General features: G+C 44.9%; 1 protein-coding gene, 2 long non-coding RNA genes and 1 other non-coding gene across 4 annotated transcripts; 1 reads left to right on the forward strand and 3 right to left on the reverse strand.

Moving 5' to 3' along the window:
- Window positions 1-55232: 55232 nt before the first annotated feature.
- LOC144252275 (uncharacterized) lies at window positions 55233-59472 on the reverse strand. The gene is made up of 5 exons (XR_013342954.1): window positions 59341-59472; window positions 58288-58364; window positions 58091-58162; window positions 56549-56699; window positions 55233-55627 (listed from the first exon to the last, which is right to left on the reverse strand). It is a non-coding gene; the product is annotated as an uncharacterized LOC144252275 (long non-coding RNA).
- A 677-nt stretch (window positions 59473-60149) lies between these two features.
- Window positions 60150-70154, reverse strand: LOC144252315 (transport and Golgi organization protein 1 homolog). The gene is made up of 11 exons (XM_077794722.1): window positions 70081-70154; window positions 69762-69839; window positions 69565-69675; window positions 68226-68297; window positions 67943-68047; window positions 66972-67077; window positions 65897-65952; window positions 65718-65808; window positions 65408-65546; window positions 61107-61208; window positions 60150-60234 (listed from the first exon to the last, which is right to left on the reverse strand). Exons 1-11 carry the CDS (start codon window positions 70141-70143, stop codon window positions 60150-60152), a joined length of 1008 nt encoding a protein of 335 aa, XP_077650848.1. The 5' UTR covers window positions 70144-70154.
- A 3209-nt stretch (window positions 70155-73363) lies between these two features.
- On the reverse strand, window positions 73364-112471 carry LOC144252276 (uncharacterized). Its single transcript, XR_013342955.1, has 4 exons — window positions 112316-112471; window positions 108768-108933; window positions 95265-95383; window positions 73364-73482 (listed from the first exon to the last, which is right to left on the reverse strand). It is a non-coding gene; the product is annotated as an uncharacterized LOC144252276 (long non-coding RNA).
- LOC144252342 (U6 spliceosomal RNA) lies at window positions 80244-80350 on the forward strand. Its single transcript, XR_013342958.1, has one exon. It is a non-coding gene; the product is annotated as a U6 spliceosomal RNA (small nuclear RNA).
- Window positions 112472-135035: the final 22564 nt, after the last annotated feature.

A 135035-nucleotide genomic window follows, 5' to 3' on the forward strand; every position in this document is an offset into this window, starting at 1 on the left:
AGATGCTCCCGACCCCAATCGGTGTGAGCCAGAGTCCCTGCCTTCTATTCCCAGGGCTCTCCATGCACTTCTGTGGACCAAGAATGAAATCCACCAGAGTCAAGCCGGCTGACAATGTGCTCCAAGGGATTCCCAGACTGCAAGGGTGGCCACACCAGTGCTTCTCAGGAAGCGCAGTCGGTAGCAGCAAGAGTCAAGCTGTCGTGTAAGAAAGGTGGGTGTTGCTTGTCCCAGTCTCAGGTTGTTTAGGGGAAGCAGGAGGTTTTACAAGCAGTGACCAAAAGCTAGTGAATTGCCATTGGGCCCAAGTCAAAGGTCAATATGCATCAGGTAGAGGCGGCCCAGTTACTTACAATGGCCTCCTAACTCCATTTCATGTGTCCTGAACCAGAGCTATGCCATGGTGATTTTCTTCCTTGATACCTCTTCCCACACCAAACTACAGTCCTGGTTCCATGTCTGTGCCCCCAGCCTCACCCCTCCACAAGACGAGGCTGGAAGTTGCTGTGCCAGGGCCTCCCGCCTGCTTCCTGCTGCGCCCCAGCTGGGTACCTTTGCCCGGTGTACAGAGGGTGCTGAGCTGCCCTGAAAATCCCACCATGCAGAAACGAGACTCATTAATCCACTGGCAAAGAATGAGGTTCTCACCGTCTACTCCAGCTCTTTTAATCCTGAGACAATTCAACACGGTTTTGACAGGGAGGCTTCAAGGGAAACACATAATTTTTAAGGAAAAAGTTTTGAAGATTATATGAGGGCGTGTGAACCTGAGCTCTGGGTCCCTTCGGGACAGAGCCCTTGTCCAAGTCCCCACCCCCGTCATCTCTGCAGGGAACCTGGCCTCAGCCTGCTGGTCAGGGAGACCTCTTGGGAGACAGAGCCGTGAGAGCGTGTGGCCTGTGTGCCCACCCATGCTCTCCCATGAGGACTGGGCTGGCCTTTGCTCCTCAGGTCGCCTCTCAGACTAGGCATGGCCATTCCTGGTGCACTGATGGTTTTTGCTAACAGGTGACTCACAGTGAGGGCAGAACTTGCCAGAAAGACAAGCGGGCTGGGGCACTCCCTCAGCCTCCAGGCCAGCGGCTGGAGATGGAGTCCTGTCGATCAGGCCCACACAGAGACCCAATAAAACTGGACGTCGGAAGCTTGGGCGAGTGCCTCGGGTTGGCACACAGCAGCATGCCAGGGGGTTGGCATGTCCCGGGAACAGGGAGGCGCCTTGTGCATCTCTTCCTGTGGCTGGTTCTGATTTGAATCCTTGATAATGAAATCTCCGTCGTGAGCACAGCCCTTCCCTGGGTTCTGAGAGTTGTTCCGGTGAATTACTGGACATGAGGAGGTTGTGGAAACTCCTACATTTGTAGGCAGCTGGTCAGGAGCCTGGGTGACCTGGGGACCCCTGGACTTGTGGCCAGCATGCAAAGTGAGGGCAGTCTTGTGGGGGAGGGTGCCCTTCCCCCTGGATGTCCACCCTTACTCCAGGTACTCGGTGTCAGAATGGTCACACATTCGGGTTCTGCCATTACTCTAGAGGGGCACAGAGCAGGGGAGGAGCTTGCTCTTCCCGTGCCTGCTGGTCCGTGGAGTCGTGTGCTTGGGCCCCTGAGGAAACCCTCTCTCCGATGCTGGAGGTGAAGTCCTGGGCATGCTGAGGGGGATGGATCTGGGGGACCTCGGAGCCTCCTGACTGGGCTGAGTCCTGAGGGGAAAGAGTCCCAAAAGCATTTGGGTTGGAGCGATGGATCCAGAGGCAGAACCCCAGGGACACCGCATCACCTCCGCCCTTCCTGCGCTCATCCGCACCCTGAGCAGTGTGTACCCACCCAGGGGAGTTCAGTGAGCAATGCTGCTTGCCACACTCATCTTCCACAGGGCTGCAGAGAGGGGAGCAGGCGGGACACATAGGCCTCCTGCAGGCTGAACTGCAGGGCCCGGGATCACTTCCTGCTCATCGCCAGGTTGACTGGGAGCTGGGGAAGGGCCTGGTTCACAGGAAGTCATGGAGAAGGGGTCAGAGGCCATTGGGGCTGCAGGAGGGCACAGGAAGCCCCAGGGGGAAGGGCTCAGCCGGGTAAAGGCACCACGGTGGGCAATGCTCTCCTGAGGTCTCGGAGCACAGGAAGCGGGCTCTCAACAACCTCAGAGCTGGGGGTTAGCTCCACTTAAGCCTAAGGTTGGAGAGAGGAGGGCTTCCGGGCTGGGTACTCAACCCCAGGCTTCAGAGGGATGTGGCTGCTCAGGAAGATGTCCTTCCTCCACCATCCAGGATGAAAGCCCTCCATCAGGCAAGATGGCGCATCATCAGAGCCACGCACAGAAGAGAGGGTGTGGCCTTCTCAGCAGCACAAGCAGTTCACCCCTGGGGTCCCCAAGTTTCCTCAACTGCTGATACACAACAGCAAAGCGGCAGCCAATTTCTGGAAGGAGGGGAAGAGGAAGTCTCAAATTAAACACCAGACCACAGGTGTCCACATTCCACAAATCCCAGGAATCCAGCAGGACCCAGGAGGCTCGCTGGACCTCAGAGTGAGGTTTGCAAGCTCCTCTTATTTGCAGGGGGTTTGGGGGGGGGGGCTGATGATCATTGGGGACTGCTAATTACTCATTAGCCCAATCCAGCTGTGGGCACAAAGCTGGCGTGGAGGACTCTCTCAGTTCCCTCCAATGAGCCACATGAAAAGGGTGGAAAGCAACTTCAAAAGCTTTTGGGACTTCAAATTGCTCTTACAAAACTTTTTAAGGAGTTAAGCAATTAATCCAAACACACATGGATTCAATTTCCTTGAAGCTGAAATTGTTTAAAAACCAAGGGAGAAAAGTGCTCAAGGACAAATCCTTCTGAGTTGTGTGACCCCCGGGGCACGTGGAAAGGAACAGCAGGACTGGGGAACTGCCCCCCACCAAGTTTGGAGCCCTCTTCTCGGCAGAGGGAGGGTGGCAGGGAGCGTCCACGTGGACTGTCTTTGGAGGACACAGGTGAAGGAATGAAACCAGGACACCTACTGGGCATCTGCTCTCTTTCTCTGCAGAACGTTTTTCTCCTGGTTTTCCTTGAGGCAAAAGAAGGGGTTTCAAGCCAAATGTTCTCTTTCCCTCCTGCAGAGGGAAAACCTGGCCTCAAGTATTCACTAGGGAAGCCAGGGCTTAACAGAACCACTCTGAAGCCTCTGAATGAGCTCCGCAGACAAAGGAAATTAAAGACATGGCCATGATGATTTACAGCTCTAGGGCCCCGAGGGAGAGCAGAAGGAAACCAGAACTTGGAGCTGTCCCCTCCTGGTCCCACTGACTCTGGTTGAGGAAGGCGGAGGATGGGGCAGGGCTGACCTCACTTCCCCTTGGGAAGATGGGGAGAAGAGAAGTTGGAATAATACGGAGTTGGGCAGCTCAATGCAGGGGGTACAGCTTCATATATATATGTAAGTATGAAGTGTTTCGAAAACGTCTGCCCTTGCTACCTGCTGGGGTGTGGCCTGGTGCCCCACAGTGAGGGCAGCCCCTGCTGTTCATTGTTAATCCCTCCTCTCCTCCTGCCTCATCTCCTCCACTTTCCCCTCCTGTGGAAGAAAACAAGCCCCTCTTGGGTATCGGCAATGCAGCCTCCAAACTCTCTGCAAAAGAGTTGGACTTTGTCTCCACTGTGTCCCCACACTCCACAGCCATCTGGGGCAGAGGCTGAACACTCGGGCACAGGGACACTCCCAGGTCCCAGCCGTTCCCCTCCTCATCTCCACTGCGGTCACCATCATCTTTCAGAAGCCCTTGCAAGTTCCCTTGCCCTAACCCAGGACCCCTCATCCCCAGACTGGGCTCCAACACTGAAGTTGGCATTTTAACATGCAAGCTGGCTGTCACCCCAGCTCTCATCTCCAGGGGCGCCCCACCCACCAGAGAGGAAGCTGCAGTGCTCACAAGGCCTGGCCAGAGCTGCCCTCTAGCCAGGCTGCACCCTCTCCCACCGCCCCCGGCCCCGCCCCCACCTCGAGCAGCCACACTAGCTCCCCGCTTCCAGGCAGGCCCAACCTCCGAGCCTTCAACTCAGCCTTCAACTCGTTGTTGCCACTGCCTGGAAGGCCCTTCTGCAAAACATCCCACCTCCTGTGGGGGCACCCTCCTGCCTCTTTCTGTGCAGGAACCTCCCTGGCCAGGCTCCCCTGGGTGCTCCCTGAGCCTGCGCTCCTACCCCAGCCCAGGCCCCCTCTGCTCCCTTTCTGCTTTATTTGCAGAAAAAAGACACAGTGTCATTGAGTGTTTGTTGCTTCTGCCCATCTCCCTCCGGAATGTCAGCCCAGGAGAGCAGGGATCTTGGCAGTGTGTGTGATGGTGGGGGGGGTGGGGGGGGCTCTGGCTGAGAACAGTGCACTCACTACAGCAGGAGGGGACGTGTGGATGCAGGGATGGTGACCCAGCACAGGTGTCCAACTCTGCTCCTTATGAGAAATGGCTAGGTGGGCTCCTGCAGTCTGCCCCTCGGGCTTCCCCGGTTACAGCTCGGAGCTCACCCCAGGCCCTCAGGCCCCCTCCCACCTTGGTGCACACTCCGCGGGCGATGCTTGGTGGCCTGCTCAGAAGGCTGTCCTCGGGCTGCAGACCACTCGGCAGGGGGACCAGAGTGCCTAGGAATTTCTGTCCCTCTGACCCCTGCCTGACGGTGAGGTCTACACCCTGGCTCCTGAGCCCTGACAGGAACTGCTCTCAGGGTCCTCGCCAAGCTTGCCTGGGCCTGAGGCCCTCCCACCCCCCACTCTGCTTCTCTGCTTTCCTCCTGACCCCTTTGCCTAGGTCCCCACATCAGGGTCTGCTCCCGGGCACTCCAGCCTCAGACACTTCCCGTGTCGTGAAAATTAAAGTAGGATTTGGGGCAAACACGTGAAGCCCCACATGCATGCCCACACGGAGCCCTCACCAGGTTCCCAGGGGCATTATCCCACCCAGTTAAAGGATAGAAAGCAGAGGCCCCGCCCCCATGGTAAAGGGCAGCACCAGCATTTGGATAAACATGCATGTATTTCATGTTCCTAATAAGTGGAGGCAGCTATGAAACCCCTCTGTGTTTCCGGGTGTACAATGTAGCACCTACAGCACCCCAGGGCGTTACACACTGCAGCCCGACCTGGGTGTTGGTGGTATACACAGCCCCAGCTGCGCAGCCACCCACTAGACACATTGTTTCATATTACAAAGACAGGTGGGCTTGTTACTCTTCCGCCAACACTTTCTCTAAAACTTTTTTCCCCTTTTCAGAAAGAGAGGGACTTACAACTGTGCCCCTGTCCCATCCCTGAAGAATTTGCTCCAGGAGAAGAAAAAAAAAAAAATCAACCCACATATTTTTAACAGATCGCTTGCTTGTGCCTGTTTGGTAAGATTTATTCTCTCATTAATCACTGCCCTCCCTTCATTCATGTTAAATAGAAAATTGATTAGGAAAGATCCCCATCATGCTTAAAAAAATAATTAGCTGCTACATCATGTTGCCTACAGTGCGACAGAAAGGAGTGATTAAATTAGGAATATTAAAACCCCATTAATCTGCACTCAACTTAAGCTCTGCTTGTTCATCTCATGGTGGCGCTTATTATTTCTGACACTGAAAGATATTTGAATTACCAGCTGCTACAAGGTCACTCGCTGAAAGATGTCAGGTCGGCCATTAGTCAAAGGTGGAGTAGGAGACCAGAAATGAGAGCTGTCTGCGCGTCAAGGGGACCCTCCCGTGGATGTCATTCCAGAAGTGAGCAGCACCCCACAACCGAGTGGGCCGGGCCCAGGCACCGGGGGCTTCCATACACACCTCTCCCCATCGCTCTCACGGGTCACCTGTGACATCAGGGCCTTGGTGCGTCCTCTGGTGGCACCAGCAGCTCTGCCAGTCTCCTCTTACTGTGGCTCCTGGTGGCCGTGTTGTGGTGATGGCAGTTACCATAAGATCGGCACACGAGGCTGGTGCACCCCCGGCCCCGCGCTGAACCTGCATCCTCTTTCCTCTTGCTCCTGTCCCCACTGGCCCTGCAACGAGGCCTTCTCTGCCTTTAGATGTCAGAGGAGAGGCCAGAGGCTCTCCAGACACTTCACTAAGGTCACACATCTGGCAAACCTCAGAACCAGCGCTTGGCCCCCACTCGGTTGGCTCCAAGGGGACCCATTTAGCCTCACTCTAGAAGCTTCTGAAGCCTGTCCACCTGGAGTCTGCAGGGCCTCTTCAAGAGGACGCTGCTGGCAAAGGCAAATGACGTGCTCTGGGGAATCGTCCCTGTTTTTCAAGCTTTTAACCATCAAACTCCACCGGCACCTGAGCCACCTGCTACCGCAGGGTGAGCTGGGTAAGGGCGAGCAGCCTCGGAGACCCGCTGAGCCCAGAAGGGCTGTTACCCGAGAACCCAGGACAAGTGGTCAACGGGGGATGGAAATTCCTCACCTTCTCCTTTTTCTTTTTTTTTAGAGTAAAAATTTAGGGGCGGGGCGTGCAGCTCAGTGGCAGAGCATTTGCCTGACATGCTTGAGGCCCCGGGTTCAATCCATGAAAAAGGCAGCTAAGCTCTGCCTTTAGCCGTATTTAAATTGATTTCTCCTTCCCTTGCGTACCACTTGCTGCTCTGTTAAATGAACCCAAATCGCACCCAATGCATTCATTCTCTGACCCTGGGGGGAGAGACTGGCAAGGTCGCTCCTCCTGGATGTCCTGTTTATACTGTCCTCGCCCACATCCCGTCAGCTGGGCCTGAGGGTGGCAGTCTTGAGGGTCTGTGTTTGGGGTGCACCTTGGGGACTGGACTAGACCAAGGACATATCTAGGACACTGTGAGTGGCAACATCAAAGACTGAATGTGGGTATTGCGGGGGCAGGGGCACATTGGAGGGACAGTGGGATCCTCGTCAGCGAGGGACGGGCAGCGGCAGGGCCTCCAAGCAGGCGCTCCACGGGCTCTTTCCCAAATGAATGAATGAAGTAAAAGGAGCCGGGAGGTCAGGAGTGGTTTGGGAGGACAGGAAGAGCTGTCCAAGGCCAAGGGTACAGAGCAAGAGGATAAATCGCACCCAATACATTCAAAAAAGGGGAGAGGAGGCTGGCCTTTCTCCCCAGGTCAGGGCCGTGGGCTCCACAGAGCAGGACCCTCTGGTGCAGAGCTGAGCACACACTGCCCTTCCTGCCCAACTGGACAGAATCTCCTCTTCCTGGAGTGCTCTGTGCTCCCTGGGGACCCTTCCCCCACAGAGCGACCCTCGAGTTCCCTGAACAGGGAAGTCATTTAGCATGGACAAAACCAGATCTCCTGGTCCTTTGTGCTGTGTGTCCCTCTGCACGAGAGCCCTGCCTTCCCCTTTGTGGCCTCCCCTTCCACTAGCCAGGTCCATTCAGAGGCCTGTTTACTCCACTCCTGAGACCTGCTGCCCAGTGCACATGAGTCTCAGCTCACCCACGGGCTGGGGAGGCCGTGGCACATGCCCCTTAGTACTGATCCTGTCCTGCACGAACAGCTGGTGGGCAGCGGGCTTGAGTTACTTAAGGGCGAAGCGTTCAGACTCCATAGAGATGATCTTCTGCATAGGGATGCCTGTGCTCTCCCAGAGCTGCCCCTTACAGCGCTCTCCATCCTGGTGAGAGGCTCACCAGATGCGTCCACGAGAGTCAGGCCCAGGGAGAGGCACGTGGGTCTGGGCACCACTGTTCATCCCAGATAACCACAGTCACCTGCTGGCCACAGGGCAGTCGGCCCAGGAATCCTGAGCCAAACCGCTGGCAGCATGGAGCCTGTTGTCCCTTGCCAAGTGGCAGAGGGACAGTCCCCTGCTCCTGAAATTCTCAGGTGTGGCCCAGGAGGCTCTGCTGGATGACTGGAAAAGTAAAGACGGGACCTCTAAAGGCCGCGTGCCCTCCTGTCCGTGGAGTCAGTCAGGACCATGCCAAACCCACAGGAGGAACCTGGGCAGCCTGGAGGGATGTCACAGGACCATAGTTTTGCGGAATGCCGGGCACTCTTGTCGGCCACATACTCTGGCTTGGACCCTGAGCAGGCTCAGACCCCAGGCTCCTCGGAAAGCTGTGTTGTTCAGGGTGAGGACCAAGTTTAGGTCCCCAGTCCCCAGCACAAATGTGGTGTCAGGGGAGCACTTGAAAGGATCGGCTGGGGCTGGGGCGTAGCTCTGTGGCAGAGCACTTGCTCGCAGCCCACAGTGCCCAGTTCTGTGCTGCAGCAAAAAAGAAAAGACCTTTGGACAGTTTGACTGGCATGGAATATAAAGCGTTCACCATGACTTCTGGACAAAGTGTACTTCAAGAACAAGAGAAATTACTTCTGCACCTGAGAGTCTTGGCCATGCAGCAGACCTGGGCGCGGCCAGGGAGGAGCCGAGTGTGCGCTGGCTCTGGCCTCCCGCGTCCTCCACCCTACCTGCCCCTTGGGAACACAAGGCTGACCTTGTGCTGTGGCCCTGGGATGGCCCCAGCCCGCCACACTGCAAGGTCACGAGGAAGCCAACAGGAAAAGGCGGAGAGGCCAGTGAGCCTCGGGGAAGGTGGCCCCCCCCAGGGGTCCTGGGGTTCCTGCCTTTGCCAGAACAGAGCTTCCCTCTTCTCTGAGTCTGGGACTTGGGTCCCTGGTGACCAGAAGTCTCCTGGTCAACACAAGCCCCTGCCGTGTGCTGGGAGCGTCATTTCCCCTAATCCCCTCTGCAAGGACGGATGGAGCCAGGGCCAGAAGTCAGGGTGGTCCAAGTCAAAAGCTCCTGATCATTTTTCTCTCCCTCCGAGTCTGAGTTAAACACGAAACGGCTGCTAAGAGACCAGGGCAGCTCCAGCCCTTCACCTGAAAGTGTCACCTTAAAATCTCAGCTTTCCCCAACATCCCAATGACTCCTGGTGGCTCTGTTGACTTAGTATCTCTTTTATTTTGATGAATCGCAATTCTGACTTAGAGAGCCAAGACCGGGGTGTTGTGTCCTGATGTGTCTCCTTTGCTGAGCAGACTAGGTATACAGCAGGGGCTAACCCATACCTGGCCACCTGGGGACAGAGCCCTGGTCCCAGCACGGCCTGCCTCTGGGGGCCAGGCTGATGGCCTCCACCTTCATTCAGAGATGGGCCCCACCAAGCTGTAACAAGGGAAGGCCTGGTGGCCAGTTCAGGAGCACCCAGCTGGACAGAGCGTGGTGGACCCAGCTGGTCCCATCCTAAAGGGAGGCACAGCCCACTCTGGGCGGTAGCGACACAAATTGTCCCCACCAAACTGGCTTGTGATGGAAGCTTCAGAAGTCTAGCTCGTCCCAGGGCCATGTGCACAGCCCACCCGTCACCCCGTCCTCTCCCGCAGGAGAGCATTGCCCCCGCTCTCAGGGTGGCCAGGAACCAGATCCAGGCTAAGCATGAAAGCCCAGCAGCACTTTACTCTCATTGTAAGGGACTCTAAGATTCTCAATGAGGTGCAGAAGAAAGCCTAGGGTGAGGGCTGGGACGCCAGGCCGGAGACCCCAGCTCAGCACTCAGGGCCTGTGGTCCCCGCGCCACTCACCTGCCACCCTGGGCCTCAAGTCCTCTTCTGTGCAGGGCAGGGGCTCTCTCTAAATAGGCCGGGGGAATCCTCCCGGGACCACCAGGCCAGCCCAGGGGTCAAGAGGACGATGGCTGTGAGCCCTTCCTGAGGCTCCCGTCCCCATCCTGGCCCTCAGCGCTGCTTCTTGGGCTCCCCACGTGCATCTCGGGTGGCACGTGCCTTTGACCATGTCCAGAGTTCTCTGTGGCTCTCTCCTGTTCCCAAAATCTGCCTCACCCAGTCCCGTCATGGGGTGGCCCCAGCCTCTACAGCCCAGGCCTTACTGGCTGGGCCCAGCACCTTGCTCAGGGCCCAGGAGACCACAGTGCAGGGGCCCCAGGAGTGACAGTGTGGCTTGAGCTGGACGGAGCGTAGACAGACTCCCCAGCTGGGGCCCAGGGACACCAGGAGGGCCCCACAGGGCTTCCGTGAACACTTGTTGATGGACGCAGCTCACGGAGGCTGCTTCAGATTGGGGATCCTATTGGGGGGCCCGCCTGGGGAGGCAGTGGCTCCTCTGGGTGAGCGCAGAGGAGGAGAGGCGGGGAGGGAGGGTCTCAGGGTCCCCTGGATGCTGCATCGCAATGGGCCACCTGCGGCCCTGAGGATCACACTTGGGAATGAGAGCTGCCCCTTGGCACTGGACCCGCAATCCACCTGGCACAGGGAACCACAAAGCCGAGGACGCGGTGGGGCCCAGGGAAGCGAGGCTGGGAGGGAGAAGCGGCTGCGAGTGATGGGGGAAGTTTGCCACAGGCAGGTGCACCTCCTGTGCAGCCTCCTCCCTCACCTCCAGGCCCACCTGCCCCTGCACAGCTCCTGCTCTCCCGGGTAGCGGGGGGAAACAAAAACAGACTCAGTTCACAAACCCCTACAGCACTGTGCTTTATGGCTGCCCACCTGTGCCCCGGCCCTGTTGGATGCCTGCATCTCCCCGAGGAGGGAGGGGCAGCCGGCCAGCTCTGGGGCAGCAGCCGGGCAGCTCGGGGGCAGCAGCCGGGCAGCTCGGGGGCAGCAGCCGGGCAGCTCGGGGGCAGCAGCCGGGCTCTGGAGGAGCTCACTTACCTGTGGAGCTCGGGCTGGGCCAGCCACACGATGGGCGCGTTTGCTGTTCTCTTTGGAGGAGGAGGAGAGAAAAGTTTCAAAACTCACTATTTGTGCATTTCAAAAACAAAACAGGGGCTCGGCTCAGGGGAAGGGCGCTTGCCTGGCATCTGTGAGGCACTGGGCTCGATTCTCAGCACCTCATATAAATAAATAAATAAAGTTCCACCCACCACTTCAAAAATATTTTAAAGAACACACACCAAGCAATCAAAACGCCCATGCCTTTACCCACTCTCGTCCCAGATGGTGGGGACACAACTGGCTTGTCGGGCAGCCACCTTGGAGCGACGAGGCCCACTCTAGAGGGTGAGAAGAGGATGATCACTCACACCTCCGTCCCCGCAGAGCTTGGGGCTCGTGGTCCCTGGGGTGGGTCACTGCGGCATCTCAGGCTGCTGTGTAGGGCTGGGCTGTGCCCACCCCACTTCTCTTCCATCAGGGCTCCCTGCTCAGCCCCAAGGAGCACCCAATTTGCAGGTAGCAATTCCCAGGCCCCACGTGTGCTGGCAGCAGGAGCAGGTGACTGTGACCCAGAGTCCCGCACACAGAGGCCTTGATGGAAGGCGAGGAAGGCAGGGCCCTCTGCACTTCTCCACCACGGGGAGGGGAGCAGGCTGCAGACGCAGGGGTGTCGGTGGAGGAGCGGGGTCTCACCAGAGAAGCCAAGAGTGGACCTGCCCAATCAGGCTCTTTCCAGAAATCAGTGCTGTGGCCGCATAGGGGGCTGGGGTGATGCGCCAGGCTGTTCATTTTGGGGAAAAAGCAGGACACTTGAGCTACCAATAACAGAGCGAGGCTCTGCTGGACTTGGTCCCTCCCCGGCCAGGCTCCTGGTGGAGCCTCTGCCGGGTGGGGTCAGAGGATCTGCTTCGGGTTTGTCCTGAGACAGTTGGGGGTCACTTGCAGGTCCTCATCTGAGGTCTCAGCTGTGCCTGGTCCACTTTGGCCTGAAATGAAATAGCCAGTTCTTTGGGTCGCGGCATAGATGCTAAAGGCCGTGCAATCTCGTCAGCTCCAACGGCTCCGAGGCCCACCCAGGGCCTGCTCTAGCTCTGCTGCACCTGATTGCTCACCCAAGGCCTGTGGGTTGAAACGGCTGACCCTGCTTCAGAGTGTGTGCTCAAAGGCCCTCTTCCTAGAGCCGGGGAACCCAGCTCTCTCTGCTTCATGAGCTCTTCTCTGGCCTCTGCCCTGTTCTTCAGATGCCTGGGTTTGGGAGGGAAGAACTACCTCCATGTTGAGCTCCACTGGAGAACTTCCCCACTGTGCGAGCGACTAGAGCTTGTCCTCCCCACCAACCAGACTCTGCCCCCTTCCCAGCCTAGGTTCTGGGTTTCTGAGCTCCTCCTTTCCCAGCTCTCTTGCTGCTCCTCCCCAGAAGAATGCTCGGAATTGTCTCTGGCAGGAGAGGGCATCTTTGTTACTGGAGCTCAGGTCAGAGTTAGGTTGCTGTTGCAAACCGTCTGCATATTTACGTCTGCAAATGTCTTTGTTGCAGGGAGGACAGTGGGGAGCAGTGCTCTCTGAAAAACCAACCCAAACAAATGCAAGCAAAGCCCATTTGATTGATTTTATTTTAAAAACTGGAACAGACGCATGCTCCCGGGGTGGAGACTGGCGTGGACAGCATTTCTTCCGCCTTTGCTGTGTGGAACCACAGATGTGCAGAGGGGGATTTGGGGGCGGGTGCATCAGCCACACTCCAAAGGAGAAGGAAGTCACAGGACACTCCTCTAAGCTCCAGAAGAGGGGGCGAAATGCCCAAAGCCAAAGCTGCAAGGAGACGAGGGTCTGGTTGTGAGTGGTGTGAAGCCCAGAGACGGCAGCACCCAGGAAGAGTGGAGGGAGGCCAGGTGTGCGGTCAGGACCCTAAGGCAGGACCCAGCCGGCCACGAGCCGCCTTGTGACTTTGTTGAGCTCTTCAGCTTCTCTGGGCTTCCTTTTCCTCCGCCCAACAAGGCAGCTGGAACCAATCTACTACTTTCTTTCCAGCACTGAACTCTGTTTCTATGACTAGGAATTGTGGAAGATGAGAATAGTTGGAGAAAACACGTGATAACCGCCTGCTCACTGATTCAGGTTTGTTCTGCGTGATCTCTTGACCAGGGAAATCTGTTTAGGTGATAAAGCTGGGCAAGCTCGATTTTTAAATAACTTGGTCCTTATAATCTTTGAACTAGTGATTCCCCTTCTAGATGTCTCTCTGAATAAAGGGTCAGACAGACATTAAGACAAAGACTCACCTGCAAAGACAAGGTCATGTCCCTTGCAAAGAAAAAAGATGAAACAGAGACAAAAAAGAGAAAACAATGAAGTATGGAACAGCCATTAAAATGTTTCCAGTGAGATTGTAAAACACGAGAAAGTAAACCCAACAGTGTTGACTGTACCTTGTTCTGAGAGACTGGATTCGGCTGGGAGTCCTTCTTAACCCTTAGCACTCCAAACCCCCATCAATTTCAGAGGAAGCCCCCGAGGACCTCAGGACGGACCTTCTCCAACAGTAAATGTTAACACTCAAGTCGGGAAGGAAAGAGGAAGCTGTGTGGGAAATCCAGAGCCCAGAGGTGGGGGCAGGGCAGATCGGGTCCTTGGAGCTGTGGCCATTTGTTTCAGACCCAAGACCAGATTGGAGGCCCAGAGGCGTCTGCAGTCCAGGAGGAGCGGGGAAGATGGTGCGGGGCATCAGGCAGAGGGTCAGGGCCTGAGAAGGTCAAGCAGAGGCAAGTGCAGGGCAGGCAGCCATTCCCAGGACGGGGCTGTTGGCCTTCACTTCCCGTCCTGCTGCCTGGCCTCGAGCGGAAGCAGCAAAATCTGTACTTTTAAGACCATCACAAGATTTCAGGTTTTCCTTATTTCCCCAGGGGGCCAAGTGACCCGAGAGCAAGCGGAGGGCGGCTGTTGCCAGAGGCCAGGTTCCCGGAGCTGAGTGGACAATGGGCACAGTCACTTCTTGCTCCTCAGGGTGCCACCCGGGCTCTTGGGGCTGGCAGAGGAGGGATGGACAGTCCTCCGGGACGTCCTGAGAGGGAGGCTGGGAACAGGGAAGGGCCGCCTCCCTGCTGGTGGAGCTGATGCTCTGAGGCTGAGCCAGGACAACGCAGGGGCCATGCAGGGGACAGGCGGAGATGGTGCTGCTGCCCAGGACACCTAGGTCAGCCTGAATCTAACACGGAGGGACGCCCCCTGGGGCCGCGGGTCCCTCCTCCACCGACACACCTCACTGCCCCCGTGGGACTGTTTGAATCCAGGGATGGACTTTTCTAGATTACGCCCTTTATTAACCCCAGGCTGGGAGGGGAAATGGGCGGAGACCAGGGTCTTCATTTCTTCTCCCCCGACTCCCTAAATCCATTCCAAGCCGATGACATTTGCAGAGTGTGTCTTCCTGGGTCTCCATAATCCCCTCAGAATATTAAGGCTGCGTTCCTTTATCTTTGGTTACATTAACTTCCATTTTCCTTATGAGTAAGTATTTGGCTAAAAATTAATATAGTGAAGTTGAAAAGAATCTTATGATAGGAAAAAGACTCATTCCGTCTCTGGCTGCTCAGATCCCGGAGCACACCGGGGTTAATGTAATTAACTTACAATTTGAGCCCGGGTTGTGTACATACACTGAATCTCCCCGCTGGAAACGAGATTAGATTTTATTACTCTATATATCCTGGTTATCTTCACGGCGCCTCCAATATTACTTCCCACAATGACTTCAAGGCTCCGCGCCGTAATGAAAATGCAGAACCATCTGGTACTGAGCCCATGCCGTTTATTTAAGGATTTAATTAAATGCTCTAAATGGAGAGCTTCTCTGAATTAACATTTTAAATGTGACTTATTGCAGGTTTAATATTGTCTTAATGCCAACCTGGGAAACTCCATCGCCAAGTTGTTGACGTTCAAATTGAATTCATTTGGGTGGCTCCAGGGGGACCCATTAATTAATCTAAACAACTAATGGGGATTGGTTCTGACTTTTGATGAAGATTATTTACTGAGACAATTTGCAATGAATAAAGAGTCACAGTAGGCAAATGCTTAATTGAATTCAAAAAAAAAAGTCTCATTGTGTTTAATATCAGGGATGCATCGTGTGAGTGAGCTTTGAAATAGCATGAAAGGGGCGATTGCTTCAATCTTCTTAGCTGTGCGCTAATAACAAAGTGAACGGGTAATTACATTTTCCTGGGTGATTTGCCGCTTGCGAAAGGACAACAGGTCTGCCCGGCTAATTGCTTCCTTGAAAAGAAATTTCCGAAAGCACAAACTTTGCCCTGGGATGGCACTCTGCGGCCCCACCGGTGGCCCAAGGCGAGAGGATGGGACACCTCCTAGTCACATCCAGAAACCCCACCACCACACGCGCTGCCTGCAGCCCGCCCCCACCTGGAGTGGGCTTGCTGAGAAAGCTCTCCCCCTTCCGTGGCCTTGCCACCAGACGACTCTCCAGGGTCTCCCTCGTCACTCCAGGTGAATTAGGTGGGGGGGAGGCTGCCCTGTCCGTGTTTCCTTCCGTTTTCACCTTTGGGGTCAAAGCAGCTCAGATCTCTGCTCCCAGGAAAACGAACCGTCTGGAGAGTGAAACTCTCTGCAGGGTCAGAGCAGCCCCAGCAAGGCTGGGTGCTGGCTTTCTGCCCTCCCGGCCAGCCCGTGGCTGGCGACAACCTGGCCTCAGCAGCTGGGACCTCCTGCATCCTGTCCCTCCCTTGGGGTCAGGGCAGCCCCTGCGGCTTGCAGCCTCCCCTGATCCCGGAGGCTCACTGTGCCTCCTTCCTGTTCCGGGTCGTGGGGCTTTGCCTGGCTTCTCAAATCGGGGCTCAGGGGCAGCATCGTCCACCTCACCTGGGCGTCTTGGCAGCACAGGTCTTGGGCCCTGCGCCACCATGAATGTGCTGAACAGGGCGTGCATTTTATGAAGACTCCTGATGATTCCTGTGCACGTCAATCTCAGATGCACTGACCCACGGTGGGTGCAGCCTGTCCACCTGTTGGACAGCCTTCCCTCGGCTCTCACTCACCTGCAGGCAGCTCCCTGGGCTCAGGGCTCAGAACTTTGCTTCTCCTGCCTGTAGTAGCGCCTGGGCTGGGAGGAGCCAATGGAAATGTGGCCACTTGGGGTTTCTCTCACCCCCCCACCTGGCCCAGAGGGGACCCTGGGAGCTGCCTCTGTTACACAGGGTACCATAGAAACCACGCCTGCCACGGACGGGCAGGAAGCACCTGCTCCTCCCGTGACCCCTGAGAGCCCAGGGCAGGGGGACGCTCCGTAATTACAGGTGGACTCCACAGGGACGGTCCTTGGCATCTGCAGCTCAAAGCAGGTAAATGCCTGTGGGTGGCAGTTCCAGAGGGGACTGACCCCAAGGGAGAGGACTTGGTGTCCCGAGTAATGGTCATCCTGCCGGGCATCCTGCCACCCAGATCTCTTCCCCAAGTGCAGGCTTGTCAATGCTTTCATGGAAACACTCCTGGTTCTGACTTTATAAAGCCTGTCCCAAGGGTACGTCACCAACCAACCAGTGACAACCAGTGACAGAAGGGGGAGGAGCAGCAGAGGGCCTCGTGCAGTCAGGCAGCTGTTTCAGCCCACCAGAGACTCCCTCAAGAGGACAAGGAGCAAAGGCATAAAGAAATTAAAGTGTTAAAAAGTCAAGCGGTTGTCCCAGCCAAGAGCGGGGAGAAGATATCTTCCTACCGCATATCCGATAAGGGGTTAATATCCACAATATATAAAGAGCTTCTGTAACTCAATAGCAACAAAACAAATAATAAGTTAAAAGCGGGCAAAAGACTTGAACAGACATTTCCCCAAAAAAGACAGACAACTGGGCAACGGCTTTGTGAAAAGGTGTTCAGGATCATTGACCAGCAGGATGTGCAAACAAAACTGCCGCAGGCTACCGCCTCCTGGCTGATGGAGTCACAGTCGTTCAACAATAGCCACAGGGAGGCTGCTGGGGACGGGGAGAAAGTGGCAGACTGGGCCCTGTTGGTGGGGACATAAGATGACGCAACCACTTGTGGAAAGCTGTCTGGGGTTCCTCAAAGAATTAAAAGTAGAACTACTGCTTAGTTCAGAGATCTCCCCTCCATTATTCATCCAGAACTGGAATCAGAATCTCAAAGAGATCTCTGTGCTCCCGTATCCCCTGTGCAGGGTCGAGACAGCCCCGAGGCAGGAGCCACCTCAACGTCCACCGCTGAATGGAGGCTAAGTGAACGTTTCATCATGTGGATGGAATATTATTCACCCTGAAAAAAAGAAAACCCTGCCATATGGGACCACAGGGGTGAGTCTGGAGGACTTTAAGTGAAATGATTCAGTGGCCGAGGGGAAACGTTGCCCGCTCTGCTGCGTGAGGCAGCTCACGTGGTCAGACTCACAGAAGCAGAGAGCAGACGGCAGTTGCCAGGGATTGAAAAACAGGGAGCTGCTGTTTAGAGTGTGGAAAGCATCAGTGATGAAAGAGGAAGAAGTCTTAGAGCTCTGCCGTGCAGCCCGTCTTTAAAAATCCCTCTGCAGAGCTGGGCGCGTGGCACACGCCTGTGGTCCCAGCGGCTCAGGAGGCTGAGGCAGGAGGATCCAGAGTTCAAAGCCAGCCTCAGAGACTTAGTGAGACCCTGTCTCTAAATAAAATATTTTTAAAAGGGCTGGGGACGTGGCTCAGTGGTTGAGCACCCCTGGGTTCAATCCCTGGTACCAAAAAAAAAAAAAAAAGGCTAACTCTCATGCAATGGTGTCAGGGTGGGGCCTTGGGGAGGTGGTTAGAGCAGACCCGGCCCACTGACCCACTGACCCACTGACCCACTGACCCACTGACCCACTATGCTCCGCCCTTGAGACCTGGATCAGTGACCTTATGGAAAACCCTGAGGGACCTTGCTCTCCCCTTCTGCCCCGTGAGGACCCAGAGGGGACCTCCAGGAGGAATCTGCCTGCCACTTGACCTCGGATCAGTTACCCTACGGTGTTGGCCACGGCAGCCCCGAGGGACGCAGGCAGTGACCACGGGGTTGTGCAGGGCTAACTGTGGTCGCCGTGGGAGGTGCCGTGGGAGGAAGCGGGTGAGGGGCTCACAGGGCTCAGGAAGGCCGAGCTGTTTGGTGGGCCCCATTGCCCAGGCTGCGGGAACTGTCTTCTGTGTCACAGGATCTTTAGGGCGTCCCTGTCCTCCACCCACCAAGATGCGGGAAGCCTTCCCCACCCAGGCCTGACCACCCGGAATCCCCAGGCGGTCACGTTGGCCTTGCTCCTCACACTCAGCTCTGTCTTTGCCTCATTCTATCAACCTAAATTCATTTCAAAGTAAAGCAGCTTAAACAAAAAACTCAATTGAGGTTAAAGCTTTTGCCAACCAATGATGTCCCACGAGTCCCTGGGGGAGTCATTCCAATCATCAGCACTTGGTGGACACACAGGTCTGAAAACTGCTGCTCCTAGGGCCCCGTGCATCTAACTCTGACCCCGTCCACACCCACCGCTGGCCAGGCTGAAGGGCCTGTCCTCTGCCCGTCTGCTGTAGGCAGTTGGGCCCTAAGACGTGAACCGATTTCAAAAGTGAGGTTCAAAAGCCAGGCACAGCGGCACGTGCTTGTGGTCCCGGCAACGTGGGAGGCTGAGGCAGGAGAACCACCCAAGTCCAGGAGTCCAAGGTCAGCCTGGGCAGCTCAGTGAGAACCTGTCTTTAAAGAATAAACAAATAACACAAATAACGCAAAACGAGGAGCAAGCTAGGTGTCGCGGTGCACTCCTGTCATCCCAGCAACCTGGGAGGCTAAGGCAATGGGACGGTGAGTTGGAGGCCAACCTGGGCAACCTAGCAGGACCCCATCTCAAAATAAACTCGAAAGAGCTGGAGACGTAGCTCGGTGGAGAGGACCCCTGAGTTCAATCCCCAGGACTGCAGAAAAGAAGAGGTGAAGGGCCGAGGGGCGGGAGGACTGCCCTCCACCAGCTCTGGTCCTTCCTGGTGAGAGGTGCAGCTGTGGCTCTCATCATGTGAGAACAACAACGCTTCATCAAAGCTTAATCCTCAGCCTTTTAAAACCCATTGTTAGTTCCTCAGCCTTCTAGGTAGAAAAGGACCCTGGGGCCAGAGCGGACTTGCATTCAAATCTGACATAACCGGAACCTTCTATTAGCAACCCACTAGCACAGCAGCAGAGAGATGCTTATACAGAGATCCGCACGCACTTCTAAGACTGACTGTTTGTCAAAGTACCTAACTGAACAAATCGGGGCTGAGCCATCCACTGGAATACGCCTTGCCCACTAAAACCAGAACTGAACTCGAGCTCCATCTGAATAAAGGTGTCCAAGGTTTATTACAGAGTGGAAAAGAACAAGTGTGGAGATTGTGGACATGGTGTGGCCCTCAGTGTGCAAAATGGCAAAAAGTCATCAGGCAGGGTACAGGCTGTCAGTCATCAGGCAGGGTAAAGGCTGTCAGTCATCAGGAATGGGTACAGGCTGTCAGTCATCAGGAATGGGTAAAGGCTGTCAGTCATCAGGAATGGGTACAGGCTGTCAGTCATCAGGCAGGGGTACAGGCTGTCAATCATCAGGCAGGGGTATGGGCTGTCAGTCATCAGGCAGGGTAAAGGCTGTCAGTCATCAGGAATGGGTAAAGGCTGTCAGTCATCAGGCAGGGGTACAGGCTGTCAGTCATCAGGCAGGGTACAGGCTGTCAGTCATCAGGCAGGGGTATGGGCTGTCAGTCATCAGGCAGGGTACAGGCTGTCAGTCATCAGGCAGGGTACAGGCTGTCATCAGACAGGGATACAGGCTGTCAGTCATCAGGCAGGGTACAGGCTGTCAGTCATCAGGCAGGGGTACAGGCTGTCAGTCATCAGGCAGGGTACAGGCTGTCAGTCATCAGGCAGGGGTATGGGCTGTCAGTCATCAGGCAGGGTACAGGCTGTCAGTCATCAGGCAGGGTACAGGCTGTCATCAGACAGGGATACAGGCTGTCAGTCATCAGGCAGGGTACAGGCTGTCAGTCATCAGGCAGGGGTACAGGCTGTCATCAGGCAGGGGTACAGGCTGTCAGTCATCAGGCAGGGGTATGGGCTGTCAGTCATCAGGCAGGGTTCAGGCTGTCAGTCATCAGGCAGGGGTACAGGCTGTCAGTCATCAGGCAGGGGTACAGGCTGTCATCAGGCAGGGGTACAGGCTGTCAGTCATCAGGCAGGGTTCAGGCTGTCAGTCATCAGGAAGGAGTACAGGCTGTCAGTCATCAGGCAGAGTACGGGCTGTCAGTCATCAGGCAGGGTACAGGCTGTCATCAGACAGGGATACAGGCTGTCAGTCATCAGGAATGGGTACAGGCTGTCAGTCATCAGGCAGGGGTACAGGCTGTCAGTCATCAGGCAGGGTACAGGCTGTCATCATACAGGGATACAGGCTGTCAGTCATCAGGAATGGGTACAGGCTGTCAGTCATCAGGCAGGGGTACAGGCTGTCAGTCATCAGGAAGGAGTACAGGCTGTCAGTCATCAGGAAGGAGTACAGGCTGTCAGTCATCAGGCAGGGTACAGGCTGTCAGTCATCAGGGAGGATACAGGCTCTCTCAGTCATCAGGTAGGGATACAGGCTGTCAGTCATCAGGCAGGGTACAGGCTGTCAGTCATCAGGAAGGAGTACAGGCTGTCAGTCATCAGACAAGGGTACAGGCTGTCAGTCATCAGGCAGGGGTACAGGCTGTCAGTCATCAGGAAGGAGTACAGGCTGTCAGTCATCAGGCAGGGGTACAGGCTGTCAGTCATCAGGCAGGGTACAGGCTGTCAGTCATCAGGCAGGGGTAAAGGCTGTCAGTCATCAGGCAGAGTTCAGGCTGTCAGTCATCAGGCAGGGGTACAGGCTGTCAGTCATCAGGCAGGGGTACAGGCTGTCAGTCATCAGGCAGGGGTACAGGCTGTCATCAGGCAGTGGTACAGGCTGTCAGTCATCAGGCAGGGGTATAGGCTGTCAGTCATCAGGCAGGGGTACAGACTGTCAGTCATCAGGTAGGGGTACAGGCTGTCAGTCATCAGGCAGGGTACAGGCTGTCAGTCATCAGGCAGGGTTCAGGCTGTCAGTCATCAGGCAGGGGTACAGGCTGTCAGTCATCAGGCAGGGGTACAGGCTGTCATCAGGCAGGGGTACAGGCTGTCAGTCATCAGGCAGGGTTCAGGCTGTCAGTCATTAGGCAGGGTTCAGGCTGTCAGTCATCAGGCAGGGGTACAGGCTGTCAGTCATCAGGCAGGGGTACAGGCTGTCATCAGGCAGGGGTAAAGGCTGTCAGTCATCAGGCAGGGGTACAGGCTGTCAGTCATCAGGCAGGAGTACAGGCTGTCAGTCATCAGGCAGGGTACGGGCTGTCAGTCATCAGGCAGGGTACGGGCTGTCAGTCATCAGGCAGGGGTACAGGCTGTCACTCATCAGGCAGGGTATGGGCTGTCACTCATCAGGCAGGGTATGGGCTGTCAGTCCTCAGGCAGGGGTTAGAACTGTCAGTCATCAGAAAGGAGTACAGGCTGTCAGTCATCAGGCAGGGTACGGGCTGTCAGTCATCAGGCAGGGGTACGGGCTGTCAGTCAACAGGCAGGGGTACGGGCTGTCAGTCAACAGGCAGGGGTACAGGCTGTCAGTCATCAGGCAGGGTACAGGCTGTCAGTCATCAGGCAGGGTATGGGCTGTCAGTCATCAGGCAGGGTACGGGCTGTCAGTCATCAGGCAGGGGTTCGGGCTGTCAGTCAACAGGCAGGGTACAGGCTGTCAGTCATCAGGCAGGGGTACAGGCTGTCAGTCATCAGGCAGGGTACAGGCTGTCATCAGGCAGGGGTACAGGCTGTCAGTCATCAGGCAGGGTAAAGGCTGTCAGTCATCAGGAATGGGTACAGGCTGTCAGTCATCAGGCAGGGTACAGGCTGTCAGTCATCAGGCAGGGGTACAGGCTGTCATCAGGCAGGGGTACAGGCTCCCACCAGGCAGGGGCATGGCAGGCAGAGATCCCCACTTGCATACAGCAGAGCTGGGTTGGAAAGCACCAGGGCCCTGGGCCCCTCTGGGAAGCAGCACCTGCCGCAAGCTCAGAAGCCAGCTCAGCAGTTCTTTCAGGGAAAGAGACTTGGTCTCTTGGAGTGGTACAGACATGGTCTCCAGGGAGTGTGGTGGGTCCTGGGATTTCTATCTGCAAGCAGGAAAGAATAAAGAGAAAAGAGAGAGGGTGAGGCTGTGGGGCTGGCGGCAAGGTCAAGGCAGAATCACCTGGTGGACACACGGGTTCCGAGTCCTGCTGCCCCTCGGCCGAGACCCAGCCTCCACCCCGGGCTGGGGATTCTCAGGACGCCTTTGGCAGGCTCCGTGCCTTGCAAGGGACAGGGTCTCTAGGAAAAACAACTCCAGACTGAAGGGGGAAGACCAAGGGGGATTTGAGCTCTTGTGACCCTGGCGGTTCTGAGAGACCAGGCCTGGGGCAGGGCCTCCCCCAGAGGGGCCACCTGCCAACGTCGGACGGCTGGCCCCCAGGACTGTGTGAGGACACAGGTCCAGTGTTTAAGCCCCTGGTTTGTGGTGCGTGGACCGACCAGCCCAGAGCAAAGGTAAAGGGTCATGTGAGGAAGACCAGTGTGCAGAGGGCCAGGGGCCCGAGCACTGGCCTCTGGTCATTCCGTTTCCTTCTGTCTCCTCCATGATGCTCCCCAGAGGGGTTCCCTGGGTGCCACGCCCACCAACCCTTCCTGCTAGGTGGGGGACCCTGCCGCACCCCCACCCTGTTCTTTCCTCCTGCACTTCTGTGGTTTTCCTGGGCCTGGGCTGCGGAGGTGATGCTGAAATCCACTTAGAAAGGGGGAAAATGGTCAATGCTGATGACATAAAATCTGGAGTTTGAAGGAGCAGAGACAAGGAAAGATAAGACCACGTCCCAAGGCCTCAGCTGAACTTTGGGAGGCAAAGGTGGACGAAGGTGACGAACTCAGTGTGAGTCTTGTTGGATGGAGAACAAAGAGCCAGGGAGTCAAAGTCACCAGAGATTCTTTCAAAACAAAACTGAACACTACCACCAAGCAAGCCACCCCCGAGCTGTCCATTAGGACTGCGGATGGCGAGTTCATCCCTAAATCAGTGCCCAGCAGGCTCCTCCCCTGACCAGGAAGCAGGACAGGGGCCCAGCCCTCCTGCCAATCACTCCGAGAAGAACCAAAGAGGAACACGCAGAACTATGGCCTGAGCCCCTCACGACACGCAGCTCCCAGCGACAGGAGCCCTGAAAGAAGACCTGCCCCCTCCTGCCATTCACTGTCCCCTTTCGGTCTGGTGCCCTCTGAAACCAACCCCCATGGCTACAGGGCCGCACTATCCCTCAACAAGGGTCCTCAGTCTCCGAGATCCAGCAGCAGGGCCGAGCTAAGATTCTCAGTTCTCTGTTGCACAAACACCGCGGCTTGTTGTCCTGAGCGGACGTCCTTCCAGAACTGGAAACGGCAGCAGCTAAGGACACTGGGAGCCGTGGGGCAGTGCAGGCCCCCACAGACGGGAACAAGTGGGGAGCACGCGTGCAGGACCAGGCTGAGCCCACTCCGCCCACGGCAAGTCCCCAGCCGGCTCCACGGAGCTCACAGATTCCCCCCCCAAATGCTGCCCCTGACCCAGGGAAAGTGCAGCCAGAGTCGTCGCCCACAGCAAAGCAGTGAGCTCTAGGGAACAGAGGCCAGAGATAGGTCAGGAGGACCAGGGGAGAGGGAGCCCAGGAGGACGAGGGGAGAGGGAGCCCAGGAGGACCAGGGGAGAGGGAGCTCAGGAGGAGGAGGGAGAGGGAGCCCAGGAGGACCAGGGGAGAGGGAGCCCAGGAGGAGGAGGGGAGAGGGAGCCCAGGAGGACCAGGGAGAGGGAGCCCAGGAGGACGAGGGGAGAGGGAGCCCAGGAGGACCAGGGAGAGGGAGCCCAGGAGGACGAGGGGAGAGGGAGCCCAGGAGGACCAGGGGAGAGGGAGCCCAGGAGGACCAGGGGAGAGGGAGCCCAGGAGGACGAGGGGAGAGGGAGCCCAGGAGGACCAGGGGAGAGGGAGCTCAGGAGGAGGAGGGAGAGGGAGCCCAGGAGGAGGAGGGGAGAGGGAGCCCAGGAGGACCAGGGAGAGGGAGCCCAGGAGGACGAGGGGAGAGGGAGCCCAGGAGGAGGAGGGAGAGGGAGCCCAGGAGGACGAGGGGGAGGGAGCCCAGGAGGACGAGGGGAGAGGGAGCCCAGGAGGACCAGGGGAGAGGGAGCCCAGGAGGACCAGGGGAGAGGGAGCTCAGGAGGAGGAGGGAGAGGGAGCCCAGGAGGACCAGGGGAGAGGGAGCCCAGGAGGAGGAGGGGAGAGGGAGCCCAGGAGGACGAGGGAGAGGGAGCCCAGGAGGACGAGGGAGAGGGAGCCCAGGAGGACCAGGGAGAGGGAGCCCAGGAGGACGAGGGGAGAGGGAGCCCAGGAGGAGGAGGGAGAGGGAGCCCAGGAGGTCGAGGGGAGAGGGAGCCCAGGAGGACCAGGGGAGAGGGAGCCCAGGAGGACGAGGGGAGAGGGAGCCCAGCAGGACGAGGGAGAGGGAGCCCAGGAGGACCAGGGGAGAGAGAGCCCAGGAGGACGAGGGAGAGGGAGCCCAGGAGGACCAGGGAGAGGGAGCCCAGGAGGACCAGGGAGAGGGAGCCCAGGAGGACGAGGGAGAGGGAGCCCAGGAGGATGAGGGAGAGGGAGCCCAGGAGGACGAGGGAGAGGGAGCCCAGGAGGACCAGGGGAGAGGGAGCCCAGGAGGACCAGGGAGAGGGAGCCCAGGAGGACCAGGGGAGAGGGAGCCCAGGAGGACCAGGGGAGAGGGAGCCCAGGAGGACGAGGGGAGAGGGAGCCCAGGAGGACGAGGGAGAGGGAGCCCAGGAGGACCAGGGGAGAGGGAGCCCAGGAGGACCAGGGAGAGGGAGCCCAGGAGGACCAGGGAGAGGGAGCCCAGGAGGAGGGAGAGGGAGCCCAGGAGGAGGGAGAGGGAGCCCAGGAGGAGGAGGGAGAGGGAGCCCAGGAGGACGAGGGGAGAGGGAGCCCAGGAGGACCAGGGGAGAGGGAGCCCAGGAGGACCAGGGGAGAGGGAGCCCAGGAGGACGAGGGAGAGGGAGCCCAGGAGAACCAGGGGAGAGGGAGCCCAGGAGGACCAGGGAGAGGGAGCCCAGGAGGAGGGAGAGGGAGCCCAGGAGGACGAGGGGAGAGGGAGCCCAGGAGGACGAGGGGAGAGGGAGCCCAGGAGGACGAGGGGAGAGGGAGCCCAGGAGGACGAGGGGAGAGGGAGCCCAGGAGGAGGAGGGAGAGGGAGCCCAGGAGGACCAGGGAGAGGGAGACCAGGAGGAGGGAGAGGGAGCCCAGGAGGAGGGAGAGGGAGCCCAGGAGGACGAGGGGAGAGGGAGCCCAGGAGGACGAGGGGAGAGGGAGCCCAGGAGGACGAGGGGAGAGGGAGCCCAGGAGGATGAGGGGAGAGGGCTTGGGAAACAGAGGGACCCAGAGAAGCAGCAGGAGGGCAAACTGAGAACTGAAGGTGGCCCAGAAAGAAGCACAGATTCCGCCCAGCTGCAGAGGCAGGTGGGGGCCCAGGAGGGGAGGCCGCCAACCAGGTGACCTCTAATGCCCTCAGCTCGGTTCTCCAACTTAACAGATCGTGGAACCCCGTGTACCATAAAACGTCCATGAACAGGCCACTGCGCCTGGTGACACAGAATGCAGGCTCCTAGTGCGCATCCCGTGGGGATCTTGCCCCCCCCACCCGAGCACTGAGGGCGTCTGCAGAGACTTTGGTCATCATGACAGAGAAGGCGTCCAGTGTGAGGTGTTAGGGTCTGTAAACAAGTCAGGATGGCGCCTGGCATATTGCCAGAAGGAGTGGTTTGTGAGGTGGCGCCAGCGAGCCATTCAGTGTGGAGATTCCTTATTGGCTGACTGCTGTATCTGGTTTATGTTAATTAGATCAGCTGTGTGGAATGTATAAATACCTCTGTTGTCCTACAATGAACGGCTCCCACTCCTGCTGTACCAATCTACACAAGTTGCTCGTCACCCCCGGTCATTCTGCTGCAGCTGGACTGCGGCAGTGAGGGGACCAAACTCCACAGCACATGAGGCAGCCCCTCCAACAGGAGTCCCCAGTCCCCATGTCAACTGTGCAACAGTTGAGACGGGGGTGGGGGTGAGGGAGGATTTGCATTTCTTCTGCAAAAACTGCTGAGGTGGCTGAGTGTGCCCTCCGCAGCAGTGGCCTGGGGATTCCCTGTGGTAGGGACTGTAGTGGTGGCAGTGATGGGGGAAGGGAGGAGAGCCCTGGGGCAAGCCCACCTGTCACTGGAGCAGGCTGACCGCCATCATCCTGTTGACTCAAGTCTCCTCTCAGCCGCTGCAGAGGTGTGGATCCCCAACAGGGAGAGCAGACACCCCAGCTGAGTGCGCCTTCCCCAGGTAGAGTGGCTGCCCTCCCCAAGAGGGTCCTCAGTACCCAGGGGCTCCTCCAGGTGGCCCTGCAGCGGGCGTCGCCATCTCCCTCCTCTGCCGGCCCCCTTCTAGGGCACAGCAAGAAACCTCAAGCCAGCTCCACCTCACTCCATTTCCTGCACTGCCAGCCTTCAAAATGCCACCTGCTGTGGCTCCCCCAGGGGAGGTGACCTTGTCTCACGGTGTCCCTGAATGTCACCACCGAGGACACTGACTTCCGTCCCCATGCCCACGGCTGCCCGGCTTCTCCAGCGTTGGCTCCAGCACCAGGCATTAAATACGGCAGCTCCCCCTGCCCCCGGGGCTCTGGGTCCACCTCCTGTTCAACTCACAGCTGCCCTGTCCCTTCCTGAAAGGGACAAGCGGTCCCCCCACAAACAGGGCCCGACTGCGATACTGAAAGAGGAAAAGAAATTGAAGTTAAAGTGTAAAGGACCGGGCAGTGTAAAGTTTCTAAGCTGCAAAGCCTGAGTTAAAGTGTAAAGGACCAGGTATTGTTAAGCTCCTATGCTACACTCCAAACCTGAAATTCCTGTAGCTGTTAGGACAATTCCCGGGACTGCCCAGTAGATATTCCCCCTGACCATTTAGTTGTTTAATAACCTGGACCCTGTGCAGCTTGGCACGTAGGCATTCAGGGCCCAGACCAATCAGTTTGAATGTATCCCCTCCTTAGGAGTGACCTATCACCCCCGCCCAACCTGTTCCCGCCAATGAATGTGCTAATCATGTTTGAGAGTTGTTGTTTGATTTTCCCCGCGGTGTATGATGATTTGTTAAAAGGGACCATGACGTATGTAAAGTTTTTGCCCTCCCTAAAAATGTGTACTGAAGCACTGCTCAACCCCTGCTCGGGGCTCTTGGCCGCTCTCCCTTCTTGAGTGAGCGTGGAGCCCCAGCGCGCTGGATCCTCAATAAACCCCCTTTTGCTATTGCATGAGTCGGTCTCTTGGTGGTCTCTTCCTCTGACGTTCGCCGGACCCTTAACAATACGTCCGCATCATGAAATTCTATGCAGCTGCTCATAAAAATGAAAGGCTGTGTGTGTCGAGGACTGTTCATGGAACAGGAGAAGCCCCGATGATGATGTCCACTAAGGAAAAGCGGATGTGGTGGGATCCCAAGTTTGTAAAAATAAAGAGAGGGAACAAAAGAAAAGAAAAAAGAAGACCGTCTTATCTCCATACGGAAAGAGCACAGATGAGTGGTCTAGTCCCTGGTGCTTTTCTCTGTTTTCTCTATGAATACTTGTTTCTTGGACAACATGCAGTTGACAGCTGCTTTAAGAAGAAAGTGTACGTCCTCTCTCAGGCTCAGAGCAATGATGTTCTTACGAGGGACACCCCACACCGGAAGCCACCAGCCGTCTTCTGCCCTACTTGTTACAGAGAACCCACACAAATGGGCCCACAAAGGACATTTCCGGGGGGACTTCTTTCTAGTCATGGGGGGAGAGGCAGAAGGGGCACTAGGGAGCCATAGAGTGTTTCATTGTCACGGGGACAGAGATACAAAGAACGGCTTTGATGGCACAAATCCGTCTTGACCACACAGCAGTGGCATGCTTTCAACCAGACGCGTTCTGTCCCACAACCTCTGACCCCGACAGAATCTTCCAGAACCCAGCTGGACCTGCAACATGCTTCCCAGACCCAGGAGCATGTCTTTGGAGCTGAAGCCAGAGCTCAGTGGGTTGGGGGACGGGACATGTATGGTTGTCCCTGTTGGTGGGCAGCTGCCGGGCTGGGGGGGTGCCTGCCTTGTGCAAGGAAGACTGCCCGGAGAGAGAGGAAAGATCTGGCCCGGTCAGCAAGAGGAGCCGTGTGCAGTGTCCACCGCCTTCCTCACACATCAGAGCGTGCCTGAGGGGCAGGTGGGTGGGACGCACCTGAGGCGGGTGGGACGCAGGAGATTCCATTCCTAGGGGCCTTTCCCACCCGCCTCATTCACACCCATTTCTTGAGCAGGCACAGGTCTGGGGTCAGACAGGGCAAGGGAACACTGTGACACCCACACGTGGCCTCTCTGCAGAGCAGCAGTTCTCAGGTGGCAACAGCATGGGCGTCACCGGGGGCTCTCGGGGAAACACCGGCACTAGCCCTCCTCCAGTTTCCGACTCGGTAGGTCTGCAGGGGGCCCCACGGCTGCATTTCTAGCAAGTCCCCAGGCAAGGCTGCCATTGCTGGCCAGGGGACCCCACTTTGAGAATCCTCGAAGAAACAATAAGAAGAGACGCAGTGCCAGGGATGGCAGGACGTGGGCACAGCCCCGAGGGCCACCAGCCTTGCTGCCCGCTGGACGTGGGGCCGCCTGCCTGGGCTGGTGTGAGCGGAAGGCAAACTGCTCTCCTGTAAGCTGGTGTCTGGGTGGAGGGAGAGGAGCAGGGTCGGTCCTGCCCTTTGTTTCTCGGGGACCTCTGTGTCCAGGGACAGAGTGGTCTCCCAGCCAGCTCCCAGGAGGCCGGCTGCAAGGGACTCGTTGGGATTCAGCTGGCTGACGAACACCTGGAGGTTCTGAGATTGTGCTGAGGTCCGAGCTCCGGGATTTTGCCTGGGGAGTTTATCGGGAGTAGGTAAAGAGGTGGCTGCGTCTGGTGGGGGAGGTGCGGGATCCGTGAAGATTAGTAAATTATTCACACGTCTCTTTCCACGAGAATGCGGCTCGCCCTCCACTCAAGAATGCTTATCAACACTCTGAGATTTTCTTTTTTCATCCATTTTTAAAGGAGGCGAAAGGAAAGAATATAATAACATTTAATTAAGAAATTAAGCCATCTCCTTCCTAAATATTCGGTTCTGCGTTTATTGCCTCCAGGAAGGGGGAGGGGAGAGTCCGACCACTGCAGGGAAATGGTTTCCATCATCTGCAAAATCCGATGCCCAAAATAGCCCCACGGTTGCCCTGGCAACTAGCATTTGCTCCCCCTCCCCCTTCCCCTTCCTTTGCATATTGCTGCATATTTCTATCATCTCTTTCCAGGCACAGTTCATAAACACGACGGCATAATAAAGAATGTTATCACCAATGACTTACAGCCCAGCTGCGCCCGGCGAGATAGGAAGTGGTAAGCGAATACAATTTCATGCAGTGAGGGCAACAGATTGATTGGGTGCCCTTCAAATGCGATGCCACTTCTTTCAGTCAGTCCAAATTCAGAAATAAAGTTGGTCTCACCCTTCCCCGGGCGGGCTGCCCTAGACAATGCACGCAGGGATAATGCCCGGGAGTCTCATTAGGGCTGGAAGGATCCTGCCCGAGACAGGGATCAGGCAACAAACTCTCAGCGCTCTCCCTGGCCTCCCTCCTCCCCCTTGTCAAAGGACCGAGGCTTTTTGAATTAATTGTCCTCTCTTCCCCAGGATGGTTCTGGTTCCTGTGGCCAGGGGCAGGGAGGGGCGGGGGGGGGGCGCCTGCTCTGGATGAAGGTCCCCCGAGACTTTGCACATCTGTTTCCAGCTCCTCGAGTTTGGGGGTTGGGGGGGGTTGCTCTTTGCTGGTAATGTCAGGATCGAGGGCCCTCAGCACAACCCTGGAGAGCCACTTGTGTCCAGAGAGGTTTCTCTGAGGCTGTGAGGAGGGGAAGGGCTTCTCCCGTCCCCGAGGTTTATACAAGTCCTTCATGCATCCACTCCTCTGTCCTTGTTCCAGATGGGGCCAGAGCTGTGGGTTGTGCTTACAAAGATACGAGTGGCTGCCCATGGTGGGGGGGGAACCTGTCCAGAGGAGGGAGGAGTCCCTGGCTGGGGGGTCCCGGGACCTCCTGAGGCAAGGACAAGGAGTCCAACCTCACCTCCCCTGCAGAGCCTGTGACCCTCCCTGGGGGTGCAGGGACCCTACACTGGGCACCCTGGTTCCCGGATCTGGTGGACCACACAAGCCAGGGGCCCCTGCTCTGCCCTCCACCACCTGTCCCACGCATGTCCCTCCCAGGCCACTCTCAGCCAAATCAGACTGTCCACCTGAGCTGAGGTCTGTCAGTGGCTGCCCCCCAACTCAGGGGAGTGTGGATGGAGGACAGAGGAGCCCCCGAGGCACAGTGGAGGATTGAGGAAGCTGTAGCTTGGGGTGGGGAGGGGGGTCAGGCATCAGGTCGGTCAGGGGCCACAGGGGCCAGTGGTTGGTCACAGCCTCCTGGGCCAGTCTGGCACCGTGCACAGAAGGCACAGCACGTCCTTTAGTGGCAGAAGAGACCAGACTGTGTCCCTGAGCTTCCTCCAGGACAGGGAGCCACCTACAGCCCGACTGGCCCTCCAGGGGCCTGCTGGCAGGGGAGGAGCTGGCGGACATGCCACCACCCAGGGCCACCTCCAGGTTGCAGGCCAGGATGCTGGACAGGAGGTCTGTGGGTGGGGTGGCAGGGGAGGGGTTGCGGGGCTCACCCTGTCACCCTGGGGTTCTTGCTCTTCTGCGATTCCCAAGGCAGCTCCCGGGGGGAGTTTGGCCACTACCCTACACTGTCCCCCAAACCGTTATTCCGGAGCTGTAGGAGGCCAGAGGAGAGCCCCATCTTTACCCGGAGCCCAGTGCCCAGGCCCCACCTGGGCCACAGTGGAAGTCACGGTTCCAGATGGCATTCAGCACACCCACAGCGTCGCCCACCACTCTACCTGGTCCCAGGACGTTTCTCATCACCCAAGGAAGCTGCTTCCGTCTGACTGTGAGTGTCCCCCAAGGCCCATGGCAGCAGGCTTGGTCCCCAGGGTGGCTCCTTAGGGGGTCACTGTGGGCCTAAAGGTAGAGGGGCCTGTGGGCAGTCCTGAGGTCACTGGGGACACGACCTTGAAGAGGATCTGGGGACCCCAGCCTCCTCCTCCTCCTCCTTTGCAGTTTGGCCCACAAAACACTCCCCACCATTGCTCACGGGCGACCCAGCAGAGGCCTAAAAGTCATGGGCCCATCCCATCCTAGACTGGAACCTCTACAACCAAGAGCCAAAATAAACCTTTTCTCTTCATAAGTTAATTATCTCAGATATTTTGTTATAGTGATGGACCGCTGACACAGGAACCCTGTGCTTAGCAAGCAGCTGCTCCCCAGTCTCCCCTCCTCCTACTGGTGGGCAACAATTAATCTGCCTTCCATATCTATGGATCTCTCTGTTCTGGATACTTCATATGAATGAAATCATCCATATGTGACTAGTTTCTTTCATTTAGCTTAATGCTGTTGAGATTCATCCACATTTAAGTATCCCTACTTTATTCCTTTTCATGGTAAACAGTATTCCATTATTACATACCAGATTTGTCTTTCCACTTATCCAGACAGTGGGGTTCCTTCCAGCTTTTGGCTCTGATGAATACTGCGGCTATGAACACTCACGCACAAGTATTTTCTTTTTTCCAATTCTTTGGTCTAGGTACCATGGAGTGGAATTGCTGAGTCACAAAAGTAATTTTATATTTATATTGAGGAACCACTGGACGGCTTTCCATTTGGGTGGCAGCACTCGACACTCCAACCAGGAATGCGCAGGGTGTTGATTTCCCCATGTCCCCGCCGGCACTTGCCACTCTCTGTCTGGGTCTGCCCATCGCAGCAGGTGTGAAGTGGATCTCCTGGTGGTTTTAATTTGCATTCCCTAGTGACCAAGCAAGCCGGGGGTCTTTCCACGTTTGTTGGCTGTGACTTGAATGTGACCAGGCATCCATCATAGTCACAGGTAACATGACGGGTTCATTTTGACATGACCACACAGCATGGGATGGTTTGCTCCATGTAAGTCCCCAGTGCTTCCTCCTTCCTCCCTCTCTACTCTTCTGTCTTCTTTCCATTCACTTATTCCGTAGACACACATAAAGGTGGGTTCGCCGTGGTACATTCACGTGTTCATAGCATGACTTTGCGCACTGCGTTCTGAAGTTCCTGCCTGTCTCCACCCTGCCTGCCCCCCCACCCCAGTCCCCTTCCACTCGTCTCCAGGTATTTTCAGGGGACCCACCACCCCTCCCCTTGCTCCCTTGTTTTGCTCTGGCTTTTGCACAGCAGGGAACCCATCCAGCCCTTGACTCTCTGGGGCCCACCTAGTCCACTCACATGATGTTCTCACCCTGTATCTGGAAGACACAAGACTCCACCAGAAGACACCCGATAAACAAGTTCAGCAGAGGACAGGATCCAAGGTCAACGTACACAGACCCATAGCTTTCCCAGACTCCAGGAGTGATTCTGCTGAGAAAGGAATCAGAAAAACTGTCCGGCTCACAAGCAATCTCAAAAACAAACAAAAAACCAAAAACAACTTAGGAATAAGTCTCATCAAGGAGGCGAAAGACCTCTACAGGGAAAACTATAGAACACTCAGGAAGGAATCGAAGAAGACCTCGGAGGATGGAAAGAGCTCCCATGTTCATGGACAGGGAGACTCACTATTGTTAAAATGGCCTCACCACCAAGATGCTGTACGGACTCAGTGCACTCCCCATCAAAGTAGAACTAGGAAGAGCAGTTCTGGAACTCATTTGGAAAAATGAAAGACCTAGAGTAGCCAAAGCAATACTGAGCAAAAAGAGCAACGCTGGAGGATCCCAAAGCAGATCTGAGAGTTTACTTCAGAGCCAGAGTAACAGAGGCCACAGGGCACAGGCACCAAAACAGACATGAAGACAGTGGGACAGAACAGGAGACACAGAGACAGGTCCACATGGTCATCTGATACTCGACAAGGGGCCAAAAATAATATACACTGGAAGTAAAAAGAAACCGCCTTTTAACAAATGGAGTTGGAAAAGGTGGATGTCCATATCTAGAAGGATGGAACCGGGTCCCCATCTCTCACCCTGCACAAAATTCAAATCAAAATGGATCCAAGACCTGGGAGTCAGGCAGAAACTTTGCAACTGCTAGAAGGAAACACAGACTCAACACTCGAAGGGATCGGTGGTGCAGCGCCCACGGGAGGAGAGCTTTGTCCACCTCTGCTCCGACAGGGGCCCAATAGCAGAATGCATGGAGAGCTCCCAGAGCGTGGCTCCTTCTCCTGCTCCTCCTGGCCAATAAGGGAGTCACCCACACAGATCTCCATTCCCAGGACCAGGCACTGCCCACCGGACCCTGGGACACTGTGGTGGGGACAGGATCCCTCCGAGCAAGACAGGGTTTCCACCTCTTCTCTCAGTCTTTCCTGGTTGTAGAAACCAAAAGGTTTCAGAAAAGGTGAGCATCTCCACTGTTCCAGGGAGAGCACCTCCAATGTCCCTCTAAGGGGAAGGGGGGCACATCTCACCCACCACACCCATCTCCTCCACGACAAATAAGGTGGGCGAGGGGTTTCTTCCGGCTCTTCGCACACAGGAGGTTAGTGAATCCCATTCATCTTCTCGTCTGGAGGACGCTTCCAAGAAAAGCAAAACAAAATCAACTTTACAGACAAGGAGGGTCTTTGTAGGACAAAAATTCACCATGATTTTTTCCCTCTCCGGAAACCTTTACACCCTGACGCCATCAAACATCTCCATGGGCCACCAGATGATGGGGTCTCATAATCTATGGGACCATTAAATGCAGAAACATCTGCAGAGAAGTGACACGGTGACTCTGCCCCTCCCCACCCCTCGTGCCTCGGCGGCTCCGTGTGTTTGTCATCGCAGGTCAGACACCCACTTCCTCTTTGTCACTCTGCAACGTGACAAACGTCCCTGCACACGACTCGGTCTCATCAGTCTTTGAGCTTGAGGGTTGTCATCCTTTGTCCTGGAGAAGAGACTGCGGGGGACAGGGACACTGCACAAGATTCCCCTCCGGGTTGGATGGGGCGTTGAGCAAGGAACTGTGGCCCCAGGAGAACAGGGTCACGGTGGCTGCCCAGCGGCCTCCCTACACTGAGTTGGCTGTTAGAACAGAAGGGCCATTCCACACCCACCTGGTCCCTCCTGCACCTGCAAGCACCGTCTCACAGCCGCGGGGCACAGAGATCCTCCCCTGAACCCCCTGTGCCTTGCTGGTCCTCCTCTTCTGTGGAACCCGGTGTTGTACTGGTCAGGAGTGGACCGAGGGGTCAGCCTGGGTACCCTCTCCTTCTCCTTGTGCCCCCACCTCAGCACCAGGAGAGCAGAAACAGCATCCAAGTGGCTGGAAGGGCCACGCTGTCACACAGGACACACGTCAGCAATGCTGACCAGAGGAACGGCATCTTGGGGAGGAAGGACGATGGCTCTCCCTGGTTCAGGGGACTGGTAAGATCCTCACGGAGGACTGATATTTGCAGAGAGCCTCTGGGGACGTGGAGGGCTGCCGGGGGCCCTGAAGGCAGGGTGGGGCAGGGCTGCGGGGAGGTCAGCTGGAGCGAGGGCAGGAAGTGGGCAAACTGCATCCGGGGCTCACTGGGACCATCTCTCTGGACGCTGGGGAAGGGATGGGGGACAATGAAAAGGAAGGGGAGGCCCCTGGGGAAGGCCAGGCCCCAACCCAGGCCGGGGGGCTGTGCTTCCTTCTGCCTCCCCCAGACCTGGCCGGGTGAGCAGGCAGGGCTCCTGGTGGGAGCATCGGCTCTTGTCTGGAAGGACGTCCTGGCCACCTACTGCCTTTGGAACAGGAAGCAGGGAGACCTCTGCTTGCCTTCTGAGGCCCTGGGGCTGAGGTTAGGTGGCAGGCCAGTGTCCCCTGCTCCGTCCCAGGGAGGTGTTGCCCCACGAGCCCCAGCACCTCTCTGCTGACTCTGGTCCCCAGATACTGGGCTGTGCTCCCTCCCCGGGTCACACCTAGTCACCCCCGCCACCCTGCTGGACACGGCTTAGCCTGCCCGGCCCTGAGGTGGCTGCCGGCTCCTGCTCTCACCTGGGCCCTTCCGCCTCACTGCAGCCCATTCCCCGGGCGGCAGGTGCGGTGGGTGCTGGGTTGGCTCAGCCCAGTTTGAGACAGCCCATTGGCACAGCCCACCCTGGCTCCAAGGTCAGCAGAGTGCCCTTGAGATTGGCCACAGCGGGAGTATTTTTATCATGGGCATGAGGAAATGAGGCCATCAGGTCTGCCCGCCCCTGGGGGCCAGCTGTGGGACACTCAGCAGCCCACCTCTGCTCCACGGTGCGGGACTCCATCACGTCTGAGGTTCCCCTCTGTGCCTTGCTCTGGGTGGGTACAGCTGCTGCATTGGCACAGCAAGGGACAGCTGAAGAGCAGCAGAGACCTATGGTGTGAATACGGGCAGTGTCCCCAGGCTTTGTTTTAAAGACTTGGTCCCCAGGGTAGACCTGCTGGAGATGCTGTGGGCCTGGTGGGAGGTCCTCGGGTCACTGGGGACATAGCCTCCAGGGGACCTAGGGACCGTGGAACCGCAGTCTCCCTGTTTGCTGGCTGGTGGAGAGGGCATTCTCTCCAATGTGCACAGCCACCCTCACCAGAGGCCCAAAGCAAGGGGTCCCCTGACCTCCAAAACAGTGAGCTCAAGAACCCTCCTTGTCTTCCCAAGAAGCCGGCCTCCAGTATCTCCTCACAGTCGCGCAAAGCTGATGCATGCAGACCCTCAGGCTGGGGTCCGCCTTCTGATCAGCCTACATCCACAGCTCCGCGAGATGCACCGCCTGGAGCTCTCCACATCGGCATCATGGTTCTGTCTTTGATAATATCACAAGTCCCTGCAAAGCAGAGGGTGCCACGGTGTCACTAAGTGCCACTTCACCTTTCTGCACTCTCCACCGAGGGAGGAGGAAGCTCCACACAGGTGCTCCTCCTCTCCTCCTTGGTGCGTGTGAAACCCCTGGGGAAATGCTTACAAGAGCTGCTGCTCAGACCTGTCCTGGGAGGCTGAGAATCCACACTGGCTCCCAGGCAGGGGGCTCAGACCAGACCAACACGTCCCACCCCTCACATGTCAGGAGGACCGTGTCACCAGGAGCCAGTTGACTGTCCATGGGACACCAGCATTTCTGGTGTCCTGCAGACCCGTGGTTTCCGTGACCTCTTCCGTCCAGCTGTTCCATGAGGTGGAGACCAATTGCCACATGTCCTTGGGATGCACTAGCCACGGGCAGGGCTTCATAAGGACTTCTCGGCTCCCCGCAATCCATATGTAAAACACTTGGGAAGAGCAAATAATTCCCACACAAACAGCAAAAGGAGAGGCAATTTTCATCAACAGAGACCCCATAAATCTTTATATATTTTATGAATCTCACTTACGTTTCTCGTCTGACTCGTGCATAAAACTTCTTGAGATTTATACAAGCCAACTGCATCCGTCATCCCCTTCCCGCGTGGGCTCTATATCTTGATGACCTTTTAGAAGCCAATGACGGCTTTTCTGTTGTTATCCATAATTGGAAAAGCACTGGAGATAAGAAAATTTATGGCGCCGAATGATCTACCTGAGCAAAGCCGTAAAGAATAGCGGGTCTCTAAAAGAGGGCAGTACTGGCCTGTTTATCAACCTTATCTCCATCAGCCAGGGGCCTCTGTCGCTCGCTCTGGCCAACTCCTGGAACCCGCGCCGTGGCCCACCGGAGGCTGTGCCGGCCTCTGTGGCTTCAGGGCCGCCTAGGGTCAGCCTTCTCCGTGGATGAAGGTCAAGGAGGCGCCGTCCTCCCCTGCCCAAGAGCACTCCTGCTTTCACGCGGATGGACCGAGCTGCAGTGGAGTCCGGGATGGGCAAGGACGGAAAGATAGATGGGGTCCCGGGGCACTTCCTCAGCCCCTCCAGCCCTCATGGTTTACTGAGGGCCTACTGGGTGCCAGGTGCTGGTCAGCAGGCTGGGGATACGGCAGTGATGAGAGTAAAGGAAACTTCCGACCAGAGTGCCGTTTATGTGGGGTTGGACCTGAGTCATAGTCCTGTGTCCAGCCACAGGAAGGAGCCAAAATGACCCTGCGTGGCCAGAAGAGGACCAGTCAGTCCTCCTCCCTCTGACTGGCCTTGTGGAACCTGACTACCCACCACGCAGGGATGATGAGCTGACAGAATTCATGGTGTTAATCCTGGCCACCAGGAGAGCATGAGCATATCAACCAGCAGAATTGAGCACCACTGGTGTACGAGGAGCTTGAACTCCTGAGCACGCCTTCTAGGTCTCTAAGGAGCTCACAGTTGGTGGCTCATGGCCACCTGGGGGCAAACATTGTGTCCCTGAGCTAGAACAGGGGGGGAATGGGGGGGAGTGCCTTGCTCCTGGAACTACACCTCTCAGGGTGGACAGCAGAGCTCAGAGCCCTGAGGGGCTCCCATCCAGAGCGCCACCTCTTCCTGGCTGTGCCAGGAGACCCAGCACCTCATTCCCCTGGGCCTCCAATTTCCACAAGTGGAGAGGATAGCCAGTGAGGAACCCCAGACAACAGCAGAGGGAAGGGGTACCAGAGACCAAGACCCACAGCAGGCAACAGGAGGAGCCCAGAGCCCACCACTCAGCCGGGGCCGTGGCTCCCTCCTCTGCCCTGGCCACCACACGTCTGTGCCTGAGAGCGCTTCGCATGGACGGGTGGTTCCTGATGCCCGACTTGCCAGCCCACATTTGGGAGCCTCACAGGCTTCTCATGGACCAACAGTGCCCCAAAAGAGCAGACGGGCAAAGTGAGTTATTGATGATGGTTCTGAGCTGGCCAGTGGCCAGTCCCTGGGGTCATTTCAGAGGCTTCCTCCGGGGTACCTGGAGGAACCCCGAGGCCTGTGGTGTGTGCTGTGCACACATTCACAGAAGGGGCCCTTGTGCCCAAGGGGCACGACCCCGCTAAGCCAGGGCTGCTGCTCCCCGTCTACCTTTCTCAGGGAAGCTCCAGGCTTCCTCTGCCCTGGGAACACAGCCTGAGGGACGCCATCTCCCACCTGGACTCCACGTCACCTGACAGGGCACAGCATGAAGGCAACACGTCCTAAGAGCCCTGCGGCAGGCCTCACACCTCCGTCCACAGAAAGGCTTCTGGGAGGCCGGCCCTGGCTGGCGTCTGGGTGGCAGATTTCAGGAGGGTTACCCCAGACCTTACTGGCGGGGACTCACTGTGCCTAGACCCTTTGTGCCAACAGTGGTTTGTGGTCGCCCACTTTCCATCTAGAATCCGGGTGCATGCTCCATGCCAAGCCCCTCTTTCCATTATCTCGACCGGCCCTCGCCAGTCCTGGGAGGGTGCTGCTGTCACCCCATTTTACAGAAGGGGAATGTGGAACCAGGGAGCCCAGGTCAGACAGGGGCTTAGACACAGATGTCAGAGGCGTGTAGGCAGAAGATGCCTGTGACCAGAGCCCAGCGAGAAGGTGAGGTGCCACCATTCACAGGAAGGAAATTCTTATGCACACGTGGATTGACCCTGGGAGACACGGTGCCAAGGGGCACGAGCGAGTCACAACAGGACAAACGCTACATGGCCTCACTCACAGGAGGTCCCTAGAGCAATCAAATTCATAGAGAAGGAAAGTAGAGTGGGGTCCCAAGGGCTGGGGGAGGGCAGTTGGTGTTTAATGAGGACACTTTGAGAAGATAAAGATATTTCAGAGATAGATGGTGGTGATGTGGGTACACACTGCAGATGTAGTCAATGCCACCGAACTCTCCACTTAAAAATGGTCAAAATGGTGCGTTTTATATTGTGTATATTTTACTACAACTTAAAAAAAAAAAAAAAACCTTCAGGAATTGGGAGTGTAGCTTGGTGGCACAGTGCTTGCCTAGCATGCTCAAGGCCCTGGGCTTGATCCCCAGCACAAAATTTTCTTTTAATTTAATTAAAAATATTTTTTCATCACATCAGTCACTCCCGCTTAGCCCCTCCCACATGCCATCCCCTGGCACCTGGAAGGAGATCCCAGCTTTTTCTGCTGGGGTACAAAGCCCTGCAACCTGATCTGGCCCTGTTGCCATCTCCCCTCTGCCACACATGTCACCTCGGAGACCTCTTCTCTGTCCCTGGAACATGACAACTTTGTACCACCTTGAGTCTTTGCACCTGCTGTCCCTCTGTCTGGAAATTTATTTATTTCATTCTTCAGAATTGCTGGCTCCTCCTTGTCATTCAAATTTCTTTTTAAATGTCACTTGCTCAGAAGGCCCTGCCTGGCCACCCTATATAAAGCGGGGTCCCCTCCCCCTGCCGGTTCCTAGCTCATCACCCTGATTCAGCCTGCAGAGAGCACACACACCCTATCTTCTTCCTGCTGTTCATTTCTTTTCTGTCTTTTGAACAAACTGTCCAAAAGAAGAGGAACCTAGCCCTGTGGACAGAGTGTGGCACACAGTAGGTGTTTAAAGAAGTCGGGGAGGGGGGCTGGAAGGAAAGAAGGTGCTCAGCAGTCACAGGCCTTCACAGGGCCTCCTGCAGGGAGGTGATTGGAGAGGAGACAGGGAGCTGTTGTGCAGCCCCCACACAGCCCCCCATCCTGCAGCAGCTCTGGAGCTGGGGGGCCCTGGAGTTGCCCCAGGGGAGACAAGGCGACCAGCCTTCACCCACCGTGTCTGCGGGGCATGGGGAATACAGGCAGCTGGCAAAGGCGGGTGACACTGGGGAGGCTGGTTTCTCCAGCTGAAGGCAAGTTCAAGGAGGACTCAGCAGATAGCCGAGGAGGAGAGGGGTTCCCAGAACTGGGGGAGGGGGCTCTGGGGGACCACCGCCCACCAGGGCGGGGAGAGCCTCTTCCCAAACACTCCTGCTGCAGACGCTTTCTCCCTGAGGCAGGAAACGCAGAGGAGGCGGGTGCCTTCCCCAGCCGGCTCCCCGGAGGACACAGATCTGGACCTGCGCCCGCCCCCAGCATGCCAGGACGCTTCCAGAGCCCTGCCCCGCTCTCCCAGGCTGCCTGCTGCCCTCCACCCACGAAGGCCCTAGACAGGCTCTCCCAGGGGGCGCCTCGCCCCGCTCCCCTCCCCGGGGTGGGCATCTCCGCGTCGGGTCTCGGCGCTCCTGGGGGCGCGGTCTGCGGGGAAGGGGCGGAGGGATGCGCGGGCAGCGCGGGGCCTGACCTTCCCGCGGGGCATGCGTGCGCGTGCGCGTGTCAGCGGGATGCTGCGGAGCCACTCGGTTTCCTAGGCGACGGTGCGGCGGGGCGCAGGGTGCTGCGGCGTGGGCGGGGGAGCGGGGTCATCCTCGCCGGCTGCCCGCAGGAGTCCGGCCCCCCGCTGCCAGGCTGGAGCGGCCGCACGAGGAGCCTGGAGAGGCCCGGGGCCCGCCGACGGGTCCGGCAGGTGACCCGGGGAAGCCGGCGGCGCCCTCGCGACACCCGTCCCTAGCTCTCTGCCCGGGCGGGGGAGCCGGGCAGGCGGGCAGCAGGCCATCCCGGCCCACTCCACCGCTAATTATTTTCCATGATGAACATGTTATTATGTCTTACACTCGAAATAATCAATTTGGAATCACCACTCTGATGAGTTAATGGGCACTTGGTGGGTGTCATTTGAGAATCTCTCTGCAAAGTGCGGTTCTATTTTTAACAGCGGGTGGCTGAGCAGGGAACATGAAGGACATGTTAAGTGTGCCTGGCCAGGCCCCGCTAGGCACCCAGGGTCCCCTCGCGCAGGGGCGCGCGCTCTCCCATTAATGCCACTATTCACAGTATTTCGGGGATTGTATCTCCCACCTGCCTCACAAAATGTAGGGTGCAGGATATGTGTTGGGTAGGCAGGGCAAAATAACTTAATATTCAGAAATATATTAGAAAATGAGCCACCCATTCAAAAATGTTTTTAATTTTATTTCTTGTGTAGTTTGTCTGAAATCTGATACTACATGAATCTTGAAGTTAAATTTCTATATAGCTCCACAACAACAACAACAAAAAGATTGAAATTGTTTACTTGTACTTCTAGTTCTTCATATCCAGAATAAGAGATAGTAGAGAGAAGGAGACAGATTTGTCAAGGCAGAACACGGCTCTTTCTCGTGAGATCATCTAACAAGTTGTTGGTAAAGCTGAGGTTAAAGAATGTCCAGTGCTGGGACTGGCCACCAAAACCCAGGCTTTCCTTCATGCACTTGTTCCATATACATACTTGTTTCAGAAACACACGCAATCATGAAATTATGTTCTTGATCAAAAACATGTTTCTGTAAAAACAAAACATTTTTATAAAGATGTGGAAACTTAAAATGTGTTCACTGAGTCCCCAAGCACAGAGGAAGTGCAATGGGAAACACATTTTACTCATTTTTAACATTGTGTGAAGCAAAAGAAGGAAACTGCCATTTGTGCACATTTGTATTATCCATGACACCAGGATAATATTTTGCAGACCTTTATAACAAAGCCATGGCATTGGAGTTGTTCAGAGACTCTGACCTTAATTCATCCCAGTCACCATAGCATATACTCTTACCCAAACTTTGTGTAGCAGAGGGAAGTTTAAAATGTAAGAAGAGAAGTCACTCTGTTCTAAGTATGTGGCAATAGAACAGCTGCCAAACTTACTGGCAGTGAATGAATGAACTCCGAGGGACAGGGGTGGCAGAGTCTCACTGGGTAAACTAATCCTGCTCCTTTCCCCCACATTTTGCTTCAAAACATTTCCTTATTTCAGACTAGTTTCCCATTACCTTGTTACCTACTCTTGGTCAGCCTCCACCCCTGTGTCTAATCTTCAATATCTTCTCATGAAAATTCTCAGAATCTGTCACACCCCCTGGTCCCACCACTCCCATTTCAGTTCAGGCCATGATTTTAAAGTTTAAGCCCTGTGACCCAGTACCTATTCCACTACACTACAAATACAAACAAATGTATTTTGTTTTCAGACAAAATACAAATGTGCACAAATCCCAGTCTGCTCCTCTATAAAATGAGCCCAGTAGTGTCAACTGTAGAGTAGTTGTGAGGATTAATCGAATGGATGCAGGTAAAGTCCACATTTAAGGAAAGCTTCCTTAAATGCTAGAACTTCACTGTCCAGTATGATAGTGACCACCTACTCCAGTTCAAAGTGAGGTGTGCTGTATACATGTAAAATGAACACTGAGTTTCAAAGATTTGCTAAAAAAATAAATGTACAGTATTTCAGAAATATATTTTATATTGAGTATGTGTTAAAATGATGATATTTGATTAAATGATAATATTGGGTTAAATGTACTTTATTATTAAAATTAATTGCTTTTGTTACTTTTTGCATTTTTAAATGTAGCTACTAAACTTTTAAAATTATATATGTGGCTTACATTTGTGGCTCCTATTAAATCTCTATTGGATGGTGGTGGTCTAGAATAACCACTGGTTTTATAGTCATGGCCCAAAAGGAAATTTTTTAAAGCTTGTATTTCCAAAGGCAGTAAAGAATGAGGATTTTGCTCAACACAAATAAGCAAATAAAACAGTAAATTGGGCAAAAGATTCCTTTCTTGAAATGCAACATTCTTTCTTTATGAAGGACATATTAGATAAAGATAATCTTGGTGATTACTTTAAAAATTTCCCTCCAGCTGCAGTTAATCATTTCAATCTGCAACCGAAAGTCTAAGACCAACAAACTGCTCTATTCTAGAGCTAAAAGGGCCTTATAACACAGAGATTATGTACATAGTTTCCACTGTATTATTTGTGTATTACACACATAAACATACTACAGCCAGCCATGAACAGACACCAAAGCAAAATAAATGTTTTACTTTAACAAACATGAGCTGAACACCTACCAGGTGCTAGAGCTGGGGCTAGATCATAGGATTTCACAAATAGATGTTCCTATTCATGCACACTGGTGAGAAAGAGGATCGTGAGCAATGTGCAGGTAGCTCTGCCACTTTAACACTAGCTGTCCAAGGTGTTAAGGATCTTGGAACAGAAGAGGAAGCACTTAACTTTGTCAAGATAGGTTATAAATGTTTTGACATTTTTGGTAGCAACAAAGTAGAAGTTATACTCATGGAAATGACAAAGTCCAAATAACATAGATATCAGGGTTTGGAAAGATCACACAGATGTCTAGGGACATAATCAAGAATTGAAATTTTGGGTTAGAAGGGCACACAGTGAACAACAGGTAAGATTTCATAAACTAAGGAGGAGTCAGCCTGCATCTGTGATGTGCAACTTCAAGAAGGGATTGCCTCAGCAAAGTTGAAGCTGAGGGATTTTAAGGAGACAGGGAGAATGTTCTAGAAGAATCCACCTAAAACAAGGAAGCCACATACTCCACTTTGAAGTCAAGGTGAGGGAGGAGCATGGTAGGGGAAGGTGTGCACCCACGGGAAGACCTCTGGGAAGGGTTACTCTGCGAGATTCCAGATTCAGCTGGGAGAAGGTCGGGAGCACCCAGGATGCTGTTTGTGAGGAAGATACTGTCTGACTTCTCAGCTGTCACTCACACTTACACTATGGAATAAATTATGAACTAGTATTCGTATTTGGAGAAAATGAAATGCCTGAATAATTTCAAGGAAGAAAAAATTTGAATTTTCAAAGTATGCATTATCAATACACAATATGAATATTCAAGAGTACTTTGAAAACAGCAATTTTCTGTCACATACAATTATTTTATATAAATTCATATTATACGCTTTTCATTTAATATACCTATGCAATATGCCTACATATCACAGGCCCCAAACATTTTTATTCACATGTTTATTTGATGTGGGAAATTATCTAATACATTCAATCAGTAACTCATCCATTATAAAATTTTACATTGTTGAGGAAGTTCACAGTCCCCTATGCCTTCATATAACTTAAAGCAAGTCTACTCTGAGGTGCTTCGGACTTGATCATGCTGAGTTCAATAACTCCCTTTTCCACTATTCCTCATTATGTTTAGAATTCGTTGTGCAGGGATTCAAAGCTCAAGAGCCTGCGGCTATGTTTAAATGAGAGCAATATTTACCCAGAGAAAGAGCCTGTCTCCACCCACCCTGCAGGTCCAAGCAGACTCCACTGTCACCAGACTGTTGTGTTTCTGATAATCAATACACTGATGTTTAATAGTGCTCCTTCGGCTGTACCTACAAGGTGAAGCAGAACCCCCACATGCTCTCATATGTGACAGTGTCCTTCAAATACTAATGAAGAACAACAGCAGGGTCCGAGGCAATTTCAGACTCCTGGGAATGACCAGTTCCGGGCCCCCCAGGGACGCAGTACACCCCTGACTCCCACCAGTTCCCCCGGACACGGAAGATGTTTGACAGGGGTCCAGATCAGGTGAGAAGGCTGCGCCTCCTGTAGCTCTGACCTCAAGCACCGAGCATCCTGACCGGGTGGAGGGCTTGGCCTCTGGTGGGCAGGGCAGGGCGAGGCCTCGGGTTTGGGTCCTGGCATTCTCGCTGTGCGCCCCTCTGTCCTCAGCCTGGTCCCCCATCTTGTCCCTGAGTCCTGGCGACCCCACGGTACAGCACTAGCGGTGAGCTGACCTGTCGTTCCCTTTGTTGGGTGAGCAGCGACGCCTCCTCTCGGGTGGCAGCTGCTCTGGTGTGGTGCTGGGGGCTGTCTGCTTCCCATGAACCTCCAGTTACTCCACACACAGCACCCTGCTCCTCTTTCCTCAGCGGAAAGGAGATCCGGTGGGTGAGTCCGTGCTTTCCCTCCAGGCTGAGAGCCATGGGAGTGTGGCTGACCCAGGCCTCCTGTCCTGTCCAGGCTGTTTGCCACTTTCTCATCGAGGACAGGAGGACCAAAGAAGGGTGTGTAGGACGTGCTGAGGGCATCTGGCTGCCCCAGGCGCCCACAGTGCTGAGCCCCAGGCGCCCACAGTGCTGAGCCCCAGGCGCCCACAGTGCTGAGCGCCTCTCTGCAGCTGGCCCTCTCATTGTTGTCCAGGGGGCACCAGAGTCCCTGCCTTGCAGGTTGGCCCTGGACCCTGACTTACCTTGTGGTGACCGGCAGTTCTCCGTGTCAGTGCTCAGCCTTCTGGCTGGGCCCTGATGCCAGCTGGGGGCAGAGAGGTGCAGCAGCGTGGTGGCCCCCACCTGACCCATCCTGGGGCTCACCAGAGCCAAAGCCACTGCTCTCCGGGAAGCGGGCACCTCTCATGGCCCCACCCAGGCTCCTCTGTGCCAGGAGGGGTGTGAGTGGCCTAAACCCACCCCAGCACCGGGGCGCCAGGGGACTGCTGCAGCCTTCCCCACAGGGCTGCCCTGCACCTGGTGGACACAGCCAGAGCACAGGGCTCATAGCAGCCCCTGGCATCAGGGCACAGAGGTCAGCAGCCCAGCCCACCCACACCCAGCTGGGCTCAGCCAGGGGAGCAGCCCTGGCCAGGCACTGAGGAACTGATAAACCATGCGAGGCCCACCTGCCCCTCAAAGCTAGCCATGGGAATTGGCCCAGGAGAGGGGCCGTGGCTCTTCTGGCCAAACCGGGGGCAGCAGGGCAGATGCCGGTCCTGCTTCTCACCCACACCCCCAGTTCTTGTCCAGACGATCAGAGACACCTGGTCACCAGGATGCCCAAGTGAGAGGGAGGCAGAGGGGCCGTCCCCAGCAATCATGCCCAGCTGTCCATGACCTCTGTCCCTAGCCAGGACCTCCCACAGGCATGTGGGGAGGGAGGGACAGTGAGACTGCTCCTTCCTTTCCCGGCTAACCTCCCCTTTCCTGATGCCCTGAAGACTGCGGATGATGCCGATGATGCCACTGGATACAAGAGCTTCGTCTGCGCTGCCATGCAGACGGGCTTCTGAGACTGGAGCGCCCGCTACTTCGCACAGCCTGTCATGAAGGTGCGTCCCCAGCGCGGGCGGTTCCAGAGCCTAACCTCCACTCTTTCCCAGTGATCCTGGCAGCCAAATCCCTGTCCTGCCGCTGGCCCCTGGCCCAGGGAGTCCCCTCTGCTGCCCCAGCCTCGCTGCTGGCCTCTGTGACTCCTTTGTGCCACATTGGTGGCCTTTGGAGGTGGTGCCCATTGCTGTCACGGTGGGTGCTTGAGCAGCAAGACAGAACAGCCCCAGGAGCAGGCTGTGCTCCCTCCTGTTCTCCCAGGGAGGAGCAGGCTGCCTTGCCACAGTCCCAGGCCACAGGTGTCACTCCATCCTCATTGGTAAGGCCACACAACTTCCAAGGGCCGTCCGTGCTTGGTGACACTCCACTCTGGGGATGCTGAGACCGCGCTAGCTGGACCAGTACCAGCACGTTCGGGCTTGTTCCTCAGGACCAGCTTTGGAGTCTGATTCAACTCCAGCCATAGCATAGATGTGTCCTGTGTTCACGGTGGCTCTGTGGCTGTTGCTTCAAGCCCCCTTCCCACGCAGGAGGAACAGGGTCTACCAACAGCATGACCTCCAGTGTGATGGTCCCCGTGAGCATAGAGCACATTCCTGGACTTCGCCCCTTCCTTCCTGTGGCCGCCTTGTTCTCTGGGCCCAGCTCCACACTGCTCCCCTCTCACCCCAGCGGACCTGACACAGGCCTAAAACACAGTCTCATGGGACTGGGTTGTGGCTTAGCAGTAGAGAGCTTGCCGAGCACACATGAGGCACTAGTTTCGATCCTCAGCACCACGTATAAAAGAAAACAAATAAATCAAAATAAAAAATATTTTTAAAAAATACAGCCTCACCATTAGCACCTGTGGTAGCAGCAAAGCCCCAGTCCCTGGAGCCCCTTGCTGAGGGAAGCAGGGTACACTATTCCATTTCTAAACGGAGAATGTAAAATGGCCCAGTCGTTCCAAAAAGAAGCTCCACAGTCAGCATCGGAAGCCCCCGGCAGCCGTCCCCCTCAACCTGCGGCTAGTTTGCTTAGGTGCTACCTTACGAAAATAATCAGAGACGCAGAAGGTCCCTGTACCACTCAGGAATGGAACTGGGATCCACTTAATGTTCAGTAAGGTTGAATGGCTGAAAAGTACTTAATGTTTGGTGAGCTTTATAAGTAATGGCATAAGGAAATGCTCATGATTAAATTTGGGGGGAAAAAAAGCAGGCTAAAACCTAGCCCTTATTGTGCGTGCGGCACCCGAGTGCGAGCTCCCAGAGGGCCGGTCGGCATGGCCTGGAGGCACTGAGCTGGTTTCTGCCTCGCACATTCCTGCCTTCTGCAGTTTGTACTGAGCATGAAGCTGCCCTGTGTCCAGGGTGGTCCTAGAGAAACCCACCCTGACTGCAAGTGCAGCCTGTGCTGCAGTGACACACGGGCTGGGGCAGTCTGGCTCAGCGCCTTGGCCGTCAGCACGCGTATATGCAGCGGGGAAAGCAAGAGGCAGGACAGGAAGGAGAAAGCAGGCACTGGAACTTACAGAGTGAATATCCACGCAAGTCTTAAGCAAGCAGGGTAGCCAGTTAGACCTGGCGTGGACAGAGAACCGTCCTTAGAGCCATGGTGGCGCTGTTCAGAAGCCAGCACGCTCACCTGTAGCAGAGGTTGGCTTCCTGAAACAGGCCTGGGGGGGGTGGCGACTTCTGGAAGGTAGCTGAGGACCTGGAGGCCTGCCCTTATTACTGCATGGTGGTGGTGGCTGTGGTGGCCGTGGTGGCCGTGGTGGTGATTTCTGGAAGGCAGTGAGCAGCTCTTCAGGCAGTGCTTGGATGCTGCCTCTTCTCCATCATCGACGTAAGATGAAGGAAGAATGGTCTAGGTGCCCAGAGCATGTTTCTCTTGAACTTGGGATAAACTGACGTTTTCCGAAGGGTTGGCTTTTCTCCTGGGCACCGAGGAGCGGGAGCTGCCCCAGCATGCAGCAGCAGGGCGGGCAGGTTCCCAGCAGTGAGGGCTGTAAAGCGACTGGTCCTGCCAGGAGTGCTTCCCGCAGCAGTGTTGAGCGCTGCTCCCGTGCACCTGAGGCCAGTGTCCACCCTGGGACCATCACCAGCTGCAAGAGTGTCTGAGTTCCTTCCCACGGGAGGTCGGAGGCTTGGACACTGCAGATGAGAGTAGCTGAGGGGCCCCTGCAGGATTCCTGCCCCACTCAGAGGCAGCAGGCAGTAGTTGTGGAATAAGTAAGCCGCTGTTTTCCGCTGACCCTGCCAGGTATGCGAGCACACGCTGTCAGTGGGTGCAGCTTGAAATGACCGCTGTCCAGTCCTGGTTGAGAGCACAGTCACCCTCATTGTCAGTGTGTCCATCACACCTTGGCAACCAAAGTCTTAGGGCTAGGGACCAATGTGGCTTTCCTTCACAGGGATTAGAAACCTTTCTGACTGCACAAGAGTGAGCGGGGCAGTTTTTATCTTGTGATTTTTTACAGGAACATTTTCTACTTTCTCTGAATAGCTGACTGTTAACTAGACAACTGGCTGCTCCTCCTCCTGCCTGTGATTTCCACAGCCCCATCCGAGTCCTCTTCCCAGCCCCTGTCTGTGTGGGGCCTCTCCTGGTTCTCTCAGTTCTGTCCCTACCCTTCTCTCCTGCAGAGAACATCAAAATGAGCCCCTTCTCTCTGGACCTTGCTATTGAGACAAATTATAAGCAAGTAGAACCTCACTCCTCCCATAGCCAGTGTGTTTCTGGGTCGTCGGCTGCAGAATCTAGGTTCACAGGGAGACCTGCCTTCCAGAGCTCTCTGTCCTAGCCCATCTTTAATGTGGAGTCACAGCTGCCTGTCCTCGGGCCACAGGGCCTACAGGGTGTTGGAGGGATGTGCCAGGGAACCTTCTGGACTCACATCTTAGTGTTTTGTAAGAATTCTTACATTAAAAGTTCAAGATAAAGGGAAGATGAGTGAGAAAACTCAAGATGGTTGAGAAAACTCAACCTTGACCTCTGTAAAAGTTTTATATGGAGACTCAGTGTCCGATCTCCCCAGAGAAAACTAAACTAGACCACAGGGCTGGGGCAGGTGTCAGGGAAAGAGCAACACAACTACCGTCTCTGAAACCCTAAAGAAAGACCAGAGGCCCTCCTCTGTGTGGGGCCAGGAGTGTCCTCGCTACATTGTCCCAGTGGTTGGTTACACCCTCCCACGTACGTGAGAAGCTGTGCCACAGGACAGCAGTGGTCTCTGTGAAGACACAGGCAGAACCAGACCATCCTCCACACCCTGTCAGTCAGGGAGGGCCCCGTTCTGTTCCCAGGGTGGAGCGTGAGGCTGCCAGGGCGAGACTGTCCCACCACCTTGGCCCCGAGAGCAGTGCGATGGTCCAGCCTCGGCCTGTGAACGTTGACCTGAGCCTTTGGTCAGTGGTTACTATTCATTAACTGGAGCAACCAAGGAGGTATACAGAGCAGCAGCCCCAAGGCTGGGGCAGGTGGCCATGCAGAGGCACAAGCCAGAGGCAGAGCTCCCCAAGTCGCAGAGGTCAGTTCTGGGCTGGCCACAAAGCTGGGCGCCTAGCCACTGGCTGGCAGGCACCAAATCTACAGCTGTGCTCCAGGGCAGCGCAGGGCGAGGCTTGGCTCTCCACTACCAGGCCTGGGATGCGGGTGGCTGGTCTGACTTCCACGCTCTCTGCTCTGTCCTGCCTTGTCTCCCTGTTTTAAGGAAAGAATTAGCTCTTTGGTCAGGCTGTGTATCAGGACACACATCCAAGGCCTGTGTCCAGGATTCGTCAAGCAGGGATCGGACCTCTGCCTTCTGGGGAGTGCAGTGTCTCCCAGTCCAGTACTCAGGGTGAGCAGGGCACAAGCACACTTTGAACTGGCGCATGGTGCCCCCATGGCTCCTGCTCAGCGAGCTACACACACCTGGGCACAGCAGCCTCCCCTCCAGAATCCCTTCCTCTGCTCCACCAAGACCTCCACGCTGCAGGCTTGGCTGCCCAGGACCTAGGGCTTGCTTCCCTCTGTAGGGCAGATGGACAGACATCAGCACTGTCCTAGAGGACTTCCACATCTCTACTCAGCTGGGTCTCTCAAGTTGCAAACTGGCTGTCCAGGTGTACCTAGACGTGGGGCTCTGGCCTTGCACAAGGTGCCATCAAGCCCACCTGCCCCCACCCCATGCTATGTGGTTGGTACCTTGTCACATGACTTCCACGTGGGGACAGGTATGCCCTCCCTCCAGGGACATCCAGGTCCCAGCAATGTTGTCGCTCTCCTACCTGTGTTCTCCTTTTCCACGGAGGCTATTTGAAGAAAAGAGGACAGTGGCCAGAGGGTGGGGCCCAGGCTGCACGAGGCTATGGTGCCTTGGTTGGAAGCAGGCGGTAGGAGCAGCTGGAAGGCCCAGGGCACAGGAGGATGAGGTGGTGGCACCACAGGACAGCCGGGACCCAGGCTGAGCTGCGTCCTGGGAGAAGTCTCTGGTCCAAAGAGGGTGACTCATGTGCTCTGGGTTCCTTGCTTCTCTCAGCATTCACCAGGTGCCAGTCCCCACAGACCCTCATCCTGGACCTTAGCCTGCCTGGTGCCCAGGCAGCCGACCACACCGGCCAGATTGCATGGACACTTCCTCTTCAGTTTCCCTCCCTTTTGTTATAAGGAGACCACAGCTGGAGAAAGTATGTGGTGCAGAGCACGTTGCCCCACAGCTCCCCTCCGGGGCTGCTTACTGCACGAGAGGACACACTTAGATGTGGCTTGAGATGTGGTTTCCACCAGGGAATAGCTAATATGACTGTCGGTGGAGTGCCTCACAGACGTCTGAATGGCAGCTGCCTCTCTGGACCGGGTCGGAAGACCCTCAGAGGGAAGAGCAAGTGCGGGAGGTCGGACTCCCGTGCAGCGCTGTGCTGCTCCGTTTGGAGGAGGCAGGTTTTGCAGCCCAGGGGCACGTGCACATGTGGCCACAGTGCAACTCCTGGGGCAGGCGCGCAGCTGGGCAGTCGGGTGCCACACACACGAGGCCCTGGGCCCCACCAGCCCCACCCCCCAAAAAACAAACTGCTGGGGACTGTCAGATCTGGGTGGCGGGTTATAAGGGTTTGTTTCCACCGTGTTCCTTCGTGTATGCTCAAAACCTTTATAATTACACAGTTAAAGCCGTGTGGGGCTGGGGACGTCGGTCAGCAGTGGGGCACTCACCTGGCATGTGGAAGGCCCTGGATTCCATGCCCGGCACCACACACACAAAATATTTTTGTATTAAGTAGAAACTATGATGCGAGTGTATAACTCCCTGTCCAGTTCCAGACAGAAAAGGACACCCTCATTTCTTTCCTTCCTATTTTTAACCGGGGCCTCTCTGCGTTGCCCAGGCCAGTCTTGAACTTGGTGCTCCCACCTCAGCCTCCCAAGTGGCTGGGCCCCAGTACTCTTCCCTCTCGCAGATGCCTCAGTGTGGAGGGTTCCAGGGCAGGCTGCCACCACCGCAGCAGCCTGAGCTCGTTGCCCTGGGAGCCCCAGCCTGGGTTCAGGAGGAGGTGGGGACCTGCCCAATGGTGGGAGGGGTGGCAGTGCTCCTTGGAGCCGCTGACTGAGTGGCTGCCTGGAGTAGCCCCAGGGACTGACCCCGTGTCCCGCTTGCCTCCCCAGGAGCTGGGATGGTGGTGGACTGGGAGCAAGAAACTGGCCTCCTCATGAGCTCAGGGGATGTGCGGATTGTCCGGATCTGGGACACCGACCGTGAAATGAAGGTGCAGGTAACCATGGTGGGCCCCACAAGCACCTCTGGTCCCCGTGCAGCCCCTTCCCCCAGGCTCTCCGCTCCCCCTGCACAGAACAGACCCCTTGCTCAAATAACCCAGACCCAGATCTCCAGAGCAAGCTTGGTCTGTGCCCGTCTCAGCCTTCCAGGGAAGCAGATGGGCAAGATGGCGCCTGCTGCTGGCGAGAACAGACTCCCAGCCTCGGAGCTGATCACCACCTTGGCTGCACAGTAATCATGCACCTGACCCTGCGCTGCAGCATAATTAAGTCTAAGCTAATCCTGATCATTTTTAAATATTGTCTTATCTGGCAGATTAGGGAGTATCAGAAATCAGTGGGGTGAAATATTTTAAATTAGAAGATTAACTATTCGTGTGCTTTTCAAAGCTTTTTTTTTTTTTTGAGAGTGAACCCGGGGCTTCTCAAGTGCTGAGCATGCGCTCTGCCACCAAGCCACAGCCCCACCGCTTAAAGCATCTTTTCTTTTTAGTTTTAATAAAGAAAGGGATCTGCACTGGTTTTGCCTAAGACACCTGTGAGAGGGCCATACAGGCCGCCTGCTAAAATCCAGCTGTGCCCACCGCTTTAGGAGCAGAGGCAAGACCACAGCTACCTCAGGGATGCACCTGAGGGCTCTAGCCCAGGACACCCTTCTCTAGAGTCCCTGGAGAGGCACAGGGCAGAGACCTCCCCACCCTCTCCTGTCCTCCCTACCGATGGAGAGACATTGGCCCCTTGGTGGCAAGAAGGCTGCTTGCTCCACATTGCTACAGAACTGAGCCAGGAAGGAGGAGTGACAGGAGCTGGACATGAGGCTGGACCTCACCACTGTTAGGCACTGTGGTGACGCCCGGGAGAGCTGCAGCCTGAGGTCACCTCCTCTCACAATTACTGTGCTCGGAGATCCCATGATGGCACCAAACAACTTTCGTTGTGCTCCTGCTGGGGAGCTTGACAGGTGCCCACTCCTCAAGGGCAAAGCATGGAGACCCTAATGCTCAGATCCGTCTCCCTGTGGAGTGTAAGGGCCTCCAGAGCCAGAGTGTCCCTGGCCACCCACCTCCTCCCCCACTCTCAGCTGCCTTCGCCCAGAGCTGTGGTCCTGGTGCCTTCCTGGGTATTTTGTTGCCTCAAGGTGCAGGGAGAAGTGGGGGGGCTCTTGCAAAGGCCTGCCCCTCACACAGAGTCCACATGTGCAGATTTCCCGCAGCGTCCCCACTGGGGTTGGAAAGCACGCGTCCCTCCCTGCCCCCACAGGCCCATCTGCTGCCTGCAGCTCCCCCTGCTGGCGTTCATCAGTCCTCCTGCTGTGTGCAGCCACCAGGGGAAGCAGGGTCCACGCTTCCGCTCTTCCCTCGACTGATCAGGAGTCCTCAGGGGTAGCTAATAGGAGTTCTCCTTGCCAAAGTGTACTTTGTCTCTCTTCAGGAAAGAGGGAGATGGTGTTGGGAAGTTTAATTGGCCAATAGCCAGGTGGCCCTGGGTGCCTCCAGGATGCTGCCGGAGCTCGGCCTGCCCTGGCCAGTGCGCAGGTGCAGGGCAGGTGTTCAGGCAGATCTGGCTGCACCGAGTCCCATGTGCCCCTGCCCTTCCCTCCCATCTGAGCTCCTCAGCCTGCGATGGCCTCTGGCAGGTGGAGGCAAAGGCCGCAGTCCCCAGGGAGGGAGGTGAGGCCCATGTGGGCTTGGGGTAGCGGTGCCCCATCTCAGCCCTCTCTGTCTGGGCCAGGACATCCCCACAGGCGCCGACAGCTGCGTGACAAGTCTGTCCTGCGACTCCCACCGCTCGCTCATTGTGGCTGGCCTTGGTGACGGTTCCATCCGTGTCTACGACAGGAGGATGGCGCTCAGCGAATGGTAACTCACCCCCACCCCTCCACACAGCAGCAGTCACCTCATTGCCCACCGAGGAGTCCCAGCTGCTCAGTGGGACATGATGCTTTCCCCAGGAGCCCACAGCAGGTTTCCAGCCAGGCATGTTCCACGCAGGCCAGTCCCCGTGGCCGTGGAAGTGGGTGGACGGCCTTGGGCATGCTGGAGGTTGTTCCTGGAGAGAACGGCAGTGGGGGGGTCCTGGAAAGGCCCCACCATCTCAGCCTCCATCTCACATGGGTTGTGGGCCGGGCGTCCCCGTGGTCCTGTTCCTGGTGTCTCTTGTACACCCACTGCTTTCTGGGAAGTAGGCTTGGTGCCAACAGGACAGTCCAGGAGTCACAGCAGTGGCCACCAGAGATGAAATATCCTCATGGCCAGGACAGTGGGACAGGATTGAGATGGGTGTTGACTCAGGCACCCAGGAGACACCAGCTCCTGGGGACAGGGGGAAGCCAGGGCACCACAGGCTCTCATGTTCCCTGGTGGGAGGTCCCTGCCAGAACGGGCAACCTGTCCCCAGAGGCACCACTGTAGGCAGCTGGTAGACTGCTCCCAGGGGTGCAGGTCAACAGCAGGAGTCCACTGGAGCCAGCTGAATCTTGCACTTCAGAGTGGATCTCATGGGACATCCATTGTCTCCAGACCTTTAGTTAAGCCATCTTTGTCCCCTCAAAAACACCCATCTGGGCAGGCAGGCATTGAACTTGGGAGTTGGCTCCACAGAGGGCCAGAGGATCCCAGGAAGCCCCCAGCCCCAGGCAGGGTCCCCCTCAGTACTCACCCAGCAAAAGGCAGCCTTGCTCCCATCAGGCCTGGTGATTGGGAGAGAAGTCAGCGCCTGTCTTCACCTCCCCCAATTCCCCGGGCATTGGCTGTGTCAGGCAGCTTCTGTGCCGACCTCGCCCTCAGAATACACCTAAGCTGGGTTCGTGGTGGTCCCTCCTCGCCCCAAGCCCAGCACCCTCTACCCCTCAGCTGGGAGTGGGGACACAGGCTCTGGCCCTCCAGGTGTTGGCCCTACCAGTTCTGCCCTACCCAGTCCCCCAGCACCCTCCCTCCTCTCTCCCTTCCCTGCACCCGCCTCACAGCAGTGTCCCTTCCTGGCCTTACCCTGCAGCCCCTCCCGCCAGGCCCCTCGGCCCTCCCCAGGTATTTGAGAATGTTGCTATTTACATCTTGCATGGGGTCAGTCTCCCCCCAAGATGGGCAGTGGCTCCCAGGTGTAAGGATGGCTCAGAGAGCTCTCTAGACTGTGGCAGGAGGCAGCAGGAGAGCAGAGGCGTGCTACCACTTCCCAAGCTGCAGGGCAGCAGTGGGCAGCCCACAGGCCCTAGCCGCTGGTCCCCAAGCTCCAGCAGGCAGGGACACAGGGGTCTTGGAAAGCTGGGCTGAGTGGAGAACCCCAAGCAGGCCTGACCCTGCTGCTTCTGAGGCCTAGGGGTGGATTCTGAGAGTGAGTTGACATGCTTCCCCAATGGCACAAAGTCTCATGACGACCCAATGAATCAACAGACACTTGGGAAATATTAATAAACATTTTTTATGAACTATTACAACAAAGAACTTCAGCAAGAAGTTTATGATCTTTGAGTAAACATTTTTAGCGTAACAGTCTCTGCGACCAGATATTGAAAGAGAAAAAAATCAAGCTTATAAAACACCATTTCACTGTTATCAACTGGAATACACTAAAAATAGGATAATGAAAATACATGTTCTTAAAGCATTTCCACAGGAAATGTCCATAATTATGACATTCTAAATCATTTAGCAATTGTATATGCTACATTAACTAAAACAAAGGTATTCCTTATTGCACATTTTAAAATTGGAAGGATACTCTAGCTTAAGTGGGGGATATTTAGGGGGAAAATATTTTGGCTCAAAATGTATACTGCACCAAGGCAGCTTCATTCTAAAAACATAAACCATTTAAAATAAAATTTTATATTTTGAAGCCAATAATCCTTTAACTTGATGAATAGTTTATAGTCCATTTTCTGACTAAGTGTCAGAGGTTAACTTTATGGGCCCTGTTTTAAGGCCTGTGAACAGCCCTCACTAATCTGAGAATTAGGTGTATATGGAGGTTCATCTTTAAAGCCTGAAGGCATTAAGTCTTTTGCAGCAGGTGGTGGCCCATAGTCTTGGGGACCATGAGTTGGAAGTGGTAATGGGGCACCAGGAATGAAGTACTCTCTTGGGCCAAATGAGCCTAAAGGTCTAAATGGTGCTGGTGCGGGTCCTGGAAAAAAATCACGAGGGTCAAAAGGCAAATCCCATTTTCCAGGTGGAACACATGGTGCATATTCTCTGAAGCCTATTGGTGGACGCATACCAGGACCTGGAAAATAAAAAGGAAGTCTGGTGAACATCCTGACTTGCCAGATGAGGCAAACTGAGATGGAACAAGTTTAGTTATAGCCTTTGACCAACCAGCCATGAAGCAACATATTAAGGATTTAAACATGGCTCTACCTAGCTCCAGGCTTGTCTTTTTTCTTTCCCTACTATATAATTGCAGAATTATTTCTATCTCACAAGAGCTCCATTTATATTTGGAAGTACTATATTACCATGACAAGATGATAGATTATGAAATAAGAACTTTACTACATCAAAGAAATTTTGATAAAAGGAAATTCCACTATTTATTACTGTATCCATTAAAAATTCATGAAGTATTTCAGCATGGACTTTACACATGCCATCAGAATCAAGGTGCATGCCCTCCTGGAAAAGGCCTTCCACAGCCACCTAATTAAATCAGCAATATTTATTAGGTCACTGTTAAATCCTCCTCTTTAACACTTCCCTCTGACTTTTCTCAAGATAAGGAGGGTTTGACTTTTCTATATTCTATAACCTACTGCTTATGCTTCCATTATGGGCGATTACAAACTTTATGTTATAGGATTTTCATATCTGTGACAAAATTTTAAGTTATGGCATGTGTCTCATCCACCTTTCCATCTATTGCAGTGCATATCAACAGAATTTCAACAAACATCTGCAGAAGTAATATTTCTGGCTTTTCTGTATATAGCCCCTTATCCTTGTCTATGAGAGATAGCTATTGCCTATCTCAGTATAAGATTATGTAGTGTCCCATATGTTCCAGAAAACTGGAGGAAAAGTTAAAATGTACTCAGCTTTATCCTTTCATTGTAAAGACCTGAGATAGCAACCAACTGTTTTAGCAAGCAATAGAAATGAAAGATGAATGTGATTTATAAGTCAATCACTACTGTTCAGATCATCATACCAAATGGTGGAGGAATTGGCCGAGGCCCAAAAGGCCCACCGAGCTGAAGTGGTGGTCCATACCGAATGGGAGGTGGTGGAGGCCGTCCCATCGGGGGTCCCATGAAGGGTACCCCTGAGAAAGGAGGGGGCCCTTTCATAGCCATATGAACCTGCAATTTAAGATTTGAAAGCAGTTAAAAGTTTTAAAATTCCTATGTATTAAGACAAAGTACCAACACCGATAAAAGCTAAAACCCAAAACAGGCACCTGTCCAGAGAACACCATCAGTGCAACAAAACTACCCACCCCTCCTGTGTATTCCCACCGACAGCTTACAGAAGTTGGAAGGATGCCACAAGAGGGAGCAGTTTGTTACTGATTATATCTGCACAGGAAAGGGAAAGGCAAGAGGACTGGCAGAGGTTATTAACAGAGGTGATTTCTGACAAGTATGTCATGCTGTATTCACTACAATCTATTTCAAAGGGAGTCCCCCCTCCCCATCACTTCCCATTCATCACAATAGCTCATTACTTCCATATTAAGAATGAACAGAATAAAATGAAAAATCCATTCTCTACCCATGTAATAATAGCTACTATTCAGAGTATCTTCAGTCAGTCTTTCATATATTATTCAACCTCTGAGATCTTTAAGTAGACTGTCTTATTTTAAATAAGAGGGAACAAAAGCAAATGGAATATCATAATTTGTTGAAGGCCACACTGCATATTAAAGGAACTCAATCCCAGGTTTGCCTCCAAGCCATGCTTTTCCCACCTCTACTCCTCTCTAACAATGGGTCTTTGCTCTCTTTTAAATCTTCTACTACAAAGGGGTTTGGGGTCTTATCTAAGGTGCCCTTAGATTTCTCTAGAGATGTATATTCCTGGAATATATATACACTGGAACTTGAGAAGTACTTTCCATCACAGTGCTATATACTGTACACCATTTGAGATATTGATTTATCATTTCCTATGAGTAGTGGGTTTGAAACTAAACAATTAAAAATTTATTTTATTATAGAGCTGCAGAAGACCTACCGGATATAATAGCAACACAGTTACAAGAGAATACACTTATGTGAACAAATGAGACCATTTCTTGGGACTGGCTCAAGAGGTCATTTCAGATGATCATTGTTTCACTGAAACAGTATTTCACTTTCAGAAAATCTGATACCAATCTAATTCAAATCACTCAAAATAGGGTTTGCACAAATGAAGGAATTCTTAAATAACATTCTTCCAAACAAAAATAAAAATGATGAATTATATAATTTATAATGAATTTACTTTGCCTTTACTTTTACTTTATATGGTGTTTTGTGTTGAACATTCAACACAAAACACCATAAAAAGTTAGAGTGATAACTTTTCACATTCTATAGTTCATTATAGTTGTACACACTTAAGCAACATTCCCAAGTTAAGGAGAAAAGTAAGCTCAATATTGCATGCAGTTTAAAGCAAACAAGATCAGTGTCATGCTCTGAATATCCTTCCCAGAAATGCACAGAATAAAACCCAATTCAGTTCTCAACCTCTAAGTACTTACTCCAACTGGATGCTCAGTCAAAGAAGTAATTGTGGAGACTGAGGGGGTCTCAGGTTCTTGGGGAACAGTTTGCTTTTTAAGAAACAAATGGGATAGTACAAATAGAACACAAAGAAGGATAAAGCAAAGAGCAAGTACTGTAGGAAAGCTACATGTTCCTGCATGACCACATGATTCACAGTAACTACAGAACTTACCTCACCCTCATTCGTCACCTTAGCTGGAGAAGAACTTCTGGAACTGCTATTCATGTGAGCTGGACCACATCCTGGGTCTGTTAGAGATCAAAGAATGGATTCAGACTTAATTCTAACATGAAAAGAATAAAAATCATCCATCCACAATTACAGATTCTTTGAAGTTACTTGGTCCCTTTACCAGAGGCAACGGGTTTCCCAGATGCCTCAGAAGACCAGTACGAGGTAAAGGTCCATCCATTGACCCTTGGGAAAGAAAGACCAGAGCCCTTGTATGTATTTTTCAGAAGAAATAAATCACTGGTGGACAGGTCAGGTCAGGATTCAACAATAACTAGAAAGCAACATGAAAAATGGGTTTCCCAGGGGTTGGGGTCATAGCTCAGTTGTAGAGTGTTTGCCTAGCATGTGTGAGGCACTGGGTTTGATTCTCAGCACACATTTAAAAAATAAATAAAGATATCATGTCCATCTACAATTAAAAATATTTTTTTAAAAAATGGGTTGCCCAATATGTAAATCACAATTTATGAAGAGACTTAAGTAAAATAAAGAACTGCCTTGGGTTGATAGAACAGCAGATTAATAAGTACTGGTCCTAAACTTTAAGCTATAGACTTGAAGTATGTGTAGGCTGGCTTTTCTTTAGTCTGTATAACCTGACTTCCAATCTTACCAAGACTACAGTCCTATTTAGAATTGGAAATAAGACTCAGTATTTCATGTTGGAAATATGTATGCTACATAAAGTTTAAGGCTACTTTTATAATATTTGGGAAAGGAACACCATAGAGATTTAATTTAAAGATAAAGGTTTACACTTCACAGTGTAAAATTTAAAAGAAAAAAACAATACAGGGACCTCCAGGAAAAAAAAAATGTTTTCTATTCTAGAACAGATTTTACAGAAAACATTCACTAAGATAAAGTAAGAAATTATCTTCTATATATTGTACAGGCCCAAATTCTATGTTTTCATTAGAATATTCAAAAGGGAAAAAAAAACCCAAAACCTTGAAGTAGTTTACTATAAAGCAACATGTGAATGCTCACCAAATCCGTTTCTAGGCATAGCTTTTTGATTAAGAGTAGCAGAAGGAGGTCTCTCAGCTGGCTCTGCTGTCAGTGGAGGGGAACATTCTCCACCACTCACGGGGGATGGACCAAAAGAGCCATTATGGCTCAGTGGACCGAAAGACAACAATGCCATGTTACTACTTTAAGGCAGCCTTCTCGCTGACACCAACCCTCACCTCCCGCTTTAGCAAATCATTCACATTATTTCATAACCATTACACACAGAAGTAAAAAGTAATTTACATACATTCTGCACCAAGAAATAAAATAGCTCCTTTTACAAAGTGCCCCCTACCTCTCCGAGGAGGATTTTGTAAATTTGGTCTTCCCGGCATAGGTTTTACAATCACGGGTTCATCTTGCCACACTGCCATCTTTTGGGTCATTTCCAATAGTCTTGAATATTGAGAAAGAATGGGCTGAATTATGAAACAGCAATCTATTCCTTCATAGATAATATCTAGCATAACCTTAAAACACTATAAAACATATAGTAAGATATCAAAATCACATACTTCTGTCTCAAATTAGCAGCTTCCCTTTTCTCTTCAGCTACAGCTCTTTCTGCAGAACGAGCTTTGAGCTATTAAAGAGAAAATATTCAAATTCAGTTGCGGTAGGCTATGCACAAAATAAAGAAAAGGGGGAAAAATCTTACCCAATTATCATGAGCTTTCTTCTCATGCATAGCAATCTGAAAAAGACAACATATTAAAAAATATGTTTTTAGGGACTCATTATAATAGCCTATAATTGTCTGTATTAGATATCAAAGAATTCTGCAACTACAGGACTGTATTAATTACTACCTGGTTTTTAAATAAGCGCTCCGCTTTCTGTAATTCTTCTTCCATCTCTTCAATTCTCCGCCTAAGAATTACAACAATTGAATAACATTTGAAACATTCTGACCATTTTCCCTTTATTCCATCAGCTATACTTTTAAAGACTTTATCATACATAAGAAAAACATTTCTATAGTTATATGAATCCAGTGTGATCAAAACTAATACTACAGGCAAGGTGCAATGCCACATGCCAGTAATCCCAATGATTGGGAAGCTGAGGCAGGAGGATCATAAGTTCGAGGTCAGTCTCAGCAATTAAGTGGGAACCTATGCAACTGAGACCCTGTCTCAAAGTTAAAAAAAAAAGGTCTAAGGATGTAGCTTAGTAGTAAAGCATCAAAAATAAATAAATAAATAAATAGATAGATAGATAGATAAAATAAGAACCTAATACTAATAACTTCTTTATCATTTAATTGCTAGAGATTCTGAATGATAACTTACAATTTCCTTAACTGTTCATCAGTGTGTTCTCAAGTAATTCTGTTAGAAATATCTTCCTCCTTAAAACTTTTTTTCTTTTTTTCAAATTATATCCATAGAAGATTTCCAAGGTCTATCAAATGCCACACTTTTGTGGGTCTTGATAAATCACACAGCAAACTGATTTCTTAAAGAATTACTACAACATACAAACCCCCCAGAACTGTTTGCATTGACCAAGTTCCCTATGGTCTTGCCCATTAGGTATAAGTAAATTTTTGTTAACATTTTTCATTTGTTAAGTTGAAATTTATTTTTTTCTCCTGTGTGAATTGAATTTATTCATATCCTCTCGTTATTTATACTTACATGGAATTTTCTTCTATCTACATAATGTAAAAAAAAAGATTAAAAAGAAAGCTAACACTAGTTCATTAGACATTGACACCCTCCTTTAGAAACTGAACTCACTTGTAATTTTTAACTTCCTGTACAGAGGAAACCACCTTTTCATCTGCAGCTGACAGCCGCTGCTCTTTTTCTAGTCTCTCATATTCTTCTTGGCTTAGTTTCCTAAAATAAAGCCAGTTATCAAATCAAAAGTTTCTCTTTGTGAATATCACTTCCCACAATTCTATAAAATGCTTAGGCACATAAAATAGAAATTCAAACCTGCAATTTCGTAAATCAAACTCTGGCAAATCACTTACATTTTCTAACTTCTCCTCTTAATTCTCTACTTACCAGTAAATAAAATAAATGTGAAAACAACATGTGCCCCAAGGGCAAGTCTCCTGTGTGTAAGATAATAAAAACTCACTTTACTTCAATTTGGAAGATCAGGACTGATCAACCTAACATAAAATCTTCTAGAATATGTCTTTTAGCTATGCAATTAACCACAGAACATTTTTAACACTTTAGATATCTATTTCAAAAGAATTGTAATTAAGCAAAAAGACCAATCTGAGTTTTGATAATGTCTGTCAACCAGAAAAAGAAGCCAAACTGACCCACAATCAGAGTATTATCTACTGACAAGTTTTAACTCTGATCATGAAACTCAAGATGTTCATCTACTGAGACAAAGGTAGACACATTTAATGATTTAAAAAATACTATTTTCTGCTATCCTTGTACTACCCTCTTTAGCCATAGTTCCAATTCAAAAGATAATTAACTTGAAACTTAATTTTCCATAAATCAGAAGAACTATAGTAAAAAAAGGATTATTGATACCAAATAGAAAAAGGGGATTATATATTCTTATATAGCTTCTCATTTAATTCTTCAGCAAGTATTTTATGAGTGGCTATAATATACTAGTTACCTTGTAAGATGCTAAAGAATAAAAGAGTTCACTGTTTCAGGTATAAATGATGCCTAAAGGAATATAATGAATTTTCCCCACTGGCTTAAGAAGGAATATGGAGAAAACTAAATCTTGAAGGACAGAGAGAATTTTGTTTCCAATTATCAAAGAGTTAGTCTGAGGAGCACTAAGAACAATCAAAACATCTTTATAAGAATATAAAATTGTGTTTGAAGGGATCCAAGCTAAAAAGGCAGTGGAGATATATGGATGTGGCCAAGATCCATTAGAAAAAGGAATCTCAGAATTACAAGTAAGGCTGGCACTTTAAGGTACTTTTCTCCTAGGTTTACCCACATATTGAAGATAACACAAAGATATAATGAGTCTGAACTAAGCCTTCATCCAATTCTTGGGCTTAGAGGAAAAAACAAGTGTTTGGGGCTACAAATAAAGGGACCCTTAATAAAAGCCCTAGCCTTTGAGTTTAGATTAGAAAATACTGCACACTTAAGTGATGAACAGGCAAAAAATCCAAAAGGAATAATACTGAAACATTGAAAAGACAAAAGTCATTTTTGAATTATCTTAATTGCTGACTAAGTTTAAAGTGACAATCTTACTCAAGTAACCTCAACACTTTTCTATAAGAAGATAACTTCATCTTAGTCCTCAAATTTCATCTATAATTATCACAACAATGTTAGCCAATCAAAACTGACCAGGCACTCCATAAGACAAAATTCTGTGAGAAAAAATACCACAGAAAAGGAAACCACCTAATGGGGTTATCTGCACATGTTTTAAAATCACTGTGCTTTATACAGTCAAAAAAGTAAAGTCAAGATTATGAATTTCAGGGCTGGGAATATAGCTTAGTAGGTAGAGTGCTGCCTTGCATGCACAAGGCTCTGAGTTCAAACCCCACCACCACAAAAGAGGAAAAAAAAAAGATTATGAATTTTGTCAAAGGATTAGAAACTATAAAACCAAGAAAAGGTTGGGTGTGGTGACCTACCTACAGTAGAAGATACTCAAGAGGCAGAGGCAGAATGATGAGATTAAAGATAGCTTGGAAAGCAGTAAGACACTAGTCCCTTATGAGAAAGAGCAAGGAGTCTGTGGAGGTAGCTCAATAGTAGAGCACATGGCTCAATGTCCTGGGTTTGAGCTGTAGTACTGAAATAGGACTGGGGTTGTGGCTCAGTGGTGAAGCATGTGCCCCACATGTGTGGGGCACTGGGATCAGTCCTCAACACCACATAAAATACATAAAATATTGTGTTGGGCTGGGGATGTGGCTCAAGCGGTAGCGCGCTCGCCTGGCATGCGTGCGGACCCGGGTTCAATCCTCAGTACCACATACAAACAAAGATGTTGTGTCCGCCAAAAACTAAAAAATAAATATTAAAATTCTCTCTTTCTCTCTTAAAAAAATCCTATAAAAATAAAATAAAATATTATGTCCCTCTACAACTAAAATAATATTTTAAACCCTGAACTTTTTAAAATCCTAAACTCAATGAATGATTTTAGCAGCAGATTTGGGAAGTAAAATAAATCCTAGCGCTTTTAAGATAGGTCAGAAGAAAATATCCAGAAGAAGTAAATCCAGAATGTAGGAGGCAGGGGAAATCAAATTCTAATATGCATTATTATAATCAGAAGAGAGGATGAGGTAAAATCAACATTTAGAAAAAGACTCCAAAATTCAAGAAATGTTTAATGGTCCCAAGCAACATAACTGCAAGAGGAAAAGTGGGTGGGGTGGGGAAAACTACACCTAGGCACTTCCCAATACAACTGTTAAAAAAACAGAGAAATGACTACAGGAACTAGGGGAGGGATAAGACCAAACAACAATGATAATGGATTCCTTAAAGAAAAAATTTAAAACAGATGGTAATTAATTGGATATTTTTAAATTGCTAAAACTAAGTAACAGTCAAAATTCAGTAGCCAAAAGAAAGATCCTTTAAAAATGGAAACTGGTTTTAACTCTAATCATGAAGTTCATGTCAACCTAATACAGATTATAAAGGTAGCAATATTTAGTGGATAAAATACTATTCTCTATTTATCCTTGTACTACTTTGATACAATAATCAAATCTATCATTAAAGGACAATGTTCAAATAGAATGAAAATAATTTCAAATAAGAAACCAACAGTGTAGAATGCAGAACTACAGAAACTTTAAATATGTGTATAAATTGAATGAATGTCTTGTGGAGTTCACAGTATATGAAGTACTAACATACAATGCCACAACAGTTATCAGATTCAGGAGCTACTTAAAGCCCATAAAAAAAAAAAAAAATAAACCTATTAATCTATGTCAGGTTTTTATTAAATCCAGAATATATACCATGGCCTTTAAATTATGAGAAGATGAATAAAATTATAATTATAATTATATAATTATAATTCCATTATAATTTAGGATTACATCAAGCTTATACAGGGGATGAGGAAAATAATTTAAAATATTTAAACTATTAAAAAGATACAAGGAAGAAAAAAAAGAACAGGTCATCAAATAGAAAGCAAATTCTTCATAAACCACAGGCACATATTGACATGGACAGACTTATATTTTAGAAAGTCCACTCAAGTGGCTATAGAGAAAATTAATAAGAATATATTATATAAAAGAATATATATATATAATACATTATATATATATTATATATTATATATATTATATAAAAGAATATATATATATAAATGCTAAAGAGTAAAATCAGGTGCAAATAAATAAAATCTGACACAAAAAACCTATTTTTAGAGAATTCAAGTATTTTTGTGGATTAAAAACTTCAAATGAACTTTCAAAAAATAACTAGCTCCACACTGAGAAGATTAATATATAAATATATACTACAAACAAGTACTTCTGTAATCATAACTCCTAAGGTCCTTGCCACAGTTCAATTTTTAGTGTGAACATCTGAGATATTCAAGTCCAAAACTTGTACCATCAATAAGTAAATATTATTCCTTTTTGAAGTTTTTATTCTACTAAAACATGTCATTCCAAATCACTCAGTATTTTTAAAGGTCCAGAGTTAGAGATACAAGTTCAAAACATTAGAATTACATAACTGATCACAATGAAAGGTAATTAAAATAAATAGTGGGATCATAGAAAGGGTCTAGATCTTTGAGAGGTATTTCCACATCAGTGACTGTTAATACCAGTTTACCACTTCCTGCCTTCATATGAATTTGACAATTGATTACGATGTCCTCACAGCCTTAGTTTATGGTTCCAACTACCTCAGGACTCTTAAGACTGACGATGGAAAGAAAAATGCAACTTATAGGAAACAAAACACAAAGGAAAAAAGACAAATCTCTACTTATTACAACTAGAAGAAATTGTAAATAATCTTAAGAAAAGATAAAATTATCTGTTAGTTCACACAGTGATAACAATAACAAACAATGAAAATCTTACTTTTGTAATGCCACCTCATTTTGCTGGTAGAGTTCATTTAAAATCTCCACTTTCTGCCTAAGAGTTTTGCATTCCTCTTCCAGTCCAACTTTAGAAGACCGTAGTGAATTGCAGTCACTTTCTAATTTCTTTATTTGGTCTGTAAAGGATAAAACAGCTTATCTCTATATGTGTACAAGGACTTAAGAACTTGTTTGAGGGAGTAGTGCCAAGAAAAGTAAGAAGCATGAAAGCAAGAAGCCATTCTTTATCTTTCTAATAAAATTTTAAGTCTTTCCAACATGGTAATTTCTTCTCAAGAAGAACCCACCTTCTAGATTACATTTTGTGGACTTCGAGGCTCTTAGCTCAAGTTGTAAAAGTTTTAGATCCTCTTCAACTACTGATATTGTAGTTTGTGTCTAAAAATTGCAGAAAAGAGAGGTATTCTTAAAAGTGAGGCACAGGAAGAATTCACAGGCACTATGGGACTCTTACAAAGAACTATACCCGAGAGACATCCATCATCTGCTTAATTTGATCTTTGATCTTCTCGTTCCGATCACCTAAAAAACAAAAGACTTTAGCTTTTTCTTTCCTTACTTTTAACTCTATATTCTCCTAACTTCCCCAAACTAAAGAATGATCGTGTTCAAACACCGGAAGAAAAAAAAATCAATTAAATAATTAAACTGATTAGACTAATGACTTTTAAGAGAATTGCAAGCTTAGATTTTAAAAAAAAGAGAGGTGAATTTCAGGTTGGGGTTGTGGCTCAGTGGTAGAGTGCTCACCTAGCATGTGTGAGGCACTGAGTTTGATCTTCAGCATAAAAATAAATAGAAGTACTATGTCTGTCTTAAAAACAAAAAAAGGTAAATTTCTAGTTTGCACAACTAAAATGTTATCTCTGCTATTCTTGTAAGATAAAAGCTTTTCTTCTCTCTCAGATCTATCTTCACCTGGGCAAGTAAGTAAGTGTCTTGTTTAGAAAGATTCAATCCTACATTTTCTCCCTGAATCTACTACCAGGTGTGGTTTGAAATACTTGCTATGTAAGCAATATCCAACTTGGGAGAAAACATTTGGAAATATTTTCCTCATCAGTAAACACTGTTACACTCCCTCTCTAGCTTTCTGATAGTCTCTAGCCTCTGTTCTCACAGCCTTAGTTTATGGTTCCAACTGCCTCCGGACTCTTAAGACTGACTGTGGACCTTAAAACCACAGAGCCATAGAGATGATGAGTATCAAAATCAAGTATCATCTGCATAAGTTAAGAAATAAATTTCTCTTACTGTACAATGTTCAATACTTAGAGGTATAGGATGTGACTATTGTAGCTGCAGTGTACTTACTAGTTTTCAATGGGATAGAAAAAGTCAGTGTTCTTCACATGCCTATTGGTACATTATACCCCAGCAACCCACCTCTGCCAATGCAACAGACATATCTATAGATCCAGTGATGTGTCTACAACCCTGAAGCTTAAGAAGAAATTCAGCCAGCTGAAAAGTGGCATCTGTATACTTAATTAAAGACAGGAAAGCAAAAAAGGATTCAACTTCCCTGAGACTGATCTCACCTGCTACCTCTCCATTGGTTAATTCATCTGACTCATCTGTACTTTGATCCTCAGATTCAGATTCACATTGTAACCGATTCAACTGTGTGATGTAATTAGTCAAAGCCTAGAAAAGAAGCAAAAGGTTGGAAGACTCTCGATTTTAATTCAGAAGATTTCAGGAGAATTCATGAGATGAAACATGTATTTGGAGTATAAACTTACTTTATTAGTATCATATTTGTAACTAAGAGCTACTTGTAAATCTTTCTGGGACTTCTCAAATGATTTGATTTGTTCACTGAGCTCAGCATGTGATGTACTCCAGTCTTTGGCTTCTTGCTGCAACTGAAAAGTCAAAACACATGAATTCATATGGGTTAGGTAGGGGTTTCTGCACTGGACACATTAGGACTACAAGACTTAGACAAAGAAATAGAGAGCCATACTCCTCGGTGGACTCCGTCAATCGAGGGGTTTGAGACCTTGGTTAAGGAAGAGGGCAGAGTGGCCCCAACTCTCACAGCTGCAGTAAGAACATCAGAGCTATCAGGAAGTTGACCCTGTTTTATTGCATTCCCCCGAAAATTGCTGTCAATTCAAATAATTTACCTCCAGCAGGAATGGCTGGGCACATATGACTGTCTCCTAAATTTAGATTCCTTATCATGTAATCTTCCCTTGGCCGGTGAATCAGTAACTACTCAAAACAGGATCATAAAATACTTAATTTTCTGGTTTAAAAAGTTTCTTTGAGGCTATGCAAGTTAATAACTGATTGATATTTGATAAGAAAAGCAATAATCCAAAAATCCAAAACAGATGGAGAACATATATATGCACTCAATTTGGGGAGCATTGTTTAAACTTTGCATATCTAGAAAAGGTCCTACATGAATATTCCTTACCTCAGAAACAGATCCAAGAAAGATACAAGATAATGATATTCACTTCTCTAGTTTACATTATGTATGACATCAAATTTTCTTTACCTGCTCTTTCTCCTTCTTAAGCATGGTATTTTCTTTCTGAAGCTTCCTGCATTCCAACTTCACCTTCGCTTCATGAAGCTTAGTTTCAGTAAGGATAATTTGAAGCTAATGCAAAACACTACAGTTAGTGAATTAATTCCAAAGAAAAAACAAAGTTATACTTTCCCAAACCAGACATCATATAGTTCTCATTTTTTGCACATTTTAGCACACCTCAAATTTTTGGTCCGCAACAAATTAAGATGTAGTATTAATATCCGATAGCAAGAGTTGGCAGCTTTACCTCTGAAAGTTCAGAATTATTCACTGAAATGACATCTTTAAGCTTCTCTATAGATTTCTTATTTTCCATTATCTGCCAGGGGAAAACAGAACACAAAATATGCATTAGGATTTCAGTAGAAATACTGATAGATATACATACATATATATATATATATATATATATATATATATATATGTGTGTGTGTGTGTGTGTGTGTGTACACACATATATATACTAAAAAAGATAAACACAACAAAATTTTTGTCAAGCCATCCCATTACATTTCAGGTAAATGCAGGGGGATCCAGATTTGGACTAAGCAAAAAATCAAGAACTGAAAGAGATGAGGGAAAATGAAGTCATAAATATTTCATGGCATCCACAAACCTTACTGTTTGTGAGATAACCAGAAAAAAAGGTCAAAGTATAGAAAATCATAATGCAATAAGTAAATAAAATGTTTTAAAGCATAGAAAATTAACTATAATTAATTACTGTTTCAAGTAAACCAGTTCAAATTAGTAATTTTTTTTCTAGTGATAGAGAAAAAAATTTCCCAAGATCATTTTTAAAATTTTCTTATCTGAAGTAAAAAATGATAAAATTTAAGGAAGAATAGACTAATCTCACATACAGAAGAATTCCAAAAAATTTATAAAGATACTTGCTCCTTAAGGAAGTGGACATAACTCTGCAATCTTTGTTTGCAATGCCTGGGATTGAATCCTGGGCCTCATGCATGCTAGGCAAGTGCTCTACCATGAGCTGCATCCTGGGCTTGTAACTCTTCATACTTTAACTGTGGGCTGTGCATGGTAACTTCCAAAGAATACAACATGACAAGGATTGGAAAGAATTTTTACAGTGGAGAAATCTGATAAATACTACCTCAGCTGGGTGATCAAGCTTACTTGGGGGTAGGATATTTCAGAACACACTCTCTACTATCTTTTGCAACTTTTATGTAATTACAGAAACTTATAGAAATTGAAAATGAAGTATGTAAGTAAACTTTTTTTAAGTACAGAAAATTGATTAATTCATTACTCTTTCAAGTAAAAAGTAAACAAATACTGTTCAACTGGACAATAGTTTTTTACTTGTTCTGCATGTTTCCAATGGCAGAGCAAAGCAATATGAAAATTATCCAAGGTTGAGAATAAAAATATTTCCTAGGCCCATAAAAATAATTTGTTGTATCAGTACTTAAAAGTTCCACAAAATGGGCAGAAGTGGGTTTGACTTCCTTGACTCCTAATCTTACTTTAGTTAACAGCTGGACTAAGTTCAACTTAACCAATTTAACAAAATATTTCAAAAGCCAAATTGCAGTAACACTTAGCAGCGAAACTCGTACCAAGTCCTGATTCTTAGCATTCTGTTCTCTCTCAGATGCTAACGTAACAAGAAGACTTTTAGCTTTCTCATCCAGAAGTTCTTTATCTTTTTCAAGAAGCTTCACTTTATCCTGGAAAAAAAGGTGTCAATATTACTCACTCATTACATTTACTTTTGAGTTTAGAATGTAATTCCCCCCAAAGAAGGGATTTTTACCTTATATTTAGTTGCTTCATCAGAAAGAATCATATTTTTTTTCATGGTCTCTTGGACCTGTTTCTTTGATTCCTTCATCTATGTAAATAAAGCATTCAGAATTAAGATACACAAATTATAGTGCTACTATACAAGTTACTTCCAGACAAGTGACCCTTTCCAGAAGAAAGCAGTACTTAATACATATGACTGTTTAGAATTTGGATGATTTGTAGGAAATAATGAAACAAAAATTTTAAAATACGATTTTAAAATTAAAACAGGTAGAAATGATTCATGCTAGAACCAAGGGAGAAAGAAACAAAAAAAAATATTATACCTTCTGTTCATAATTTGACAATTTCTGCATTAGTTCTTCATTTTCTTTCATGAAATTGTTCATCTTTTTGGAAACTTGCTGTTCAATGACTAAAAGGGGGAAATACACAAGATTATTACAATCACTAAATGAAATTCAATTACTCAATCTACTAAAAGCAAAGACATGTTATATGGTACTATGAGGAAATACTTCTTAGCATAACTATTATGCTTTTAAAAAGCAATCTATGCTTATTAGCAATAAGAGTATAAAAATTATTAAAATTTAAGAAAAATATAAGAACAATGATATTTTGCTGGGTGCAGTGGTGCACACCTGTAATCCCAGTGGCTCAGGAGGCTGAGCTAGAAGGATCCCAAGTTCAAAGCCAGCCTCAGCAAGAGCGAGACACTAAGCAACTAAGTGAGACTTGGTCTCTAAATATAGGGGGTTGGGGATGTGGCTCAGTAGAGTGCCCCAGAGTTCAATCACAGGTACCCCTCCCATCCAAAATGATATTTCAATTTAAGCTTATTTCACAGATGGGAAATACAGTAAAGTGTTGTAGCTTGATATTCCTCCCTTCTCAAAACACTTTCTTTTCAGAAAATGGAATCATTTCATTCTTTGCAAAGAAAAACAGAAATGAAAACATACTGATTCACATTACCATTCTTTAAATTATCTACTCAATTACTTAATGCATGATTAAATAATTAGCATAGAAATACTCTTCAAATGTAATACATCTGCATTACATCAATATTCAAAGTTAATCTGCCCCAAATTAAAACTTATCATCATCTCCCTATCCACAATTTGTTCCTCCTCTTTATCTCCTATCTCAGAGTTGGAACCATCATCATCTACTCTATTATCCATGCTAGCAACCTAGGAATAGTAAAATTTTCAGGAGGTAAAAAAGATAATAGACATTAAAAGTCACTGTATCTATTTCTAACATACATAAAACACACAACAAACACCAATACAAATGGTTATTACAAGTTTAAGAAACCTAAAAATTTACCTTGATATTCTCTATATTTTACCTAGAAGAGAGAAAAAAGATTAAATTTGATGTCAAACATATGCTCAATAGAAACAGCATTCCTAAAACAACAGTCAGAATCATAACCAAGTGAGAATTTAATAACATTCTGGTTCAGGATAATAATTTATAGGATTAAAAATAAGTAAAGTTAACAAGCCTTTTAAATTTAATTGGTAGTGAGATTTCATAAATAGCCTCTGACATAAAAACACTAAGATACGTACCTTATTTCACAGTAAAGACGTGTGTGTGTATATGTGTGTGTGTGTGTGTGTGTGTCTTCAAAATCATTTACTTGACAATTCTAAATAACCAGGATAAAGTCTAGAAACAATGACTATTCAAAAGGAATCTGAGGAAACAATATTAAAGGCATAATCTTTGTACTAAGATATGCCACTTTCACTCACCAGAAAACATCTTAGAACTCCAATTTAAATTTGGCTATTGGCTGAATTTAGAAACTAAGAGGCTACATCATCTTATTTCTGCAAACCACTAAATATATAGCAAGAAATCTGAAAGGGAAGACTGCTAGAAGAAAATGCACAAGCAACAAGAGAAATGACAATTAACATATTCTGGAAAGGACAAAAACAATCATTTCCAAAAGACAGCAATAAACTGCCTGATAATAAAACCTAAGCAGAATTTTTTTTAAAACATCACTAAATTTCTTTGTAACTTAGCATATTACTTGTCCTTTCAAACTTATGTTATTAATGGTGATGGGATACTCAGATGTGTCCATGGATCATCCATGGGATCTTCGTAATAGGAAATTGCATTCAGAAAACTCCAACACAGAAATAAATGAACATTTCTTTAATGTCATAGCCTTGCTAACCTTTTACTCAAAATGACAACAGAGGAAAATGGGAAGTAGCATAAAAGCAGTCATCTAAGGTAGGGACTAAAGTTCCAAAGTCAAATGCTGAAACTGAGGAGCAACAAGTTAGGAACCAGATCCCACATAACCTAGTGAAAAGAGAAACAGGTACCGCAGTTCTTGAAATGAAAGAAACAAGAGAGAGAAATATAAAATGGTTTCATGTTTTTCCCTTCTCTTTATCCTTCTATTTCCTTTTTCCTTTTAGCTGAGACAAAGTTCAATGAGATTAGAAAATTCCTCACAGGTATCCAGGCAAACGATTCTTCTATTTAAGAAGGGAATACTTTTTAAGAGATTTTACTCTCAATTGTACAAGGAGAGGAAACTTATCTTAACAATGATATGTTTGAAATAATTAAGAAATCAGAAAAAGAACACTCAGATTTGAAAAGATTTGTATCCAATGCTTTTGGCCTCTTTAAATGTTAGGATTTTCATATGCAAAGTCCATTTACCTAAAATAATTTTCTTCCAATTATGTTAAATAACTATGAAACAGAATAACCTACAGTACAAACATAAGTATGTATAAGCCTATACACACACACACACACACTTATACATATATGTACACACATACACAGACATAGACTAATTCTGCTCAGGAAAAAAAAAACTTAATGAACAAAACATTTAATGGATTTTTGGAAAACACATAATCTATACTTCCAAATAAAAAGGTATTTTCTGAACATATGATCAAATCATAAAATCTGGGAAAATTTATGTAAAAGACTGGAAAAATTATCTCATCTCCTTTTTCTCATTTTACTGTATTTCTTTGCAGCATTTCCCCCTGTTTATATGTGTTTATATTAACATACAGTTCATCAACATTTAAATCTTAGTTTCTGCTTTTTTCCCCACTTCACATTTAATTGTGAGCATTTTCTGTACCTCAAAGCTTTGAAATAAATAAATCTGCCTACTATTCCATTAATCAAACATACAATAACCCCTAAATAAATTATGTTTTGCTAAGTCTTCAATCTAATACACTGTTCCATTGAAAAACATTACCAAAATCTTCAAAGCATAGTTATTTCTTTAAGATAGACTACTAGACATATATGCTACATAAAAGGATATTTATCTAACCTATCCCATCTTTTATCCCACTTTTAAGACTTCTGATACATATGAAACTACTGGTTAGGATGGCTGTAAGAATTACCAGTTATACCAACTGCACCCACACTAAATTATTTTATAAGGTTAGTTTGACTTAAACCACTAATTTGTGTTTTAGCAACTGAAAAAGAAAAAAAAAGGGGGGGGCAGTGACTATATAAAATAATCCTTGTGCTTATGTGCTAAGGTATAAGTAAGTCAATTTACTCACAACAAGAACAGTTCTCCAAAAGAAAATGAGAAAGGATACAATCCCAAAGAAAACAGTGAAAACTACAGGCTTCCATGGTAGTCCATAAAAATCAGGCCCAGGTTGAGTATCATCAGGCAATGTAGTAAACAGCTGAAACAGACAAATTAGAAAAAATGGGAAACCTTATATTTATAACAAAACAGTCACAAAGAATCATGGCAATTCTAAACCAACCTCCTCATCAGAAAACCACCTCCTCAATATTTTCCAATAGCTTCTTCAAGAGAGAGGATACTGGCAGTCTCATATTTTTTGTTCTCTTGCAGTGTTTTCAAGTATAATGAATCTAAATACTTTAAAAAAATATTTATTTATGTATCTTTAGTTTTAGGGTGGACACATTGTTTTGTTTTTATATGGTGCTGAGGATCGAACCCAGTGCCTCATGTATGCTAGGCAAGCGCTCTACCACTGAACCACAACCCCAGCCCGAATCTAAATACTTTAAATTGAGCATACATTTCCAGTTTGTAACAGGCCCTATATCATCACATTGTCTAACACCTGGCTAGAATCCCTCTGGATCATTCTTTTCTCTGATAACCTGGTTTTTAGAATTTAAAAAATTCATTTAAGACAAAAACTTAAATATATGAAAGAACTAATTAATTTTATGGCAACAAATAAAAACAATGATGATATATGTATAAGATTTTAAATCTTACTTCCATTCCACTCTTATATAAACAGATAAGTGACATGTAATTTCAGACAACTCTTGAAAACTGGCTTAGATAAACTTCTCTGAATTTAACATCCTTCTATAAAATTCAAAGCCTAATTTTAAATGGTTGCTCAAAGGCAGTGTAGTAAACACCTGCCTACTCTTCCGTTTTCACCGCCCTCTACAGGTAATACCAGATAACTGTCATTTGGGCCCAATTCCCCAGCAGTCTCCCTAGGGAAAAAACCTGTAGTAACGTTAGCTGTTTGGATTGTTGGCTGCATTTCGGAACATACCATGAGGTTGTCACCTCTATTCCGTCAAAAAAAAAAAAAAAAAAAAGTGCAAGTGGGGAAAGCTCAAGTCCACTCTTACTGGCCTCGCTTAACAATACAGTCACGTCCTGCCTGCCTTGGGCCTGACACACTCCATTTCTCCGTCGCAGCGACAGTCAGTGCACCCACTCCGCCAGAACTCAGCCACCCGCCTGCCAGAGCTGGGGTCCCTCCCTGGGAATGGGACCATCACCTCCAGTAGCTTGGCTATGAGGGCTGCGTAGAGCATCAACAGGGGTCCCAGGAGCTCCGGGTCCCCCGGGGAAGCACAGTGGCAGGTACTGTGAGTCCATGGTGTAGGGACAGCTGAGCGGAAGTGATGCTTCCCTGCAGAACAGCACAGGACCCTGTCTTTCACTGTTTTCCTCCAGCACAGGGGGCGCGTACTGGGAGTGAACTTTGCCTTCCTCCACCGCAGGCGCTTTTTGCCCAAAGCATGTAAAACGCGTCATCAGAGGAAGCCACTGGGCAGACTGCAGTGAGCAGATGGAGGATGCTGAGGGGTGGGGCTGGGAGCGGAAAGAACCAACTGCGGAGCCCAGCGGGGGACAGCACAAGGAGAGCCAAGCAGAAGAGTCCAAATGAAAGGACTCCAGAAGGAAAGACGCTCACCTGTCCCCGGATTACTGCTGTACATAGGTGTAATCTTAATATAATCTTCTATTTGTTCCTTCTGTTCTTTGTTCTTTTTCTTTTCTTTCTTTCTGTCTTCTTTTGGAGAAATACCACTATCGGTATGTTTTAGTGATTTCTCTATTGGCTTATTATTCCTCTATTGGCTATAACTCTGTTTTCTAATCTTAGTGCTTCAGAGTTTAGAATATACATCTTTAATTTGTCACAATCTACCTTCAGATGATACTATATTACTTCACATATTCAATAAGAACGTTAAAATAATTACTACCCTTCTGAGATTTATAATGTTGTCATGTATTTTACTTTACATGTTTTCTAAGTCCCATACTACACTGATATTTGTCTTTAAACAGTCAATGACTTTTTAAAATGTTCAAATAAGAAAAATTATTTTAAACATTTATGCACACAGTAACCATTTTCTTTACTCCTTTATTCCATTATTTCCGTCTGCTGTCTTTCAGCTTGTATGTCAGTACAAGTCTTCATTTTAGAAAGATATTTCACTGGGCACGATATTATCGGCCAACATTATTGCTCTTCAAATATATTAAAGGTATCACTCCACTATATTCTGTGTTTCATTCGGGGTACTTCTCTTGCTTTGTCTTCAAGTTCACTAACAATTTCATTGCAATGCTTATTCTGGCATTAATCTCATCCACTGTATTTATCATATATTTTCAACTCTACAAGTCTGATTTTCTTAAAATATATCTTCTATATCTCTTTTTACCTTTTTAACACACGAAATATAATAGTCATAACTTTAAAAAAATGCCATTACCTCATTCTAACATCTCCGCCAGTTCTCAGTTGGCTTTGATTGGATGATTCTTCTCCTCATCATTGTGGATTGTATTTTTCTTGCTTCTTTGCATGCCTGGTAAGCTTTGATTCGATGCCATACATTACGAATTACTTTTCTTAATATTTTGTATACAGTTAAATTACTGGAAACAATTTGAGTCTCTTGGGTCTGAATATTTGTTAGGTATGACATAAATTATAACAGTCAGTCCGAGGTAACACCCTTCTGATTATTCTACCCAACTTCCTTAGATAGTTTTTTTCAGGTGCTATTCTGGTCCCTGTGTTAGGACCTGTTCCTTCTAATCACTTAAGATTGTTTCTCTGACTTGCTAAGCAGTTTCATCACACTTATGTGCTGATCAATACCCTGCTGAACACTCAGGGAGCCTTTCACAAATTTCCAGAATTGTCTCTCAATGTAGCAACCTTCTTTTGTTACTCCACCCTGTGAATTCTAGTCACTTTGGTTTTCCTGGAATCTCAGCACCATCTCTCAATTCATGGTATCCTCTGGTTCTGCCTGACTTCCCCTTCTTTGTCATGGCTTGGGAATCTCTTAGCATAGTAAAAGCTGGGGCAACTAAAGAGCTCACAGCATTTGTTCCTTATGTTTCCAGAATCATTCTTGTTGCTTGATCTTCAATGTTACTGGATCTTCAAATTTTATCTGTTTGTGGGTTTTTTTTTCATATTTATTTAGTTGTTTCAGTTGGGAAGGTGAAGCCAGTACCTATATAAAGCTATCATAGCTAGATGTAAAAATCATTTGCTTTTCTTTTTATGGTGCTGGGGATTGAACACATGGCCTCATGTATGGTAGGCAAGTGCTCTACCACTGAGCTACATATCCCTTTTTCTCATTTGCTTATTTTTTAATAGCAGAATACATAATGAAATAAATTTTAAAAGTTAACTATAAAAGAGAGTAACATCAGGGTAGACAGAACTGGGACAAAAGCTAGAGTTCTTTCAAAATCAGGCAGGAGAATCACAAGTTCAAAGCTAGCCTCAGCAACTTAGCAAGTCCCTACGCAACTTAGTGAGAACTATCTCTAAATAAAAAATAAAGAGGCAAGGTATGTGGCTCAGTGGATAGGAGCCCTGGGTTCAATCACCAGTACCAGAAAACAGAAACAACTTATTTTTACAAATTAACTTTAGCTCTTCTAAATATTTAAATAAGTGTAAAATAAACAAAAAAAAATCTTTAAAAAGTAACACCTAAATATTGAAAGCAAAAATGAAACAACCTGTGATATCATGTTGGTGACAAACCACAGAAATGAATTATTTCAAATATACCTTAGTGGGATATACCTTAAAGACAAGAGAATTTCATTTCATTTCAGTAATACATTCCTGAAAGTATTTTAAATAACATAAATATAGTTGTGTGTTGCTTAATGATGGGAATAAATTCTGAGAAACACATCTTAGGCAATTTCAGTGTGTAAACATCATTAGGTATACTTATACAAACCTAGAAAATATAGCCATTTCCACACGTAGAAAATATAGCCATTTCCACACGTAGGTATTCATATATGGTATATCATCGCTTTGGGGATAAAAACCTATAAGATATTATACTGAATTATGTAGACAATTGTAACATTCGAAATGTTTATATATCTAAACATATCAAAACACAAAAAAGATATTAAAAATACTAGGTGACAAGAATTTTTTAGCTCCATTATTATGCACTAATGACCAAAATGTCATTAAGTGGCACAAGACTGTAAACAATTATATTGATGTCATTGAAAACTGGAACTCCAACATCAGAGAAAGAAAACACAAATCTAAGATAGATGAAGTGAAGTAAAATCTCTCTAGCATCCTGAATTTTCATGGGAATTATCTAAATGACATGATGAAAAATCCCCACATATTTCTGAGCTTTGTTCACTAAAAAGGCCTACAAATGACAGTCAATTTGAGCAATAAGCAATCCTAGTACTTGGAATGTAGCCTCTAAATATCATTTCCTATTGAAAGGAACCAAAGTTCTTTTAGAGAAACAGTTCCTTCAAGGTCTGGACAGGCAATGTTTAAGATGAACTTGGAACATCTCATAGTTCAAAAGCAAGGGAAATAGGTAACAATGACCACTAGGTGGTGGCAAAGGGTCCCAGGAGCCAAGATAAGGAGGCTTCTACAAGGCAAAAGGGGAAGAAATTGAGCATCAGGTAAGAACAATTACTATTCCTAACTGGATTAAACACACCAAATATTTTTAAATGTATGACATCATATTGACTCTTAAATAAAAATTAAAAAGATTTCAAAAGCCCCTTTGGGTATCATTTGATAATGCTAGAATAATACCTTACTATTCTGAAAAGTGTTTAAATGAAGAAAAGGAGTCAAATGTTTATCTCCTGCCTTAACTATACAAACCGAATATCTGTGTAAAGAATAATCAATCGTAGACAGGCGCCGTGGCACACACTTGTAATCCCAGTAGATGGGGAGGCTGAGGAGGGAAGATAGCAAGTTCAAAGTCAGCCTCAGCAAAAGCAAATTGCTAAGCAACTCAGTGAGACCCTGTATATAAATAAAATACAAAATAGGGCTGGGGATATGGCTCACTAGCCAAGTGCCCCTGAGTTTAATCCCCAGTACCAAAAAAAAAAAAGAAAGAATAATCAATCATAAATTTTTATTTGTATAGGCATCCCAGCCTTTAAATGAAGAAAGAAAAATCCCAGCAACTCAGACCATTGCTATTTTGCAACCTGTAATATATTAGCAAATCTCACCAAGGTCACTGTTGACTAGTAGTCAACATCAAAGGAGAGGACATGCAGATGTCAATGCAATATTTCCTATTAAGTTTTCATAAGAAACAGAATTTCCAAGAAATATAAAGCAACAGAGAGAGGCTGAGGTTGTTAGCTCAGCACTTGCCTAGAATGCATGGAGCCCGAGGTTCAATCCCCAGCACCACAAAAAAAAAAAAAAAAAAAAAAAAAGCAATAGAGAAAACAGGTTAAATTGTTGTACCAGGGGGATGTCATTTATTCACCCAAACTACAATATATCCTAGAAGTCCCACAAACATATTTTTTTCAATTACTGCAAAAAGTTACAACAAAAGGAGAAATCAATAGACAGTAACTTATATGAAACTTGTTCTCCCACTGAAAGCAACCAGAAAGTCGGAATACATACATATATATATATATTTTTTGGGGGGTACCAGGGATTGAACTCAGGAGCACTTGATCACTGAGCCACATCCCCAGTCTCAGCCCCATTTTGTATTTTATTTAGAGACAGGGTCTCACTGAATTACTTAGCACCTCACTTTTGGCTTTGAACTCGTGATCCTCCTGTCTCAGCCTCCCGAGCCACTAGGATTAAGGCATATGCCATCATGCCCAGTCAAAATATATTTTTAAAGAGCTATTTTCAGATAGAAAGCCACAAGGGACATGCAACTGTCACCCCTAAGAGCAGGAGAACAAAGGTGAGCATTCTACCTGGAGGCACACTCTAGACCTCAGTTTGGGAAGGGGAACCCAAATGGGGCACAACAGTCTCACTGAGGAGAGAGAGACCATAGTTCCAGGAGATTAAGCAGCCAAAAATATGTAGAGAAAACTACCAGAAAGATGGGAGCCACAAAGAAAAAGAGTTCCAGAAATCTGCATGGAGGTGGTCTTCAGTTTGGGGCTACATTCTAAGCAGTACCTGTGAGGGCCAAGAACAACTATAAGCTAACCAATCCCACAGTTGGCACTGAGCTGGGAGAAGTCTTGATTCCAGCTAGCCAGAGAGAGTTGACATACAAAAACAGTATGGTCAACAAGCTCATGAAGAAGTATTTGATCCAGGCAGCATGGCATATGTCTGTAATCCCAGCAACTCAGAAGGTTGAGGCAGGAGGATCCCAAGTTTGAGGCTGGCAACTTATCAAAGGCCTAAGCAAGTTAGTGAGACCCTATCTCAAAAGAAAAAAAAGAGTTCACTCAATATCATTAATTATCAGGAAATAAACTCACAAAGACATACCCACTAGAATGGCCCAAGTGCTAGTGAAGATGAAGTCAAGTGGAAGTCTCCTAAATTGCTGGTGGAAGTATAAAATGATTGTGGTCATTTTTCAGCATGGCTTGACAGTATCACACAAGATAAAAACATACATTAAACGTAGGAGGCAATTGCACTCCTAGATATGAGTCCACTTATAGTGGCATATATATGAAACAGTACTGTAGGAAAAATGAATCTATAGTTTAAAAAAAAAAGTTATCAGTGGTTGCCTGGAACAGGTGGTGAAGGAACTCACTGGGAAGGATCCCAAGGAAACCCCTTTTCTAGTGAAAAAACTGTTCTATATCTTGATTATGGTAGTTTTTACATGGGTATCTACATTTGTTAAAACTCAGAGTGTGCTTACTTTGGCAGCACATATACTAAAATTGGAACAATACAAAAAAAATTAGCATGGTCCCTGAGCAAGGATGACACCCACATTTTTGAAGCATTCCATAGTTTTGTGGAACCAACCCTTCAGCAGATGAATGGATAAAGAAACTGTGGTACATATATGAAATGGAATATTACTTATAGCATTAAAAGAGAAAAAAAAAATATGGCATCTGCGGGTGAATGGGAATATCAGGTTAAGGGAAGTAAGCCAATCCCAAAAACCAAAAGCTGTATGTTCTCTCTGAAAGTGGATGCTGACCCATAATGGGGGTGAGGTGTGTGGTAAGGGGCATGGAAGAATGGAGGAACTTTGACTGGGCAGAGGGGAGGTAGGACAGGTGAGGGGGCATAGGGATAGGAAAGATGGTGGAATGAGATGAACCTCATTACCCGAGGTACATGTAGGACTACACCTGTGTTGTGTACAACTAGGAAAAGTTTTGTTCCATTTATATACAATGAATCGAAATGCATTCTGCTATCATGTATAACCAATTAGAACAAATTAAAAAAAATCACTGATGTTGGCTATCAAGGAATTACTGTTAAGTTGGGTGATGGCCCGTGGGTTCATTATACTATTCTCTATGCTTTTCTTTAAAGCTTTTCTAATTAGATTTATTTTTTAACTAGTACATAGAAACAAATATTATAATTATTGAAGTAGGTAACATGACATTTTGATGCATGTATACACTATGTAACGTGTAAATCAGTTAAATATATCTACCTCCTCAAACACCATTTCTCTATGGTAAAACTTTTACCATCTTTTCTTCTAGTATTCTAAAATATACAGTATGTTATGGTTACCTATAGTCCCCTACTATTCTCTCTGCTCTTATTTGAAAGTTTCCATGATAAAAATACTAAAAATAATTTTTAAATTAAGATATAACTTCAAATATTTAAAGGATTTCTATGTAGAAAAGAATTCAATTTTATAGAGGAAATCATGTGGAGGAAAATTTGGAGTCAATACAAGGATGAACTAGACAACAGAAGATCATATAGCCTTGTAAGAGAGTGACTCATGCTAGGAAATACTGGTGTACAGCCTTATAACTACTCGTCAGGGCCACAGTAAAGAAAATTACAGCAATGAGTGAGAAACTAGACTAGCAGCCTTCCAAGGTTTCTTATAATACTAAGATTCCGTTGATCAATGAATCTGATTGGTGCACATCTCCCAAACACATCAGAGCTTATTACTCTCCAGTCCTATCAGATATCATACTACTTGATTAAGATTTTACATTGACTTGTTCATAATTTTTGCATATATTTGTTAAGTCCTTTTCTTAAGGCTTTCAACAATCACAATCATGCCTTACACCTGTTAAGACTCTTTTAGTCCTCGCACAATGTCCTGTACATACTGGGCCATCAAAATGCCTTTTTGAAATCTCCTTTCAAATCAGTCTCCTAACATTGTGCCTCTTCTTTGCCACTCACATCTATGTCTTACCTATCACCGTACAATCACTGACCATACCTGTACCACATTCGTGTCCCCTGACCTAGACCTAGAGGAGGGCTCTGTGCATACCTAAAAATATGAATAAAGAAATCCTTCCCATATCGTGAGGCTGTTAACTTTCCAAGTGATGCTGATTCATTCTGATAATCAAATTATGACTGTGGAAGACTGCTTTAATCACTGGAAATATCATTATTCTAACTGCCTGGCTTGTACATACCCCTTACCCAGGTGGCTGCCACCATCATGAACAAACATGGAGCCAACTGAAAAATGATTTGTTTCTCCTCACCACAACTTTTCCACCCTGGTGGTCTTTCCTCCCCAGGTATTCATTGTCTTTATACCACCTTCTGACTGCCTACATGAGAATTAGGGGGTGCGTGGGGGTAAAACCCTTCAAAGTGCCAGACACCTCACCAGACATTTTACCTTGTCAAATCATTTAATTCTTATGATTGGAGTAAGCATTATCTACATTTTTCAGATGAGGAGAACTTTTTTCAAAAGTTTAGTTATTTGCCCAAACTTCTGGTCTGTAAGCATAGCTATAGCATTATCCTGCACCAGTGCAGGGCTTGGCAGCACTGATCTGAACCCCCCCCCCCACCATCTGCACACACAGAGTGTAGGAGAACTCATAGCAAGGGGGGATTCAGTTAATTTGAGAAGGAATAACATCAGTTCTCCCATTTTCCAGAAGACATTGCATCCATATATGAGCACTACTGACTTCTGAACTGTCCTTAACTCCATAAGGTTCTGAAAATGAATCACGCACCATTAAGATTTGTTATTTTCATGCTCCAAGGGAAAACTTGGCTTACAAAATTAAGAATTATTTCCCTGGCCTTTTAGGTTCCACCACAAAATGATGTAAATGACCTTTATAGGTAAAATCTTCCCAAATGTCATTTAATGTGTCTCAGGTGCTGAGATGCTGAGCCAATGGGGCAGACTTCACCAGCAGTCAAATTCATAGACCAATAGTGAATGGAGGGCCTGGGGTTATAGCTCAGTGGTAGAGCACTTGTCTAACATGTGAGGCACTGGGTTTGATTAATGGAAATACATGTTCTTAAAGCATTTCCACAGGAAATGTCCATAATTATGACATTCTAAATCATTTAGCAATTGTATATGCTACATTAACTAAAACAAAGGTATTCCTTATTGCACATTTTAAAATTGGAAGGATACTCTAGCTTAAGTGGGGGATATTTAGGGGGAAAATATTTTGGCTCAAAATGTATACTGCACCAAGGCAGCTTCATTCTAAAAACATAAACCATTTAAAATAAACTTTTATATTTTGAAGCCAATAATCCTTTAACTTGATGAATAGTTTATAGTCCATTTTCTGACTAAGTGTCAGAGGTTAACTTTATGGGCCCTGTTTTAAGGCCTGTGAACAGCCCTCACTAATCTGAGAATTAGGTGTATATGGAGGTTCATCTTTAAAGCCTGAAGGCATTAAGTCTTTTGCAGCAGGTGGTGGCCCATAGTCTTGGGGACCATGAGTTGGAAGTGGTAATGGGGCACCAGGAATGAAGTACTCTCTTGGGCCAAATGAGCCTAAAGGTCTAAATGGTGCTGGTGCGGGTCCTGGAAAAAAATCACGAGGGTCAAAAGGCAAATCCCATTTTCCAGGTGGAACACATGGTGCATATTCTCTGAAGCCTATTGGTGGACGCATACCAGGACCTGGAAAATAAAAAAGGAAGTCTGGTGAACATCCTGACTTGCCAGATGAGGCAAACTGAGATGGAACAAGTTTAGTTATAGCCTTTGACCAACCAGCCATGAAGCAACATATTAAGGATTTAAACATGGCTCTACCTAGCTCCAGGCTTGTCTTTTTTCTTTCCCTACTATATAATTGCAGAATTATTTCTATCTCACAAGAGCTCCATTTATATTTGGAAGTACTATATTACCATGACAAGATGATAGATTATGAAATAAGAACTTTACTACATCAAAGAAATTTTGATAAAAGGAAATTCCACTATTTATTACTGTATCCATTAAAAATTCATGAAGTATTTCAGCATGGACTTTACACATGCCATCAGAATCAAGGTGCATGCCCTCCTGGAAAAGGCCTTCCACAGCCACCTAATTAAATCAGCAATATTTATTAGGTCACTGTTAAATCCTCCTCTTTAACACTTCCCTCTGACTTTTCTCAAGATAAGGAGGGTTTGACTTTTCTATATTCTATAACCTACTGCTTATGCTTCCATTATGGGCGATTACAAACTTTATGTTATAGGATTTTCATATCTGTGACAAAATTTTAAGTTATGGCATGTGTCTCATCCACCTTTCCATCTATTGCAGTGCATATCAACAGAGTTTCAACAAACATCTGCAGAAGTAATATTTCTGGCTTTTCTGTATATAGCCCCTTATCCTTGTCTATGAGAGATAGCTATTGCCTATCTCAGTATAAGATTATGTAGTGTCCCATATGTTCCAGAAAACTGGAGGAAAAGTTAAAATGTACTCAGCTTTATCCTTTCATTGTAAAGACCTGAGATAGCAACCAACGGTTTTAGCAAGCAATAGAAATGAAAGATGAATGTGATTTATAAGTCAATCACTACTGTTCAGATCATCATACCAAATGGTGGAGGAATTGGCCGAGGCCCAAAAGGCCCACCGAGCTGAAGTGGTGGTCCATACCGAATGGGAGGTGGTGGAGGCCGTCCCATCGGGGGTCCCATGAAGGGTACCCCTGAGAAAGGAGGGGGCCCTTTCATAGCCATATGAACCTGCTATTTAGGGGTGGTGCCCAGGAAGGCTTAAGCCTTTCCCGGGTGACCTGTCAGCAGGGATATCTGGGGGTTGATCCACAGACTCTACTGGAGAACTGCACGGAGCTGGAGCTCCGTCCTTCTCTAGTGGAGACCTTCTCCTCAACTGAAGACCTTCTCCTCTAGTCGCTGCCTTGGCAACTAGGACTCTCCTTCTCCTCCAATCACCTGCCTTTGCCTCTGTGCCCTCACAAGCGACCCTCTGCATGATTCTAGTCATCACCCACCCATCCCCCCCCCCTCCGCCAACTGGCCCTTTCTGGCTTTCCTCAATGTCTCATTTCTGGTCCATCCTGAACTAGCCCACTCCACCATCACTCCCATCCCTCATTCCTGGTCTGGTACCTCCTTTTCTGAACTACCAAATCCCACCCCTGACTTGTCACAGCTAATCTATGGTTCCAGGCTCCCTCCCCTTCAAACTCCTAGAGGTTCCTTGAAGCCCCACCCCAAGATCCCTCTGATTAGGAAAGGGGAAGGTGAATGGAACTGTGAGTGAGGGTGTAAACTAGAGACAGTGGCCTGCTTTATTTTTTAAGGCAGGGACAGATGGGGGCAGAGAGATGGACATTAGTCTTTGGGCTAAGATCTTAAGATTCTTATCTTTATCCATAAGGGAAGAAATCATTTAATTCAACAGCATATTTTTAACTTTCATTTTGTGCTACCATTCATGCCAGACGCTGGACAAAGTCCTAGCATGGTGTGGGAGTGGATGAAAATCAAAAGACAAGATATCTGGTCCTGGTCGGAAAAAGTCCACAACTTAGTGGGAACCAACTGACAAAACCGATTGTCAGAGAAGAAAGCTACTAGCTAACGTTTCTTGAACGCTTTATGTCCAGTTGTTATGCTGAAGGTTTTATATATATCAATTCATTTAATCTTCATAACAATAGTACCTTACAGTAGTAGTAGGTCCTATTCAAATCCTTATTTTAGAGTAAATTGAGGCAGTCACACATCCAGTGAGTAATGAAGCTAAGTTTCAAGCCAAAGGAGTAGACTCCTTTTCATCACAACCTATCAACTAACAAGCAATTGTTGTACTTTCTGACAAGAGGAGCAAAATCTGATTTAAATCATAATATAGCTGAATTACTGATATGTACAGTTAACAGGGGGAAGGCACAAGCTAGCCAGCCCAAGGAAGAGTGTCTGCAATGCTCCCGTCCTTGGTGGAGCCATTCTCGTTTGTCTGTGACCAAGGGCTTGTTACTACAGTCTCTGCTAAGGTTATTCATCAACCTCCAACAATGAACCCATCAGTTGTTTCCCCAAATTAACTGAATCTTTAAAACTTAGAGAAAAGAATGTAGTCCACCATGCTCATAATGTTAAATAAAGAAAACGATGGAAAAAAGGTGTGCACAAACATTTGTCTACTGGGGCCATGAGAGGTCCCGGTTGGTACAGTGTACTTCTGCGCTTTCTGGAGAACCAGTGGATCATAGAGAGAAACTGTCTATCTGAGTCATTCTTCATTTCTTTTCTACCATGTATTTATTATAAAATGTATCTAGTAGGCATCTCTAACAACATGTTGAAGAAACTGAACTCATTTTTCTCTCAAAATCTGCTCCTTTCAGTCTTCCCTATCTCAGAAATAAGAATGACAATTTAATTCCCATTTTCCAGGTGCTCAAAGCCCAAAACTTACAAACCATCTTTGATCTCTTTTCTCTCACATTCCAACTCCAGTCCATTAGACAATATTATGTCTTTATTTTTATAATTTTATTGAGATATGGTTGACCTACAATAAATTGCACGTTTAAGGTGTACGATTTGATAAGTTTTGACTATCACCAAAATCAAAAGAGTCTTTCATCGTTCTTTGTAATCCCTCCCCTCTCCTTTTCTGGGCTGTCTCCAAACATCTCCTGTCATTATAGATTGTTTTGCATTTTCTAGAATTTGATATAAATTATACAGCATTTTATTTATTTATTTTTCTGACTTCCTTCTTTCCAAATAAGCATTTGAAACATGCCCCCAATCTGACCACTCCTCTGCATCTGCTAAGCCAATATACAGGCCAAACCCACATCATAAGTCACCTGAATGATTCCCTTAGCCTTCTTCTGTCCTTGCTTCTGCCCTCATTTCCCCCAATATCTATTGTACTGATGGCAACTAGAGTGATATTCTTAAATATAAATTTGATTGTGTCTCTCTGCTCAAAATCTTCCTATAGCTTCCCATTTCCAAATAAAAAGCAATGACTTTAGCCAGGCCTGGTTGTATTCATCTGTAATCCCAGCAGCTCAGGAGGCTGTCAGGAGGATCCTGAGTTCAAAGCCAGCCTCAGAAATGCAGTGAGTCCCTAAGCAACTCAGTGAGAGTTATCTCTAAATAAAGTATTTTAAAAAGGACTGTGGGTGTTGCTCAGTGTTTAAGTGCCCCTGGGGGTTCAATCTCTGGTATCAGGAAAAAAAGCCATGACTTTATTATGGACTGCCCTGGCTTATTATGGACTGCTCTTATTCAATGTGACTCCCCTCATCCTTTTCTCCCCATTTCCTAACATTCTTCTCTTTTGTCTGTTAGTTCCATTTAAATACACCAAGCCCACCCCTGCTTCAGAGCATTTACACTTGTAACTTTGCCTCAACCTTAACTCCCCAAATCATCTGACTAGCTAACTACCCCTTCACTTTATCATGTCTCTGTAACAGTGGCATTTCATGTGATAAAGGCCTTCCCTGGCCATCCTACACAAAATAGAGCCTCTTGCCATGACTATCAAGCCCATTACCCTGCCTTTCTTTCTCTTCAGACTTGCCTTTCCACTTTCGACTTCTCTTACCACTTTCCTTACATTTGTTTATCTACTTCACTGCTCTGAGCCAACCTCAAACACAATTTCCAACAGGAGCAGGAAATTAGTTGTTTTGTTCACTACTGTTACATCAGTGACTAGGGAAATGCCTAGAATGTATGAGAGAGTTAACAAATGATTTGTTGGGTAAACTCATGGTTCCAATGATATTATAAATATACTACACTATTAACCTAAACACCTATATTAACTATTAAGCCCCCATATATAAATAGTACTGAGAGGAAATAAGCTATGAGAACAAGGCATTTAAGGTCTACCTCTCAGCAGCATGCATCCTCAGCTCCAGGAATGTACCCCTGAATGTGTTTGTTGTTGAATGAAAACATACTTGTGTGGAGAGTAGTTGTTTGGTTACATGATACTGGAATATTTAAGTAGATCTTTTAAAACTAGCTTTAATTTTTTCTTATTTTTCTTATTATAGAATATGGTATGTTGTAGAATTTTTCTTATTGTAGAATAGAAATTAATGATAATTCATTGGTGGAAAAATCAGAATAGCAAAATGATCTAATTGCATATTATCTTCTTGATATTTACCTTGACTCATAATCAGATATACTTTTATATGCATAGTCAGTGCTTCCAGTTACTGAAGAACTAGCTTCTTATTTTGTAGAGTTTTCAATACTTTGATTTATCAGTATTATTTTTTAAACTTATTGCCTTAAAGACATATTAACTAGTCTGGTGGATAATGAGAAGAAAATTTCTCAACTGGCCACAATAAGGTAGTGGTAGTTCTTTCTATCAGGATACATACAATTAGTGGATGAATCAGCATTCACTTTTACTCATGGCATTTAAATTTGTGGCATTGATGTTTAACATGATGTTTAATATAAGGTTATATTAAAAACCTTCAGAAAAGGAACAGGATAGAATGTGGTGGTGATTGTTGGCATGGAGATAAATAATCTCAAGTGCATTATTCTTTAATACCTCAAAGGGAAATCTTACGGGGTAAGGGATGAGTAATGGTTAAAGGTAAATGTGACCAGTTTGGGTGGAGGGGACATAAAATTCTAAGATATGAAGGGTTCCTAATGTCAGAGTACAATCTAAATGAGACAAGAAAAACATATCTGAAACAAATAATTGGCAGCATAATAACATATACCATTGGAAACTTGTGAAGGCACTTGCCTAGGAGCATTCAGTAGGCCTAACGCTGCTGTTACCAGGAAGAACCTCATCTATTGTAAATGATGAGTCAGAAAATAGTGTTAAACATTTATGGAAGACTAAATCTCTCCAAGAGGGGCAACAGATTTACCCTCACATATAAAACATTGGAAAAAAGTGGACAAAATACAAACAACAGTTCTCAGATATTAGATAATAAGCAGCGTAAGAGTGACCTCTAAGATAAAGTTAAGCATGAGAGATGAGTGCTAGGATTATCCCAATTTACTCCCTGGAAAGAATTTTTCAGGCCACATCCAGAGAAGGGAAACTCAAATAGAAAATCTCCTGAGTTGAAGAGATGGATTTTAAAGTCTGAAGAGACAGATGCAGCTAGAAGTCCCAGAGCAGAATAAAGGGGAGAGTAGGGAATTGCAGAGGGAGGGAGAGTGTGTACATGCACTAGCTCTCTAGACATCTATGGACGGTTCCCCTGAAGTCTGTGGCTATGTAACAATGGGCACACATGTAAGGCCAGAGAAAGAACCTTCAGAAAAGAACAGAATGGAAGGTGGTGGTGATTGTTGGCATGGAGATCAATTTTTGTAATCACCAGCTAGAATGGAAAATCTATAATAAAAGGGCATCAAGTAACATAGTCAGTAAAAGGGAAAAATTAGCCCAAGATTGAAGGTAACTCCAGTCTAGCAGAATCTTAAAAAGATAAAAATGCTTCCAAGATAGTTTAGAAAAAAAAGCTATACACAGCTCAAGAATATTTAAACGAATACAAAATATCCAGTACTCAACAAGGTAAATTCACAATGTTTGGAATCCAATAAAAATGTATGAGGCATGCAAAGAGGTAGGAAAATATAACCCATGTTGAAAAGAAAATTAATAGAAATGATCATTAATTACACTGTGATAGAGTTATTATACAAGGACATTAATACAGTTGTATACCATATGTTCAAGATGCTATGGAAAAGAATAAGCATGTAAAGGAGAAAAAGAAGATATAAAAATGTCTGAATTAGATAAAACAGATAAAATTAGATAAAATCAGATAAAACAATGGCTAAGGTGAAAATTACACTGAATGAGATTAACAGCAAATTCGACATTGAAGAAGTCAATATCAGCAAACTGAATATGCAGTGATAAAGACTCCAAAATCAAACATGGAGAAAGAGACTGAACTGAACAGAGCATCAGTATGCACAGCTTCAACCAGTCCAACATATATATATATATATATATATATATATATATATATATATGTATGTATGTATGTTATGGCAGTTCCTAAAAGAGGTGAGAAAAACACATTTGAATAAATAATAAATAAAAATGTTCTATATCTGATGAACACTCAGATTCAAAAAGCTCAATGAATAAGAAAAATGATAAAGATGACACAAATATACACTAAATGCTTAAAACCAGTGCTAAGAAAAAAATTGAAAAGCATCTACATAAAACAGACACCATTATGTACAAAGGAGTGAAAGTAAAATGTCAAAATTCATTCAAGAACCATGCAGAAAACAGTACATCAACATTTTCAAGTTCTGAAAGAAAAAAACACTGACATCCTAGAATTGCATTCCAAATGAAAATATATTTCAAAATGATGTAGTCTTTAATGCAAAAGAATTAAGTTAAACCCTACCCCACATAAAAATTACCTGAAAATGGACCACAGACATAAATGTAAGAACTCAAAATGGACAACACACACACACACACACACACATATATATATATATATATATATATATATATATATATATATGAACCAAAACTAAATGTAAGAAAGCATAGGTAAATCTTGGAGTAGACAATGACTTTGTAGTTAAGACACCAAAGGCCCAAGCACCAAAAGAAAAAAAATAATAAAGTAATGAACTTCATCAAATTTAAAACTTTTAAAGGCTACCATCGAAGAAAGTGAAAACACAATCATAGAAGAAAATATTTACAATTCATGTAGTTAGAATATAACTACCTAGAATATACAAGCAATTCTTATTGTTCAATATGAAAAAAAATGGCAAGAAATTAGAATAGACATTTTTCCAAAGAAAATATGCAAAAGCAAATAAGCAAATGAAAGGATACCCAGCACCATTAGGGAAATGTACAACCTCAGTGAGATACTACTTCACATCTATTAAGATGGTTATAATCAAGAAGATAATAATAAGTTGGCAAGGATGTGGATCAATAGGAGCCCTCACACACTACTGGTAGGAATAGACTACAGACCTAAATGTAACAGCTAAACCTATACAACTTCTGGAAGAAAATATAAAAAGCTGCTTGGCAGAGACTTTTAAAATTAACTAGCTCTCTCTGCCTCATGCTCTCTTTTTTCTCTCTCCTCTCAGAAATAAATCAGACTTAAAAACTTTGTCTCATGCTGGGCGTGGTGGTACATACCTGTAATACCAGTTGCTCAAGAGGCTGAGACAGGGGGATTGCAAGTTCAAAGCCAGCCTCAGCAAAAGTGAGGCACTAAGCAACTCAGTGAGACCCTGTCTCTAAATAAAATACTAAATAGGACTGGGGATGTGGCTCAGTGGTGGTATGCCCCTGAGTTCAATCCCCAGTACCAAAAACAACAACAACAAACTTTGTATATTCTATATTCATTGTTATGGAAATGGAAAGGTAAGCTGACAGACTAGGACACAGTATTGGCAAAACATATCTCTCTCAAGGGAATGATATCTAGGATATACAAATGATTCTTACAACTTATTAATAAGAAAAATCACCCAATTTGAAAAGATGGGCAGAAGATTTTTTTTCTTCACCAAAGTAGATACAAATATGGTGAATGTGCACATGAAAGGATATCCAACGTAAGTTGAAATGTAAATCAAAACTGCAATGTTATTACACACACAGTAGGATGGACAAAATTTAAGACTGATCATAACAAATGTTGACAAAGATGAAGACTATGGTATCTCTCTTAGAACTGCAGACTATAACATGTAGTACAAACAATGGCACAAACTGTTAGAAAACTGTTTGGCAGTTGCTTTAAAAGTTAAATCACATCTGTCGAGATATTTACTCCAGAGAAATAAAAGCATACATCCACACTGAGACTTGTGCACAACTATTCATGGTGGTTTTATTTGTAATAGTCAAAAAATCCCCAATGTTGGACTGTGGGAACATGTCTGTCTTACATGCCTCAGAACCCTTATACTCATATTAACCATATAGTAGGCATTTGATTACTAACTTTTACATGAATGTAGAGACTGATTTTTTTTTTACTGTTAATAGAGCTTCTCTTTTATTAAATATAACAGACAAAAGAAAATCACGTATAGCACAATGAATTATCACAAAGTAAACATATCCACTGAACCCTAACCCAGGTCAAGAAACTGGACATCAAATGCACCTTCATGAGCCCTTTCTTATTGCTCCCCTAATTATTCCCTCCGCTCCCCCAGAGTTAGGCACTATTTTAACTTCTAATAACAAGGATTAGTTTTGCCTGTTTTGTTACTTTATACAGTGTAATCATACACATGTGATCTTTGGTATGTGGCTTTTTTTAGCTCCATATGTATTTTTATAAGATTTATCCAAGTTGTTGAATGTGAATGTACTTCTTATTTTCATTGCTTAATAATTTTCCACTGTATAAATATAACCTGGTTTACTTAAAAAAAATCCCCAATGTATATCAATAGGAAAATAGATAATAAATTTTGGAAACATACTTAGCAAGAATAAAGAACTATTGATAATAGCAAAAACAGGGAGATTCTGAATGAAATAAACTAGACAAAAAGTAATATGCATTGAAAATTCTTTTTTTTTTTTTTGTACTCCCTAGTACAAATATCCAGGGGTGCTCTACTGCTGAGCTACTCCCCAGCCCATTTTATTTATTCATTTATTATTAATTTTTTTTTTTTGCTATCAGAGATGGAACTCTTGGGAACTCAACCACTGAGCCACATCCCCAGCCCTCTTTTGTATTTTATTTAGAGATAGGTCCCACTGAGTTACTCAGGGCCTCGTTAAGTTGCTAAGGTTGGCTTTGAAATCCCAATTCTCCTGTTTCACCATTCTGAGCTGATGGGATTACAGGTGTGTGCCACCAGTTTAGTTTTTATTTTGAAACAGAGTCTGGCTGAGTTCCCCATATTTACCTCAAACTTGTGATCCTCCAGCCTCAGCCTCCTGAATATCTGGGATTACAGACTCTGCCACCACCTTCCAGCAGATTCAGTTATATTTAAAGGTAGAAAGTTATAAACCAGGTGAATCCTAGTAAAGGTCTTAGTAAAAAAAAATAATAAAAATAAAAGCACTATGCTTGGTCACAATATGGTAAGTCAGAAAATGACAACAAATACCCATTTTCTGTCAGGTTGACCAGAACAGTATCATTTCTCAATGGATTTCAAAGGGTCTCCCTCCCTCCCTCCCTTCCTTCCTTCGAGTTTTGGCGCGTGTGTGTATGTGTGTGTGTGTGTACATCATCTTCTGTGCCAGTGTAAGAGGTTTAGGCAATGGATCAACCTTTACACCTGTGCCGAAGGACCCCAATCTGGGATCTATCTCCAAGGGTGGAGGTGACTCTAGATCCTCATTATAATCCCGAGAGTGGGAACTCCTAAAAAAATAAACAGGTCTTTCTTGGTAACACCAGTTTCCTCCTTGGTAAAAGTTAGTGTAGTGGGGGGGTGGAAAGGGCACTACCCTGCCACAAAATAAATGCTAAAATGTATTTTGGTACAAATTGTAAACACTAAAGAGTTAAAAGTAAGAGATGAGTCTTGGGATTTGAGCTAGACCTGGATAAGTACATAGGATTCAGATTCTAAAAAGAGAATAAAACGCAAGTGAATTAAACAGCATAAGAAAGACTCAGCAGAAAGAAGTATGTTTAAAGGACAGTAAGGACACCTCATTTTGCTAAGAGGAAAGGATTCTATAAAGGATGACATATTTGTGTGCTTAGGTCAGATTATGAAATTCCTTGAAAATCAAGCATAAGGATTTAGACTTAATAGAATAAAAATGCAGAAAATATTAGACTTTAAGTAAAGGGATCATATAACTTAAGTGGAATTTAAACAAGTATCTTGCCCTTAAATCCAGGGAAGATGGAGGTTTAGGCTGGGCATGACCAGTAGGGCTGAGGCACTCCCCACAATTAAAAAGTCATGTTGAAGTGTACTGTACTAATGGAAGTGAGTCATATACAAGGCAAGGTCTTCTGCCAGCATCTACTGTTTGTCTAGCCCTGAAATATTATTCCACTTTCAACTGTACAAAGAAAGAAACTCAAACATCTGAAATTGCCACTAATATATGGCATATATGAGTTCCTGTTTCTGGTTCTGCCTAATTTACCTTGGCATTCTTTTCACGGAGGTCAAATATTTGGTGTGTTGAAATAAATGCAGAACAGATGTTGGGGACTTGTGGCCTGCACATCTCAATTTCCACAGTGCACTGTTGGGCTTTATACATTTAGTTTTCAGAAATATAAATTACTTCCTTACTAGAACAGCAGCAGAAGTAAGGAATATAGCCAAAAAGATTGTAGTAAGAGTCAGAAGTCTAATTGTGTGACTATAGGGAAATCATTAACTTTTCTGAGTCTCAGATATTTCATCTATACAAATATGGGGTCAAAGTTAAAATTTTATAATTCACTTTTTAAGAAGAAAATGAGATAATATATGAAAGATTGCCCATTTATGTGGTTTAAATAATTAAACAGCAAAATCCTGGCGGTTACAGCCAATATAGACAATTGACAAAGCAACAAAAGTCTTGGCAATAAATGCTTTCATCACTAAGAAGACATTTTTAGATAGTGCATACTCTGGAAACTGTTCTCTTCTCACTGAAACAAAGTAAGGCTGATAACATCCTCCAAAAGTGTGCTTGGAAGATCACAAGCACCTCTTGGAGGAGACAGGGAGAGTGGAGGAGAAAATATGTTCTTCGGGATAACATATAGTCTACCAGAGCATACACTGAAGCAAAGCAAACCCTCCTGAATCTTCAGCATTTTAACTGATGCATGCAGTATAAAATTAGAAACAGGACCATAAACACTATTATGAAGACTATACTCAGTGGGGGACACTGAACAAATATATATGGGAAAGTAAGTTCTCTGTGATTAGCATGAAAGCTCAGTCTTACCCAAATCCAAATGAAATTTGAAATGGTTTGGAATACATAAGGAGGATCAGTGAATGACATCAAACGCAAATGATGAAATAGAGAATCTGAACATGATCTTTCTCTTATTTCTCACTGATCCCTTAGAACCACCAATAGAAATATAATATTAACTCTACATGTAAATTAAATTTTCTAGAAGTCATATTTTAAAAAGTAAGACAGATGAGCTTCATTTAATAATACATTTTACATAATTCAATATATTCAAAATGACATCCTTTTAACTTGTAATCATAATAAAAATATAACTGTTATTTTACATTCTTCATAATAAGTCTTTGATATCTGACTTATGGCACATCTCAGTTCAAACTGGGCACATTTAAAGACAGTCAAAGCATAAGAAAGTAGGGATTGTAAATTAACACTAGGCCATATCATATACTTGCACTTATTTTAAAGAAAAGCCAAGTTTAATAGCATGTTTTAGGTTTTAAAATATTTTTGGCCAACCTCTCTTGGTACTTACTCAGAAGTGAGAAAAGATGATTGAAGGTATCTCAACATCCCTCTTTTTTTTCACTCAGAGGTTAGGATTTCTGTTGCAGTAGCTAGGGATTGCATTGTCATTTCAGATGAATGTCAAGTCTGTAATCAAAAAGTGTAAGTCATCATTAGGTTCCTACACTTGTCATTCTTTTATTATTTTTCATTGTTATCTTAAATATATTTACTTCTTGACAAACATAAAGAAATAAAGAATTATATTTAAATGGATAATAAAACAATTTGACTGCATAAAATCCCTTTTCGTTTTAGGTAGACCTACTGGTACAAACAAATCACTTGGGTGGTCTATTTTTCTTTGGTAACAGGGATTGAACTCAAGGGCTCTAGACCACTGAATCACATCTCCAGCCCTATTTTGTATTTTATTTAGAGATAAGGTCTCACTGAATTGTTTAGGGCCTTACTTTTGCTGAGGCTGGCTTTGAACTCACGATCCTCCTGCCTCAGCCTCCAGAGCCACTGGGATTACAGGCATGAAGCACTGTACCCGGCACCTGCTCTGTTCTCTTAACTTCAACTGTGTTTTCCTTGGTAGATTACTTCTTTGCACCAGGGTTTCTTGATAGAACTCTATTGGTACTTTGGTTTGGACTATTCCTACTAGCTGAAGGTTATATATTATCTATGGGCCTGGCCAAAAAATGTTAGTAGTTTCCTCAGTCATGGTGAAACAACAACAAAATGCCCCCAGGCATTTCTAAACTTCTCTTGAAAAGACTAGTATCACTCTCCCAGTTTGAGAGTCACTGCTTGAAATGTTAGTTAAACTCTGATCATTTAACAAAGCACCTTTAGTTGTAAGTATCCTATATTTTGTAGTTTGCAAGTATTCTGTATTTTGTAATTTCTCTTATCAGCTAAAAAGAAAGGATTATAAAATCAACATTTAAGGCTGGGCTTCATGATGCACACTGTAATCCCAGTGGCTCTGGAGGCTGAGGCAGGAGGATCTTGAGTTCAAACTCACCATCAGCAATTTAGCAAGGCCTTAAGTAATTTATGGATTTCCTATCTCAAAATAAAAAAAAATGTAAAAAAGGGCTGGTGATGTGGATCAGTGGTTAAGCACCTAGATTCAATCCCCTGTGCCCATCCTCCACAAATCAACATTTTAAAAACCAGAATCACTAAAACATCAAAGAAACTCAAAGGCCCTTGTAAACACAACTGAATTTGCTTCAAAGGTTTTTTTGCTTTTTGTTTTCCACTTCAAGTTAACACTACCTTTAAAAAAATCACATTTTTGAATTTATTTTTTCTGACCTCTAAGAGGGATCTTACATTTTTCTACTTTCCTTTCCAAGACTATTCCCTCTTTTGCACTGTGTAATCTTGAATTTAAATCTGAACTAGTTGCATTGTGTTAATAGTCAAATTATGATACAATTTGAATTATTGAAATGCATATGGAGGGGTTTCTTTTCTTATTTTTAGTGAAAACTCACGTTTTTAAAATTAGCACCTAGGGAACTATAGGTGGAGACTTTACATATTAGAGTCATCAGCATGATAATTGTAATTAAATAAACACAAATCAGTTCATGATAGCTGATTTCATTTACTATTATAATCAGCTTTCTCCTCTATAAAACAGCCCAATTAGTCCTAAATTGACATTCACTAATTGTATATTAGAGTTTCAAGGAAAACAATGAAGAGTTAGTGACTATCATAATGATTGAGATGTGTTTTGACATCAGTAATTATTATTATTTTTAAGATGGGGGTCTTGCTATGTCGCCTAACCTGATCTCCAACTCCTGGACTCAAGCAATCCTCCTGGCTTGGCCTTCTGAGTAGTTAGGACTACAAGTCACCAAACCAGCCCAGTAATTACTGTTTAGTAGATCTCTTTTTGGACACTAAAATCACTACTAATATGATTGTATATGTTTGAAATTGGTTTTATGAGCAACATACAGATTTGATGCAATTCCCATCAAAATACCCACAAATTGGTGTGAATATACTTTGTATACAACGAGAGATATGAAAAATTGTGCTCTATATATGTAATATGAATTGTAATGCATTCTGTTGTCATATAAATTTAAAAAAAAAATAATAATAATAATAATAATAATAATAATAAATATCATTTTTCCAGAAGTAGAAAAAACAGTCCTGAAATCCATTTGGAAGAATGAAATATTCAGAATAGCCAAAACAATTCTAAGTCAATAAAGCAAGCTGGAGGCATCATCACAATACCTGACTTCAAATTATACTACAAAGCTATTGAAATAACCACTGCATGGCTCTGTCATAAAACCAGATACATAGACCAATGGGAAAGAAGAGAAGACACGGAAAAAGATCCAACACAGTTAACAGTCATCTGATTCTTGACAAAGATGCCAAAAACACATTGGGAGAAAAGACAGGCTTTAAACAAATGGTGCCAGAAAAATTGATTACCCATATGTAGACAAATAAGACTAGACCCTGTACAAACTTGAAAGAGATCAAAAGCCCAGGAATTAGACCAGAAACTATGCAAATCCTTGGAAGAAAATATAGGTTTGAGACTCCAGCATATAGGTACAGGCAATGACTTTCTTATTAGAACTCCTAAAGCTCAGAAAATAATGACAAAAGTTAATAAACAGAATGGCATCAAATTAAAAAGCTTCTGCACACAAAGGAAACAATTGGTAACATGAAGAAAGAACCTATGGAATGGGAGAAAATATATTTGCTAACTACTCTTTTTTTCTCTTTTTAAAGAAAGCGAGAGAGAATTTTTTAATATTTATTTTTTAGTTTTCGGTGGACACAACATCTTTGTTTGTAATGTGGTACTGAGGATCGAACCTGGACTGCATGCATGCAAGGCGAGCGTGCTACCGCTTGAGCCACATCCCCAGCCCTGCTAACTACTCTTTTGACACAGGATTAATATCCAGACTATATAAGAAACTTCAAAAAACTTAACACCAAAACCTCAAATATCCTAGCTTAATTGGGCAAATGAATTAAACAGATACTTCTCAAAAGAAGAAATAAAAATGGACAACAAATCTATGAAAATGTTCAACATCAATAGCAATTAGGGAAATGCAAATCAAAACTACAGTGAGCTTTCATCTCACTCTAGTCAGAATAGCAGCCATCAAAAATATGAATGATATGGGGCTGGGGTTGTGGCTCAACAGCAGATTGCTTGTCTAGCACGTGCAAGGCCCTGGGTTCGATCCTCAGCACCACATTAAAAATAAATAAATAAAAATAAAGGTATTGTGTCCAACTACTTAAAAAAAGAATATGAACAATAATAAATGCTAGAGAGAATGTGGAGAAGGGACACTTTTTTCTCTGTTGATAGGATTGTAAATGAATATAACCACTATTGAAATCAGTATGGAGGTTCCTCAAATGACTAGGCAGGAAACCACCATATAACCCAGGTATACAACTACTCAATGTTTATCCTAAAGAATTAAAGTCATAATACTAGAGTAGTATATGCATACCCATGTTTATAGCAGCACAATTCACAGTTGCCAAACTTTGGAACCAAACTAGGTGCTTATCAAGGATGAATAAATAAAGAAAATGTGGCATATACACACAATGGAGCTTTATTCAGCCATAAATGTGAATTATGTCATTTGCTGGAAAACGGATGAAACTTTAGAACATTCTGTTACACAAAATAAGCTAAACTCATAAAATCAAGGGAGCATATGTTTTCTCTCGGATGTGGAAGCAAGAGAGGAAAAAGGGAAAGAAAAGTGAAAATCAAAAGGAGATCAGTAGAGTGTAGGAAAGGGACCAGGAGAGGGAGGAGTGAATGGAAAATACTGGGGAATGATATTGGCCAAACTATAGTGTTATATTGTGCATGTGGAAATATGTTACGACAAATACTGCCATGATTTACGACTATAATGTATCAACAAAAAAATGGAAAAAATAAAAGAAAGCAAACAAAAGAACAAAATTGCTTTCATGTATATATGTATGTATGTATGTATACAGCCTAGCCAAACATCTATTGTGAGCATAAACATTAATACTCTGGAACAGTGATGAGCAAATCATACCTGTCAGCCTGACACTGTTTTGTTTTAAATTGTTCTCTTTATTCCTTTTTTCTCTTTCTTTCTTTCTTTCTTTCATTCTTTCCCCACACCTTCTCTCTCCCTCCCTTCCTCCCTCCCTTCTTTCTTTCTTTCACGGTGTCCAACAATAACACTTGCGTTTGTAAACAAAGTTTTATTAGAATACAGAAGCTTATATTATTTACCCACAGTCTAGGCTGTTTTTGTGCTACATTGGCACTTGAGTGGCAATGAAGACTTGCCTACAAAGTCTAATATATTTATTATCAGTCTCTTTTCAGGAAAAGTTTGTTGATCCCTGATTAGATTATAGATTAAAGTCAGCAGAATAAATACATAAACATTTCTTTTCTTACGACTAAAATTGGCTGTATGAAATGAGATAAATGATCTATTAATTGCCAAGATAAATGTCCCTTCCCTATAGAAAGTGTGTATTCAGGACTAGAAATCTTGGCACTGTGTCATGTCAAATGTAGGAAAAAAACCTGGCAGTTCATTTTGATGAGACTTAAGAAATTTCTTTTCCAGGGCATTTTGAGGTGTATCTAAACTTTGTAGATAATACAGGGAAGAATATTGTAATCTGCAAATAGATTATGTTCATTATTAGTTTGTAATCATTTCACAACTATCATATAATATTAAAGCATCATAAGAGACTGCCTATCATAATAGAAACTTTTATGACTCTAGCCATTAACTTGTATTTTTCTAGTTATTGTAGACCCATACTTTTAAGCTAGTGCTATTGGTAAAATATATGATTATTTAAGTCTGATTGGCTTACTAATTTTGACCAGTTTATTTTTCAGATATCCATTTTGGGGTTTACTCTTTCAATTAATTTTGGGTTCCATGGGCAATGAAATTGTTGTTGAGTATGTAAGATGTTGCAGTTTCTATGTAAGTTCACCTAAGTGCCTCTACCACTATTGATGGGCAAGGATATAAGTAATTTAGTACTTTTACTTGAAACTGTTATAGATCTACTGTACTGGATTTGTTTTCCTGACACAAAAGTGTATAAAACTAGGAAAACTAAACATTTTCAGGTATTAATTTCAGACATGACTGTAGGCCTGGTGCACAAAACACAATTGGGGAGATGAAGCTCAAGTAAGATGGAGGTCATACTGAGTTAAGGAGAAAATTATCAAAGTGCAAGATTATCATAGTGGTTGGAATTTTGTGGACAAGAATGTCTGAGCTATTTATGGTGGGTGCAATGTGATTATGTGTGTGTGTTAGAGAGAGAATACTAAAAGCCTGGAGGAAATTCATTTTTCATATGAATGTACCAGATGAGACTCTTTAAGGCTTAGCAGAGTTTGACTGCTATAAAGGAGACTGAAGATGATGCTAAATGGCAATGTTGGAAGAAATTAGGTTTCCAGCAGAGTCAGGTTGCAGCAGCTTCACTAATATATCAGGTACTTAATTAAGAGTTCAGAAATAAGCCTTAGCAAAAAGAACCACACACAAAAGAGTAAAGGGAAAAAGGTAGACCTAAATTTGAAACCAAAATTGATTCATGCTGAAAATGTATGTGGCAGCCAGAAAGGAAAAAGAAAAAGAAAGGTGTGTGTGTGTGAAAGGAATCTGACGACAATCAAAGGGAGATCAGTAGAGGAAAGGGATCAGGGGAGAGAGGAAAGCAGGTAAAAGAGAAATACTCGAGAACGATATTGGCCAAGTTTTATCACTGTATTGTACATATGCATGCAAACATAACAACAAATCCCACCATTATGTACAAGTATAATGCACCATGAAATATGGAAATAAAGAAAAATACCAAACCTAGTGAGGCGCGGTGGAATATGCCTATAATCCCAGTGACTCAGGTGCATGAAGCAAGAGGATCACGAGCTCAAAGCCAGCCTTAGTAAATCGAGGTGCTAAAGCAGCTCAGCAAGACCCTGTCTCTCAATAAAATACAAAATAGGTCTGGGGATGTGGCTCAGTAATTGAGTACCCTGAGTTCAATCTCTGGAACCAAATAATAATAATAATAGTAATACCAAATCTAATATGATCAAAACAATTCACCAGTAATTAGCCTGCATGACAAATAAAACAGAATATCCTTTATAGGAAGACAACATAATCCAGACTTCCTATGATGTATCATCTATAAATGACCAGAATATAATTAAAAAAAATTTTTTTGGTACCAGGGATTGAACCCAGGGGTGCTTAACCATTGAGCCACAACCTCAGCACTTTTTTGCATTTTATTTAGATACAGGGTCTCACTGAGTTGCTAAGTGCATCCCTTAGTTGCAGAGGCTAGCTTTGATCCTCCCGCCTTAGCCTCCTGAGTCGCTGGGATTATAGGCATGTAGAATATCATTAAATTTTGCCAGAATGCAAAGAAGATAGAAAAATGAGAACCACAAGAGAAAATATCACATATAAAAAAAGTTCCATGAGCTGACCCAGATGTTAGGATTAGCCGAAAAAAAATTTAAATAGTTTTAATAACTAATTTCAAGGAGTTAAAGAAAAGCTTAATCATAATGAATAAGTAGATATGGGTGTCAACATATAAATGAAAAAATTCTTTTAAAAGAAATAAAAAGTATAGTATTTGAAATGAAAAATTCATGAAACAAATCTATCATCAGATTGTATAGTGCAAAAACAGCAAAAAGTTAACTTGGAGATAGACCAATAAAAATTATCTGGTCTAAAAATCAGAAAGAAAAAAATAGAGACTTGGTTACTATCAGTACAAAGTGACCTAACATACATATAATTAGATTTCTAGAAGAATAGACGCATAAATTGTACAGAAAAAAATATTTAAGACAACGATGGCTAAAATTATCCCAAATTAACAAAAAAGATGTTAACAGATTTAGGAAACTCAGTGAATACTAAGGTTAGTTACAAAGCAAATCACACCTAGATGCATCAGAGTCAACTGTAAATAATCAATTAGGAGGAAAAAGGTCTTGAAGGCAATTAGAAAAAAGTGGTGTGTTTTACATTGGTAAAAATGACTAAAATGATAGCTGACTTCTTATCAGAAATGAGAGGTTAAAGTTAATGGAAAGGTTTAAGGTGCTAGAAGACAAAAACTGCTAATCCAGGATAAATACTCTTCAAAACTGAAAGCAGAATAGACTTTTTCAAATAAATAAAAAGAAAATTCAATACCAATAGATCTCTACTATTAATGCTAAAAGAACCTCTTCAGGATAAAAGGAGATGATCCATCAGGTAGAAACAGATGCACTGTGTGCTTTAGTTCACTGTGTAATAAACTTAATGGTTTAATATAAAAATTCTTTGTTATTTCTCCTTATTCTATGATTTGGCTTTACATAACCTGATGGGTCCTTTGCTCTAGGTATTTATTACTGCTTACGTGGTTTCCTTTAGCAGGAATTGTTTAACCAAAGGTAGAACTGACAAAATAGCTTCGTTTACATGTCTGCTAGCTCACCTGGTTGGGTCAGGCTTATCTCTTCAAATGCTTTTAGTCATTCAGTCATTCTAAAATTTTTTATTTGTTGATTAGATTTCTAGAGGATAATAGTAGAATGTATACACCTTCCCAGGGTGTTATGTCTAGGATTGGCATGGAATCACTTTCACCAAAAATATATTTTGTTCATTAAAACAAGACAAAAGACCAGCCCAGACTCAGTGGGTGGGAAAATAGATATTACTTCATAATGAGAGAAGCAACATGATACAGGAATGTGGAGAATTTGGGGTAGATATTTTTAAAGACAATGCACCATAAACAGAAATGAAAAGTACTAGAAATAGTAAAATGTAGGTAAATATAAAAGGCAATATGTACACATATTTATTCTTTTAATTTCTTGGAAACATGACTAAGGTAAAAAACATAGGGTATACAGCTGTAATATGTATGACGACAAAGCACAAAAGACTTGGGGAAATGTGAGAAAGTATCACAATTTAAACTATGAAAACTGTGATAAATTAAAGAATGCATTTCATAATTCCTGGAAACATTGCTAAAACAATAATGTAAAGCAATACAGCTAAAAGCTAGTGGATAAATTAAATAAAATTTAATTTTTATTTAATGTAATTTTATTTAATTACATTAAATAAAAATACATCATTAATAGTAAGCCAAGAAGAATGCAGAGGCTATACTAACATCAGATGAATTTAAATTCAAGATAAAGAGTTTTATAAGAGATAAGAAAGACATTTCATAATACCATAATGTGTTTTTTAAGAACACAGAAACATGACACCATACAACCAAACATTTATATGCCCCAAATATATGAAAGCTGACAAAACTGAAGAGATAAATCCATACTTTGAATTTTTAACAGCCTTTTAACAACTGATAGTAACAGTATAAAAAATCACTAATGATACACAAGAGTCTGAACAAAACTATCAACCACCTTAACCTTATTGACATTGACTGACAATGCCCAACAACTCCAGAATATATATTCTTTTCTAGTCCTCATGAAAATTTGCAAGATAGGTTATATTCTTGGCAAACTAATCAGTTTCAAAAAATTTTAAATATTGAATATCAGTTTGTTTGCTGATCACAGTAGAAATAAATGGGGTATTCTTTAATAAAACTGGTCATTAAATAAAAGCCCTGCAAATCATCAATAAACAGTGTTTTAGTTATCTATTGCTATATTTTTTAAAATTCCAAAATTTAGTGGCTTTAAAAAATAACCATTTGCCAGGAGTGGTGGTGCACACCTGTAATTCCAGTGGCTCAGGAGGCTGAGGTAGGAGGATCGAGAGTTCAAAGCCAGCCTCAGTAATGGCGAGGCACTAAGCAACTCAGTGACACCCTGTCTCTAAATAAAACACAAAATAGGGCTCGGGATGTGGCTCAGTGGCGGAGAGCCTCTGAATTCAATCCCCACTACCAAACAAACAACCATTTTATTTCTCATAATTTTGTAAGTCAAGACTTTAACCAAGGTTCTGCTCCAGTGTCACCTAGGCTCACCCATACAGCAAACGCCTGATTTAGACTACAAGGTCTGAGATGGCTTTGTATGTCTGGAACTAAGGTGCTGACTGTTGGCTTTATGTAGTCTCCCTTTCCATGTGGTCTTTCAAATGTCAGGGGCTTTCTTCAAATGGACTCTCCCTCTAGCAAGATAGCCTGGGCTTCTTTACAGTGTGGCACAGGGTACCAAAGAGAAGAAAAAACGAGTTTGTGCCTTTAAAGGATACAGTCAGTCCTTCCTCAAGTCTCAATCTTGGGTAGGATCTTGGTCCATGCATTTTGAGGGAATTTATAGTTGGATGACATTTTAATCTACATTACTATGTGAAATGTCTTTGTTTTTATGATTTCATTTTTGCTACATTGTTTCTTTTCCATACAATTAACTACAATATAGGATAATCTATTAACGATAATGTCTCTTCAATTGGTTGTGTGAAGCTTGCTCTATAATAATTTATATAGAAAGGACTCATGGGAATAATATTCTCTAAATGACAATTTCCTGATTTAAAAACATATAATTTGTAGCCAGTACAATAGTGCATGCCTATAATCCTAGCTACTCAGGAGGTTGACAAGTAGGAGAATGGTAAGTTTGAGCAGAGCCTGGGCAACTTGGTGAGACTCTGTCTCAAGGAAAACAAAAACAAAACAAACATTAAATGACTGCAGATGTAGCTCAGTGGTAGAGCACTCCTCAGTTCAATCCTCAGTGCTGGGGGGGAAAAAGGTCATTCATCACCATACTAAGATACTCCTTAGAGAAAAGTAATTGCAAGAACATTGTTCTCCTCCCTTGGGATATGTTTGTTTTTTTTCTAGATTGGAATCTAGAAAGCCTTTTGTGTGCTTTGTGCTCTCATTATGGTTATGTGGCTTTTTAAATCTTGTTCATGCCATTGGATATAATATCAGATTTTTTTTTCTGGTGGTGCTGGGGATTGAACCCAGAGCCTTGTGCGTGTGAGGCAAGTACTCTTCCAACTAAGCTATATCCCCAGCCCCAGTGGATTTGTTTTTTTGGAGGGGAATCTCTTCTCAACACATTTTGTGCCAGATTGTACTTGAGAAAGGGAAGTGATATGTACAGCATGGAACGATATTACTTTCTGATTTTCCCACTTTTTTTATCTTTTTAAAAAATTTATTTATTTTTAATCCTAACTTGTTATATATGACAGGATAATGCATTATAATTCATATTACACATATGGTACACAATTTTTCATATCTCTGGTTGTACACATAGTCACATCAGTTGTGTCTTTTTTTTGAGAGAGAGAGAGAGAGAGAGAGAGAGAGAGAGAGGGGGGAGAGGAGAGGAGAAGAGAGATTTTTAAATATTTATTTTTTAGTACTGGGAATTGAACTCAGAGGCATGAACCACTGAGCCACCTCAGCCCTATTTTGTATTTAATAGAGACAGGTTCTCACTGAGTGCCTCGCTTTTGCTGAGGCTGGCTTTGAACTCATGATCCTCAGCTTCTGGAGTCACCAGGATTACAGGTGTGCACCACTGTGCCAGGCTAGAAAGAACTCTTGAATTAAGAAGCTCAGTAAGGGTGAAAGATCTATATAATGAAAATTACAGAACCTTAAAGAAAGAAATCAAAAAAAGACCTTAGAAGATAGAAAGATTTACCTTGCTCTTGGATAGGCAGAATTAATATTATCAAAATGACCACACTTCTAAAAGCGCTATACAGATTTAATGCAATTCCAATCAAAATCCCAATGACATTCCTCATATAAATAGAAAAACAATCATGAAATTCATCTGGAAAAATAAGAGACCCAGAATAGCTAAAGCAATCCTTATCAGGAAGAGTGAAGCAGGTGGCATCACTATACCAGACCTTAAACTATACTACAGAGCAACAGTAACAAAAACAGCATGGTATTGGCACCAAAACAGACTGGTAGACCAATGGTACAGAACAGAGAGAGGATACAGAGACTAACCCACAAAACTACAATTATCTTATGTTAGACAAAGGTACCAAAAACATGCACTAGAGAAAAGATAGCATCTTCAACAAATGGTGCTGGGAGAACTGGAAATCCATATGCAACAAAATGAAATTAAATCCCTATCTCTCACCATGCACAAAACTCAACTCAAAATGGATCAAGGACCTGGGAATAAAACCAGAGACTCTGCGTTTAATAGAAGAAAAAGTAGACCCTAATCTCCATCATGTGGGATTAGGCTCCAACTTCCTTAATAAGACTCTTTTGGTGCCAGAATTAAAATCAAGAATCAATAAATGGGATGGACTCAAACTAAAAAGTTTCTTTCTTCTCTGCAAAAGAAGCAAATCTGTGAGGTGAATAGCAACCCTACATCTTGGGAGCAAATCTTTACCCCTCACACATCAGATATAGCACTAATCTCTAGGTATATAAAGAACCTCAAAAGCTAAACACCAAAAAAAAAAAAAAAAAAAAAAAAACAAATAACCCAATCAATAAATAGGCCAAGGACCTGAACAGACACTTCTCAGAAAATAATATACAATCAGTCAACAAATACATGAAAAAATGTTCATCATTACTAGCAATTAGAGAAATGCAAATCAAAACCACTCTAAGATTTCATCTCACTCATCAGAATGGCAGCTATTATGGATACAAACCACAATAAGTGTTGGCGAGGATGTGGGAGAAAAAGGCACACTCATACACTGCTGATAGGACTGCAAATTGGTGCAGCCAATATGGAAAGCAGTATGGAGATTACTTGGAAAATTGGGAGTGGAACCACCATCTGACCCAGCTGTCCCTCTCCTCAATCTATACCCAAAGGACTTAAAAACAGCATACTACAGGACACAGCTGCATCAATGTTTACAGCAGCACAATTCACAATAGCTAAACTGTGGGACCAACCTAGATGCCCTTCAATAGATGAATGGATTAAAAACTGTGGTGTGTGTGTGTGTGTACACACACACATACAATGGAATATTATTCAGCAATAAAAGAAAATAAAATCATAGCATTTGTAGGTAAATGGATGGAATTAGAAAAGATAATGCTAAGTTAGCCAATCCCAAAAAACCAAATGCTGAATGTTTTCTTTGATATAAGGAGGCTGATTCATAGTGGGATAGAGAGTGGGAGATGGGAGGAACAACAAGCTCTAGATAGGGCAGAGGGGTTGGAGGGGAAGGGAGGAGGCATGAGGTTATTAATGATGGTGGAATGTGATAATTATTATCCAAAGTACAGGTATGAATACAGGAACTGGGTGTGAATATACTGTGTATACAATCAGAGATATGAAAAATTGTGCTCTATATGTATAATAAGAATTACAATGCATTCTGCTGTCATATATGAATAAAAAATTCTAAAAAAGGTCAGTAAAACCCTCTCACACCAGCCCAGATTGACTCCCTATTGCTGATACAGGAAAACAGTCATTTTAAAAATAATCATGAGGAAAAAAACAAAACAAAACAAAACCCCTTTCAAGTCTGAAATCCAAATATTTCAGAACAGAAAACGGACAAAAAGATAAATAGTGGGGCTAGGGCTGTAGTTCAGTGGCAGAGTGCTTGCTCAGCATGTGTGAGGCACTGGGCTCGATCCTTAGCCACCACATTAAAAAAATAAAATAAGGGCATGCTGTCTATCTACAACTAAAAAAAAAAAAAAAAAAATATATATATATATATATATATATATATATAGAGAGAGAGAGAGAGAGAGAGAGAGGGAGAGAGAGAGAGAGAGAGACAGACACACCAAATTTGGGAAAAAAGAAAAAGGAAGACAAAATGATCTCCTACACCTCATGGGTCTTTTTTTTTAATATGTATTTTTTTAGTTGAAGTTGGACACAATGCCTTTATTTTTACTTCTGTTTTTATGTGGTGCTGAGGATTGAACCCAGGCCCTTGCACGTGTGAGGTGAGTGCTCTACCACTGACCCACCACCCCAGCCCCCCACCTCATGGGTCTTAAAAGACCTAAAGCACATGACATAGTCAGCACTGTTGATGAACACAATAAATGTCCATAAATATCATTTGCAATTTAAAAAACATTCTACTATTGAGAAGAGGTATCACTGTGCAAAGCACCATCATAAAGATAGCAGGTTTACCAAATAAACTCCAGAGAAGAAGTCTGTGTCAAGAGAGAAAAGGTTCAAATTTAATCCTTGAGACTGACAGGACCATAAACATTAATATCATCACTTGGATTCAAAGTCCAGCTTCAAGGGAACAAGGATTACTCTGGCAGTTCTTGGACCAGGAAGCCTTAAGAATGTCAACAGATGACTATAGGGCTGGGTAGGAAAGAGAGGTGCCGGAGCAGGACACAGGACTACCCGTGGGGACGCATCTCACTCACACCCTAGCTTGAGGTGATGGAGTCACTGGCTCACCTAACCCCAACTCACTTCCTTCCTCCCGCTCTCTGATCCCTCCTCCAGCTGCAGGCAGGGCATCAGAGGCCCACTGGCTGTTCTCTGTCTCTCCCAGGATGGACTCCAGGTCTACGTCCTCCAGGATGCTCCCCTCAGAAGACAGCAGTTTATCCAAGCCAAATTTCAGTATGTCACTCAACTTGAATGAAGAAAATGAGAGATCCAGTTAGTTCTCATGAAAACACAGATGAGGATGTGTGACTTGCTAAGTGTCTAAATGACACCAGGTAATTCTTTCCCTGATGGACTTTCTTCTCTTCCATCACAAATGACACCTGCCAGGCTGTTTTGGAGTTGGATGAGGAATAAGCAGAGAGGTGATAAATGATGATCAGAGATGTTGACTTTGACAATTATTTACAATACCAAAAAAATTTTTTGGCCTCCAATTTTTTTGAGGAGTGGGGGCAGATAAAATGATTCCCAGCATCTTCTATAGCACTTCTCACCAGCAATTTTTACAGGCACTTCCAGCAGTCCCCAGAGAAGTCAGAGACCCTGTTGGCTACCTTCTTACCTCTCCCACTGCCAAACTCTTATAAAGAAAAGGTGCCACTGAATACCTCATCTCACCATGAGCTGCCACCTGTCCTTGCCAAGCCGCTTTGCTACTACAGTGCTTTATGGGACCCACTTTGGCAAAACCATAACCACCCTGATCACCAGACCCAAAAGCCCTTTCTCAATTTCAATCTCCCTGGATAGTCCTGCGGCACTCCCCATCCTGCCCTCTTGCTCCCCCTAGGGGATATACTCAGCCTACTTCCTACGGCTATAGGAACCAGAATCTTAGATAGTGTTACCTGGCTTTCATTTGCTACTTCCAACTCTCCACCTCCCTAAGTACTATCTCTTAGGAATTCTGAACCAATTGGGATCCACATCATGGGACTTCATTTTCATTTTGCCCTTTTAGATTTGGTTAGTTATCTCTATATTGCCTATTCTGTAACTTGGAAACTTTAGCTTGAAAATATCCAAGATAAAAACTATGACAAAAACTAAGCAAAACCATAACTGTTATATTTATATTTAATCTTGGTGTACATATATATATATGTATGTGTATATATATATAACCAAGCCAAATGGCTTTGGCATTTAGTACCCAAAACAGAAGAAAGCCAAGTATTTATGATGAGGCTCAGTCCATACTGGGACCCTTCACTCGTCCACTCCTTGGACTATGTCTCCTGACTTCCCTCGCTACTGCTCACTCACAACGTGTCTTTAAGGAACTACCCATTTTTTAAATGAAAACCACTTTATTATAGTAACTAAGAGCATGTAGTTGGAAGTTAAAGAGTGCTCGGATTAGAGTCATGAATCTGATGTTTGGAAAATTTAAGATGGAGGTAAAGACAACGTCTATCTCATTTTTTTGTTATTCTTCTTCTGAAACAACTGGAAAAAGTGCACGTCACACAATGCTTAGCACACAGTAAGCATTCAATAAGTGTTCACCGCATCTTTATCTGTTCTCTGTTTCTGTTGTGTTCTCCTTCTAAGACAAGGAACCTGCTCTCCTTTTTCAGGACTTCACTGCTCTATACTGCTTAGATTTATCAAACCAGAACCACGTCTTTTACTATTAGATTCTTTTAATAACTTAAAAAAAATGTCCTGCTGTATTTTGAGACAAGGCAGTGAGTTATCACCCTTGTTCCTGGCAACCATAAATAACTCACAGTCTGGTGGGGAGGAAAGAATCAAGACAGAACCAGAGTGTGATTTCTTGCCATGGCTTGTGCAGGAAGTCCCACCGAGGTCCTCTCCACCAGCCCATAGTTTGTACTGGCCCCAAGATCTGGTCCCATGGCAGAGTTTGTGCCTGTGCATTTCACAATGATGTGCTAGCAGCCAATGTCATAGAGAAACCCCTGACTGAATGCCTGGAGCTCCCTCCACTGGGGAAGCATCGAGCATCTGAGAATTTGTCTCCTCTAACTCCTGACACCTGTGCCTTCACAACAGCCCATGATGAGCTCCTCTCCCAAGATCCTGTGAAGAAGTGTATTTAGACACCTACAGTGTACATGCACCTCTCTCTCAAGCTTTCACCTTCCATTTGAAATTGCCTCTTCAATAGTGTGAAAATAAAATGCACAGCATGCCCAGCCACCATGACAGATGAGCATGCAGAAGACTCAAAACACAAAAGGCCAAAGACTCCAGTTACTCTCTAAGATATACAAACGTCAAGCAAACAAACAAAACCTAGAGTTCTTCTTTCAGGTTCTAGTACCCCCAAATCTGTGAACCTTTCCTGCAGGTCAGTGACTCCCTAACAAAAACAGCACCTTCCCTGTCTGCAATGCTGATGTGTAAAGATACAGATGTGAGAAAACTGCCATTTTTAAACTCATGCTTGGGCTAGTTGTAAATTTGATGATTCTGCTTGTAATACTGTGTAATTTTTTCCCTTTCACATACCTCTTGAATTTTTTGTTTAATAAGCTGATCCTTTTAAAGCCTGGTTTTTCTTGCAAACTTTTCTAATTCCTTTCTTTTCTGAGTCTCCTTCTAACAATAATGTATATTGATTTTTACTACAAACTCTGTTGACTAAAGCCTACATTAACTTCATCCTTCTAATTTCTATCCCTATCTTCCTACTTTCTACTCTCATCTTTCAGGCTTAAAGCCATCTTTGAACTTGCTCTCTCTCACTGCCTGCCTCAAAACAAGAGCCAACTCCTGTCATTTCTCTGCAGTTTCCTACAGCAGATCTTCCCACAGCTACTACCTTTTCTCAGACATTTATTACTCTCTTCATGCCTGAATCATACTAGATACTAGGGGTTGATCTCTCTGCATCTAATCCCTCAAAACGACCTGGGGTATATTATAATATAGGTTCAATTTTATCTCAAAGGCTGCTGCTAAGGAATAACTCCAAACCTCTTACCAAAAGAGAGCTCTCTAGGATATTCTAAGACAGCATTTGACTCCCATCTAATTTTTCCTTCTTCAACAAATTAACTCTAGTGCTTTCATCCCTATATCCTATGGCATAATTTTGAATTCCTAATCTTGTTCACTCATCTCTGAGTATGGAATGAGTACTGTAAGTCACTACTCAAAGGGTCTGGGATTAAGGAGGAGGTATGAAACTAATCATCACTGATTTAAAGAAAAAAAAAGAACTTAAACAAATTCTCTCTGAGGTAACTCGTGGCACACTCATCTTTAGAAGCCATGAAGAGATTAGATCCATGATGTTCAGTCACATGCTCAAAGTCATACATCCAATAAGGGATAAGATGTGAATTTCAATCCAAGTTAGATGGTTCAAAGCTCATTTTCTTTATTCTATTTTCTCTGCCTTTAAATGCCACCCTCATTTTTAGCTTGTATGGCACCTTGCATGTAGTTAGGTACTGAGAGGGTAAGAATTAGGCCAATGAAAAAATGGGTAATTTGCAACAATGGGTGGTTAATGCTGGTCCTTTTTATTTGCATTCTCATCCACAGAGAGTACTAGTTATAAATCATGAGACTCTAAAAAGAATACATTTTACCTGGAGGTCAGGATCAGCCAAAGGTTTCTGGGCTCCCAGAGTAAAATGGTCTCTTTCTATGATTGTGTTGGTGAGCTGCAGTTTGGAGGCTGCTTTCCTATAAACTATTTCTTCCACAGTGTCTCGGCCAATCAGCCGGATCACTTTCCCAGCCCTGTACTGGAGTCAAATGAGAGCAGTGTTAGGAGTCTGCAAAGCTGGGGAAAAAAGCATGCCAGGAAAATACACCCAAAAGGAAGTAGAACCAAATGCCACATTGAGGGAAAAAGGAAAAAGACACTGCTCATTGGGACCTGAGCATTTGTTAGAGAAATCTGGCCTCAACTTCTTCCTGAACTTTTCCCCAAAAGAGGAAGAGGAAGGAAGACGAAGTGACCACTATTGGGCCTTCATCTATAGCCAGGATAACCCCTGGCAGGCATGTTACCTCAAGTCAAAGGGTAGCTGAACACAACTTTGTTTCCTCTTTGTGGTACTGGGAACCCAACCCAGGGGAGCTTTACCATGAAGTTATAATCCTAGCCTTAAAAAAAAAAAAAAAAAAGTTTTGAGACAGGGTTTAGGTAAGTTGCAAGGTTGGCTTTAAACTTGATCTTCCTGCTTGTCTCCCATGCTGATAATGATTACAGGCATGTGCACCCACTGGCTTTAACTTCATTTTTAAACTGAATTAGGATCTAATGTGAGAAACATGAACTAAATAAATTCTAAGTTTCTTCTAATCATTTTGGAATTTAACTGTTCTTTTCAACAAAGTGAGTCTGAACTGATCATGTGACCACTGATCCCCCAACATGACTCTACAAGCCAGTAGCACAACGGGGTTCAAACCCAGTGGTCTCTAACTCCAACGTGGCACTGTTGTCAGGACTACACGGTCCACCTTCCTCCCCAATCCACAGCTGCAAGCCAACAGAGCAGAAAGGTGCCAATGTCTAACTCACTCACTTGTTCTGACAATTTGGTGAGCTCTGGCAGCTGCCCGCAAGTCATTTTGAGGATTAAAATCACTGTCAAAAAAAATAACAGTATCTGCTGCTTTTAAGTTCATGCCAACTCCACCTGAAAACCATAAAAAAAAGGAACATGATGAGCAACACACAAATAGGGAACTAGAAAATACACAAGGCAGGACTAGGTCCTAGTGAAAATCAGAAATCAGTCCAACTGACTGGTTTCATCCTTCAAACTGACATTTCTGCCCCAGACTTCAGGTTTGACCACCCTACAGTGGTCAAAAGTGCTACCTCACCTTCCATTGCATGAACTGGGAAAATTTAATTATCAAATATAACAGAATGAGAGGTAAGCAGAAGAAAAGGATGCTTAAGTTAATTGCGTGAAGACATTTAATATTTGTTTGAAAACCTTGATTGGATTTTGCTTCAAACAGTCTGTGAATAAGGACACAAGTTCTTTCAGAAAACAGCTCCAAAAATAAGAGGTCTGGGGGCTGCAGTTGTAGCTCAGTGATAGAACACAAGTGATAGAACACGTGAGGCACTGGGTTCCTTCCTCATCACCACATAAAAATAAATAAAATAAAGGTATCATCTGTTATGGTTTAGATGTGGTGTCCTCCAAAAGCTCACATGTGAGACAATGCAAGAAGGTTTGGAGGAGAAATGACTGGGATATGGCTTTAACCTAATCAGTGAATGAATCCCTAATGGGATTAACTGAGTGGTAACTGGGGCAGGTGGGTGTGGCTGGAGGAACGGGTTCATCAGGCACAAGGCTAAGGGGTATATATTTTGTATCTGGACAGTGGAGTCTCTCTCTCTCTGCTTTCTGATCATGATGTGAGCTGCTACCCTCAGTCACACACTCCTGCCATAATGCTGCCTCCCCTGGAGCTCCAAGGAATGGAGTCGGCCTTCTATGGACTAAGACCTCTGAAACCATGAGCCCTCCAATAAACATTCCTCCTCCACAGTTGGTTCTGGTCACAGAGGTGAAAAAGCTGACTAAAACAGTGCCCATCTACAACTAAAAATGTATCTTAAAACAATGAGAGGTCTGCAGTGGGCAGTAAGAAACACACATGACCACACTTGCAGCTTCAACAAGGTAGGAAGACCTGACGCTAGCTATGATTAGAGCAGATGATACCTGCCTCTGAGTGGAGAAAACCTGAGAGTGTCTTCCTGTACTGGTTTCCACACTGATCAAAGAAGATGTCATAAAATCAGTTCAAGACAAGAACACTCAATGCAACAACTCTCTGCTCTTTCTCCAATGGTGCAGGAAAAGGCCAAAAGAGCACTTTGGGTTCAGGAATTTAGAGTACTAAGAAGCAAACTACAGGCTTCTCTTTGATAAATGTGGAAACTGTACAGAACACACTCTAGCCACGGTCGTTGGAGCTCATTGCTAAAACAGGCCTAAAAGGGCTTGTTCCAAGAACTGAATGAAGGGTTCCTTTCCACAAGGACTACTAACTCCCGGCTGGATGTAAGACAAGCCAGGCAGGAACATTCTCATTGAAGTCTTCCTATAAAATCAAAGTTGGAATAAAGAAATACTAATGACTGAATACGGAGAAAGGCTAAGTTATACCCAATAATAAGAGCTACACTTCTACTTTACTACTGCCAAGCACTGCTCATGGCACTTTACATGCATTGACTCTTTTAACTATCACAACAACCCTATGTCCTTGCTAGCACTATTCTCATTTTGCAGATGCTGAAATGGAAACAGCTAGATTAAGGGATTTATTTGAAGTTGCACCACTAGAAGATAAAACAGTCAGGATTCCATCCCATATTCCAGAATCTGAGGTCATTACTCCTGGGACAGAGACAGGGTCTCACAGTGTTGCCCAGGCCGGCCTTGAACTCCTGGGCTCAAGCCATCCTCCTGCTTCAGCCTCCTGAGTAGCTGGGACTGTAGGCATGCACTACTGTGCCAGGCTCCACAACCTTTTTATCCACTGTGTGCTAACTATCGAGGCAGTCATCTCATTTGAAAATGTGTTTGTGTTCCATAAGAATTATCTTTCTTGGGCTGGGGATGTGGCTCAAGCACAATTCACAATAACTGAACTATGAAGCCAATCTAGATGCTCTTCAGTGGATGAATGGGTAAAAGAAATGTGTCACGTATACACAATGGAATTTTACTCATCAATAAAAGAGAATAAAATCATGGCATTTGCAGGTAAATGGATGGCGTTGGAGAACATAATGCTAAGTGAAGTTAGCAAATCCCAAAACAACAAATGCTGAATATTCTCTCTGATATAAGGAGGCTAACTGATAGAGGGGTAGGGATGGGAAACATGGGAGGAATAGATGAAATCTAGATAGGGCAGAGGGGTGGGAGGAAAAAGAAGGGTAAGGGGACTAGCAAGGATGTTGGAATGTGATAGACATTATCCAAAGTAAATATATGAAGACACGAATTGGTGTCAACATAATTTATATACAACCAGAGATATGAAAATATGTGCTGTATATGTGTCATAAAAATTGTAATGCATTCTGCTGTCATTAATTTTTTAAAAAATCAATTTAAAAAACACTGGCAAAAAAGAAACAGAAAATGCAAAAAATAAAAATGAAAGAAAGAAAAAAAGAAATGAGAGAGCATATGCTAAAAACCAAAACCAAAACTAACAATAAAACCCCAGAATGCTTCCAGTAATCATACTGTAGAAGTATTGCAATTTTATTCTTTGACTGATATGTATTATGGGACAAAAGAAATGAGCATTTATGAGACATGAAAATTAAATTATTCCCTCTATGCTTCCAAACCAGAGCTATCAATATGGAAGAAACAGTATGCAAAAAAAATAAAGATGATAAATAGAAGCTCTACTCTCAATTAAGTATCAATATACACATGGAAGTATAAAGTTCATAAGCATGTATGTATATACACACATAAAATATATACACACATATAAAGACACGATAAATATGTAAAATATATACATATATACATATAAAGATATAATAAGTAAATACTTATATATACACATATTAAAGTATATCCTCAAATCCTCCCATCCCCCTCCAGTCTCTCCCAGGTCCAGTGGAACTGAGGGGTCCCTGAGTGCTGAAAGAAGGATGTAGTAATCACTGTGACCCAGCATGCCTGGTGCAGTCAGCCAATGACAGCACCTCCTAGCACCCTGGTGAGTGAGAAAGCAATTTAGATGTTCCTGATGATGTCTAAGAGGCCTGGGTGCCTAGAATCAATCTAAATCTGAAACTACTTCAAGGATATTGAATAGGAACACTGTGTCCTGTAACATTTTTGTATTTATCTTTGCTTGTTGATCTGCAATCACTCTTAAGACATTAACTATTTATTGTACTGTTCCATTTAAAGAGTCAGAGAATGAAGACATAAATCTCCAAAGACCAAAGTGATGTTCCTGAACAGGAAGTTTCTCTATGTGTCCTATATCCATGACTACTTTTTAATTTTTCATTATATTTCAACTATAATTGGAAAAACTCTCATATTACTTTCAGGTCTATATTCATTAAGTTTTGACTTATCTTTTGAATGTCCCAACTTCAAGAGATAAGTCAAAACTAATAAAAATAATTTATTATTTACCAAAGACATATTTAGCCTAAACTTCTACTATAAATATGTATTTGGTAAATAATAAATTAAAACATCTCATTATGTATAAAGCCATAAATAACTTTCTGCATCATTTATTATTTACTACCAGCAAGACATCTGTTAAGAGTTTACACACATTATCTAATTTAACCCCTATGGTTCCTAATAGGCTCCATTTAAAGATGCTCAAAGATCCCTGACTTTTCCAAGTTTTGAAATATTAATGGAGAAAATGGGCATTTTAACCCAGTTCTTCTCAGGCTGAAAACCAAATATATTATTGTTTAAAATATTAAATACAAAATCATAACTGTGTGAAAAATTTAATGAGACAATTTTTAATTTTACATTGAATTGGCTTTATGTAGAAAAGGCTAACGTAAGAAAAGGTAATGAGAGATTTGACTGCAAAATTATTTTAAATGACTTCACAAAAAAAGAATCCATAAATTGCAGAAAAACTAGTATTATATCTATCAAATAGTAAAAATTTACATGAAAAAGTGATATTATCAATTGAAAAAAAATAATGCTTGTACAATTAGGAAGAGACAGGGCACATACCTTACTAAATAAGAAATACAGAGGCAGCATTAACATATAAGAAATGCTGAAATACATACTAAATAATATGTAAAATTTTTAAGGTGAAAAATCATTTTAGAATTTGGAGATGGGCAAGATTTTTCTAAAAAATCTAAAAATATTTGTAAAAGAAAAAAATTGCTTTGAAAGAAAGAAAAGGGAATTCCAGGTTTTAAATATGTTGAAAGGAAGAGAGAAAAAAAGGAAAAGGAAGAGTAATCAATATGAAAATCACTCAAATCAGTCAATGCAATGAAAAACCAAAAAAAAAAAAACAAATAAAAAACACCAATGTGCAACAGAATGATCAAATTTACTGGATTTAAAGTCCACTACTTATGGTGAAAAAAGATAAATTTATTACCACCATATATTACAAAGGTAATATATTACCTTAGATTAGAAAAATGAAGAACAGTGTTACTTTATTAGATAATTAACAACTTATGCAAATGCCTGGAATTTTATTGAGTTTGAAGCTGAGAATTAAACCAAGTGTCACAAAGAGATTGATAGATTATCTCTTAGTGATAACATTTTTTTAAAATTTTTTGCCTACTAAGAGTTGTTTCAGAGTAATGTCTTTATTGTTTCCACAATTAAATAGCTGAAAACAACTGTGTTGTAAAAGATGGAGGACAATGGGAAAAGTTTAAGCTGCATTTGGACTAATCAAAGAGCAAATTAATGTATTTTCTGATTTTAAAAAATACTAAAAAATATGAACACCTTTTAGCTCCAAAATATAACAAGTATCATATATATATATATATGTATATGTATATATACCTATATACATTATATATATATATATATATATATATATATATATATAACTACTTATATATGAAGATTACTGTGACATTTTTTATAGCATCTGAAAATTGGGTGTAGATTCTACAAGTCTATATAAAGGAATGGATTTAATTTTAGCATATCCATTATGTGAAAAAAAATTATTAACTTAAAATTATGATGCCAATTTATTTACTCTAATAATAGGTATAAAAAGGTAATAAAGTTGAAAAACACATGTTTGATCCTGGTTTTGAAAAATGCTAATCCAGTAGTAATGATTCATAAGATTATACAGAAAATATTAGCCATAATCAAGATAATTCTTTTTTATTTTACACTGAACTTTATGAACATAAAAAATTGACATCCTATTCCTAAAGTATTGTTAGATGTTTGACAATAGGTAGAAATAACACAAAATCAGAGAATGAGTACTAATGCTAAAATTTAAGCTACAACTTTATTTCCACCTATGTGAATAATGAAACACATTATTTTTAAGTGTTCCTCATTCTTTGGTCATTTGAAAATGTAAGGCTGTATATGAATATACTTTGAACATGAAATAATATTTATAAAATTACTTTTTTTCAGAATAAAGTTTTAGAACCCCTAAATTTTCTTATGCTTCATAAAAGCACTATTGTGGTTCTTACCAGGCCAATAATAATAACACTAATAATAAAAAATTTTTCAAGGCTGAGATTTCCCTTTCATGCTCAGAAGATAAACAGACAATTGGCACCAAATTATAGATTTGGGACAAACAAAACCTTGATCCATCAGTACAAGTAGAGAAAGTGAAGCTCAAGTGCTACAAAAGGATTTGATAGTACAACAGTTTGTTTCTTTGTTTGTTTTGGTACCAGTGATTGAACTCAGAGGCCCTGGACTACTGAGCCACATCCCAGCTCTATTTTGCATTTTTTAGATATTTTTTAGTTGTTGATGGACCTTTATTTATTATTTATTTATATGTGGTGCTGAGAATAAAACACAGGGCCTCACACATGCTAGGCAAACACTATATTATGAGCCACAACCCCAGCCCTCATATTTTGTATTCTTATTTAGAGATGGTCTCACTGAGTTGCCTAGCGCCTTGCTGTTGCTAAGGCTGGCTTTGAACTCATGAGCCTCTAAGCCACTGGGATTACAGTTGTGCACCACCGTGCCTGGCTGATAGCACAACAATTTATTAAAGCAGAAGCATCTTCTGTGAATTTATTGGACAGCTTCTGCTAACACCCTTTCAAGTGCAATCATGGGTTTCTTTCATTCACCCTTTCAAGTGCAATCATGGGTTTCTTTCATTCTAACTGATGACTGATTCCTTTCTCTTCTTCTGTCCAGATAACTTTAAGCTCCTCATCTTTATTGAATCTAACTTAGAAAACAAATGTGTTGTATTCTAACATCAAATATGAAACACATTTTTGTAATAGAATATTGTTGTCTTTGATTTTCCATATTATATCCCTAAAATCACAGACACTTCGAAAAGACATTACATTGTGTTTTATGAACATTCCAAATAATAAGTAGCTAAGATAAATATTTTCTGAACTCTGAATGTTAAAATCTGGTACTTCTTTATATTCTCATATTCTAAAATAGCTACTATTACTTCTTTGTATTTTCATATTCTAAAATAGCTAATATGATGGGCATAGGTGTTCAAACTGGAGAGATTGAGTAGGGGTTGAAAATTGTTCGCCTTGGTTTCTTCTACTTTAATTATCATTTTTAGTTGAGTTCCCCTTAATTTTATGTTGGAATACTATAATAATATTCTGACTCTCCTGTGTGTGTGTGTGTGTGTGTGTGTGTGTATTTTTCAATTTACTCTTTAAGCTCATATGTCTGATATCAGCACCTCCCTATATAAGCACCGTAACTGTTCCCAGTAAAAAGCAAAAGCAGACACACTTTAAATTTTGCATCTACAATTTACCCCTTTCCCTCAAATGTTACTTTCAATACATCATCATTTTGTTGTTAACAAGTTAAATATTCTCCAATTCTCCTTCTTCTATCCTCTTTGTTATTACCACAAATCAGTGTTCTGGGGTGGGAGACTCCCCTGAGAACATCTGAAAATGCCTAAAGATATTGAGATATTGTTATACTGGAGGTGAGGGAAATATTACTGACATCTAGTGAGTAGAAGCCTTGGTTACTGATAAACTACTACATTTTTACAGCAAAACCCCCAACAGCACAGAATTCTGCAATGCAGAACCATCATAATGCTGAGGTCCAGAAACTGCCTGAGATCAAGACATCATTAACTGGTAAGTAGATACCTGAAACAACAGGATGAATGAATGATCTCTCACTGTTGCTCTGGCTCCCATCCAAGACAAATTTCCACACTATAGCAGAGCCAGTCTGTCCAAAATGTAAAAAGAGCCTGTATTTTATACTTAAAACTTCAATTACTTAGTACAAGGGATGGAAGGCATTATAAAATTCTTCATAAATTATTTCCTCATTAACTCTTTAGTTTCTTCCCACCTCCCTTTTTCTTTCTTTACCAAACTTCAGCGCTACTGAAGAGTTTTCTATTATTTAAACGTTCATCTTCTCTCTCTGTTGTCTGATTTCTGACATTTTGATATGCTGAAGCTTCTGCATGATTGCTATGACACTCAGTTGATAGGACTTGTTCCCTTTGGACATAGGTCCCCCTCTGAGGAAAAAATAGAATATAATCAGGAAAATGCAAATAACCACTGCATCACTGTAATTTCTGAGATTATTAGACTATTTTGGAAAATTAATTTAGTACATTTTATAATTGAGTTGGATTCTAAAAAACAAACACCCACCTCAGTTTGTTATTTTTGCCATTTTAACACACAATAAAATACTTCTGAGACAAAGTTTTTCTCCTGATTTGTTTTGGCACTGGAACCTGGAGTCATCCCCCAGGACAGAGTGGCTAAGGAAGATGGACAGCGCCCCCCGCCGCCCCCAGGCCCGCCGCCCGGCCGGGCCCGCCGGGCACCGCCCCCCCGCAGCCTGGTCCCCCTCCACCCGGCGTTCTGCCTCCGCCCAGCCCCCCGCCTCAGACCGGCCCCCCGCCAACCGGCCCCCCGCTGCCGCTGCTGGGTCCGCCGCCGCCGCCAGGCCCCAAGCCGCCGCCAGGCCCCACCGCTGCCCGGCCCCGCTTCCCGGACAGCCGCCCCGACGGCAGCGCCCCCCGCCGCCCCGCCCCCCCCCCCCCCTGCCCTGCCACCAGGCCCCCCGCCGCCTGGCCCCAAGCCACCGCCAGGCCCCAAGCCGCTGCAGGGCCACGCCGCCGCCCGGCCCCCCCCAGCTGCCCGGCACCGCCCCCCGCCGCCGCCTGGCCCCCTGCCGCCCCCGCAGCCTGGCCCCAAGCCGCCGCCAGGCCCCACCGCCGCCCGGCCCAGCCTCCTGGACCGCCCTTCCCGGACCACGGCTCCGAAGGCAGCGCCCCCCGCCCCCTGCCGCCCCGCCCCCTGCCGCCACCGGTCCCGCCGCAGCCCGGCCCCCGCCCCCCTGCAGCTCGGCCCCCTGCCGCCGCCGGGCCCCCCGCCGCCTGGCCCCAAGCCGCCGACAGGCCCCAAGCTGCCGCCAGCCCCCCCCGCCCCCCCCGCCCGCCCCCCCCCCCCCCGCCCGCCCCGCCGCCTCCAGGACCTCTGCCCCGAAGGCAGCCCCGGCCTGCTCACCTGCTACACTGTGTGGAGGACCCCAGCTGGGGAGCAGCATCCAAAGCAGCCCGCCCAACTGCTAGCCGCTGCCAACCGCCGCCAACCGCCCACCTGTGACCTCGCGCCGCCTGGCCGGGCTCGCGCATGCGCAGACCGGTCAGGGCGCGCCGCCCCCACACCCGCCCGGCCCCGCCCCCCGCCGCCGGGCCCCGCCCCCCCCCTCCGCCGCCGCCGCAGGGCCCGCTGCTGCCGCAGGGCCCGCCGCCGCCTGGCCCCTAGACGCCGCCAGGCCCCACCGGCGCCTGGCCCCGCCTCCCGGACCGCCGCCCCGCCCCCCGCCGCCCCCAGGCCCGCCGCCGCCCGCCCCCCACACCCGCCCGCTATAAGTGTCAAGGGGCACCACCCGCACAGCTGGAGTGCCCGCCCACCTCGCCCACCGCCAGGCTACCAAGAAGTGCCCTGCACGGAGCTCCACCCACCCCCTACCAGTGGAGGGGAAGCCCCGCCCGGGAAAACCTCCTTTGAGACCTGGCTTGCGAAAAGCTGGTGTGCACCAGGTGGTGCGTCTGGGCGGCCCTTCTCCTGCAGCCCACTTACCTGTCAGGCTGCACTGCCATAAGTCCTGCTCCAGCACCTGTGTCCTCATCGCCTCTGGTGGGCCCTTTGCCTGGAAGGCTACTAAGAAGCCTGGCACTCGGCCCTCCATCTGGCTGCAAGAGGCTCTGCCCCACGCTGTGCGTGCTCAGCCTTTCCTGTGAGCCGCAGAGGACCCTGGACTCAGGGCTGTAGGAGTGCCGCGCTAACTGAATTCTATATTTTAGTGATAGTATGAAAATACTAATTGAAATCTATACTTCAATTAAATAATAATATGAGCCTTATAATTCTGTATTTGTACGTTTAAGCAAATGCATACTATTCTTATCATGTTTGGACTTCTGCATACCTTTCTGTTCTTCGTTTTTGGGTGGATTACTTTCTCTTAAGTCCTCTTCCATTCTTTCTTGTGCTAATTTTTTTGCTTCTTGTTTTTGGATCTTTCTTTTCAATTTTCTGTCTTCTTTCAGTCTTAGCTTCTCTAGGCTGATAAACATTTACAATTAGTGATAATTTACCTTTGTTAATTGCTCAATGAACTACTTTCTGTTGCCTACTATAGAAAACATTCTCCAAGCAATAGGCTGTGACTTTTAATTAAGAAAGCTATGTATAATTTGTATAGATGTTATTTCCATGTACATAATGTATATAAATTACTGTGTAGGGTAAATAAGAATAGTACATGTACTCTGCAAGCAAGATCCCATAATAAAATATTATTTTCACCCCAATAACAACATGGGAATTTGGTTGATTTGGTTACACTGATTCCTTTTCAACAAATAATTCTATACATCTTTTCTTTTGGTTTTTCTTGGTCACAAATTATAAGAAAAAAATCACTTTTTAGGATGAAAAACAAGAAGCAGGACCGAAAAGAAAAGAAAAAAGGATTGGAATTATTTGATCTGAACAGAAAGATACAGAGGTGAATAATTTTGACAATACACTAAGTATTTCAAGGTAAGAAATAGTCATTGGTTCAAAATGTTTAAAGTGGAGAAAAATAAAAAAGCAAAAATGCTTTTGAAATTGAAAGCCAAAAGCTAACTATATAATTTTTGTTAAATGCCAAATCTGTTGATAAGTAATTTCATAACATGAAATGTTATAATTTTACTTACAAGTTCAACCACTAAATAGTGACTTTTTCAAATTTTCAGTATTTAATCATTCTAAAGCTAGTTCTGTTTTAAATATCCATAAAAATAATTTTTAAAATACTTATTTATATATGTTTACACAGCCAATTTTAAAAAATAGCACAATTTAGAAATCTGCATTTAACAGAGTTATATACTAAGAGACAATATAAAAACTACTGATTGATTGTTAAAAATCTTACCTAGAACATTTCTGTTTCAGAATAGGTCTTGGAGGAACTGCCCAGAAAGCAGGAAAAAAAAAAAAGGAAAGAATTAAGAGAAATCGAACAATTAAGATAAAATAAGCCTTACGGCAAGCCTGAAAATCCTATGATTCATCTCTTTCTCAATGTAACTTGATCTAAAATCCTAACACTCCCATTCATCTATCTCTGTCACATGTATTTGTTAATGCTCTAGAGAATTAGAAGCCCCCAAGAGACTAACACCATGCTTTCAGTACTGGATTTTGTTGTCAATAACTTGTATATCTCCATCCCAATATGGTATAATGAGAGGAAAATCTAATAATCTCTGTGCTTTATTTTTCTGTAACAGCTTTGTTGATATAAATATAATAAAACTTACATAAGAGTACAGTTCAGTGGCTTTTAATATATCCAAAATGTTGTACAACCATCACCAATCTAAATTTAGATATTTTCATCGTCCAACAAGGAACTCAATACCATTAGCAGTTCCTCATCTTTTTCCCCTAATGCCCAGACCTAGACAATCTATTTTCTGTCTCTGTATACAGATTTGCCTATTCTGGATATTTCATATATACAGAATCATACAGCATGTGACCTTTGTGTCTGGCTTCTTTTATTTCGTACAGTGTTCGCAAGATTCATGCATGTTGTATCATATATCAGTACTTATTGTTTATCTATTCATCAGTGGATACTTGGGTTGTTCCCCCTTTGGGGCTATTATGAATTGTGCTGCTATAAACATTCATGTACAAGTTTTGGGGAGAACATGTTTTCCTTTTTTTGTACAAATCTAGTAGTGGAAATGCTGTGTCACATGGTAACCCTATGTTTAACTATTTGAGGAATTGCCAGTCTTGTTGTCCCAAAGCAGCTGCACCATTTTACATTACAACCAGCAAAGTATGAATGTTATAATATTTCCATCCCCTTGCCAACACTTAATATCTATGCATATCCTCAGAGTGTGAACCAGTATCTCACTGTGTTTTTATTTGCATTTCCTTAATGGTTAACAATATTGTACTAATGGGTTATCACTATTTTCTTTGCAGATATGTCTATTATATACTTGTAAATTCGATTATTTCTCTTTTTACTATTAAGTTGTAAAAGTTGGCCCCTGTACTTTTAAAAGCTTCATACAAAAGCAAGTTCTGGTATATGAGACAAAATTTATTAGTTTTTCTAGAATTGGTAAAGCATCCATATGGCTCCAGAAATGACACTAAATTCATAATTCAATTCATAAACTCAGGTACCATCTCAATAATGATATTAATATAATAAAACAGTAATACTGTACCTTCCTCTAAGTACAACCAGTACAGCATCCTGCTTAATAACACATGCACTAATGTCAGAATGCCTGAACTCAAGTTCCAGCTCTACCACTTCCTTGATGCTTAACCATGAGCTCATCACTTCACCTATCTAAACTGTAAAATGGAAATGATCATACTACACAATTCTCAAGGCTGCTGTAAGGAAAATGTAATGATGAATGGAAGGTGTGTCACTAGTACCTAGGAAACGTGCATTAAAAGTCATTGTTTCTCTTTCAAGGGAGAATGCATGTCAGGGACTGTGAGGAGAGTACTACTGTCTGTCTTTCAACACCTGCATCACTTAATATAGCTAGCAGGGAACATTCTCAAAAACAAACTGTTACCTTTATTTTCTCTGGCTAAGACTCTTCAATAATCATATTACTGGTGGGCCAAGTTAACACTCCTGGAAGACGATAAGTCAAGGTTTTTGCTTTCTCAAAGTGATTGAGAGCTTCTAGGAATCTAAAATCAGAATTAGGAAAAAAAAAAAGAAAAAGATGTGATGTGATATTTTCATTTACTACAAGAGTTCACAAGACCTAGAGCTTCTTGGTAGGAGTACCTTCAATAAAACATCAGATGGAAGTATTCAATGAACACTAAATTTCCTTTAAATAAAACTAAGGTTTATTGCTGCTTGCTATTACAGTAATATAAACTAAATATAACTGTGTCCTGGCCTTTGGCTTTATCATGGTAAGGTGCGTTCTATTCCTTTTAAAATGCAACTTTGTTCCATTCAAAAAATAAGAGGTTGTGAGGGGAATGGAATAATAAACATGGAGGTAAATGAATTACAGTAGATGGGGTAGAGAGAGAAGATGGGAGGGGAGGGGGGATAGTAGAGGATAGGAAAGGTAGCAGAATACAACAGTCACTAATATGGCAGTATGTAAAAAAATGTGGATGTGTAACCAATGTGATTCTGCAATCTGTATTTGGGGTAAAAATAGGAGTTCATAACCCACTTGATTCTAATGTATGAAATATGATATGTGAAGAGCTTTGTAATGTTGTGAATAACCAATAAAAAAAAGAAAACATTTGCACACATATGAAGTATGTGTAGAGGCTGAAAAGGAAAGACAGAGAGAGATACCAGAGTCATCAATTCCTAGGAATCAACAATAAAAAAAAAGATACTGAAGTATTAGATTATGAAGTTAATGAGGGCTTTATTCTCTTTAGACTAAAAAAAGAGATTCCCTGCTTTCTCCAATCTTGAAACTATTTTCTAATTTAAAAACTTATTTTTGCCTATACATATGTAAAGATTCATATGTAGGGCTGGGGTTGTAGCTCAGTGGTAGTAGAGTGCTTGCCTTGCACACGTGAGGCACTAGGTTCGATCCTCAGCACCATATAAAAGTAAACAAATAAAAATAAAGTTTAAAAAAAAGCCAATAACTCACTGACAAAAAATTGAAAAAAAAAAAGATTTATATGTAGAAAAGCTAGACTACCATCCACCATAAGACAATTATCAATAGCAGGATACAAATGGTACATTACAATGCCAAAAAGCAGCTATTAGACTTTTACCCACATCATATTACTTAGGAATTAAAATGTAAATGCCTTTCAACATGGCAAAGACTTTTCAGTTTACCACATTTCCATGATTTTACACATTTATGTTTCTTTCCTGGACCTTGTGAATACCAGCATATCACCGTTGCATTAAACAAGTATGTCCTAACAATTTACACTACACTTTGAAATTAATTTCATTTGCTATTACTATAAAGGTGATTGCTAAATCCTATTTCCCTTGTAACTACTTGATCCTTACAGACCAATTCAAAATTAACTTCATGAAGTAAAAGAATTTTCTTTAATCTTTAAAAATCTACAAAGAGGTTCCAGGCACACTCTAAGATTGGGTTCCCAAGAATCTCATAAAAAACTTTCCCTAAAAAGTTAGATGAAAATATGAGGAAAATTAAAAATTATAAGAGATATTTCAATCAGTGAACAATTATTTCTTTATACTGTAACCTATGTATATTGAATGCAAGTGGTTGGAAACACAGATTTCTTTTTTTAAAGCCCAAGACACAATCCTGTTCTGTAAGGGTCATACAGGCAATCTGGGGAGACAAGACTAAGAGCAATAAAACATTTAGAGAAAAGTTGTATTTTGAACTTGGAATAAGGATTTCTACTATAATAGAAATTCAGAAAGGTTTTTATGCTTAACTTATGATGTATTTAACATCATGTTAACATGTACCTTTTATTTAAAACACTTTCATACAATTGTTTTGGAAATAGGTGCTTAACATCAAAATGTATAAACCATATTTTAAAGTACTAATTTATATCAATTCAGTCACCATTTATACATGAAATGTACAAATGGATATTAAATTCTTCATGTTAAATACTCTATTACTGACTTTCTTATGAATTACAAAATTAAGAAGCATCAAGAATTGCACTGATTGATCTTGCTTTAATACTTAATATCGATACTAAGATGTCAGCTCCTCAAAGTAAATCACAATCATAATAGTGTGCCACACATAAGGTAACAAAATAATTCCAGAAAAAGGATCATCATCACATTAAGACTTCAAATTTATCAGCCTGGAAATTAATGTCATTTCTACTAACCTGGTTTTTTTTAAATATACTTTTTCCAATTTCACAATAGGCCAAGCAATCAAGTCCCTCATTGGGGTAGTGTTCAATAATCCTTTTAAACTGGTTTTTCAGCTTCAGATAATTCCTTTAATAAAGGTGAGAACAATAATCACTTATGCAAGAAGAAAAATGTTAAAACAGACTTCACCCCAAAGTTGATTTCTTTCGTGTAATATTAAAAAAACTGTATATTAAAAAATTCTTATGGAAAAATTATATTCTCTGCATTTCATTTTCTTAGAAGTTATACAAATTTCCTGTAGCTAATCAGATGAACATATGGAAACCCAGGAATTCAACAAATCCAACCTTGCCAAAAATATAAGACAGCCAACTATATAAACGTTTCTTTGTACACACAAAGTGATGGCCCATGCTGGCTAATACTATAAGATGTAAATTCATGATAAAAAACACACAAATACACACATGCACACACATTGTAATCTACATCCTATTAAGTACTGCTCTCTTAGACAAAAGCTATCTTAAAAATAGCCCCCCCCCCCAAAAAAAAATAGCCCTTTAGAGGCATCCCAAGAATGTCTGAAACAAGGGCTGGACTGTGGTCAACACATGACTTCCTTAAGGGTCTATGCTGATGAAAATCTTTTAAATGCATAAATTCTACCATATTCATAGTTTTTTAAAAAAATTTGTCTATTTTATAGTAAATCATGAGTATAAGAAACTATTTCTTCAATTCCAATAAGGGAAAGCATGAAATTTATTATTCTGTCAAGATAGAATTAAAATCATGAAGTCCTGTTTCCATTGATATATTATAAAACAGAATTAGACAGGAATTAATAGAAGGCATTCCATCTGTCACATCAAGAACAAGGAAAATGAACCTCAGGCACTGTAGATTCTCAGAAGTGAGTAAAACATAAACGTCAAGTTTGATCTTAACTAGGTAGCAATTTAGAGTTGAACTTTCATTTTAACAGGGAAGTTTAGCATCCAAGTTGGCAGAAAGGATATGTTATAATACTTGAAATCATTCTAGAGAACCTCAAACAATGTTATAACACTGAAAAGCACAGGTAAGTAAGCATCCCAGGAAAGTTAAAGAAGAGCATGAGTAATGGGGACCACTAGAGCTCACACCTACATGCAGACCGTATGCTATTACCTGAATCCTCCACTTAAGAATTAACCAAACACCAAACTACTCATCACCCAGAACTAAGAGCTATTAAGCATGATCATGTTTACTTCAGTTTTCTAATAAAACAGCATAACACAAAGTTGACATCTCCTTTCTAACTTCCTCAGGCCCATTCCCTCTTTTATCAATAAATGTTGTCATTATCTTAAATATGATAAACGGGTAGTCCATGATTTTTTTTCAGTTTTACAAAATGCAGAGGTATCCATAAACAATATTTAGTATTGTTCTATACGAAATTATACACTAGTGTTATCACAATGTTTGTGTTCTCCAACCTGCTCTTTTCCTTCAACTTTATGTTTTTGCAATTTGCCTACCATGATACATTAGATTCTTTATTTTTTATGTAAGTAAGATGTAGAAGCCCAGTACTGCAAGCATTACTTTTTTCTAATAGGAATACAAAGTTTTCTTTAAAAAAAAAGAAAAAAAAAGCACAAACTATTTAAATTTAGCTATTTCAGCCTTTCAAGAAATTACACAGAAGGAAATGAGCCAAAATGGAAAAACAGTTTTTATATATCTTACAAAACCAATATCCTATTTTAATTGTTTGTTCTCTGTGTTACAATCTTACCTCAGGCTGTCCTATTCCAAGCAGAGAAATGGCAAGTCCATATACTACTAATACATATTTAATCATGGCCAGGTTCAATTGCTGTCAATAAAAAGGCTTTAGTTAAAAATCTAAACATAAATCTGCCAGTTTACATCACATTAACCTTCTAGCCACAACAGTGTAATAACATCACTAAACAAGTGTAATAACATCATTCATCAGTATGATTGAATTAATGATCAAATAGAATTAGAAAATATATTTTGCAAATACAAAACTGTTATATTCATATCAAGTATTTAAAACACAAAATCAGTGCTGGGGTTGTGGCTCAGCGGTAGAGTGCTCGCCTAGCATGAGCGAGGCCCTGGCTTCCATCCTCAGCACCACATAAAATAAATAAATAAAATAAAGGTATTGTGTCCAACTACAACTAAAAAAAATTTAAAAAAATAAAACACAGAATCGATGTGTCAGTTGTTTAAGGCATAGTTCATAATAAATTAGAATAATTTTTAATTAAAATCATGTGTTTTTGCATGTGTTAGTAACAGATTAAGTAAGATATCTGCTTTCACAATCTTGCTTAAGCTACTCATTTATCTAGTTAATTCCTTCTTGCTGGATAAAAAAATGCAACCTAAAAGCGAGTCCAAATTCTTGCTTTATTAAAAGACTCCTTTTCATAAAAGGAAAGGCCAGAAGGTTCTGATAACCCCAACAATGGTCAAAAAGAGAACATAAGCATGGATCATACATTGAATGTAATCACAAACTCTGAATTGGGATCATCACCTGTGCCCCACAACCTGGAGGAGATTCACCTGCTCCCAGCCCAGGTATAAGGTATATAAATTCGAGTTAAAGCCTTGATTTTTTCTAAATTCATCTGAGGTGCACTGGTATTGATAAACAAGCTATGATTTGGCAATTTTACCTTTATTTTTTGAGGTTCTAAACCATTTAGCAACTCTGTAAAGGCCTGCGCAGCACTTCGGCAACGCTGCTCCAATAAGGCTATGTAACCATCTTGAATTAAGCTTCTTAGCATTTTCATTATATTAGCAAAATCCTGCAAAAAGAAAAAAAAGAAAAAGAAATTTTATTTCACTAGTGCAAATCTACAGCTTTTTAGTTTAAAACTTATGATGTTAAATTCGCATTAACACTTTATAAATGATAATAAGTATTTAAATAAATACTCAAACTATGCTTTATTCATCATATTCCTTTCTCAGCACAGCACTGCCTCATTATCTTCATTCCTCTGCCACTGCCCATGAGAGAAAAGTTTGATTCATTTTATTCTATACAGTGCAAAGCTTTGCTTACTTTTTCAGTCTATACCAATAATATTTTGGAGTTTTAACAATGTAAGAAGAATACTAAACATCACTAAATAAGTAAATTGTCTGGGACTACAACAATTAGACACATAATAATACAGGACCTATGTACTCAAACAATCAGATTTTAACAACTGTCATCCTGTGCTGAAACAAACATTAATTTTAAGCAAGAAATACATATTTCAATCGTTAACTACTCCTACTTCACATGTACTTAAATATAACCAGAAAAAAATTATTGACAGAGTACAATATTAAATAAAAGGAAAAACATAAAAAATAAAAACAAAATTGACATAATATACTCAAATAAAGTGATAAACTTTTTGCAAGTTGAAAACATATGTACACAAACATTATAATGTGAATTCAGATTTTAGTTACATGGCAATAGCCTTAAGTTACAAAAGTTCCACAAAGATGACAGAGGTAAGACATTAAGATAAAGTCTCGTCATCCTTGCCATACATGTGTACACCATTCAGAGAACAGAAAATACTAATCTAAACAATATACTCCTCACTGTTCCTAACAATAAAGACTCAAAAGGTAAACTGTAGAGTTTAGTCACAGATTAACAAAAGATTCCTGATGGTTTCTAGCCAATGAACCAAAATATAGGACAACTTTCCCCCAAAATATGATGGAAAAGAACAATTCTCATATTAACCTGGTTATCCACTATAGTATTTAAAACACACATGAGAGCCACATTTGTTTTAAGATGTGAATTTGAGATTACAGACCATGAAGTGCTGTCCTGTCAATCACTAGTTATTCACCTTTTTAAAAAATATTTTTAGTTGTCAATGGATCTTTATTTCATTTATTTATATGTGGTGCTGAGAATTGAACCTAGTGCCTCACACATGCTAGGCAAGCACTCTTCCATTGAGCTTCCACCCCAGCCCAAATATGCTGTTTTATTCTCCTTTCTTATTCTAGGAACGGATCCACATAGCCTTGGAAATTATTTCCCTTAACATAACTTAACATAGGATATCTGTACTGTAAGTTTCATCAGACCAGGTTGGACACTGTCAATGCAGACTCCCTCTGTCTGCAACATCTGGGAGGGGCCCAATAAAAACGCATTGAATAAACAATGGGTTCACAAACAACTATCATAAATAATCTTTTTACCTTCACAGGCTTTTTAAAAAGTCCTTCAGGGTTTTTAGAGTCAGTAAAAATATAAAAACATATAATTAAAAAATCTCCCAACTGTTAACAAATTCTAAAACTGCTTTTATTCAAATAATTAGAAATCTGTTTCAGTCCTTTGTAAGATGTTATAGACCTAATAATTAATTGAATTTTAAATGACCCATAAATTTTGAAGCAATTATCCTATTTGAAGCAATTATCCTATTTTTGAAGCAATTATCCTATAGGATAATTGCTTCAAAATTTATGGGTCATTTAAAATTCAATTAATTATTGAGCGCGGCGGGGCGGGGCGCGGCGCGGCGGGGCGCGGCGCGGCGCGGCGGGGCGGGGCGGGGCGGCCGGGCCTCCCCGGCAGCGGGCGCCGGCCATGCTCATCACGTGTGCTACCTGTACCTGTGGGCGGGCTGCGCCCGGTCGCGCTGCTCCTTCACCTTCTGCGGCGCGGCTGCCACGTCTTCTGTGACGGCGAGAGTCAGGTGGGCGAGCGGCTGAGCGGCGAGAGTCAGGGCCGGAAGCGCGCGGGGCGGGGCCGGAAGCGCCTTCGGCTGCGCGGGAGAGGCGGGGCGCGCGGGCCGAGAACCCTGGCCTCCCCGCAGCGCCATGCGCGGTGGGCGGCCTCTGGGGACCTGAGCGCGGCAGGAGGCTGTTCCTCCTGCGCACCACGGTGCAGCGGCGCGCACGTGTTCCTGAGCCCCGGCGGCCGCGTCTTCTGCGTCGGGGAGTCAGGTGGGCAGGCGGCGGCGGCGCGGCGAGAGTCAGGTGGGCAGGCGGCGGCGGCGCGGCGAGAGTCAGGTGGCGGGCGGCGGCGCGGCGAGAGTCAGGTGGGCGGGGGGCGGGGCCGGAAGCGCGCGGGGCGGGGCCGGAAGCGCCTTCGGCTGTGCGGGAGCGGCGGGGCGCGCGGGCTGAGAACCCCGGCCTCCCCGCAGCGCCATGCGCAGTGGGCGGCCTCTGGGGGACCTGAGCGCGGCAGGAGGCTGTTCCTCCTGCGCACCAAGGTGCAGCGGCGCGCACGTTTTCCTGAGCCCCGGCGGCCGCGTCTTCTGCGTCGGGGAGTCAGGTGGGCAGGCGGCGGCGGCGCGGCGAGAGTCAGGTGGCGGGCGGCGGCGGCGCGGCGAGTCAGGTGGCGGGCGGCGGCGGCGCGGCGAGTCAGGTGGCGGGCGGCGGCGGCGCGGCGAGAGTCAGGTGGCGGGTGGCGGCGGCGCGGCGAGAGTCAGGTGGCGGGCGGCGGCGCGGCGAGAGTCAGGTGGGCGGGGGGCGGGGCCGGAAGCGCGCGGGGCGGGGCCGGAAGCGCCTTCGGCTGCGCGGGAGCGGCGGGGCGCGCGGGCTGAGAACCCCGGCCTCCCCGCAGAGCCATGCGCGGTGGGCGGCCTCTGGGGGACCTGAGCGCGGCAGGAGGCTGTTCCTCCTGCGCACCTCGGTGCAGCGGCTGCGCGCGTCCCGCTGCTCCTTCACCTTCTGCGGTGCGGCGGCGCGCACGTGTTCCTGAGCCCTGGCGGTCGCGTCTTCTGCGTCGGGGAGTCAGGTGGGCAGGCGGCGGCGCGGCGAGAGTCAGGTGGGCGGGTGGCGGGGCCGGAAGCGCGCGCGGGGCCGGGCTGGAAGCGCCTTCGGCTGCGGGGGAGCGGCGGGGCTTGCGGGCGGGGCCGGAAGCGCCTTGGGCTGCGGCGGGGTGCGAGGGCTGAGAACCCCGGCCTCCCCGCAGAGCCATGCGCGGTGGGCGGCCTCTGGGGGAAGTGAGCGCGGCAGGAGGCTGTCCGTCGTGCGCACCGTTGAGCTCCTCGCGCTGCTCCTTCACCTTCTGCGGTGGCTCACACGTGTGCCTGAGCCCTGGCGACCGCGTCTTCTGCGTCGGCGAGAGTCAGGTGGGCGGGTTAGAAGCCAACGTTTTTATTTGAAATCTGAGACATGTTCTACTTTTGAAAGTCTCACCTTTGCTATTGCCATTTATATGTCCTTTAAAACCAGAGCTGCCACACCCTCCAGCCCAGCCAGCTGTTGAGCACACAGGCCTCCCACCAAGCCGCCCTCTGCTCTCCCCCACATCCTCTCTGTGAGCAGGCTGAGTGGTCTTCAGCCACATTATACCCAGGCACTTTAGAAACAGTTTTTTTGAGATGTGATTCACCTCACGTACAACTCGGGAATTGAAAGTGTGCACACGTCATTTCAGAGGTTTTAGGATGTTCTCACTTGTGCAGGAATCACAATCAACTTGATTCTCATCACCCCTGTGCCCATCAGCAGTCACTCCTGTCCTCTGCCTCCCTCCCCAGCCAGGCACCCCCACTTGAGTTCCATTCCTGCTGCTTGCCTGCTGTGCATAGCACAGCGGAACCGTACCGCACGTAAACTTTCACATTGGGCTTCTTCCACTTCATATAATTTTTTGCCAGCTCATCCATGCTGCATGACATATTCATTCCTCCTTTGTAATAAATACTTTGTGCTGCTGTCTTTAACCTTTTGAAATGATGCCTGGGCCACTGGTTGCATCCAGGGGGCCAGTGCCCAGAGCTGAGGGTGCAACATCTGTCTCCTCAGGCCAGCAAGATAATCCTGGAGATCAAGAAGGCCTTTGAGGAGAGCCTGAGCATGCTGAAGTGGATGGATGAGGACACCCGGAAGTCAGCCAAGGAGAAGGTGAGGCTGCCCGGGAGATCGGGCACCCAGGCTTCCTGCACCGGGCGAGAGCAGCAGAGAGAGTGCAGGGCTAGGAGAGGCCAGCCTGTCCCCTGGGCACGCATGGATGCTGTCCTGCCTTGTGACCAGTCTAGCAGGCTGGGGGGACAGCCTGAAGCCCAGTGTCACACATCTCTTGGCCGAAGGTGGACAGGCAGGAGAGCACGCGCAAGAGAGGTGGACCAAGCCACTGTGGTGCCCACTCCCT

This window comes from Urocitellus parryii, unplaced genomic scaffold (assembly GCF_045843805.1).
Source record: "Urocitellus parryii isolate mUroPar1 unplaced genomic scaffold, mUroPar1.hap1 Scaffold_40, whole genome shotgun sequence".
NCBI classification, from domain to species: Eukaryota; Metazoa; Chordata; class Mammalia; order Rodentia; family Sciuridae; genus Urocitellus; species Urocitellus parryii.

Bases quoted from the DNA above. Each gene is read 5' to 3' on its own strand.
- LOC144252315 (XM_077794722.1), bottom strand. From the start codon at position 70,143: ATGAACAATTTCATGAAAGAAAATGAAGAACTAATGCAGAAATTGTCA. The intron at 65,953-66,971 runs GTGAGATCAGTC...TTTGTTTTTTAG, and splicing joins AACCAATGGAGAGGTAGCAG to GTGATCGGAACGAGAAGATC. The intron at 65,547-65,717 runs GTGGGTTCTTCT...TATCCTTTACAG, and splicing joins CACAAAATGTAATCTAGAAG to ACCAAATAAAGAAATTAGAA.